The 112,953-nt window shown below is 40.5% G+C and overlaps 1 protein-coding gene across 3 annotated transcripts; it reads right to left on the bottom strand.

Annotated features, from left to right (window-relative positions):
• Positions 1 to 1,356: 1,356 nt before the first annotated feature.
• On the bottom strand, positions 1,357 to 109,966 carry TMEM245 (transmembrane protein 245). Of its 3 annotated transcripts, XM_035016120.1 has the most exons (18): positions 109,021 to 109,966; positions 99,783 to 99,900; positions 98,037 to 98,138; positions 84,169 to 84,285; positions 81,442 to 81,660; positions 78,744 to 78,913; positions 75,632 to 75,655; positions 69,616 to 69,720; positions 62,661 to 62,743; positions 56,524 to 56,614; positions 49,434 to 49,532; positions 47,306 to 47,437; positions 43,102 to 43,224; positions 42,827 to 42,972; positions 21,733 to 21,833; positions 20,175 to 20,349; positions 17,535 to 17,729; positions 1,357 to 6,282 (listed from the first exon to the last, which is right to left on the bottom strand). In XM_035016120.1, the coding sequence occupies exons 1-18, from the start codon at positions 109,693 to 109,695 to the stop codon at positions 6,237 to 6,239; spliced, it is 2,721 nt and encodes a 906-aa protein (XP_034872011.1). In that variant the 5' UTR covers positions 109,696 to 109,966; the 3' UTR covers positions 1,357 to 6,236. The 3 variants fall into 3 exon arrangements, with proteins under 3 accessions (XP_034872011.1, XP_034872012.1, XP_034872013.1); XM_035016121.1 differs by lacking the exon at positions 75,632 to 75,655 and having other exon boundaries at positions 109,021 to 109,965; XM_035016122.1 differs by lacking the exons at positions 1,357 to 6,282; positions 17,535 to 17,729; positions 20,175 to 20,349; positions 21,733 to 21,833 and adding an exon at positions 32,596 to 32,725.
• Positions 109,967 to 112,953: the final 2,987 nt, after the last annotated feature.

The raw sequence follows: 112,953 nt of genomic DNA, 5'->3' as shown, positions 1-112,953 counted from the left end.
CGAGGATTTCTAGAAGCTGAGCTAACTGGTGGAGCAGAGAATCACAGTCAAGTCTGTAGGAAGGGTCTTTTACCCTGAGACAGGAATTTTGCCGGTAAAGCGTCTTTCTGGAGCTTTCCTGAAGGTCCCACTTCCCCTTGGCTCCTCTTCTGACCCTCTCATTCTCACAATTTGGGCTGGATTAAGAGTGAAACATTTGATAATGCAGCCTTAAGGAGTACCTGAGCACTTGGCAAGGAGGCAATGATTTGGGTATCTTTCAGGCTACTGTTCAAAATTACTCTTCAAAAGGAAATTAGAGCATATGGAAAAGCTTCACCTACTGTTCAACACTATTACATTTTAAAACTATTTTCTTAAGTAGGCTCCACACCCAGCGTGGAGCCCAAGGGGGGCATGAACTCATGACCCTAAGATCAAGACCCGAGTTGAAATCAGGAGTCAGCTTCCTAACCCACTGAGTCACCCAGGTGTGCCTAAAACTACTTTTGAGAATTACTTTTCCCCTAGGGCCTAGCACAGAGCAGTTTCCTAAAGGCTGTTTATTGACTGGAAAGATCATTAGTGTAGATTTCTGACTAAACTCACTAAAAGGAATCAGGGAGCCCAAAACTGATCAGATGGGAGGGAGAGCTGAACACCTCTTTCCCCAGGAGTTCAGAAGCAAAGCCAAAAGGAGGTTGTCAGAAACCCCTGTGAGGGGGTCCTCAGCTTAAGCAATAGACTGAGAAGCATGGAGAAATATTTGTGAACATATCTGCCAGTAAGCAACCAGCAGAGTAGAGAAGAATCTGAAGCTGGCGGGTCCACCCTTTCACTTTTGCCAGGATTATTTCTCCCTCCATGTCAGATTGATGAGCTGAACACCACCAACTCCAGGTGTCAGAGGCTCTTTCCCAAGCACTGTTGAAATGTGCTTCACAGCACTCCCACTTAGGGGTTCAGCTCCGTCTGCCAGGGCTGCACAGATATCTTTGCTGTTGAAGATAGCCATAAGGTAGGCTTGTTTTCTTCGTTCAAAACGTGCAGTTCCTTTAACCAACTTTCTCTGCCCCAGATTCTTACTCCCCAGCCACCCACCTTACCAATTCCTTGTCTACCACAAGGCCACCTTTCCCTGTGCACTGAGGGCTCTAGCCTCAGCCTTGGACCCTTTCACCTCTTTCAGGTGCCCACATTCCCTCTCCAGACTATCTTCTTCTCTTATGTAAGCTGCCCATATTACATAAAAATTCAGTGTAGGCATTGATGCCAAAGGAAAATACATAAGGCCTAGGAGACGGATGTATTCGTGAAAGTTTCACCCCACTGAAGATCAAATTTCTCCACAGAAATGAGACTAAGTTTACCATCTGATTCATTCAACACTAGTAATTTTATTTCAAAATATAAATATTTCACATTTACAAAGAGGTTACATTAGAAGTTTGTCAAAGCAAGTTAAAGCTAAGAAGTAGCATCTGTGTGAGAATAAAGAATATGTACTGTTATATTTGAATAAACTTTTTTGCTTTCAAACCATCTCTACTTTGCCTGAGAATGCAGAGGATATCTTTTCCAAAAGTTACATAAGCAGTTACAACTATATATCCAAGCTTGGTTTCCGAATCAAATGGTATTTGAAATATACTCTAGTCACCCAAACAAGTGGCACTGCAAAAGACAGAAGAAGGGTTTTCTTGGGGACAGCTATAATGAGAGTTACACCTTCTGGGTCACTGCAATAAAAAAGAAATAGGATTTGGTAATAGCCAAAATGATGTTACTTTAAGATTCATTTCCACACCTTTCACTGTAAGCTATAAAGCCAGAAGAAAAATAAGAAACCAGGTATGGAGTAAAGAACTCTGGACTTGGAGTCAGAAGTTCTGCCACTGAATTCTGGCTCCATCATTTAAGGTATAAACTTAAGGGAAAATTCACAAAAAACCTTTCTGAGCCTCCAGTGCCTCATTCAATAATACTTAACGCCTGCCTATCTCACAGGGTTGTTAAGAAAGCAGTCTGAAAACTATAAAGTGACATACAAAAGCATTATAAAAATGTAATATCAATATATCATCACTGTATCTGCACATTACTAGATCCTTGAAAAACTTGCAAAACTAAACACAAATACTGATTTTACACACCATAGGTGGAAAAGAATCTCTATACTTGACGTATAGCTCTGAATGGCAAATAGGTTCTCTTTCTGGTATCTCACTAAACTTTGAGATTTATTATAGTTTATGTGGTACTATGGTAACAGATATACCATTCAGAATTTCCATTAAGGATGTCTCCTAAAAGAGCTGTAAACTTACTCGAGAGCCATGTTTCCCAAAGGACTAGTAGTCCTTGGAGAAGCTCTGCTAAAAGGATGGGAGGGCGGGGGAGGGGAGTGCAGTTTAAGGTCAAATAAGTGTAGTAAACACAATCTGTCCCCTCATAAGTTCACAATATATAACAGCACGCTAAAAACTCTTAGAAGTCCTACAGAAAGGAAACAACTCAGCATTCCTCAATTTTAACTGACCATGGAGTCCCCTCCCCCCATGCCCACTTTTGTCTCTTATTACATCTAATAACATCTCTTGAAACTACTGCTATAAGGAACACATTTTTTCAAAAGCTGCTCAGCTATAAGGGAAAGGGAAGAGACACAGAACAGTGGGCTAAGGAAAAAAAAAACAACTGTATTCTACTCAGAATTCTGTTACTAACTGACTCTCTGTGTGGTAGAAAAGCCACTTTAATCTATGGATTTATTTTCTCCCCTAGAAAATGACAGGATCGCCTAATTATGTAAGGCCCATTCTAGCACAGAATTTCTATGACTAGTAGACAGATCATCTTGATTTACAATTCTCTTATTTTTAAACTATCAAAAAAAAATAACTGCTCAGTGGTTTCAGGTAGCACATTTTTTGCAGGTCCTTAATAAATTAATGAAATGAATATATTTTGATGGCAAATGTGTAAGGACAAAAACTAATTAAAAAAAAAAGTTGCTCTCAGCTGGAACTAACACTTGGAAGTATATTGCCAGAGACTATCTCCAATATGAAATGCCTAGTGTAATACTCTTGTAAGGGTCTTAGAAGACCCCTACAGGAAACTGCCAGTCAGGACTAGAGTATGGGAAGTTCTGAAGGGGTTTTTCCTACAAACCCTGACGCTGAGAGCCCTGGATAGCTCACCTAAAATTCTTTTGCTCTAATCTAACCCTTCATGGCCTGAATTTCTGAGTATTTCTTGCCCAGTAGGGACACATTCTAAAGCACTAGATACAACCAGTGTGGGAACTAGGGGTATGAGTAAGGTCACAATGGGTATTTAAGACCAAGGTTAGCCAGAGAACCTCATCTGCAAGCCTTTTAGCAGCCCTTTAACTGGAATAAACAGCTGCTGTTTCCAAAGGCTCTGAGTTTGTTTAAATACAGCAGGCCTTCAGAACACTTCCTGGGTAATCCTCTTTGTCAAGAGTCAATCTACACCAGTCTCACAAGTCACAGGAAAATTCTACCAGCTAACTACCTCTAATGGAAGAGAGTGGTAGGAATCCTCACAAGTTTAAACATAAATAAGAGTTGTATCTCAGGCAGTGTGACAGATCACTTCCAGAAACACAGAATGTGACAGGAATTTTGGAACTGCAGAAGGATTTATAGGACATGGTGTTTATGCTAAAAATGCTATACCTTATTCTCGGAAGAGAGAGGAGCACATCTGTGTGGAGACTTTTATCTTTTCTCATTCCCCCATTCGGTTTACAACTGAAATAGTGAATGTGAACTTAAAACTAATCTTTAATAAAGCTATAAAATTGTAAGACTTGTGATAGGCTTTCTGCATCTGTGTTTACTGAAGCTACTTCATCCATGCACTGTCTGTTCCTAGGAAATGTACTCTTTCTGGGACAAATCCTGGGAATCTGGGGGCAAGCCATTTTGAGACCTGAGCTTGAGACTCCTTGCTTTTCATGCCACGTGAGCTCTGTGCCCTGTGAAAATCTTGTAAAGCCTCTTCACTGTCTGAGGGGATAGGTTTCTCTGGCCGAGGGCTCCTCCCCCAGCTGGTTGGCCTTCGGAGTCCTTCTGCGCTTGCGGAAGCACCAGCGCAGTTCCGGTCTCCTCATGAGGACCGTGTGTAGGACTGATTTTTTAGGTGATATTACATCACTGCCCATTTTGGGAGCTCTAAACTATTCTCTTAGGGCTCCAAGTTCTTTTCTAAAGAACCTGGTATTTATACTAATAATTATGACCGGCAACAGCCATACATTAGCTGGAGTTTAGTCTTTTGCAGTATCACTTTATTCAGCTAAAAACACTTTGGAGGAACATAATTTGTTTATGCACACTAAACTGTGTCTAACACTTGCCGCTTATGAATATGTGCCAATTATAGCTATAAACTTATCAGTATACAATTAACAAAAACAAACCTGATTTCTTTTTTAACCCTTTTACTGCAAAAATCATAATTTTAGCAAGCACATGATCTGGCTAAGATTTACGGTGGGAGAAGGCCTTCCCAGGAGCTATCCCCTATAGCACCCTGTACAGCGGTTGGCATGGAAACCAGAGAGGGCCAACTCTCAATGAATGTGTTGCTGAACGAATGACTGAACAACTGGCTAAAGAAAAAAAGGAGTCGGTTAGCGGCCAAATGGAACAGTTGGTGTAATATCAGATTATAATTGTAGAAGAACAGTAAAAACAAGAGATCTGCATGCAGTCTACTGTATAAACAGTCAAAACCTTCACAGTAGCCTCTTTCCTAAAGGGAGTTAATTTCTTAAGTAATATCAGAATGAATTTAAGCTAATTATCACTGACTATGCTTCTCAGTGAGACAATGGTTTAGAAAAAGAAGGATTTCTACTTTTAAATGTTTTCCAAAGGGAAGTCTTTGATATTCAGGAACGCTTTCTCCTCCATATTCCCCTGGGGATGGAGAAAGAGCCTGATGATTGTTTTCTACCGTGGGAAGGACACCAAGCTAAGAGCTGGGTTCTAGTCCCAGCCTGTCATTAACTGCAGGACAAGTGCTGGGAAAACTGCAAAAGGAATTAGAAGAAAGGCTACAGCAGAGCAGAGTTGGCAGACAGTGAATTCAGAAAAATTTGAGGTAAAAATCTTACTAAACTTTTCTGAACCTTAGTTTTCCCATCTGTATGAAAGTGTTATAAAATACCATAAAGCTGTATGAAAGCTGCCGGGAAGTGATAGTGAAAGAATACGCGCAAAATGACTTTGTAAAATGCAAAGCACTATGCTGGTTATTGCGATGTCTGGGAGACTTAAAAAGTCATAATTCGACACGCCTTCATCTAGAGTCTTATGTGCAACGCACTCTGCTAAGTGATGGAAAAATACTACCTAACTGTAACATTCTACTGCTAATAAGTAACTAATTGGCAGAATTCCAAGTAAGTAAACAGGGATCCATTTAACAACTCCGAGAACTGTTACTCCTGAGATTTTTCACTTAAAGCATTTGGAAAGAAAAACTGAACCACAACATGAATTCTGTCATACTGGTACCATTAACAGCAGCTTAGTAAGTATGTTGCTTCAAAGTAGTCAACCAAGTTTTAAGAATTTGGCAATAGTGTAATGGCAGATGGAGGGAGGAGAAAGGGCAGGAAGAGCTTGTTTTTCTGTGGCTCCTGTGGTTGCAACACACACCTAGGTGACCTTGAAATAAGCCACCCCACCTTACACTTCTAGAGGGGAGTAGGTACAAGGGTAGAAGGCTTCCTTTTCCCGCTCAAACAACTACATATTCAAAAGTGAAAAACCCTCTTCATTAAAACGTGACGGTCATAAAAAAGTTCAAGAACAGATTTCTTAAACCAGGAGAAAATTACATGGCAAATACTTTTAACAGCAGGTAGTTCAGGACTCTTAAAATAACTTTATAAATACATATAATAATAATATAGATAACCAAAAGTGGGAAATTTCGAGCCATGGTACCAGTGTATAAACTGAAACTTTTCAAGCCATCTTAGCAAGAAGTAAGTGAGCAAACCACAATTCTGAGCTCTAAAGCTGTGCTTTAAAAGGCAAAGCAACACACAGCAAGTTCTCTCTTGTCCAGGCATTCTGTTTGGAAGGCCAGGAGGGTTCTGCTTCTTTCCTGGGCTCTGTTTGCTAGGCACAGATGAAAGGACAGAAGGCCACAGCTGGGCTGAACTCACTATCAAGACTGAACCTCCTACAGAAATCACTCTGTTGCAAACCATGTCAGTTTACTGAAGATTTCAGATCGTCAGAAATATCATGGCAAGTCCTGTAAGGAGAAAAGAGAGAATGATTAGTTCTGCTTTTGGAAAGAGGGGAGGGGGTGTGGATGAAGCCAAAGAAATACTTTAAAAAAAGAAAAGCACAACAGTGTCCAACCAGTAAGTAATTACCATAGAACAACATTTTATTTTTATAACCTGAGAGGCTTGACAAGGTTATATGGTCACTATGTATCGCTAATACTTTCACCAAGTATTGTTTCAAAGTCAGCTAGTTGGCTCTCTGTCTTTGGTAACAAGAATTCTTTTTTTTTTTTTTTTTTGCTGGGTCCATTGTCTCCCATCCAAGACAATCTCCCCAGACTCCCTTGAAACCATGTATGACCGACCATGTGACTAAGTAGTATCTAGTCTGGATGGAGTTGTCTGCTGCACATCTGAGGTGCCTACCTTAGCACTGTAGGTGCTGCACATCCGAGGTGCCTACCTTAGCACTGTAATAGCTAGCTTGCCTTTGCTACATCATTTACATGCCTGAGCTAGGAGGATGTGACCCAGTCTGGTCTGTATCTGTGGTGGCCAGGTCAGAGTTTATTGATGATGAGCTCAAGATCTTACCCGAAAAGACCTCATACCAAGGTGGCAGAACAGGATGTAGGGAGACTGGGCATGAATGTTTGTGGAACAGCCATACGAGTCCTAGGCTGCCTACTTCTGGCTTCTTTTGCCCAAGAAATAAACCTCTAGCTTATTTAAGTCATTGTTATTTTGAGTTCTCCTGCTGGTGGAAACTCTTTAGTTTAGGGGGCTTTTTTTCTGTTTATATACAGTCAAATCTATCTTAAATGATAAAGAGACAGGGGCGCCTGAGTGGCTCAGTCAGTTGGGCATCTGCCTTCGGCTCGGGTCATGATCCCAGGGTCCTGGGATCGAGCCCCACATCGAGCCCCGCATCGGGCTCCCTGCTCTCCGGGAAGCCTGCTTCTCCCTCTCCCACTCCCCCTGCTTGTGTTCCCTCTCTCGCTGTGTCTCTCTCTGTCAAAAAAAATAAAATCTTAAAAAAAAAAAAAAAGATAAAGAGACAAAGCACACATATATTACCCTTTCAGACAGAAGTTACATTGCTCCTTTACAGCAATATCACCAACTAGGAACTCAGAAAAACAGTTGAGCTTAAAATGTTTGCATTTTTCAAAACAATTCTAAAATCTTCAAGTTATAACTTGTAGCCCTCTCACTATACTATGTGGTATCTTCTTAATTTTTTTTTATCAGTCAAATAAAGCCCATTTTATTTTCATACCTATAACCAAGTGTTGGTTACTGTACACAGATGACTCAACTTTTTTATTACAAACAGACCTAAAGTGGAATATAAGGAAAGTACTCCAAAAATTCAGAAAACTCAGCTGTAGATACAAAAGGTGACAAAAAGTTGTCATTAAGTACAAATCATCTAAAACATCATAAAGCAAATAATCTGTACATCAGGTGCAACTGTGCACTCACGCCACCCGTCTTACCCCTTTCTGCCTTCTTCCTTTGTCTTCTCAATTTTCGCGTCACACTACGAGGCGGGCCAGCTGGGTGGAGCAGAGGCAAATGAAAGACTAACCCTTTAGCATAATGTCAGAAGTACTTCAGAATCAAGAGGGCACAGGCAGCAAGTTACAGAAAAGAGATTACATTCAAGAACACTGCCCTATCTCAAGGCTGCCTCCCTGGCGGGGGGCCCTGGCCTCTGCACCTCTGACGCTTGCCTCCACCAGCAAGGCCCTACATCCAAAGGAACAGCTGGGAAGAATGGCTAAGCTTCCTGGCTATGGCTTTGAAAGGGCATGCGTGTGACATGGCCCAACCCACCACGCTGAATATATGCTGACAAGAGAAAGAATTGGAATGAACTTTGTTTCCTTAAGTAATTTTACATTCTGAAAGAAATCCCCCAAAACGAAGACTTCTATCCTCCCAGGTTTTATATGTGTTACTGTCCACCTGTATATCAAATCAGGGTTTCTCAACAGCAGCACCATCGACATTTTTGTGCATGGTAAGATATTTAGCAGTATCCCTGCCTCTAACTGCTGGAGTTGTGACAATCAGAATGTCTCTAGACATTGCCAAGTATCTCCTGAGGGGAGCAAAACTCACAACTCCCACCCAGAACCACTGCCCTAGGTGTCTATTTATGTATCTATTTTTCACACTCTCACCTAAATTTGTGTTCTTACATTTGTGTACAGGCAAAGTTGGCTACCAGCTGTGGGAAGCCGTGGAAAATCTTTAAAACCAATAACCAAAAATTTGCCAATATTAAAAAGCATTTCCCAATACACATTAGGTTTCTAAATTCACCCTTTGACATCTTTTCACATTTCTAAGATATCTGCAAGTTTGAATCTCTATTCAGTTCCTCTATATTATGAATGAAAATTTCTGCCTCAGGGCAAAGATGCATGAAATGAGATTAAGACTGTGGTTGGCCTGGTGACTGCTTTCTGTTGACAAGTAAGCTTAGCTGTCACCTTGAAATTCATACCTACTATTCAATTCTGCCCCCAGGCCAAGAAAGCCTAGAAAAGGACCCAGAAAAAAGGAAAACAAACTGAAGCAAGCTAAGAAAACAGTTACTAACAATTTTCCAACTCAACATTCTATCTTCTCTAGATGTTTAGAGTGGCAATGGCAGGGTGTACGTGTGAGTGCGTGTGTGTGCGCGCGCGTGCATGTGAAGCCTACAGAAGTAACACTTATCTTTTTTTTTTTTTTAAGATTTTCACTTATTTATTTTAGATAGAGTGACTGCGTGCACAGGGAGAGGGAGAGAATGCTGAAGCAGACTCTCCGCTGAGCTCAGAGCCCCACACGGGGCTCAATCCCAGGAACCCGAGATCATGACCCGAGCTGGGTTGAAATCAGGAGTCAGCTGCTCAACCAACTGAGCAGCCCTGGCGCCCCAGAAGTAACAATGATCTTAAATAAATGTCTATCTCCTGGAAAACAAACTCCCTAACCTAATGATACAGAAATAATTTATTTCTGTCCTCATGGAGAAGCACTGGGCTCACAAATCAGCAGGGTTCATAAATCCTGACCTCTCTAGAATAGGAAGAAACAAAGGGATAATACTGCATTGACAGTATGTCTAGAAATGGTAAATGTCCTACCTCAGTCATCTAAATACAGTATTCTTTAAAAATAAATAAATACAGTATTCTTTTCCAAACCATATGGATTATTATATGCTAAGAACTACAGTGGTAGAATTTCTCATTTAAGAGCAAGAAAAGCAGAACAGGACCACACGTGGTTGGAGGGACAGAGACTGCTATTAACATTTTACAGTTATGGCAATGGGGAATGTGTAGTGTGATTTCCCATTTACAATCCCAGCTCCTTGAATTCTGAATTTTCCTCCCCAAAAGATTTCGGTAAGATTTTTAAAAATTCGTTTATGTAAGTGTTTAAACTTTTTCTGATTTGACAGCTCAAGAGCTGTTGACTCCTTGCCTCCTAAAGATACAGAATAAACGTTGGACATTTAAAAATAAAAAGCTTTACCTGACTAAATTAACGTAGTTGGCTTGGCATAGCTGAGTGTGTATTTCCAAACCCTCACCTCGCACACTGGTGCACAATCTTGTGACAGAGCACATGGCATCGCTATTAGGCACATCCCTTACTTTCCGACAAATCCAGAATATAGCACTAAGGCTGGGGCTTACTATGTCCCATCCTCTTTTGTCAGCCTCAAGGTGATATTGCAAAAATCTTTTTATCTGAACTGTTCTTGGTTTCACTAATCTATTAATTCATCAAATGTTCACTGAGCATTTTTTATGTGCTGGACACCATGCTAGGAATGGTAAAAGAGTAGTAAACAGATGAGACCTAGCTCCTACTTTCAGAAAGCTTACCAACTACTGGGAAAGATGATTAATTAAAACGACACAGTTATAATGTGTATTAAGCTCCAACAGGTAAGTGGAAGATGCTGTGGTGCGGGGGACCACTAGTTGGGAGCCTTACGCTCTGGTGTGTCCACGACATTCACCCCCATCAAATACTGCAAACAGCATTATCAACAGTGATAATCAGAGCAGGGGGTCCTCCCTCCTTCGTTTTTCCTGTAGGTGGTAGTTCACAGAAACGGTCTTGCAAATGCGTACTTGTAGCTACCAGTGCCTGCGCCTGCAAAGAGAAGGTATGTCCGCCTAACAAAATACAACCATCCACCCTCTACTATCACACTGCAGCAAGCCTGGTGTGTCTGAGGCCCCGAGAAAAAGCCTGTGTGGCAGCAGCTCAGACCGCAAGAGGAAAGGGTTCAGGATCAGATCAGGTAGGGCCTTGCAACCATGTCAAGGATTTTGATCTCCCTCCTAAAACCAACGGGAGGCCATTTTTGGTCAGCCAGGGTCACGATCAGATATGCCTGCATTTTGAAGAGAACATGTCAGCTGCAGTGCAGAGAAGGGACGAGAGAACTGTACAAGCGGAGGGCGGGAGACGTTAGAAGACTAAGATGACCATAGCAGTCCAGGTGAGAAATGCAGCAGCTGGGCCCAGCTCAGACCAGGAGGCGTGGCACTGGAGATTCAGAGGAAGAAGATTCAGAGATGCTGAGACAAACGGACAGCACTTGGTGAGGGCAGTGAACAAGGAGGTGGGGAGTAGTAAGGATGACCACAAACTGGCCCACAGAAGTGGAGCATAACGTTCCCTGAGTGTAACAGGACGACGTTTGCTCTTGTGGAAGGGAAGAGGATGGCTCAAGAAGGAAAAGAAAGATCATTAGTTGAAACGCACCGGCTCTCCTGCTTTTTAGCTGGGTGGCTATGGGCAAGGGAACCTCTCTAAGCCTTGAGTCCCTCATCTATAAAACATGGAAGCCTCCAATTCCTAACCTATATGCAAACACTGGACAGATCAAATAAAATAACACACGTAAAGTTTTATCACAGAACTTCACCCCAATAAACGTCCCCAGAGGTTGTGTTTGTTCAGACTTCCCACTGAAGGGTGAGGTACTGAACACACACTTCCTTCAAGCCCTTTCAAAACCTCATTAAAATGCCAGTGAAAGGGCGCCTGGGTGGCTCAGTTGGTTAAGCAACTGCCTTCAGCTCAGGTCATGATCCTGAAGTCCCGGGATCGAGTCCCGCATCGGGCTCCCTGCTCGGGAGGGAGTCTGCTTCGTCCTCTGACCCTATCCCCTCTCATGTGTTCTCTCTCTCTCATTCTCTCTCTCTCAAATAAATAAAATCTTTAAAAAAAATAAAAATAAAAAATAAAATTAAAAAAATAAAATAAAATAAAATGCCAGTGAAAGTATTTTTTTGAAGGCATACACTTACTTGAAAAGGAAGGCAGGGAGAGAGAATGTAAGAGGTAAGAGCCATAAACTTCTAGAAGGTGGAAGGCAGATGGGACAACTGCTCTGACCCAGCATACCCTAAAAAGCTGATCCTAGGCCGGTAGTGGAAAACGCCAGCAAACAATTTGATTTCTTCAGTAAAATCCCCATGAGGGCTCAGGAACTGGTGACAGCAAGTAAACTCTGGAATTGGGGTGAAGGTGGTGCTAAATGCCGAAGGACTGCTTTAAAATCTACTTAAAAAGCAGTACGACTCCACTGCTCAATAACCCCGCCCACCTCCACCTGGCCAAGGAATTGCCCCTGTCATTGGCAGAAAATTAAAGAGTTTTTTTCCCCAGGAGAGAAGGTAAAACAAAAAATCTCTGGAGTAGGGGACAAGAGGCAGAGATGAGGGTGGGGGTACACACTGACACCGGGAGATTGCATGAATACTCACATCTTGAACACCATCTGTCCCTTTCCCTCTCTTGGCTCCCAGAATGCCGGCCCCTGGGCCACCAACCTCTAGGCAGGAGATTATTAAGATCTTTCTCAGAGGGGTTTACTAGTCCAAATGGGGAACCAAAAAATGTTGACACCAAGGATTGCACAAGACAATGGCTCTGCCAGATTCTATCATGGTAACACATACAATAACCCACCCACAGCTCCTGAGTGAATGTCTCACTCTTAATAGGAACCAACAGCCAAATATATATGATAAATGATACTGTGATTATGTTGTGTTAATATGGCAAAGGTGAAGGGATTCTGCAGATGTAATTAAGGCCCCTACTCAGTTGACTTTAAATTAATCAAAAGGAGAGCATACTGGGTAGACTGAGCCTAGTCAGGCAAGCCCTTTAAAAAGGGGTCTGAGTGGTCAGAAACCAAAGTCAGAAAACTGCTCTTCTGCTGGCCTTGAAGAAGCCAACAGCCATGATACGAAACTGCCTACGGAGAGGGGCCACCACCAGCTGTCAGCCTCAGTTCCACAACTGCAGGAAAATGAATCCTGCCAACACACGGCAAGCTTAGAACCCAAGCCGCAGAGGAAACCCCAGCTCCAGCTGACACCTTGACTGCAGCCTTGTCAGAACCAAAGCCAGAAGATCCAGCTACATGGTGCCTGGACTCCCGGCCCACGGAAACTTGGACAGAATAAATGCATGTTGTTTGAAAGCCATTAAGCCAGGGCTAATTTGTTATGCATCACAGAAAACTAATAACTTCCTGAATGCTAAAAAGGTAGATTTTATTTTTTTTTAAAGGTAGATTTTAGGGCGCCTGGGTGGCTCAGTTGGTTAAGCAACTGCCTTCGGCTCCGGTCATGATCCTGGAGTCCCGGGATCAAGTCCCGCATCGGGCTCCCTGCTTGGCAGGGAGTCTGCTTCTCCCTCGACCCTCCCCCCTCTCATGCTCTACCTCATTCTCTCTCTCAAATAAATAAATAAAATCTTTAAAAAAAAAAAAAGTATAGATTTTATTTATGTAAATAACACCTTGATAAACAGGACTGAAAAAAAATGTGGTAAAAATGAAAATCTCTGTGGAAGGTTTGGAAAATAAAACTGAAAAATTCACCCAGAAAACGGAGGCAAAAAATCAGAAATGGAAAAACAGCAGAGATAAGAAAATAAGATGACCAGGGTATGAGACTCAACATTAAACTAAGTTTCTGAAAGGATGAGAAGGAAATCATAAAAATGAAATAATTCAAGAAAAATTTTAGAACTGCAGAACATAAGTTTCCAGTTTTAAAGGTCTTATCAAGTATCAGGAACGTTTTTAAGGAAACGTTCAGGAATCAGAACGACTTCAGACTTTTAACAAGCATGGAAACAAGAAGAGAATGAGGAAATAAAGAAAGTCTAAAGGTAAAAATTTTCACACATAAAATTCTCTACCCAGGGGCGCCTGGGTGGCTCAGTCAGTAAGCATCTGCCTTTGGCTCAGGTCTTGATCCCGGTCCTAGGATCAAGCTCCTTGTCAGGCTCCTTGCTCAGTGGGGAGTCGGCTTCTCCCTCTCTCTCTGCCCCTTCTCCTGCTCATGCGCACGCTCTCTCTCTCTCTCAAATAAATAAAATCTTAGAAAAAAAATTCTCTACCCAGGCAAGCTATTGATTAAGTATGACTTTAGGAAAAACCTCTTCAGACATGCATCATCCTCCCAAAATTCACTCCCCATGCATTCTTTCCCAAAAATCTATAGGAGATTGTGCTCCAACAAAAAGGGAATAAATCAAGAAAGAAAATGATATGGGGAGTGAGAATTCCAACACAGGGAAGAGCTGAAGGAATGACAGCTGAATAGTGGGGGAAAGGGCAGCCAGCATCCACTGGAGCAGATCAGAAGACTCTAGCAGAGACTTCATCAGGAAGATATGCTCAGTTGATACAACTGAGCATACTGAGCAAGAGGAGATGTGAACACCTGGTGCATAGCTTGAGGCTAATTGTAAGTACTCACATACAACAAAACACAGTATCTTTATAACTCAAAGGAAAGCAAAAAGCTGTATAAAGTAAGGAAATACAGACACAATATACAAGAAGGCTCAAATAGGAATATAATTTACAGAGTCATAATAATGTAAGTGCCAAATACTGATCTAACCGATATCACAGTTCAATAATGGGAGGTGGGTAGGAAAGAGCTAATTTCTCACCTTCCAACTGGGAAGGAAACAGATAATGCCTATTCATGAAAAAAAAAAAATCAAGGAATAAACATGCTATTTCAAGAAATGGAGGTAAAAGTCAAATTAGAGTCAAAAAGTGGTTCCTCTCAGGGGCACCTGGGTGGCTCAGTTGGTTAAGCAGCTGCCTTTGGCTCAGGTCATGATCCCAGGGTCCTGGGATCAAGCCCCCCGTCAGGCTCCACGCTTAGCAGGGAGTCTGCTTCTCCCTCTGCTCCTCATCCCCCACCCCATGCTCTTTCTCTCTCTCAAAAAAAAAAAAAAAGTGGCTCCTCTCAGAGCAGAAAAGGAGAGACAAGGGGAAAGCAAAGGATAGTTTTCACAATAAGCTTTGTAGAAATTTTTGACCCTTTCAAATACATGCATACACAACTTCTAAAGAAAAAAAAAGATGAAGACTATAAAAGCCCTCACATTAAATTTTCTAGCTCCCCTGCCACCTAATTAATAATATTCTACCTTCAGAGAAGTTAGTTCCCCCTTCAGAGAAGGGGGAAAGGGTCATTTGCCTCTGGAAGAATTCATATTAGTTAAAAACCAATTCCTGCTTTACTAACTTGGAATCATTAAAAGTTTTTTTCTAAAGTTAACAGCAAAATATTGATCAACCAATTTTCTTTTGGTTTCTTGTATGGATCCCCAAGGAGTAGGGTATCCAGTTATCAAGTGCTCTTTATTGCTTTCAAGTAACTGTTCATTGGTTTCTCAGGTACCCACATATCTGCCTTTAAGAGGTAAAGGCAGAAATCATAGGGTCACCACCTTCAAAATGGTGAAGCTTTTGTTAAAGCTACATAAGTGCCTCTCCTTTTATTCTTTTTAAGGAAACGCATTTTTCCCTGCCATCAAGTTAAGTGCCTTGCATTAGCTAAAATGGCCCTCTAACCAAGTGGGTCTAACTCAGAAACTGTATTCGACTTGTTCTGAGTTAAAAGACCATGTCTTTCTTCACAAAGTACATTTACACAAAATAAGCAGAAACATGTTTCTAAAGAATTTTATTTTTTTTAGATTTTATTTATTTGACAGAGAGAGACACAGCGAGAGAGGGAACACAGGCAGGGGCAGAGGGAGAGAGAAGCAGGCTTCCCGCGGAGCAGGGAGCCCGATGCGGGGCTTGATCCCAGGACCCTAGGATCATGACCTGAACCGAAGGCAGACGCCTAACGACTGAGCCACCCAGGCGCCCCTCTAAAGAATTTTAAAGAAAAACATAAAATAGTTTCAGTAAATACATTTTCAGAATCAACTCGTTAATGACTCCTTGATTACACTAGAAGACCCAATGGCAGGAAAAATTATTTTCCAGTGGAGAATAATAAGGACAATGTAGTATAGTCTCTGAAAAGTTAAAATTCTTCATTCTGAGACTTCTTACTTTTTCATTCTTAACAGTCCATCTTACTTTTCTGTTGTTAACATGTGATTTCTGGTACAATCATGAAGAAAAACTGTTTAACAAGTAGTATCCTCTGAAGTTAAACCTGATGTATACCCAGCCATTCCACTTCTTGGTATATACTCAAACTAAGTACTCCCGTCCGCCAGAAGACATGTAGTACAAGAAACTGGCCAGTAGGGGGCGCCTGGGTGGCTCAGGCGGTTAAGCGTCTGCCTCTGGCTTAGGTCATGATCCCAGGGGTGGGAATGGAGTACCGCACTGGCTCCCTGCTCAACGAGGAGCCTGCTTCTCCCTCTCCCTCTGCCCTGCCCCCTGCTTGTGCTCTCTCTCTCTTAGATAAATAAAATCTTAAAAAAAAAAAAAAAAAACTGGCAAGTACACAAATGTCCATCAACACTGCAATGAATAAACTGTGGTATCCTCATGCACTGGAATACTAGGCAGCATGAGAAAAGGATGACTGGTCCATGCAACAATGTGGCTGAGGTCACAGACAATGCTGAGCAGAAGAGCCTGACTCAGGAGTACTTACTATATAGGATTCCTGTTAAGTGAAGTTCAAAAAGAGGCAAAGCCAATCTAAGGTGACAGTGGTCAGATTACTAGCAGAGAAGGGGTCTGACTGAGAAGGTGTATGGGGAAGGTTTCTAGAGTAATGGAAATACTCTATACCTTAATACAGGGGATGCTTACATAGGTATATGTATTGAAAAAATCCATCTGTTGTATATTTAAGATGTGCATCTCAGCCCATGGAAGATAAACCTCAATAAAAAGCTTTGTAAAATTTTGACACAATCAGGGAAAACTTTTTAATTATAATTCATATTACATTATAATTTAATTTATGAACTGTTGGTGACAGCAGATGACAGCAATTATGAATTGTCTGTCTGTACTTGCAAAATAAGTTATAACTCCATACTAGCATACTCAGAATTTTTTCCCAACTTTTTACAGCTTTATAAAGCTACAGAAAAATTGAAAGACTGGTGCAATTAACCATATGTCATTCATCTAGACTCAACAATTGTTAGTATGTTGCTATTGTCACTTCCCCCTCTATTAGTTTTGGCTAAACTATTTAAAAATAAGTTGCAGGGGCACCTGGGTGGCTCAGTTGGTTAAGCGATTGCCTTCGGCTCAGGTCATGATCCTGGAGTCCCGGGATAGAGTCCCGCATCGGGCTCCCTGCTCAGCAGCGAGTCTGCTTCTCCCTCTGACCCTCCTCCCTCTCATGCTCTCTGTCTCTCATTCTCTCTTTCTCAAATAAATAAATAAAATCTTTAAAAAAAAAGAAAAAGAAAAAGAAAATAAGTTGCAGACATCTTGACATCTTACCCCTAAAGGATATTCTGCTATACAACCAAGGTATCATTATCATGCCTAGGAAATTTAACACTGATATAAAAATACTATTTAATACATAGCCCATATTCAGATTTCTCCAACTGTTCCATAAATGTTCTTTATCGATTCTCCCCACCCCTAATCCAGGACCGTCCACTGATGCCTGCACTGCATTTGATTGTCCTGTTCCCTGACCCCCGCCTTTAATCTGGTACACCATGTCCCCAAGTGTTTTTTAAATGTTTTTTTTTTTTATTTTGGTCTTTCATGACATGAACAATTCTGTCCCAATTTAGTTTTTAAAATTTCCTGGTATCTGAAACCCAAACGTCTACAAACAAATGTTTTCTACTTAGAGTCTTCTACAATCTTTAGCAGAGCGTGTGCACTGAAATACCTGTATCCTGACAGACCATTCATGTAAAAAAATAAATCATGGGATAGTTCAATTTCACACACAGAGTTCATGGTCATTCTACTTTAACTCACCGCTGAGTCTGAGCAGGCCACGGGGTCTGGTTTGGCGTGGGCACTGAATTCGTGGGACTCACTAGCATGGCACTATAGATATTAGAAGCGACCACGAGTATGCAGAGAAGTATGGGCCCAATGATTGCTCCTTCCAGGCCCAAGTAGTAAGCCCCGCCAGCCACTGCCAAGCCTGTCAAGTAAGGATGCCCACCTCTGGAAGAAAGAGCATACAGATTAGCTCATGGCTTTTAACAAACATAAACCTTGGAGTAAATCTGAAACACATCTCTAACACTATGTTCATTCCTAACACACCAGGCCTTTGATTGCATGACCAGCTTTCTTTAGATTACTTCAGTGCAGATAACAATGTTGGTTGTAATAATACTGAGATGCAAGCATTTTCTTACCTATGTAACACATACAACATCTGCCTTTTTATAAGGTCCATCGATGGAGGGAGTGAAGTCAGACTGTTAGCAGATATCCTACACCCATTACATGGATGCCTGACCTAGGTTAGTGTTGGCTGAAGAGTGGTTACAAAAGTCACATGTTGAGTTTACTTCCAACAAGAATAGTTAAATGGGCACAATTTACATATAATTCAAATAATTATGCTTTTTATAAAGCAATACAATAGCATCCACATTATTCATAGGTTAGACTTGTGGCAACATCGTAAAATAGTTTTTAAACATGGGTAATGATAAAGGGCCTCATGAAGAAACTATCCGTCACAAAGCCCAAGATTTCTATCTCACAAGAGTCATAATTGTCCTCCAGCTTATCACAGGATCACTTACATAACCCGAATACAGTAAGAGGTTACAGCAGCTCCGCACAGTGATAACAATAACAAATGACCACTAACATAAGAGGGACTGGGAAAGACGGTATGTTCTATTTCTAGTTTTCAAACACAGGTGACTGGAACAATTTACTGTGGGGCAAATAACTCTGGAATAATGTCCTGTACTATGTTACAGTTCAATAAGTAAGATTTAAGGTGAGGTAGTCTTTAGGAAACTAATACACTATATTCATAATCTATCTTCCTCACTCTAAAAAAAAAAAAAAATTTAGGGCAGTATTCCACATATGTATGCTATGTAAGTAAGCTTTTTCCCTAAAAATACACTTCTAAAAATTTCCTATCAAAAATGCTTAAAGCTGGGGAGCCTGGGTGGCTCAGTCATTAAGCGTCTGCCTTCAGCTCAGGTCATGATCTCAGGGTCCTGGGATCGAGCCCCGCATCGGGCCCCCTGCTCCGCAGGAAGCCTGCTTCTCCCTCTCCCACTCCCCCTGCTTGTGTTCCCTCCCTCACTGTCTCTGTCTCTCTGTCAAATAAATAAATAAAATCTTTAAAAAAAAAAAAAAATGCTTAAAGCTTAAAAAAAAGTGTGGAAGCTTTTAAATAAAGGCTTCATTTATTAAAAAATAAAACAATTTACACAAACTCTTTCATTTCCTAATGCTGGCTAAATAAGGTAGTATTTTATTATTAAGATAAAAATCACATAAAAATCTTAAATTCTAGCTAGAAACTTCAATAAAAAATTTAAAGTTTAGAGAAATGAAAACATTTAACGATAAGTCATATAACTACTCTATTTAAATTTCAACTGTTAAGCACTAGTTAACCACGTTCTGACGTTCTCCTTTTGTCTTTAATTTTCTCTCTCAAGTTTTAGACATAAAAGTTTCCCTAAGGCTTGTGTATGGAGTTGCTTGTTTCTTTCTGCTCTGGAACTTTGGGACGTCAGAGTAGTTATATATCATTTGTTTTCTACTTCAACTTACTAGAGAGAAAATAAGGTGGCATATAATTTGTCCCTGTATATTCTCAAATTAACTGAAGGGTACTCTTTCTATGAACTGAGCCCTTGTCTACACTTACTGTGATGGTGAATTTTACTATATTAACTATTATGACAGTTTCAGTAGGCATATTCTGAATTTCAGTAACTGATGAAAATTCAGCATTTGGTTACATCCTAGATTCTAATAAGCAATGTGAATCTGGATATGTGACTAAAAAAGAATTGGCTTGATTTACTTAATGCAATTTCTAAGAGATACCAAAATCAAAAAACAAGTATTTATTATATTACATAGCCAAAGCTTGGATTCTGTCTTCAATTTAACCTGTACTCATCCTAGACCCATACTATAATATCTTAAGTAAAGAGAGCTCTCTGCTTATCAGACATTAACTTGATGAGATTTGATTTCACATGGAAAACCTCAGACCTACAACTAAATGTTTTTCTCCAAAAGCAAAGAAGTTCTAAAAATAACCACTAACTCATTTCTGTACTTTAAATGTTTTATGTACATCTAATAATATTTCTTTCCTAGCTTAAATATCACTAAAACAGAAGATTATTCACAATTTTGTGTTAACACAGAGTCTCATATATTGTAAATACTTAGACAACAAAATAGCATACCTTGCAAACAGTATTAATTATATTACATTAAAATCTGATTGGATCAGTGGGACCACAAAAGACTACTTCACTGAAAAATCCTACCATCTGTCCCTTTTCCCATCCCCAAAAGGGAAAATAAAACAAAACAACCTTTCTTTAACAAGGCCACATAAATCCCTGGATATGATTCACCAGCAACTTGAGAAGTTCTGTGGATACTTACCCTGATATATCCGAATAGATGGCAGTATCTACAAAGTATGTTGGCAAGAGATGAAAAACCAACAGTAAGATGGCTTTGCACCCTAAGCCTTGTGTAAGCCACAGGTCTAGAACTGCAGGTACTGCTGCCCAGTATGTCCCCAGAAATGGTACCGCTCCCAGGATTGCTGCTAAAGCTAAGATTAAAAGAAAAGCAACTTAACATCACCACTAAAACAATAACAAAACAGCAGAACCTAAGCACTAGCTCCTCCTACTTAAACAATTACACCAAAACAAGTTAAACACAAACTCAGTGCATGATAACGCCCCGTTTAACTGAATTTGTTAGTGAAATGAAGGTTTGATATATAACTCAAAAGCTGATGCTGAAAATCTTTCTAAAGTATGTGTCTACTTCATGAATCTTTTTCTTTTCATGAATCTCTTCTTAAGTAACAAAATTCTAGTGTCCCGCAGTTGTTATTTTGAATCAATGGTTAGTTAATTAATATACAACCCTATAATGCAACAGTAAAGCATTGGTCAAATTTATACTGAGTCCAAAGCCAAATTAGAAGTTAGTTTCTAAACCTCAGAGATGAATGTATATCCTTCACCTTGTTTCTTTCTAATAAAAATGAAATGTAGTTTAAACAAAAACAAAACCAAAAGCCCTAATCGCCAAAGGACTCACTTCAAGCTCATCCCCTTCCACAGCAGCGTGTTTGCTCTCTCCTCTGGCTCCCCTCCAGACTAAGAGTCAAGCAGACGTGGATCTAGTTCTGGTCCTGCCAGGTATGTGACCTTCGAAAACGTGCGGTTTCTCATCTCTACGACAGGAACCCCACCGACCCTGCCTGCCTCACAAGGTCGTTATGAAACAACGACCGCCATGTGTTCTCAGGCTACTCGCACATCAGAGGGTGGCTTAGTGGACAGCGAAGTAGGAAAGAACATGAATGAACTTGGGAATGTAAGGAAGAAAGGGAGTGTGGACCAAAAGGGGAAAAAATGGTGGTAGAGGGTAAATGTGGAAGGCAGATATATCTGGGAAGTCAAGCAACCACAGAAATAAAGGAAGGAAAAGTGGAAGAGGAGCAGAAATAATGTAGAGGAAAAAGTAAAGGGTGGTTTTGAACCATTCTGGTGCTTATGGAATGAGCATATGGAATTGATCCTACGGGGTATGGAGGCAGCTCATTCATCTTGCCCCTAGGACAGTATCCTTCAGGGGACAAAGCTATTTGACCAACTCATTGCTCCCTGCCAATCAGTTCAACTCAAACATTTACTGAGTGTCAAGTACATACATACTAGGTGTTGTGCTAAGTGCTAGGACATTCACTCATTTAACAAATACTGATGCACTGCTTTCTATGTGCTGGGTTATCGTTCAAGCTACTGGAAATACAGCATAAAGACACATTATAAATCATACTTCTGCTCCTATTCTGGACTAGATTAGATCTCTAAAATTTAGTATTTTAAGCTTGAGGAAGATGACATTTCCCAAAGTACAGAAAATGGCTTAATTTTCCTTAAACAGAGGACAGTGGAAGTTATGATACTACTGTTACCTGATGGTATGAAGACAATATTGATGCCAAATATGGTATGAGTCAGCCATGTGTACAATCCGTAGAAGCCAGCCATTTTGAGGGAAGCATCAAACACTCCTCTAGAATGCCCAAAGATAAAAGGGAAAGTAAATAAACACAGCATCACATTGTGATTCAGAAAAATCAATATTTCCAGGCCTCTGGCTTCATGTTTAACTAAATTTCTCTGATGAAAAAAATAACTGAAATATAACACCTTAAAATAGCCTATTCACTGAAATAACTCATCAACTTTTCACTTCTGAAGCACATCTTTCACCGCCAAAATAAATGGAAAAAAAAATTAAGCATGACCATCTTATTTCTGAGGATGCAGTTAAATTTTAAGAAATACAGGCTGTGAGGGACGCCTGGGTGGCTCAGTCGGTTAAGCATCTGCCTTCGGCTCAGGTCATGATCCCAGGGTCCTGGGATCGAGTCCCACATCAGGCTCCCTGCTCGGCGGGGAGCCTGCTTCTCCCTCTCCCTCTGCCTGCTGCTCCCCCCTGCTAGTGTTCTCTATCTCTCTGTGTGTCAAATAAATAAATAAAATCTTTTAAAAAAAAGAAAAGAAATATAGGCTGTGGCCAGCTCTCCTCTTTGGGAAGAACAAGTGCAGGGTAATATAACTTGCACTTCATGGGTCTTATTTACAAAATTTTCCCGTGTTCCTTCAACTCTGCAACCAAGCCTACAAAGACACTTCTACAAATGCTGTCAAAAAATGCAAGTCATTTGGAGAGAATTTATGGAAAAAAAAAAATCTTATTACCTCCCAAGTAAAAGCAGAGAGGAAAATACAAAAGGGATAAAAACAGACCCACATAACTGGTGATTAATAGGAATGAAGTACATGAAAATCTGCAATGTCAGGTGCTTCAGCTTTGGTTTTCAGTTGGAAGATTAAGGCACTATTGTGTCAGGAGGAGAAATTAGTAACTGCTCAAAGAGAGCACAAAGGCAGCAAACCTTAAGTTATCCCAAAGCTTAAAAATTACAAAATTAAGTTATCCTCAAGCTTAAAAATTACAAAACCCAGGATTCTGCGGGGCACAGGGGAAGCATGGGCATATACTCATGAGGGAAGGAAAAGCTGTCATTAAAAAATCAGAGGCTGTGGCAGCAAAGGGGACACTGGACACACAAAAGGAAACACCGTACTTTTCCAAAGCATCCCAAGAGATAGACTGTAAGAGCAAAGTCAAGCTCCAGAACCTAGAGATTCGGTCATTTACTAGGGTTCTGACACATGGACTCGGTGACACAGGGCTCCCCAAATTGTCAAACCTTTGTCATGCTGACCAGCAGCTTTCACTCGAGAATGTGGAATTGCCATGTGACCTCTGACAATAAAGATACAGATTAAAGTGGTATCAAAAAGGCTGAAAGGAAGGGAGAGAGCCGGGAGGAAACAGAAAATATCCAAACAGTAAATAAATAGAGGAGATGGGGGAAAAAGGGAAAATAGCCGAGCTTCAGGTTTTCAACCTGAGGGGAAAAGAACAGCAGTGTCTCAAGGGCATGGAAAAGCCCCAAATGAGAGAGGACATGGAAGAAAGGGGAATATATTTAGTTTGGGCAATGGTAAGAAATAAGGATGGTTGGGGCGCCTGGGTGGCTCAGTTGGTTAAGCAACTGCCTTCGGCTCAGGTCATGATCCCGGAGTCCCGGGATCGAGTCCCACATCGGGCTCCCTGCTCAGCAGGGAGTCTGCTTCTCCCTCTGACCCTCCTCCCTCTCATGCTCTCTGTCTCTCATTCTCTCTCTCGCAAATAAATCTTAAAAAGAAAAAAAAGAAATAAGGATGGTGAACCCTGGAGGTAGCTGGAAGTAAAAGACAAAGTTGATGGAGAACTTGGGACAAGAGCTTTGAGATGTGCCAGAAGAGATTAATCACAGGAAAGGATAAGATACTCCAGGGACAAACCCAGAGAAAATGGGGCAACTGGCTGTGTTCCCACAGGGGACCTAAGGACAGAGATACACCAGCCAAACAGAGAATGAAATCACACCTGCAGTTGGGAGACAATCACTAGAGTGCAGTATTCCCAGAGACCAAAGGAGAGAGCAGCTTTTGAGAAAGAGGGGATGATATTAAGGTCAAATACCCCAGGGAGATTAATAAGAATAAGGTCTTAAAAAAAAAAAAAAAAGCACAGGGGCACCTGAGTGGCTCAGTCAGTTAAGCATCTGCCTTCGCCTCAGGTCATGATCCCAGAGTCCTGGGATCAAGCCCCGCATCGGGCTTCCTGCTCGCGGGGACCCTGCTTCTCCCTCTCTTCCCCGCTCGTGCTCTCTCTAGCTATATCTCCTCTCTCTCTCTCAAGTAAATAAATAAAATCTTTAAAAAAATAAAAAATAAAATAAAATTTTTTAAAAAGGTAAAGTATTTGACCAGAACTGGGAAGATCAATGAGAAAAGATATAGATATTTTCACCAACCTTATGTTATTCAAAATGTTATACCAACCTGTTATTCAAAAATTGCTACACCAAAATGAAGCTGATATCAAAGGTGCAATGAAATATCTCAACTGAATCACCCCTCTGGGTGGCAAGTAGGCAAAACTCAATCCAAAAAGGACCACTTGTAGGAAACAGCACACAGTCTTCCTTCTCTACCTCTGGGAATACTGATTGTTGATAACATTCTCATTAAACTTTCAAGTAACTTTGTGGACCCTAAACGTATCAGATACTGTTTACAGCTACTAAACGTGTTCACATAACCCAATGAGGGATGAAAAGGCAATGCATTCCGCTCGATCTTATTGTTTAGGATCCGGTACACAGGCTTTATAGAACAGAAAGACAAATCCCCTAACAATTTACTAGGAGACAGAATTTTTTTTTAACTCCATCAAATTCCTAGCCATTTTTTCCTTTTTATCGGCTTTACTGAACTAGAATTTATAAACAATAAAACTCATCTTTAAGTGTATTAATTCAGTAAGTTTTGGCAAATGTATACAGCTGCAGAACCACCACTGCAGCCAAGATGTAGAACATTTCTATCACCCTAAAATGTTATGCCCCGGGATAGTCTACCCCTCCCTGAACCCTGATCTCTGACAACAACTAGGTATGTTCTCTGTCACTACGGTCACTATGGTTTTGCCTTTTCTAGAATTTTGTATGAACAGAATCAATCATACATTATGTAGCTTTTTAAAAAAAATGTGGTAGAATATACATACCAAGAAATTTGCCATTTAACCATTTTTAATACAGTTCAGTAGTGTCAAAGACATTCACATTTTGATTATATAGCTTTTCTGTTTGGTTTCTTCAACCTACTACCGTATTTTCAGATTCACTCACATTGTCATCAGCAGTCTGTTTCTCTTTAATTGTGGAGTAGTATTCCATTATTTGGATATGCCACAATTTGTTTATCGAATCACCAGCTGATGGCCATTTGGGCTGTTTCTGGTTTGGGGCTACTGTGAATAATGTTGCTCTGAACATTCGAGCACTAGTCTTTGCATGGACATTTGCTTTCACTACTTCTCGTATGTACCTAGAAATGCAGATGCTGGGTCATGTGGTATGTTTTAATTCTATAAGAAACACCAGCAATTCCTTTGATTTCTCAATTCAAAGAAAACGTACAGTCCATGGAGGATCAGCCAGAAGTCACTGCCTGCTATATTACACCACATCTCTTCAAGGTGTGAGGCTAAATTTCATACTTATGGTATTATGAGGGTGAATACTGGCAGAAAGAGCAATTCAACCTCACGAAAAGCTAAATGGCAATGCATCCAAATCCCCTCTTAACTGACCCAGTGCATGCTGGGTGCCCAATAAAATGGAGCTATTACAGTTCTATTTTTTTTATTGTTATGTTAATCCCCATACATCATTAGTTTTAGATGTAGTGTTCCATGATTCATTGTTTGTGCATAACACCCAGTGCTCCATGCAGAACGTGCCCTCCTCAATACCCATCACCAGGCTAACCCATCCTCCCATCCCCTTCCCGTCTAGAACCATCAGTTTGTTTCTCAGAGTCCCTTGTCTCTCATGGTTCGTCTACCCCTCTGATTTCCCCCCCTTCATTCTTCCACTCCTGTTACCTTTTTTTTTTTTCTTAACATATATTGCATTATTTGTTTCAGAGGTACAGATCTGAGATTCAACAGTCAGGCACAATTCACAGCGCTCATCAGAGCACATACCCTCCCCAGTGTCCATCACCCAGTCACCCCATCCCTCCCACCCCACCCCCCACTCCAGCAACCCTCAGTTTGTTTCCTGAGATTAACAATTCCTCCTATCAGTGAGGTCATATGATACATGTCTTTCTCTGTTTGACTTATTTCGCTCAGCATAATACCCTCCAGTTCCATCCACGACGTTGCAAATGGCAAGATCTCATTCCTTTTGATGGCTGCATAATATTCCATTGTATATATATATACCACATCTGTCCAGTATCCACTCATCTGTCGATGGACATCTTGGCTCTTTCCACAGTTTGGCTATTGTGGACATTGCTGCTATAAACATCGGGGTGCACGTACCCTTTCGGATCCCTACTTTTGTATCTTTGGGGTAAATACCCAGTAGTGCAATTGCTGGATCGTATGGTAGCTCTATTTTCAACTTTTTGAGGAACCTCCACACTGTTTTCCAGAGTGGCTGCACCAGTTTGCATTCCCACCAACAGTGTAGGAGGGTTCCCCTTTCTCCGCAACCCCACCAACATCTCTCATTTCCTGCCTTGTTAATTTTAGCCATTCTGACTGGTGTGAGGTGGTATCTCATTGAGGTTTTGATTTGGATTTCCCTGATGCCGAGTGATATTGAGCACTTTTTCATGTGTCTGTTGGCCATTTGGATGTCTTCTTTGGAAAAATGTCTGTTCATGTCTTCTGCCCATTTCTTGATTGGATTCTTTGTTCTTTGGGTGTTGAGTTTGATGAGTTCTTTATAGATTTTGGATACTACCCCTTTATCTGATATGTCATTTGCAAATATCTTCTCCCATTCTGTCGGTTGTCTTTAGGTTTTGTTGACTGTTTCCTTTGCTTGGCAAAAACTTTTTATCTTGATGAAGTCCCAATAGTTCATTTTTGCCCTTGCTTCCCTTGTCTTTGGCGATATTTCTAGGAAGAAGTTGCTGCGGCTGAGGTTGAAGAGGTTGCTGCCTGTGTTCTCCTTTAGGATTCTGATGGACTCCTGTCTCACACTGAGGTCTTTCAACCATTTGGAGTCTATTTTTGTGTGTGGTGTAAGGAAATGGTCCAGTTTCATTCTTCTACATGTGGCTATCCAATTTTCCCAACACCATTTGTTGAAGAGACTGTCTTTTTTCCACTGGACATTCTTTCCTGCTTTGTCAAACATGAGTTGACCATAGAGTTGAGGGTCCATTTCTGGGCTCTCTATTCTGTTCCATTGATCTATGTCTCTGTTTTTGTGCCAGTACCATACTGTCTTGATGATGACAGCTTTGTAATAGAGCTGGAAGTCCGGAATTGTGATGCCGCCGGCTTTGCTTTTCTTTTTCAACATTCCTTTGGCTATTCGGGGTCTTTTCTGGTTCCATACAAATTTTAGGATTATTTGTTCCATTTCCTTGAAAACAGTGGATGGCATTTTGATGGGGATTGCATTGAATGTGTAGATTGCTCTAGGTAGCATTGACATCTTCACAATATTTGTTCTTCCAATCCATGAGCATGGAACATTTTTCCATTTCTTTGTGTCTTCCTCCATTTCTTTCATGAGTATTTTATAGTTTTCTGAGTACAGATCCTTTGCCTCTTTGGTTAGATTTATTCCTAGGTATCTTATGGTTTTGGGTGCAATTGTAAATGGGATCGACTCCTTAATTTCTCTTTCTTCTGTCTTGTTGTTGGTGTATAGGAATGCCACTGACTTCTGTGCGTTGATTTTATATCCTGCCACTTTACTGAATTCCTGTATGAGTTCTAGCAGTTTTGGGGTGGAGTCTTGGGGTTTTCCACATAAAGCATCATATCATCTGCAAAGAGTGAGAGTTTGACTTCTTCTTTGCCAATTTGGATGCCTTTGATTTCTTTTTGTTGTCTGATTGCTCTGGCTAGGACTTCTAATACTATGTTGAATAGCAGTGGTGATAGTGGACAACCCTGCCGCGTTCCTGACCTTAGGGGGAAAGCGCTCAGTTTTTCACCATTGAGAATGATATTCGCTGTAGGTTTTTCATAGATGGCTTTTATGATATTGAGGTATGTACCCTCTATCCCTATACTCTGAAGAGTTTTGATCAAGAAAGGATGCTGTACTTTGTCAAATGCTTTTTCTGCATCTATTGAGAGGATCATATGATTCTTGTTCTTTCTTTTGTTAATGTATTGTATCACGTTGATTGATTTGCGGATGTTGAACTAACCTTGCGGCCCAGGGATACATCCCACTTGGTCGTGGTCAATAATCCTTTTAATGTACTGTTGGATACTATTGGCTAGTATTTTGGTGAGAATTTTTGCATCCATGTTCATCAGGGATATTGGTCTGTAGTTCTCCTTTTTAATGGAGTCTTTGTCTGGTTTTGGGATCAAGGTAACGGTGGCCTCATAAAATGAGTTTGGAAGTTTTCCTTCCATTTCTATTTTTTGGAACAGTTTCAGAAGAATAGGTATTAATTCTTCTTTAAATGTTTGGCAGAATTCCCCTGGGAAGCCATCTGGCCCTGGGCTTTTTGTTTTTTGGGAGATTTTTGATGACTGCTTCAATTTCCTTAGTGGTTATAGGTCTGCTCAGGTTTTCTATTTCTTCCTGGTTCAGTTTTGGTAGTTGATACATCTCTAGGAATACATCCATTTCTTCCAGGTTATCTAATTTGCTGGCATAGAGTTGCTCATAATACGTTCTTTTAACTGTTTGTATTTCTTTGGTGTTGGTTGTGATCTCTCCTCTTTCATTCATGATTTTGTTGATTTGGGTCATTTCTCTTTTCTTTTTGATAAGTCTGGCCAGGGGTTTATCAATCTTGTTAATTCTTTCAAAGAACCAGCTCCTAGTTTCGTTGATCTGTTCTACTGTTCTTTTAGTTTCTATTTCATTGATTTCTGCTCTGATCTTTATTATTTCTCTTCTCCTGCTGGGTTTAGGCTTTATTTGCTGTTCTTTCTCCAGCTCCTTTAGGTGTAGGGTTAGGTTGTGTACTTGAGACCTTTCTTGTTTCTTGAGAAAGGCTTGTAATGCTATATACTTTCCTCTTAGGACTGCCTTTGCTGCATTCCAAAGATTTTGAATAGTTGTGTTTTCATTTTCATTGGTTTCCATGAATTTTTTTAATTCTTCTTTAATTTCCTGGTTGACCCATTCATTCTTTAGTAGGATGCTCTTTAGCCTCCACGTATTTGAGTTCTTTCCAACGTTCCTCTTGTGATTGAGTTCTAGTTTCAAAGCATTGTGGTCTGAAAATAGGCAGGGAATGATCCCAATCTTTTGGTACCGGTTGAGACCTGATTTATGACCTAGGATGTGATCGATTCTGGAAAATGTTCCATGGGCACTAGAGAAGAATGTGTATTCTGTTGCTTTGGGATGGAATGTTCTGAATATATCTGTGAAGTCCATTTGGTCCAGTGTGTCATTTAAAGTCTTTATTTCCTTGTTGATCTTTTGCTTAGACGATCTGTCCATTTCAGTGAGGGGGTTGTTAAAGTCCCCCAATATTATTGTATTGTTGTCGATGTGTTTCTTTGCTTTTGTTATCAATTGCCTTATATAATTGGCTGTTCCCATGTTAGGGGCATAGATATTTACAATTGTTAGATCTTCTTGTTGGATAGACCCTTTAAGTAGGATATAGTGTCCTTCCTCTTCTCTTATTACAGTCTTTGGTTTAAAATCTAATTTGTCTGATAGAAGGATTGCCACCCCAGCTTTCTTTTGGTGTCCATTAGCATGGTAAATGGTTTTCCACCCCCTCACTTTCAATCTGGGGGTGTCTTTGGGTCTAAAATGAGTCTCTTGCAGACAGCATATCGATGGGTCTTGTTTTTTAATCCAATCTGATAGCCTGTGTCTTTTGATTGGGGCATTTAGCCCATTTACATTCAGGGTAACTATTGAAAGATAGGAATTTAGTGCCATTGTATTGCCTGTAAGGTGACTGTTACTGTATATTGTCTGTGTTCCTTTCTGGTCTATGTTGCTTTTAGGCTCTCTCTTTGCTTTGAAGACCCCTTTCAAGATTTCTTGTAGGGCTGGTTTCGTGTTTGCAAATTCCTTTAGTTCTTGTTTGTCCTGGAAGCTTTTTATCTCTCCTTCTATTTTCAATGACAGCCTAGCTGGATAAAGTATTCTTGGCTGCATATTTTTCTCATTTAGTGCTCTGAATATATCCTGCCAGTCCTTTCTGGCCTGCCAGGTCTCTGTGGATAGGTCTCTTGCCAATCTAACGTTTCTACCCTTGTAGGTTACATATCTCTTCTCCCGAGCTGCTTTCAGGATTTTCTCTTTGCCTCTGAGATTCGTAGGTTTTACTATTAGATGTCGGGGTGTTGGCCTATTTTTATTGATTTTGAGAGGGGTTCTCTGTGCTTCCTGGATTTTGATGCCTGTTTCCTTCCCCAAATTAGAGAAGTTCTCTGCTATAATTTGCTCCATTATACCTTCTGCCCCTCTCTCTCTTTCTTCTTCTTCTGGGACCCCAATTATTCTAATGTTGTTTCATCTTATGGTATCGCTTCTCTCTCGAATTCCGCCCTCGTGATCCAGTAGTTGCTTATCTTTTTCTCAGCTTCTTTATTTTCCATCATTTGGTCTTCTATATCACTGATTCTCTCTTCTGCCTCATTTATCCTAGCAGTTAGCACCCCCATATTTGATTGCACCTCATTAATAGCCTTTTTGATTTCGACTTGGTTAGATTTTAGTTCCTTTATTTCTCCAGAAAGAGTTTCTCTAATAACTTCCATGCTTTTTTCAAGCCCAGCTAGTATCTTTAAAGTCATGATTCTGAACTCTAGATCTGACATCGTACTAATGTCCATATTGAGTAGGTCCCTGGCAGTCGGTACTACCTCTTGTTCTTTTTGTTAAGGTGATTTTTTCCGTTTTGTCATTTTGTCCAGAGGAGAATAGATTAATGAGAGAACAAAATGCTAGCAGAGTAACAATGTTCCCAGAAAATATATTCTAAACAAATCAGAAAAGACCTGAAGCAGTGGGAAAAGAAAGGGAAAGAGAGAAAAAAGAAAAAGAAAAAAAAAGAGAAAAAGATAAAAACAAACAAAAACAGAACGAAACAAAAAAAACCAGAATGTGATCAAATATGATCAGGCTGTATGTATATAGATCAGTGCCACACACTAGATTTTGGGTGTATTTTGGTCTGTTAGAAGAAAGTGCCTCCCAAAATTTTAAAGAAAGAAAAACTTATATATGTACAAAAATAAGGGTTGATATGATGAAGGGATGGAATATGACTGTAAAGATGGAAATTATCAAAAATTTTATAAAAGGAATTGATAAGAAGTTGTTTGAAAAAAGAAAGAAGAGGATTTAAAAAAAAAAAAAAAGGAAAAAGAAGGGAGAGAATGTGATCAGGCAGGGGAGTAGGAAAAAAACCATACACTAGAGATTTAGGGTATATTTTGATCTGTTAGAAGAAACTATCTCAAAATTTTAAAGAGAGAACAACTTATATATATATGCCAAAAATATGGGTAACTACTATGAAGGGATAGAATATGACTCTAAAATGAAAAATAAAAATGAAAAATTAAAAAAAATTTTTTAAAGGGATTGATAAGATGTTGGTTGAAAAAGGGAAAAAGAAAAATTCAAAAGAAAAAAAGTTAAAAAAAAACTTAACTTTGAAAGACTACAGAATCATGGTAAAAAAAAGCCATGAATTCTATGTTCATTATTCCCCTAGCGCTGGAGTTCTGCCGTTCTCATTGATCGGTAGACTTGGTCTTGGCTGGCTGTTCTCGCTGATCTTCTGGGGGTGGGGCCTGTTGCCGTGGTTTCCGAAAGTCTTTGCCAAGGCAGAATTGCCCCACCCTTGCCCGGTCCGGGCTAAGTAATCTGCTCGGGTTGCTCTCGGGAGCTTTTGTTCCCTGCAAGCTTTCCGTACGGCTTTGGAGGCTGAGAGTGAAAATGGCGGCCTCCCAATCTCCGCCTTGGAGGAGCCGAGAACTCGGGGCCCCGCTCCTCAGTGAGCCCCCAGAGAAAAGCCGTCAGTCACTCCCATCTCCCCAGTCTCCGGCCGCACTCGGTGCTCACCCGGCCTGTGACCGCGTGTTTCTATCTCCGGCACCCGACCCAGTTTGGAGTCTCCAAACCCCGCAGATCCCTGCGGTGTGCTCCCACGCCACTCCTCCCGGGGGAGGAAGGTGAGTCTCCCCGGATCTGCCGCTTGTGGGGTCCCTGCTGGAGGAGCAGTGGCCCGACTGTGCCGCGGATCACGGTTTATGGCAACCCCGAGCTGAAAGCCCGCGCCAGGGCTCCGTCTCTGCAGCCGGCTTCCCCACTCCGATCCCTGGGAGCTCTGCCACACTCAGGCACCCCTGGTCTTTCTGTGACCCCGAGGGTCCTGAGACCACACTGTCCTGTGAGGGTTCCACCCCGCCTTAGCCACCAGAGTGACATCCCTCAGCAGAGCAGACTTTTAAAAGTTCCGATTTTGTGCTCCGCAGTTCCATCACTTGCCAGAAGCGGCCGACGGAGGCCCCTCCCCCGCCGTCTATCCTCCCGAATATTGCCTCAGATTCACTTCTCTGCACATCCTACCTTCCAGAAAGTGGTCGCTTTTCTGTTCAGAGAGTTGTTGCTCTTCTTTTCTTCGATCTCCTGTTGAGTTTGTAGGTGTTCAGAATGGTTTGACCCCTATCCAGCTGAATTCCTGAGAGGAGACGAAATCCAGGTCTCCTACTCCTCCGCCATCTTGCTCCGCCCCCTACAGTTCTATTTCTTGAGAACAGTATACTTCATTAATGCTCAGAGGATTCTGATGATGAAAACTCTAGAAAGTTTTAGTACAACAGCTTAGTGTATCTGAATTGAGAAGGTAAGTTCAAGAGACACTAACGTTTGCTAAGTACCTGTGTGGTAGGCTGAATAACAGCCCCACAAAAATATCTACATCCTAATGCCCAGGCCCTGTGAATATGTTACCTTACATGGCAAATGGGACTTTGCAGATGGGATTAAGCTAAGCATTCTGAGATTAGGGAGATTATCCTGGATTACTGAGTAGGCCCAATGTAATCATAGAAGTCCTTATAAGAAGGAGGCTGTGACAGAAGACAGTGGTGATGGATGCACAAATTGTGAATATACTAAAACCACTGAACTGTATGCTTTAAAAATGGTTAAAATGGTGAATTTCATGTATATGAATTTTATCTCAATAAAACAATTTATAAAAAGAGGAAAGCAGGAGAGTCTTAGAGAAGACATGAGGACAAAAGCAGAGGTCAGAGAGAAAGAGACATTTGAAAATGCTACACTGCTGGCTTTGAACATGGAGAGAGGACCATGAGCCAAGGAATGCAGGCAGCCTCCAGAAGCTGGAAAGGGCAAGGAAACAGACTGTCCCCTAAACCTTCCAGAAAGAACACAGCCCTGCTGACACCCTAATTTTAGAGGACTTCTGACCTCCAGAAATGTCAGATAAAAAAAAAAAAAAAAATCTATGTGGTTTAAGCCAATAAGCTTATGGTCATGTTATAGCCACAATCAGAAACTAATACAACCCACTACGTGCCAAGGGCTGTTAACATGCTTTGCCTGTGTGGTTCCACTGACTCCTTGTTGGGTCCCCTCATTCCTCCAGAAAAGAGTCCCGGTCAAAAATCAGATAAATCTGTTAAACTGAAGGTGCATATGCACATCTCTTTAAAAAAAAAAAAAGAAGAAGAAGAAGAAGAAAGCTCAAACTGAGGGCGGAGGCCGGGGCTGGGGGGGGATGGTGCTGAGCTATTTACAGTTAAAAGGCAAGAAAACCCTTTCTGGACATTGTTGGATCTGGGTACTAGATTGATCTGGTATATTAACTCCCAGTCAAGGCACCCAACTCACTAAAGCTCAAAATGTTGGATAAGGATATATTTTTGGTATCCAGATTCCTATTAAATATTACTAAGATATTCACCTGCAGGCCAAACACGTACTTAATGGTTCTCAAAGCCCAGACACCACCAACAGAAGCCTGAGCAGCCGCGTGACACCCACATCTGGTTCTGGCCAGGGCCACTGTTCCATAGTGGCCATCCTAGCTGCCCACTTCCAAAGGGGGCTGGGGCTCAGTATACCCATCCTGAGACAAACTGGGGTCCTATTCAGCCTATTAGAGTGAAATGTTCTGGAAAGTAGAGGTAGAACACGAGGACGGGGAGAGGAGCAATGAGAGATGTGACCCGGCACACACAGTGCCCACAGTGTGTACATCCATGCCTTGCTGGCACAACTCTATGGAGAGCTCTATGAACCACTGCGGCACCAAACGTTGGGCTTCTAGTGAGTCGGGTGCCTGGACTGGGAGTTAGTGCACCAGACTGATCTAGTACAGATCCAACAATTTCGTTATTGCCTTTTTTCTTGGAAGAACTCAAGCCCTCATTTTGAGCCTTTTTTTTTTTGCCTTCATTTTTTAAAAAACTGAACTACACTCCCAGATTAAAAGATTCTCTTGATATCTGACCAGAGGTCTCTTTTCTGGATGAATGAGGGGACCCAAGAGGAAATCGATGAAATAATATATGCAAAGCGTGTAACTCAGTGCTTGGCGCACAGCGGGTACTCAGCAAATGTCAGGTAGAGGATGGATGAAAGAAGGGACAGAACTGGAGGTCATGAGCCCAGAAGTTACTAGACTCCGAGAGGTAAGGAATGAAACGAAAGGAGTGGCGGTGAGGAAGGCAACAGTCAAGAATGAGGTAATACATGAGAAATGTTCAAGGAAGGCGAACAGGATGTGGATTGGGCAGCAAGAATACAGAAATGGAAGTCACAAGACCTGAAAGAGCTCTGGTCTGTCACCAACTGCTCTGGAATCAGTTCTGTCACTGATTAGTGGCATGATCTTCAAAACTGTAAAACCTCTCTGAGCTTCGCTTTCCTTCATTGTAAAACAGAGACAAGCATTCACTTCCTGAGGTTATTATGAAGATTAATAATGCAACTAAAGTGATAAGCTTAGGGACTGGTGCACAGTAAGCACGCAATTAAGTTGGTGCTATTAGAGAATTGTGTCATTATTACCAATTAGCATTTTAGTAAGGCTAAAAATAATGCACATAGTAACTTTCTTTTTTCTCCTTGCAGTTTTTGGAAGTATACCAATTTTTGCTGTGTCCTAAAGAGATACGGGGTGTGGCAAAGCTGGGAGTAGAAGAAGCATACCACAAAGTCTTAGATTAATGATTTTAAATTGTAAGGTACTGATGAAGCTACATAAGCAAAAACCCAAAACACAGTGTATATAATCACTCATCTCTCAGGTTCTTTTGAACCTAAAATTCAGAGACTGCTAGGAATTGTTCATTCTCATAATCAAATCAAATACAACTTTATCTGGCACATAATTAATGGCATGCACAATACAGTTTGAATGGGTTACCAGAAATCACTAGTTTAATCAATGCAAAGAGTATTTATTCCTTATAATCATCATTCACTCATTTCATTCACTCATTGATATCAACCCATTAATCAACACTTTTGGATACTCAAATTCAGTGAGCATTTTCCTATCTTGTCATCAAAGAAAGACACTATGATATACTTCATCAAAATAAAATTAAAAAAAAAAATCTGCAAAAATCACAAAAGCTCTGACTTGCGGCATTTTCTAAGGGTGGTTACGTAGGACTTGTGCTGCACGAACGCATGGTGCCATTGGAAGTTACCCTTCCCTTTATAACTGTTCACAACCATATGATCAAGCATCTACTACAGAAATTCACGGAAAGCCTGCATCAAGTTCATCAGGTTAATATACATGTAACATTTAGTTTTCCTCTACTGTCTACTTCAGTCCTCTCTCTTGAATAGGGTGTTTGCCTGTGCCCAGTCTTCTGGGACCTCTTTTTTCAGTGATTCTTCAAAGATCATTGACATTGTTCTCCAACTACATCTCCAGGCTTTCCTAACACTCAGCAGTTTAAGAGAATCAAATTCAGAAGACCCTGGATGCCCTTTTCCTCCCCTCTTTTGGTAGCTCAGTCAAGCTGGTGCAACAAGTCTGATTTAGCTCAAGGGATGAGACTGATACCAGCCACAGAGCTGGAAGCTCCCCCTTTCTAACAAGGCCACAGCCTCATTCAGAAACCTTCCACTGTTAGATAGTCCTATAGACGTTCCCTTGCCCCATGCTACATGCAGACCCATAAAGGGCAGGGTTTCCCCTCAACTGGAAGGCAGGCTCCAGTGCATCCAATCCAGTCAGGCCCCACCTAAGCATACTTCTCTGTGAATAAAAATTCCAAGTTCATTCACAAGCAGTTATTGTCTAAGTTTTCCCCTAATAAACACTATTGTGGATTTATACTATATGGCACTAAAGGTGTGTGTCCATGCGTCGTTTACACAACTACATGGTTGATCCTTAAACAACATGGGTTTGAACTATGTGGATCCACTTATATGGGGTATTTTTCAATCTGGTATATATCTTCACTTCCTTATGATTTCCTTAATAACATTTTCTTTTCTCTGGGTTACTATACTGTAAGAATACAGTATAAAACAAGTATAACACACAAGATATGTGTTAATTGACTGTTTATGTTATCAGTAAGGCTTCTGGTCAACAGGAAGCTATAGTAGTTAAGTTTCTGGGGAGTCAAAAGTCATACACAAATTTTCGGCAGTGCAAGGAGTTGGTGTCCCTTAACCCCTACATTGTTCAGGGGTGAACTATATATCTAACTCCTCTGCACCAGGAACTTGAACTAGTTTCAGATGCCTGGTTAGGGGCACCTGGGTGGCTCAGTCAGTTGAGTGTCTGTCTCTTTAATTTTGGCTCAGGTCATGATCTTGGGGTCGTGGGCTTGAGCCCTGCATCGGGTTTCCCACTCAGCACGGAATCTGCTTGTCCCTCTCCCTCTGCTCCTCCCCTCGTTCACGTTTTCTCTTCTTTCAAATAAATAAATCTTAAAAAAAAAAAAAAAATGCCTGGGGGCACCTAGGTGGCTCAGTCAGTTAAGTGTCTGCCTTCGGCTCAGGTCACGATCCCTGGGTCCTGGGATCTAGCCCAACGTAGGGCTCTCTGCTCAGCGGGGAGTCTGCTTCTCCCTCTGCCCCTCCCCTTACTCATGCTCTCTCTAATAAATAAATATTTTCTAAAAATCTTTAAAAAAAAATGCCTGGTTAGATTAGGATTTAATTCTTAGCCAGCTCTCTCCTCACCCTTTACAAACTAAACTCTAAGATGACAACTCTTTTACAAGCTAGCTAATACTTTCCTTCAGCTCTCAGCCCTCTCTCATTTCTGACCAAAAGGGTGTTCTTGTGGGGAGAGATGGTGAGGAAGCTTAAAAAAAAGAAGAAGAAGAAGGGGTGTTGTTACTTTTCTAAACAAGTAAGAGAAAATTGGCCAGACAACCCAGGATTTGATCAGACGACCTGGATTAATGGAATGAGACTGAAGCAAGGAGGGGGCTGGAGAGAACGATAAGCCACAGTCAAGAAGCTCTATGCCCTCAGAGGACACCAGGCTCCATAGATAAGTAGAGTGCACAGGTCTAAGGAAGAAGAAAAGAGTCCAAAATCAAATTCTGCCTACTCCCAACACTTCCTTACACTGGTTCTGCCCTTTTTTCTTTCTAAAGGTCAAACAGGAAGACTTACCAGATTACTGTTCCCTCAGGAAACAGCCACGAGCATGACCTTACCAGTGTTCTACCCTCACTACAATATACTGCTCCTCCAGGTAAGGCTAGGGAGTAGACAGGGTAGGCCAGCTTCCAGAAACACAGCAGATAAAATTAGCAATCAGGGAAAAGTATCCCCCCAGCTCTCCTCATTACCACCTAACCTCTCTTGAAAAGTTACATCTCGGGGCGCCTGGGTGGCTCAGTTGGTTAAGCGACTGCCTTCGGCTCAGATCATGATCCCAGGGTCCTGGGATAGAGCCCCGCATCGGGCCCCCTGCTCCGTGGGAAGCCTGCTTCTCCCTCTCCCACTCCCCCTGCTTGCGTTCCCTCTCTCGCTGTCTCTCTCTCTGTCAATTAAACAAATAAATAAAATCTTTAAAAAATAAAAAAGAAAGAAAAGTTACATCTCCTTCCATTTCCTGGTTCATCTGCCCCAGAGACCCAGCTCCACGGTGAAGTGTACAGAAACCTGGTTGACACTGGATTTCCCCATCGCAGAGGGCAATGGTCAGGCTGCACGAGCAGACCTCGTGTGCTGCTGAGAAGCACAGGGAGAGGCCGCTTCTGTGGAAGCCTTCCATCCCCACTGGAAAAAACAGTGAGTCACTGTCACACACAGATGCATACAACAGTGACATCACATTCAATCAACTGGAATTCTTGGCAGTAGAAATATTAATTCAATATTTTTATACATTAATACACGGTTTTGGGTTTTTTTGTTTTTTTAAAGATTATTTACTTATTTGACAGAGAGAGAGAGACCACAAGCAGAGGGAACAGCAGAGGGAGAGGGAGAAGCAGGCTTCCCGCTGAGCAAGGAGCCCGATGCGGGGCTCAATCCCAGGACCCTGAGATCATGACCTGAGCTGAAGGCAGACGCTTAACCAACTGAGCCACCCAGGCACCCCAATACATGGTTTTGTGTCTTTGACAGTGCCCACTGATCACGGATGCTTACTCTAATGCTAACTAAAAAATTAACAAGGGGCTGTTTCAATCATATAGACAAATAGCAAACATTTGTATCTCAACACTAATTCAATTATAAGGCTATTAAAATTAATTTAACAATTTTTAAAGCATCACAATGGGAAACTAAATACAAGACAAAGTTTCTTAAGTCATTTCCTTGGAAACTTGACATAAAGGTTTAAGATTATTAGACCAATCTATAATCAAGTAGTTTAAAAAGGCATTATTTTTACTGAGTGGGTTATTACTTAAGAACTTCAGTTAATTTGATCTTCCCAAATATGCATAAGAGATTTTGTCTCTCTCTTCCAGTATTAGGAGAGCTACCTCTTCAAATAAATGAAAATACATTTTCTTACAGCTTTAAACTCTTCCTTATACATTTTAATTTAAACAAATGTTTATAACCTTAAATTCATGAGAATTTCTTTCCAACCAATATTTAATTTGTTCAAAGTCAAAAACAGAAATACTGATTTACTGAATGATTGACACAGGTTTTTTTTTTTTAACCCAAATACTTTTAATTTTCCAGAGTTGGGGGGTAGAGGTAAGAAGCACATTCACTTTCCAAAAAACAAAAAAAAAAAAGAAAAAATAAATCTCACAGTACATACATTCTCCCATCCAATTCGTAAGTAGGACTCCCACCCACCAGCACTGAAAAGTTGTAATCCCACAAGCAAGAGCCATACCCGTGTGCATGCACTCATGTGAAAATATCACACACACTAAATTGCACGGAGGCCGTGACAACATGCAACTTAGTAATGTGCAATATCTCCACCAGAGCAAGCAGAATGGGAGCATCGGGGGAGAAGGGTGTGATGCAAACATTCAGGACACAACATGCTCTACAGGGACGACAATGGTTTGGGGAAAAGAGAGGCATGCCACTAACTCAAAAATTCATGAAATGGAAATCCAAATGAATACACAAACATATTCAATTTAGAAAAAACACTTACTTATTCAGAACTGAGAATCATAACTGAGGTTCAAAAATTCAATGAGACAGTGAGCATAAAGTAGCCACATATTTCGGAAGGAAAAGCTTCGAGAGCCTAGACACTTTGGCTGCCTGGCCATGCAGTTAACTCTCAATTTCAATTCCACTTTCAACTTACTGATGGATCATATAAAACGAGTTGAATAATTTTCACTTGACCATAACAGTGATGACGACTAATGGTTGATGTTTATGAAGTCTGATTTCATTGATGATTTGCAGACCAAATTGCACTCTCAGGACTTTATAACATTTTCATATTCACTTGTATAATATTTTTCCTCTTAAAATCTTTGTCCATGAAGAAACATATTCCGTCTTGAACACAATCCTTCAGAATGAAAACTCTGACAAGAGCTCTGAGAACTAGAACTCATTGTTATCTTACACCTGTGAGAAGGTTCTTCAGAGGCATCTAGGTAAAACCTGTCCATTTTAGGTCTTGAATTTGACCCAGTAAAGAAAGAGACAAAAAGCACTTGGACCGCTAAAAACTGTCCTGAGTTATAATCTTTAATCTACATAACTTGATATAGTGTGGTTACACAAATGGTCCAGGGAGTAAGATATTACTCAAGTTATCTAGTAACTAGATTACGAGTTATCTAGTCCGTACTGTATTTTTCAGTTTTGACAACCATTAGGATTATAGTTCTGGTACTGAGGGTTTAAACTTTTTCCAAAATTAAAAATTTGTTAAAATGAATGGTTTTTATACCAGTATCCTTTGGAACCAAGACATGGGCTACTGCTACAGTGCATGGTGTGTACAATCCCAGGAAGATAAGGCAAATCTAATTTATGAAAAGGCACATCTATATTTCCTCTCCCTAGAGATGTGACCATACTCTTTGTAACCTCAAATTCCCTTGATGAGTCAAAGGCCTGAATTTTTAGCTGTCAACCTCATGTGTCCATTTGAACAGTCCTAACAGTGTCACAAATTAAACTCACAATCTTCTGCCCCAACCAGCAACTCCTGGAAGAAGGCACCATGGTACACCAGAAGGATATGTGCGTGCGTGCTTGCTTGCTTGCTCTTTTAAAGATTTTATTTTTAAGTAAACTATATACCCAACGTGGAGCTCGAACTCACAACCCTGAGATCAAGAGTCACCTGTTCCACCAACTGAGCCAGCAGGGGCTCCAGGATATGTGCTTTCAACCAGCCGGACCAACGTACAAATCACAGCTTGGCTTACCAATTCAAGCAACCGTGACATTAAAGAATTAAGTTTAAAACAAAGGAGGTGGCATATTTGGTATGAAAACAAAATTGACTGGAATGACAGAGGACAGTTGACCAGTGGTTCACTCTAAGAAAGCAGGACAAGAGAAAATTCAAGAACCGTGATTTGAAAACAGAAAAGCTTTTTTGAGAATAAGAGTCAGTGTTAATAAAGGTTATTTCAGGAAAAGGAAGTAACTCTCTGGAAGTTCTTAATGGGACAAGGCAGATAATTTTCTGTAAGGCTTGGCTTTAGTCACATTGACTAAAGGATTCTGCCAACCTTTGACATGGTTGATTTGATAGTTCCGGCCTATTAGGAAGGTAGAAGGTTATTTTTCTTTTTGGTTGAGTGATTTACATAAACTTCTTTGAGTCAGAGAGAGGTCACTTAGATAAACTGACGTGAATTTACTGCTAGAGTTTTCAACATTTTATTTACTCAATAAAGATGATACCCCATGATCATACAGACTTAGAAAGGATGCTAAAGCCAGCAAGTTTCTTCCCTGAAGAAGACAGCTTCACCTTGAAAACTGTTGTTACATTAGATAATACACTCTCAAACTTGGAATCTTTTTTTTTTTTTTAATTTTATTTATTTATTTGACAGAGAGAGACACAGCGAGAGAGAGAACACAAGCAGGGGGAGTGGGAGAGGGAGAAGCAGGCTTCCCGCTGAGCAGGGAGCCCGATGCGGGGCTCAATCCCAGGACCCTGGGATCACGACCTGAGGCGAGGTAGACGCTTAACGACTGAGCCACCCAGGAGCCCCCCAAACTTGGAATCTTTACATAGATGGTCCCACATGGGATACCCAAGAGCACCACAGAGGATAAGGACATTCTTTAAAATCCTACCTGATGGCCAATAAAGGAAGCAAGATACTGATGAAGACTTTACCCAGGCCTTGCTAATAGGAAAAAAGAAAGATAATCCAGCAACCTTTCTAGAGAGAATGTATTTTAGGAACATATATGCTATTTGAATGTAACTAAGGGTTTTCCAGAGACCAAAGTGGTATCCTCAACCAGTTGTTAAATGAACACAATGAAGAAATAAGCCAAGATCAGTCAGACAGCATTAGCAGGTCATATCAAGATTTCTACGAAAGACTAGTTCCAAGGAATGCTATTTCTTAAAAGTAAGTGGAAACATAAAGGCCAGCCAAAAATTCATTATTCAAGATAAGTTTAAGACCATTAGCGAACAACTTACTTGAAAAAGAAGCTCTGATGGATAACATGAGGATTTAATTTGGGCAACTATTCATAAGCAGTAAAAATACAGTAGAATCCTAATGAGCTAAAAGCAATGGGGGACAAGGGTGGGGAAGGAGCTGAGATAGGCCTGAGCTGCAAGAGGCCTTTCCCTATCCAAAATGACAAAGAGGAAGGCGTGGGGAACCAGGAGCCAAAGACTTGGAAAGCATATATGGAGAAAAAAAGTTGAAGAATCATCTAATTCAGAAGCCAAGCCTGCAATACATGGACGCCACAAGACATGATGGAAGTTTCTGGCCAGAACCTGTGATGCACATATAGCCTGGGACTTGAAAATAACCAGAAACTTCACATTTCCAGTATCCGATCTACCCTCATGCAAAGGGCACAGCCTGGCTACAGAGGAAGAGAGGAAGAAACAGAAAGACCATCTGCTGCCGTTCCCTGGGCACAGCTGCAGTTCCTGAGAATAGGAGGGCTCCCAGAGAAGAGGAGGTATGTGTGGTGCCAGAGGGGGTTCTCCCCAGCAAGTGACATGATGACAGGAGCTGCAGCTACAGCAAGAGCCTGCAGTGGGGGAAAGCTGTTAACTCCTAAGACTGACAGCAGGAAACTGAAACTGAATTTTTTTCTTATCAACACTTGCACTGCTCACATCATTCTCTCAAAAGGATATAAAAATTTTTGAAAATACCAGGGTATGTCACTAGTTTAGCACCGAATGTTATTAGAAAGGCTCAAGACAGAAAACAGGCTTCTCATAGAAAGCAGTTTCTAATGGAAAGAAGAACAGCATAAATCTTCTCCCTACCTGATAGCTTCTTCCACAGATTGGCCAATAATATTAGAAGAAGGACCTGGCTGAGATAGTGGTGTCAGGCTTATCACCCACTTCACTGGCTTGTAGTACTCATCGCTGGAACTTAATAGATAAAATAGGGTGGTCAGGAAAATTATCTGCAAAACAAAGGATAGTATCTCCTAAAAAATCACATTTGGAAACTACAGGAAGGAAACATAAATGGAACCAAGAAGGTGCTTTACTGTGGAAGGAGAGGCGCCATGCACTTATCTAACTGTACATACCAGAGACAGGACAAAATTGAGAAGGGCAGTCCCACTGTAGAAGAGGATGGTCAGGAGAGTTGTGACGGTGGTGAAAAGCAGGCTCACGTTCCGGCTCATGACAATCCACAGAGACTCCAAGATCTGATGATGAGGGAAAGCTGAACATCAGAACTAATCCTCCAGAAAGAAGTTTCTACAGCTCTCTGCTGTGCTTTTAGTACAAGTGTGAGTACCAGAAACTGAAAATAGAGTATTATTTTAAATGAAAAAAAAAAAAAAAACCAAAACCTGAAATCACGTGAACGTTGAACAGTAAGGAAAATGGTTAAGAAAACCATGGTGAACCTAACTCCAAATCATATTATAGCCATTAAAGATAGCTCTATTATAACACAGAAAAACATTTTCTGAAACATTGCAAAGCTGAAAAAGCAGGAAATAAAAACTTTATATACAGCATGATTATAACTATGTAAAAATGATATTTATAGAAAAAATACCTACAGGAGAATATGCCAGAAGGCAACCTGTATAGGATCACAAGTGTAGATCATGAAAATTCTAGTATTTGTCCTATTAGCCACCTCCCCCCTTGCCACCTCCAACTTAGATTCACTTACAAACACAAAAGCATTACTTGGATGATTTCACTAAAATCATAGTAAAAGAAATAGGTCAAGGGCAGAACTCCGCAGCTGATAATCTTTCTTCAGATAGACGATGACCCTTATATCGAGACTTAAAATGTTCATTTAGTCCATCACCTGCAAATTCACTAGAACCACTTATTAAAATAGTTATTAATACCTCTTAAAGAAGATGTACAATATCTATAGCACACCTACATGTGTTCATTTCCTATCTCCCCATGAACTTAAATTCCCTCATGATAACATCTGTTCCCTGTGACAGAAGCAATGCAGATGACATGATCTTTATTGTAAAGATAGACAAACTGAAGCTTAGAGATTTTTTAAAACTTGCCCAAGGGCCTTGGAGCTAAGAAGTGGAACTAGACTGGGACCAGAAGTCTAATGTCTGATTTTATTTTGGTGTGCCCTTTCCAAAACAGCAGTTCTGTTTTTTGTCATATGTGCAAGTTATACCATCTGTTCTATGAAAGGCCTATCCATTCCTTTCCTATCTCAAATGTACCATTTATAAAGGCGTATTTTGTTGTCCCTGGCGTTTCTTGCAAACCTCAGCTCAGTCTTCATGGGAGAGCTTTTGCAGGCTGGTTTCATTTACAATAACTCCTTACAGAAAATCTTGAAAATGCTTCGCAATGCCTACAAAAATATGCATGACTGACCATTTGACCTTGTGGGATAAAGAATGAATGAAAAACACCACTGATTCCAAGAAACAAATCAACAATGCCCTTACTTGTGATTTTTACATGCATTCTTTTGGGGGCTTCTGTCATTTTGGAATTTTTATCAAAAAAAAAATTTAAATAGTTTCTGGGTCACACTAACAGGAAATACTCTGTTGTAATTCTTAAGAAATTAACTGAATACGTTGTCGACTCTCAGTCTCCAACAACAATCAAGTAACCTTTCTGTGTAACCAAGGGGATTAGGAAGAAAGGTTTAGAACGTGAGAGCTTTTGGATATTCCAAGTATGAAGGCAGGAATAAAAAATCTGAGGGGCGCCTGGGTGGCTCAGTCGGTTAAGCGTCTGCCTTTGGCTCAGGTCATGATCCCAGAGTCCTGGGATCGAGCCCCACATCGGGCTCCCTGCTCTGTGGGAAGCCTGCTTCTCCTCTCCCACTCCCCCTGCTTGTGTTCCCTCTCTCGCTGTGTCTCTCTCTGTCAAATAAATAAATAAAATCTTAAAAAAAAAAATTTGATCAAGGGTTGACCTTCACACCTTAAGATTTTTTTCTGATGAGACAGGTAGTTATATTAAAGAATGTGATTGTTTTATACTCTGTAAGAATATATGTTGATATTTAGATGATGTACAAAAATCAGTGAACCAATATTCCAAATGACCAGTGCATATCACAAAAATATACAAGAGTAAAAGACCCATTTCTAGCCAAGATAGATAAATGGACTTTAATACAAGACAGTACAAAAAGTTTATTGATACGGTTTCAAATTCCACACTGCAACTAACCTGTAAGAAATACCGTTTGTTGAGTTTTGGTGTAGGATCAAAGAAGAGCCACAATTATCTGAAAAGGCTATTAAAAGACTCCCCTCTTTTCCATCTACATATCCGTATGAGGCTGGATTTTCTTCTTATATCAATCAAAACAACGTGTTCCAATTGACTGAATATAGAAGAATATATGAGAATCCAGACATTAAACAGATTTGCAAAAAATATAAAAGAAAGCCACTCTTCTCACTAAATAATTTTTTGTTTTGGGGATGCCTGGGTGGCTCAGTCAGTTAAGCGGCTGCTTTTGGCTCAGGTCATGATCTCGAGGTCCTGGAATTGAGTCCTGCATCAGGCTCCTTGCTCAGTGGGGAGCCTGCTTCTCCCTCTGCCTGCCACTCCCCTGCTTGTGCTCTCTCTCTCTTTCTCTCTGACAAATAAATAAAATCTTTTAAAAAAATTATATTTCGTTTTGGAAAAAGGTTACTTTGCAGATGCAAGAAATGTGTTATGTTAATACACAATGTTATTTTTAGTGAATTGATAAATATTTTTAAAGTTTTCAGTTTTAACTGCTGATACAATAATAATCAACAAAACCCACAAAAACAAACACTTTGGAATCTTTAGACCAAAAAGTTTCATAGCCACTGGACTAGAGGAAACAGAGGGAGGGGACTATCAAAACCATAAAGTCTTAGGACTGAAGGACATGAATTTCTAGATTTAACTCCAAACTCTGATCAGCTGTATTAGGTGCATGGGAGGAAGGGCAAGTGTGAGCGCAGGGACAGGGGAAGAACCAAGGGAGTTGTAAGAAAACCCCAAAGGTGGGGCGCCTGGGTGGCTCAGTTGGTTAAGCGACTGCCTTCGGCTCAGGTCATGATCCTGGAGTCCCGGGATCGAGTCCCGCATCGGGCTCCCTGCTCGGCAGGGAGTCTGCTTCTCCCTCTGACCCTCCTCCCTCTCATGCTCTCTGTCTCTCATTCTCTCTCTCTCAAATAAATAAATAAAATCTTAAAAAAAAAAAAAAAAAGAAAACCCCAAAGGTGGTGTAAAAGAGCACAGAGAGACTTCAAAAGCACATCTTTATCTTCATCTTCCATATCAGGGAGCCAAAATATAGTATCACAAATTGCAAAACCAAGACAGACCAACATAAATGTTATTTTGGAAATTTAGAGGTAAATACTCAGAGAAAGCTAAAAGAATTGACAACTGTTTCTAGAAAATGAGACTGAAGTGGGGAAGCACAAAGCAGGTCACTGTTATCTTTTACCAAAAAAATCTTAAAATATTCCTTACTCTCCACTATGGTCATCTATTAGTTTGATAAAAATTAAATTTAAAAAAATCTAGCATTGCAGGGCACCTGGCTGGCTCAGTTGGTAGCGTGTGCAACTCCTGATCTCAGGGTTGTGGGTCTGAGCCCTGCTTTGGTTGTAGAGATTACTTAAAAATAAAATCTTAAAAAAAAAACCAAAAACAAAAAAAACTACATTGCAAACTTCAACTTTCGTTAACTTGATGAAAGTCATGAGTCTATTTGCAAGAAAATTCCTCTCATCTCTGTGAAAAGCCACATGCCAAGACACTTTACAAAACACGATGTGGAACCAAGCATGGTTCCTTGCCGCCTTTGACCCTTTGGCAAACAAGGCAGAGGTGGGTGGTACACGGCCGAAGTGTGGACTAAAGAACATCCAGTCTCTCTAATGTAACTGCAACCGTATTTCCATCTGCCAAAGACCTTGCCCACCAGAAAGGCCATTCTCTCTCTAGGGGTCTGGCCTGGGGACATCCTAGTCAGCTTGAGGGGACATGAACACCTGTCTCTCAGAATGTGAGAGTCCGCAACACTGCACACTCACTTCCTGACTCAGCCTTGCTCAGTTACTCTTCAACCACAGAGACGGCACCCAGGGAACTATTTACCCCTGAGGGCTATGGCTTTTGGCCATCTTTCTAGTGCATTTAGAACTCTCAAAATTATAAATGTCATGGCATTAAAAACAGGGTAACTAAAGGCCTCTAACAGTGCAAGGAAAACTGGAAATTAGAATTTCTATTTTTATTTCTAAGTCCAGTTTCACTAAAAATACTACTTCTTACCGAAAGAAACGTCTCGATGTTCTCGTGAACAAAGGAGGCGATATCCTGCCAGTCCAGGATGTCTCCCAGCCAGCTATTCTGACGATTTATATGCATCTTGTGTCCCTTGTGCCTTCCAGAGTGCGTTACATTCTACGGAAGAAAATGGTTCACACATGAAATCTCCATTTAATCCAAAGCAGAAAAAGTATAAATACCCCATTTCAGTTTGGGTCCACTGGAGCACTTTAGCAGTTACTCAAAGGTGAAAATTTTTGCATTATTTAAGAGATCAGCCAAGAACTCCATCTAAAGACCTGAACTTTATTTTTCTGCTTATCTTCTCAATACCACGTGTCAGCCTAGCTCAAGTGCTCCCTTCCTAAATACAGTTGTGAACACACTTTGTTCCTCAAGATGTACAACTATACACCAACAAAGCATTTACCTTCTTTTTTCTTTTCAGCCCCTCTACCTTTTTTTGGGTCTCCCATTTTTGCTTTTTTCCTCCTTTTCTCATCCCCCTTATTAATCTTCCACACAAGATAAAGAGAGCAAAGGGGGAGAGAATATAAAGGACATCTAAAACTAATACAATGTTATATGTCAATTCTATCTTGACAAAATGGGGGAAAATGAAAAAGAAACAAGAATGGGGGGGGAATCTAACTCCATATGAAAGACAATTACACTGACAAGAATGCAGGAATAATTAAATTTGAAAGAGGTAAGAATAAACAAAGTGACTAGTGAGGTTAACAATCAGAAACAGAAGTTGTTTCTTAACATTTTGTTTGCATTCTGACACTTGCCAACGGCACGGTGAAATCACTCTTCATTACGCAATGAAGACATTAGGTACTAGTAGAAGATATAAAGAAAGGAATACACCTGCCTGCTTACAGACCTATGCTTTTAAAACACTGAGCTTCCTGGACCATAAAATGAAGCTTTTAAATGGGGGTGAGGGATAGAAAAAGCTGTTTGTAAGCAGAAGCCCCAGACCTGGCAGAGGAAAAAGACACCTTTCCAATTGACCAGTTCTTCAGCAGATAGCTACCTACAAATTCCTCAGTTAGTTCTAACCTCCCCTCTTTGAAACCCCCAAAAACCAACACTGTTCCCTCAATTCGTCCCAGGGGAAGAGTAAATAAAAACAGGTCACTGAGCAACAAATCATGAGCTTTCCTCCCTTCCACCCCAAGTGAAGAGGTTGATATATACATGCTCCTCTTCTCCTGTCAACCCTGTGAAAACTGATCACCAACTTGTCCCGTTCTCTACTCCTTCCCCACTGGACAGTCCTCTTCCACACTGCTGCTCCTGAAGGCCCACGGGCCCAGCCAACCCAGTGTACAGCATGACCCCACACAACCAGCTGCTGTCAACACCAGCATTTTTATATTTAGTGGAAAATGGTATTATTTTCCATCACAATTTCTGAAGTAATAATAGTATATCAGCACAAGAACAGGTAAAGGTGATTAAAAAATCAAGATCTCCAAACTTTTGGATCTATTTTACTTCCTCAAAGAAAAAGTTCTTAATGTCTAGAGCTGTACTATCTCAAACAGGAGCCACTAATCACATGTGGCTATTAGCACTTAAAATGGAGCTAGTCCAAAAACAGGAGAGTCCAAAAACGGCATTAGTATAAAATATACATCACCAGGTTTCCAAGGCTTATAAGAAAAAAAACAAAGGATATAAAATATCTCACTAAGATTTTTTCTACTTGTTTGCATATTGAAATGATGATATACTGGGGGTATGTTGGGGTAAGTGAAATATTAAAATTAATCTCAACTGTTTATTTTTTGCTTTTTCAGGTGGCCATTAGAAAAATTAACATTATACACATGGTTTACATTGCATTTCTACATAATGAGATAAGATGCTGTTGATGATGCTGTTTTCATCTTGTGTTCAGTCCCCATCACAGGGACTGGTGGGTTCTGCATGCAGATTAGCCATCAATTCAAGTGGACTTTTAGTAACCTGAAGTTTAAGACCTTGCAGCTTAAAAATTTCAATAAATGATATCCCAATGTTAATAATCTATCTAATTAACATCTATCTAGTCAATGAGTCTGTAAAATAAAAGGACTTTATTAGTTTACAACTGAAATCCTCTAATAAAATAACTTACCTTTACAAACCAAGAATGATACAATCTGTCCCAAAGTTCTAGTACTTGCTTTTCAATTACAGCAGTATTGTTCACCTTATCTCCCAGAATTTTATGAAGCTGGAAGAAATATAAATATGATCTGGTTTAATATTTCAGACAACAATCCAGTAAAATTAATTCATGCTTGGTCTTTACATCTGTTCCAAATCAAACTAAAATGTTCCAGACTATTTAATTGCCTCTAGCTACCTTATGATCTTTTCTTAAACTCTACTCTTCAATATTCCTAGCAAATTTCCTTGCCTTTCTTGGCTTTTTGCTTCCCTCTATTTTTGGGTCTTTAAGAGAGCTACTTCAGGTTGTAAGAGAATGGTCATATAAAACCATGATCAGACTCAGCAAATCTGCCCAGAGAAAAATCTGTTGCATGTGGCCCAAGTGCTCATCCATTACACAGAAATCCCATGCTACATTTATCACCGGTATAAGAATTACCACAGAACTTTAAGTAAAATTTTAGAACCTTAGCTATAAACACAAGTATTTCCCATAGTCTGCTGAGAGACGTCAGGTCTCAGAGTTACAACTAATGAGACTGGTGGGGTTTCTGGGAATCAAGTAGAGTGAGACAAGATAACTTTGAGGAAAATTATTCATTATAATACCACATGTTTGTTATTAAAACCACAGCCTAATAGTAGAAAATTTATTTGAGAGAGAGAGAGAGAGAGAGAGAGAGAGAATTTTAAGCAGGCTCCACGCCCAGTGCAGAGCCTGACATGGGGCTCGATCCCATGATCCTGAGATCATGACCTGAGCCAAAATCAGTAGTTGGATGCTTAACCGTCTGAGCCACCCAGGTGCCCCAAAGACATTTTTTAAAAGATAAATACGAATTTGTAGTCCCACTTTCTTACCATAACTTTCTATTTTTCCATATCCTCTGCAACTTTCTGCCTGTCCATAGAAATTTAGAATTCATCACTTCATCACTAACTTTCATCTTCATTTTTAATGGTTCCATATTAGTTCTAGTTTTTTTTTCTTTTAAGATTTAATTTTTGGGCGCCTGGGTGGCTCAGATGGTTAAGCGTCTGCCTTCGGCTCAGGTCATGATCCCAGGGTCCTGGGATCGAGTCCCGCATCGGGCTCCCTGCTCCTTGGGAGCCTGCTTCTCCCTCTGCCTCTCTCTCTCTCTGTCTCTCATGAATAAATAAATAAAATCTTAAAAAAAAAAAAAGATTTAATTTTTAAGTAATCTCTACACCCAATCTCTACTCCCAATCCCAAAATCAAGAGTCACACGTTCTACCAAATGAGCGAGCCAGCACCCCAGTTCATTAAGTTTTGGTATTATTTTAACATTACCTGATCAAGGAATATAGAGATGGTTCCCAATTTTTAATATCACAAGTAACACTGCAATGAATGTCCTTACACACAATTTTTTTCTTACTATTAATAGTAAGATAAATGTACAGGAATCAAAGGATAGAGGCACTTTACTAAAGGCTCTTGCTATGCATTGCTAAATTGTCTTCTATAGGCATTGTACCAATTAATATTTTCCAACATTGTATGAATAAACCAATTCTTCCAAAGCCTTATGGACTGATAAACTATTAGATAATTTAATAGGTGTGAAACTGTAACCAATTATTTATTATTTTCTTCTTCAGTTACAAGAGTGACCATTTTTCCATGTTGGTTTTCAATCTGTATTTTCTCGTGTGTGTCCTATCCACACCTTTTGCTCACTTGACACTGTCCTTATAGATATCTGAACCAGTTTTTAGACATATTGGATGCAAACATATCTGCCCAATGTTTTCCTCTATACTGATTCATAAACCAAATGCAAATGAGTGAATATAATAAAAACCATTTATCTTTGCACAGCATTTTACAATTTACAAATGGCTTTCCTCTACATTATGTGATCTTTACAACAACCCAAGAGTTCGGCAGAAAAAGGTTTTTATCACCTTTGTACTTTCAAGATGAGAAAGCAGATTTAGAAAGGACCCATGACAGGCCTGAGGTCAGGCAGCTAACTGGCAGAGGTAGGATTAAAAACTCTAATACTCTTTCAACTTAGCATCTATAACCTATGAACAAAGAACATCTAACACAGCAAACTGCCCAAAATAACTATAAGCCACAATTACCCCTAGTCTAATTTCCTTTAATTACTTTACATTTGTCTTTTAGGTATCACGACTGTTGGATACTCACAGACTTCCTACTACCAGCTCTTTCTGTCACTGTCCGCTCAGTTCCTGAGACCCTTCTTTACCCAGAAGAGCCCCTGGGCTGGCTGTCCACACAGCGGCCTCTGCCACAATCAAGCAGTCTCTCAAACCCACACCCCCTTTATCCCAGCACGACAGTGAGTAACTCTACAACACCACGACTTTGATGGCAGAATTCAGCGTCACTTCAAACCTGTGGTGTTGCCGGCCGCAGAACATCACAGCCCTGGAACACCAGCCTGTGACCTTACGGTACGTATCACAAATCACAAGGAAGACTGGGCCAGAGAGCAGGAGCCTGGCGGCCACATCACTGCTCTCAGAAAAATCACCAAAGCACAGGTACTGTTGGTGGTAGAGGAGATGCTCTTAGCATACGGAAGACAATGAAGCACTAAGAGTAGTCAGAATGCCTCTCGAGAGCTTTAACTTAAGACGAATAACCTCATCTATAAAATGGGGATGGGGAAATCAGTGGGCAGTTCTCTGCTCTCACTTTGCTTGGAACCTTGCCAGCATCTGCCACAGCTGACCAAGTCTTTCTTGCAAAATCTTCTCTCAGCCCCTAAGACACACACAGGTGGTTCCTCCCACCTCACAGGCTACTCCTCCTCCTCAGTCTTCTCTGCTGGCTCGCTTCCGTGACCTTCAAAAGCATAAGTGCTCCAGGAACCTATCTTTGGTCCTCTTCTGTTTGTGCTGTCTCCTTAGGCCATGTTATGGGATAAACTGTATCCCTCCTAAATTCATATGTTGAGATCCTAACCCCTCCTGTACCTCAGAATGCAACTGTACTTGGAGATAGGGTCTTTAAAGAAGTAACTAAGTTAAAATGAGTCCATCAGGGTGGGCCCTAATCCATTATGATTGGTGTCCTTATAAAAAGAGATTAAGAGACAGACACACGCAGACAGAAGACCATGTGAAAAAGACACAGGCATCTATAAGCTGAGGAGAGACGCCTCAAAAGAAACCAATCCCACCAACACCTTGCTTGATCTTGGACTTCCAGCCTGTAGAACCATGAGAAACTAAATTTCTGTTGTCTGAGCACCCAGCCTGTGGTACTTTGTTATGGCAACCCTACCAAACTAATACAGTTCATCTCTACTGATGGGTAGAGTGATAGGTACTGTCTGATGATATTCAAACTTCTACCTACAGCCCCGATCTCTCCTCTGAGCCCCAGCTATGTATGTCCAATTGCCTTTTCTGATGCCTTGACTTAGATATCTGCTAGGTATCTCTAACTTACCACGCCCCAAACAGAATTACAGCTCCATCTATCTGTAATTCCCCACCCTCCCCACCACCTCCAGGTCTTTTTATCTCAGGAAGGGGCACAGCTACCCTTCCAGGTGGGCTAACTAAAACTTCCTTCCCTTTCACTCCACATCTAATCCATGAGTAATTCTTGTCAGAACTACCTCAAAAATATATCCCAGATGTGACCATTTCTCTCAATTTCCACTTCTACCATCCTAGTCCAAGTCATCAACATCTCCCCTGGACTACTGGAATATTCTTTTAGCCAACCCCCTGCATTCTCCATTCCTGCCCATCTCTCCATAAAGCAGCCAAAATGAGCTTTCAATATCCTAAATCAGGTCATGTCCCTTTCTGCTTTAAATCCATGTTTATCTTTGTAACTAAAATAAAATCCCAACTTCTTATTATCACCTATGGCTCGTCCTGTCACCACATTCCCCATTCCAGCCACGTTGGCCTTCTTTCTTTCCTTCAACCAAGCTTGTTCCTATCTCAGAGCCTTTGAATTTTCTATGGCCTCAACTTGAACATTCTTTTCCCAGTGTTGGTGAAAGCATCACCTTCTGAAAGACATTCTCTGGCATTCTAGCTAAGGCATCACCCTAGGTTACTCTCTACATTACCTGGTCACAGCACTTCCAGAACTGGAATGGTTACTTCTTGACATGTTTCACGTCTGCCTCCTTTCATTAGAGTAAGCTCCAGGAGGGTGGTAACTCTTTCTGGTCTACTGCTTTTCCCCAGCACTTATAACAGTGCCTGGCACATTTGTGAACTGGCTGTCACTTCCCTCATTCTAGGCATGGGAGAAGGGACAGAGAAAACCCATTCACGACTATTAAGCAGAAAGGTTAGCTCAAGCAAGGATGTCGAATGAAGAAAGTAAATTAGATTTGAGCAAACAGCAAACTAGCAGGTCTGGGTAGAATAATGCATGGAGGATACAGGAGATAAGGCTGACAAGGTACACTGGGGCAGGCAGACAGGAACCTTCTCTGCTCATACCTAAACATACCCTAAAAAACTCTTCGTTTTCTGAGTATGACCTTTTCCCCTAGCTTTAGCCCTTCCTACACTTTAGCTCTCAGGACCCAGTTCTCACATGATTTTTAGCTAGATGAGATCTGAGCTTATTAGAAAAGCTAGCGCTACAGGGGCACCTGGGTGGCTCAGTAGGTTAAACATCCGATTCTTGATTTCAGCTCCAATCACAATCTCAGGATTGTGGGATCAAGCCCCACACTGGGCTCCCCACTCGGCAAGGAGTCTGCTTGGGATTCTCTCTCTCCCTCTCCTTTCCCCCTTATCTCCCCCAACTCCGAGCATGCTCTAAAGTTCTAAAATAAATAAATAAATCTTAAAAAAAAAAAAGCTACCCCTACAATTTCAATGGTTTTTTTATTTTTTTTTAAGATTTTATTTATTTATTTGACACAGAGAGAGGGAGGGAGGGAGGGAGAGGGAGTGAGCACAAGCAGGGGGAGCAGCAGGCTACCTGCTGAGCAAGAAGCCCAATGTGGGACTCAATCCCAGGACCCTGGGATTATGACCTGAGCTGAAGGCAAACACTTAACTTACTGAGTCATTGAGATAATTCACACACCTTATAATTCACTCACTTCTGTGTACAATTCAATAGTTTCTTTTAGTATATTCAGAGTTATGGGACCATCACCAAAATCAATTTTGGAACATTTTCATTACCCCCAAAAGAACCCCCATACTCCTTAGCAATCACTCCCTCATTTCGCTCAATCTCCCCATACCCCTGGAAACCACTACTCTACTCTCTGTCTCCGTAGATATACCTCTTCTGGACATTTCATAGAAATAGAATCATACATAAGTGGTCTGACTGCTTCTTTAACTCAGTGTAATGTTTTCAAGGTTCATCCATATGGTAGAATGTATCAGTGCTTCCTTCCTTTTTATGGCCAAATAATATTCCATTAGAGAGATATACCACATTTTGCTTATCCATTCATCAGTCAACGGACATTCAATGGTTGGTTTTAGATATTATCCCCGTGTCTTCCAAATCAGGACATGATTATGTTACAACCTTTGTTAGCAATGTCATCTCTCTTCAACTGTCTTCCCTTTTTGAGTCCTAAGCAAAAGGTTTCAAACTTATCTTCTATGTAATTTGAAATTTATTTCTATAAAATCTAAGGCATATTTCTCCAGCTCTTTCCAAATAGGTAAGAATTCCAGAACTCAAAGAGAAAAACCAAAAAAGTAAATGCTATGCTTTCAGCAGAGTAAATCAGCCAATATAGTTCTAGATGTCTAAAAGGCTCCTGCAATGACTGGATCTTCTTCTATGATAGTTAGGAGATCTATACCCATAAACTTTATCTTTCACTTACTCAGCAAATATTTTTTAAAGACTTTCATGTGGCATTTGATTAGGTCACCTGGTATGGACTCAAGAAAATCAGTTACACAGATCTTTCTTTTAACTTTTTACTCGACCACAATTTCATCCTTAGGTTAGATTACTATACACATGTGTACAGTATAATTTTTCAGATAACTTTTTTTTTTGAGATTTTGTTTTTTAATTTTGCCGAAGGCAGTCGTTTAACCAACTGAGCCACCCAGGCGCCCCTTGTTTTTTAATTTTGAACATGGAATCACATACCAGTACTTTTTTTCTGGGCATATATCTCACTGTAACAAATCTTGTCAATCCCTAGATGTTCCTAATTACTTTAATACATTAAAATTCCAAATTACCTTCTTTCTCATAGGCAATATGGGGGGGGGGGGGCAATGCCAAATCTGTATCATGGAGTCTGACCCTTACCTGCAGTAACTGTGCCTTATCCTCTATCCTTCATGTCCTTCCACAAAGCTTCAGACAAGCTAATCTCCTCAAGCACACTCCTGCCTCCACATCTTGACCCACATAAACACACCTTAAAATACACGATGCCTTCTCTTTATTCATCGAAAACCTATCATTCATTCCTTCAAGGTTTATCTCAAGTGCCACAGTAAAGCACCTAGCCCAGTTCTTGGCATGCACTTCTAGCGTGTAGAAAGAACGAGGGATTTAGAATTCGTCTTCAGTTTGAAACCAAGCTCCGCAATTTACTACATGACCACTGGGAATTTACTTAGCCTTGCTAAGCCTGTTTCTTCCTCTGTAAAGTGGGCCAAACAATTTAGACTACTATAGGTTTCTTGGAAAGATTAAATGAAACAAACTGGAAACTGCCAAGCACAGTCACTAGCAGATAATAATATTTAATATTTGCTAACAACCTTTTTTTTCCTCCACAAAGTCTTATTTGACCACCCAATTTTAATGATCATTCTGTCCTAATGCACAAATAATGAATACTTACCTTGAACAAGAAGCAAAAGACAAACCTCTCTGTTCAAGCTACTAGCACTATTAAATAAGTCCTCCGGAAAGTTTACTTTCAATGTATGTTTCTTGTTGACTCATATATTTAAGCCTATTTAAAAAATGGAAACTGTTCTAAATGGAATCTCTACTTACACTTCATCAAAGCAGGAAGCCCCTACCAATGAAGACCCTGCAGAGAGAAAGCCACAGAGAGAGGCTCTTCCCTTACCTTGTGTGTTATCCATTCTCTTCCATACTGGTACACGTTGTTAGCTGCAGAATTGAGGGCTCTTTGGACTACTTGAGCCTCAGGAAGCCAACTTATTTAAAATAAAAAGAAAAAATTACAAGCTAGTATATTTTTAGTGGACTGTGTCAGTAACTCTTGGAATTCCATGTATTTAAACAATCAGTAACTGACAAATTGTTGCTCAGTCATCACAAGCAGATACAAATGAATCTCATGCAGGAATCCTTGACTTCCAAGCCTAACACTTAATTCTACCATTGGCCCTTCAAGGGGCCCTGCAAGCTCTCCTTAGCTTTTAGACCCACTTTCCCCACAAACTCCCTTTCATTCTGCTCTGCCTGGTGTCTCTGCCCATACATGTCCCGGATCATCTGCCTTATTCAACACCAGCCTTATTCCGCATCAGAACTGCTCAGAAACCTGTTAGACATGCAAATTCTTGGGCCCAGGTCCAGACCTACTGAAAAAGAAATGGGGCTGAGGCCCTGCAACCAGTATCCTAATGAGCCGTGAAAGTGATTCTGATACATGCTGATCTAAGAACTGAGTGAAGAACTGAGAAAGAAAACAAGAGGGCAAATCATTGTTTTCAATGGAGATCTTTTTCGTTATGATGTGAGGAAGTCCTGAGCAGAGTTCTAGCTATACGAGGAGCTGCATCTACAAGCTTTACTCTTCATGCCATGAGAGATGGCCTCCCCACTATCCTGTTAACTAAGCAGACTGTATCATCTGCCTTAATCAATAACACATTACCTATGCCCAGTGTTTTCCGAAGGAGAAATACCTTCACGTATTCTTTATTTTTTTTAAGATTTTATTTATTTATCTGAGAGAAAGAGAGAGAGCAAGCGAGCGCACAAGCAGGGGGAAGGGAAGAGGGAGAAGGAGAAGCAGACTCCCCCCTGAGCAGGGAGCCCTGACACAGGCCTCAATCCCAGGATCCCAAGATCATGACCTGAGCAAAAGACAGACACTTAACTGACTGAGCCATCCAGGAGCCCCTCATATATTCTTTAAATTGTACCTCAAAGGGTTGTACACTACAGATGTTGGCATTCACAAATTTAATAGTCCTGATTTCAACTATCCATGACTGATGCCCAAAGGCCAAGGCAAACAGTAACTAAGAACTTTCCTGAGGCCTAAATATGACACAAAACACAAAGCTGGCTTATGGGAAAGAGTCAAGTCAAATGAGCAATGTTCTCAACCTACAGCAGTTTTACATACTTGTAGTACTTTATATAGTAAATTGGAAGTGATAACTTGCTTGTGTGTGTGTGTGAGAGAGAGAGAGAAAGATGGTCCTAAAGAGAAAGCCAACTGCCACTGACAGGGACAAATGTAATGATACAGAGAAAAAGACATTTTGGATACATTAGAAAGTGCAATGTCAAATTGGTAATGGTTTCAATCTTTAATCAGTTCTTCCTACATCCAAATAAAGTATTTCTGAAACTTTTGGCAAATTCTCAAATATTTCTCAGCAAGTTAAGACAAAACTTTAGAGATGATTACAAATCTAATAATCTAAGTATGAAGACATGAACAGGAAATTGAAATCTTTAAACAGAGATGGGATTTGGGAGAAATTTAGCAGATTTTAAATTATTCTAGTATTTAGAGGTTCACCAGTGCTTTGAAGGAACTGCTGAATATTTTCAATTACATAGTATGACATTTTATGGGGAAAATTATAACCTCTAGTGTTAAAGTATGAGGATTCACATTAGTATTTGAATAGATCTTTAATGACTAACAAGTATCTATTAGGCCTGATAAATTCTTGCTGGCTACTGTGAAAACACTTTGCCGAAATACTCACACAGGTATCCTAAGAGCCACAGATGAGAGGAGCTGTTGTGAGGCCAAGTCAAAGATCTTGGCTCTGTCCAGACCTCCTCACAAGGAGTGCCCTCGAGGAGACACAGGGCCAAAACCACCTGAGCAACCCTGGCTGGGACACGCTGGGATGCGCTTTGACCTTCTACCAACCAGAGCCAATCACTAACTCTCCTACGCTAAGTCAAGAGGGATCCCTTAGGAGAAACCAAGTTCCTACAAATTGGACTGATGTACCCTCATCTTCCTGGATAAAGGTTAATCTGTATCACAATATGACCTACCAAGAGAACAATTAAAAACAACTTAGCAATGAAGCAGGGGAAATCGGAGGGGTAGAGGAACCATGAGAGACGATGGACTCAAACTGAGGGTTCTAGAGGGGAGGGGGGTGGGAGGATGGGTTAGCCTGGTGGTGGGTATTGAGGAGGGCACATTCTGCATGGAGCACTGGGTGTTATGCACAAACAATGAATCATGGAACACTTCATCTAAAACTAATGATGTAATGTATGGGGATTAACATAAAAATAAAAAAACAAATAAACAAACAACTTAGCTTAGCCTGTTGGATTCCTTCCAACTAAGGGAAGTCACATTCATTACCATTTTAATGTCATCTCCTAATGAGGGCCATGAGAATCAACAGGCTTGAGACTAGTTAACAGAAAGCAGGAAACGGACTCCAAGTGAACAGAACCATCCAAGACAAGAATTAAGATGTGCTCCAACTTCAACTTCATTTTCTATGAAGCTCTGTAAAGATGACACTATCCTGTCTTCATATTATTCATCGGCTCACTGAATACACTCATGGGGAGTCAAGGTACCTACACAGGGTGTATAAAATGTGCACACTGGAAATATGTATGATCAATTCCTTCTTTATTTTTTAAGATTTATTTATTTATTTGAGAGAGAGAGAGAGAGCGTGCGCAAGTGGGGCGAGGGGCAGAGGGAGAGACGCAGACTCCCCAGTGAGCAGAGAGCCCGACACCAGGCTTGAGGTCAGGACCTAGAGATCATGACCTGAGCTGAAACCAAGAGTCGGCCACTTAACTAACTGAGCCACCCAGGGACCCCTGACCAATTCTTAACTGTATCTCCTCCACTAGGTATACCCACATGAATTTTCCACAAAGTCAACTGCCTTCTTCAGGACAGGAATCCACTTGGGTACTGAGACTATAAGAACCATTAGTATTCATGTCCACCCCCATTAATCTGCTGCAAAAGAATCAGACTTTCCACAAATCATCAAAGTCTAAACAGCTTTTAAAAACCTTCCTGCATGGGGTGCCTGGGTGACTCGGTTGGGTGCCCGACTCGTGATTTCGGCTCAGGTCATGATCTCAGGGTTGTGAGATCAAGCCACGTGTCCGGCTCCCTGCTCTGCACAGAGTCTACTTGGGTTTCTCTCTCTCTCTCCCTCTGCCCCTCCCCCCCCGCTTGTGTGTGCTCTCTTAAAGAAATAAATCTTAAAACAAAACAAAACACAAAACTGCCTGCATGGAATATTACACAGCAATAAAAGGGAACACACTTAATAATACATACAACACCTTCAATGAATTTCAACAGAATTATGCTGTAGGTGTGGCTATAAAGGGGTGGCATGAGGATTCCTGTGGTATGGAACAGCTCTGTATCTTGATGGTCTTGGTCTTGACAGCTTACAGGAAGCTACACATATGATAAAAACTGTGAGCACACACACACACATACATATGAGTGCATGTAAAACAAGTGAATTGTCCATTTCCTAGTTTTGTTATTGTATTATAGTTATGCAAAATGACAACATTAGAGGAGGTGGGGTGAAGAGTCCATGGGACCTCCCTGTGCCTTTCTTTGCCATGTCCTGTGAATCTAGAATTATTTCAAAATTTAAAAATAAAAACAAGCAACTTTCTAAACTACTCTGATCTAGGGCTCCCCAGACTGTGTGTGCCTTCAATACAGTAGTAGAGATAGTCAGTCCTATTGCAATTGAAAACCAGTACAGAGAGGCTCTGGACGTCTGGACTTATTTCCACTACAGAAGAATGACCATCAAAGAAGAGGAGCCGCTGAGATATTAAGGCTGCCAATTTTTTAACTTCACTCCAGATCTCTCTCCTGAACTACACACCAACAAAGGCAATGGCCTACCGGATGCTTCTGCTTATACTTACCATAGGCACCTCAAACTCAACAGGTAAAAAAGTAAGTGAATTCTTTTCCCCACCATATCTGCTCCTCTATTTCCCATCTTGGTGAATCTACCATCAACCGCCAACTTACAAAGCCAAAAACACAAGTAATGCTAGATTTCTTCCAACTATATCCAACTAATCACCAAATCTGTCCATCCTCTTCATTGCCACTATAACTATCCACAATTAAGGGCTTCATCATCTCTTACCTGGTTTACTCTGGCTTTTAACTGATCTAAAAGGCTCAAATCTTATACCCTGGTCCATCTTTTCTCCACAGTACAGAGGGAAAAACTGTTCTAGAATGAAATGTTTATGCCAGTTCTTTTCTTCCATCCTTAATCAAGATAATGAACATATCTATCACTCTCAAAAGTTTCCTTGTGCCCCTGTGTACTCCCTTCCCAGAGCCCACTATCCACAGACAACCACTGATCTTTCTGTCACTATAGATTAATTTGCATTTCCTAGAACTTTGCATAAATGGAATCATATTGTATGGACTGGTTTTTTTGTTTTTTTTTTTTGCCTGACTTCTTTCACTCAGCATAATTATTTTGAGATTCATCCATGCTGCTGCATATATAGTTAATTTTTATTTAATGCTAAGTATTATTCCTTTGTACGGATATACTACAATTTGTAACTAATCAGAAATATTAAGGACAAGCACTTGAGTATGCTCTGGGTAACAGGAGATAAGTGCAGAGAAATATATTCTGAAAGACATCCTTTTAAGGATATTCAAATATGATTCTAAACCAAGTTCAAGAAATGTCCAAGCAGGTTTTACATAAAGAAATAAAGTCAACTGAAAGTAGAAAACCAAGCTAAATGTCAATTTACAATCCTAAAACTGGCTGAGTATTTCCTACTTAAATTAGTGACTACCTTGGAGTTAAAAAAAAAAAAAAAAAGGCCATACAATTTGTCATCAAATTCAACAAGGTAACATAAAAACCTCTTTCACAGAAGCCAAATTAAACAAGTACAAAAAAAGATCCTCTAAGACAGGGGTTGGCAAATTTCTTCTGTAAAGTGAAAGAGAGTAAGTATTTCAGGCTTTTGCGACATAAAACCTGCGTCACAACTACTCAATTCTACCTGTTCTTGCAGCCCCAAGACAGCCATAGACAGTATGTAAATGAATGGGTGTGGTTTGTTCTAATAAAACTTTACAGAGATGCCTAGGTGGCTCAGTCGGTTAAGCATCTGCCTTCAGCTCAGGTCACGATCCCGGGGTCCTAGGATAGAGTCCCGCATCGGGCTCCTTGTTTAGCAGGGAGCCTGCTCTGCCCTCTGCCTGCCACTCCCCCTGCTTGTGCTCTCTCTCTTTGTCAAATAAATAAGTAAAATCTTTAAAAACAACAACAAAACTTTACAGAAAGAGGTGGTTGGAAGTCACCCTGAGCCACAGATTGCCAACCTTGCCTCCAAAATGATACAATGTGAGGGTGCTTGGGTGGCTCAGTTGGTTAAGCATCTTGACTTGGGTTTCGGCTCAGGTCATGATCTCAGGGTAGTGAGATCGAGCCCTGCACCAGGTTCCATGCTCAGCTGCAGGTCTGCTTGGGATTCTCTCCCTACCCTTCTCTCTCTACCCCTCCTCCCACTCTGCTCTATCTCTATAATAAATAACTCTTAAAAAAAAAAAAAAGATACAATGTGGAAACACTGCTGACTCTGCCACTGGGGGATTATCTCAATTTCTTAACCTTTGATCCTGATTCCTCATCTGTGAAATGGGGATTGTCTCTTCAATCTCCTCAGTCACTGTGAGGAACACAGGACACACTGTAGGTGAAAGTGCTTTGCAAATCATAAATATATTATAAACTGTAAATCTCATTTCAAATATAAAGACATTGACCATAAACTGTTACCAAAATCTTAAGTATTTCCCTCTCCCACCATCCCCCAAAACATGCAGTTCTTATGCAAAAATGACAACATTCATCAAAGCTTTTCTCTTCCGATCTTTTCTCTTCCAAGGTAGCTGCATCAATGAAGATCATTTCGTGAAATGATACTAAACCTAGGGCATCCATTTCTATTTTTGCAAAATAATATCCTTACTTTGCCCACTCAGGGTGATTTGCTAGAGTCTCATTAATCAAATTGCTTGTGACTTCAATCATGTGTACACTCTCTTGATGTACCTGTATTATGGATAGAAAAGAATCTCAATAAAAAATAAGCCCAATTTAACATTTATTTTTCTACACTATTATTGGAACTATGCTTTTGAGTCAAATAATTACGCATCTTAGTATCAATTAATTTAGAACCCTGTACTGAACAGCTGCTATACATAATGTCCTATGACCCTCACTATGGAATTTAAAAAGTACATAACAGCTCCCTGACTTCAAGCTCAACAACTTCAGGAAAAATTACATAAAAAGATACATTCAAATATTTATACATACACACAAGACAAATAAGTAAATATATTCAGTTCACACACGTGCCTATAGTATATGTAAGCAAAACCAACACTGCATGAGCTTACAAAATTATGATGCAGTGTGACACATACAAGCAAATAAGGAATTTAGTAAAGCTTTGGAGTAAAAAAAAAAAAAAAAACAAAGCCAGCTGAAACTGCACCTCAGAATTTACTTTGTTAAATAACCAACAAAACGAGGAGGACAGGGGTGCCTGGGTGGCTCAGTTGGCTAAGCGTCTGACTACTGATTTCGGCTCCAGTCATGATCTCAGGGTTGTGAGATCAAGCCCTGTGTCAGGATCCCCACTCAGCGTGGAGTCAGCTTGAGATTTTCTCTCTCCCTCTGCCCCTCCCCCACTCCCCCCACCCCCAAAATGAATTTTAAAAAAAAAAGAGGGATAAAAAGAAACAAGCCAGTGTCAGAGAACATGCTCTATATTTTACTATTTTTTTAAAAGATTTATTGGAGAGAGAGAGAAAAAAAGAGAGAGAACGAGCAGGGGGAGGGGCAGAGGGAGAAGCAGACTCCCCATTGAGCAGGGAGCCCAACATGGGGCTTACTTCCCGAGATCATGACCTGAGCGGAAGGCAGCCACTTAACGGACTGAGCCACCCAGGTTCCCCTATATTTTACTATTTTTATTTTTATTTTTATTTATTTATTTTTTTACCAAGTATTTTACTGTTTTTAAATTAGGCATATTGAGCATATGGTTTATCCTGGTATTCCATGTTTACCTGAAAGAACATGATTCTGGGGCGCCTGGGTGGCTCAGTTGGTTAAGCGACTGCCTTCGGCTCAGGTCATGATCCTGGAGTCCCGGGATCGAGTCCCACATCGGGCTCCCTGCTCGGCAGGGAGTCTGCTTCTCCCTCTGACCCTCCTCCCTCTCATGCTCTCTGTCTCTCATTCTCTCTCTCGCAAATAAATAAAATCTTAAAAAATAAAAAAGAAAAAAAGAAAAAGAAAAAGAACATGATTCTGTTGTGGTCACTTCACATTGACTGATAGTGTTTTTCAAGACTTTCATATTCTTACTAATTTGCTATCTACTTATTCTCTCAATTTCTGCAAGAGGAGTATTACTGAATCAATGGTTTTTCTATTTCTCCTTTTAATTCTGAGTATTTTGCTTCATGTATTTTAGAGCTCTATTGCTAGGAACATACACATTTAAAATTGGTATATCCTACTGCAGTATTACTTCACCATTATGAAAAGTCCTTATTTCTTTTTTGTCTTTAGTAATATTTAACTACATTGTCTGATATTAATATAATCATTCTACAACTCTTACGTTTACAGTTTGCATGGTATATCTTTTTTCATCCTTTTACTATCAATCTTTTCATGGCTTTGAATTTTTTTTTTTAAAGATTTTATTTATTTGACAGAGAGAGAGAGAGCACAAGTAGGCAGAGCGGCAGCCAGAGGGAGAGGGAGAAGCAGGCTTTTCGCTGAGCAGAGAGCCCAATGTGGAGCTCAATCCCAGGACCCCGGGATCATGACCTAAGCCGAAGGCAGCCACTTAACCAACTGAGCCACCCAGGCGCCCCTTCATGGCTTTGAATTTCAAGGGTAAAACACTTATAGATACCATTTAGCTAGAACTTGCTGTTTTATATCCAGTCTGAAAATCTCTGCCACTTGATTATTTAATTGCTTCACATTTAATACATCCATTGATATGACTGGATTTAGGTCTGCCATTTTGCTATTTGCTTTCTGTCTCATCCCTATTCTTATTCTTTTACTGCCTTCTGTGTTAAGCAACTATATTTTTAGTATACCATTTTAGTTCCTCTAAAATTTGTTAGTGGTTGCTATTTATCATAAGTTTACCACATCTTTATCACAGATCACCTCAAGTTAATATTGACTTACTTCCAATAAAATATAAGAACTTCATACCAGTATAATTCTGTTTCCCGGTCTTCTTTTTGTGCTGTGGTTATACATATATAGTTCATCTATGTGTATTATAAACTCCACAATACAGTGTTTTACTCTTTTACTTTCCTTTAAATAGTCCTGTTGTTTAAATAAACTGAGAAGGGGGGGGATATAATTTTTATATATACCCACATATTTACCAAGTGCTCTTCATTCTTCCCTTTGGATACAAGTTATTTCTAGAGTCATTGCTCTTCAATCAGAAGGAATTCCTTTAGCATTCCTTACAGTGCGGGTCTGCTATTAACAAATTCTCAGTTTTGGTTATCTAGAAATACTTTTATTTTGCCTTTGCTTTTAAAGAATAGTTTCAGAGGGGCCCCTGGGTGGCTCAGTCAGTTAGTGTCTGACTTCAGCTCAGGTCATGATCCCAGGGTCCTGGGTCATGTGCACGTTGCTCTAAGAAATAAATAAAATCTTTAAAAAAAAAAAAAAAAAAGAATAGTGTCTGTGAATATAAAATTCTTGGTTGACTAGTTGTTTTTTCCCAAGACTGAATATGTCATTCCAATCTCCTGAGGTACTCACTGTTTATTATGAGAAGTCAGTCATTATTTGTTTTGTTGTTTTCCTGTGTGTGATGTGTAATTTTTCTCTTGCTTCCTTCAAGATTTTTTTTCTCTCTTTGGCTTCCAGTAGTTGGACTACAATGTGTGTCTAGGTATGGTTTTGTTTTGTATGTATTTATTCCACTCAGCATTTGTTGAGCTTCTTGGCTATTTTAATGTTTTTCATCAAACTTGGGAAGTTTCTGACCATTATTTCTTCAAGTATTTTTTCCACTCTTCTCCTTCTCCTTTCACTTTCTGGGATGCCAATTACACGTCTGTTAGTCTTTGCTATTGTCCTAGAAATCTTTGAGTCTCTCCTCATCCACTATTTTAAAAATATTTTGTTCTTCAGATTGGATACCTTCTATTAATCTTTCTTCAAATTCATTCTTTTTTTTTTTTTTCTGGATCTCAAATCTGCTGTTGAGCCTATCCAGTAAATTTTTAATTTGTTATTGCTCTTTTCAACTCTAGGATTTCTACTTGGTTCTGTTTTATAATCTCCATTTCTCTGTTGAGCATCTGCATTTGTTTACACATTATTAGCATACTTCCCTTTAATTTTTGAACATATTTATAATAGCTGCTAAATCCAACATCTGCACTACTTAAGTATCCACTTTTTTGACTGTTTTTTTTTTCCCCCTCCAAGTCACACTTTTCTGTTTCTTTTATGTCTGGTAATTTCTGGTTAAAAAATTGTTTAAAAAATGTGTTGTAGCAACTCTGGATTTTGTTTTATTCTTCTGAGACCTGTTATTTGTTTCAGCAAGCAATTAACTTCTCTGTAGTTAAGCTGCAAAATCTGCCTTCCCTGTCACTGATGTTTCTGCTCGGTGTTTTTTATTATTATTTTTTAAAGCCTAAAGCCTTCCCCTGAGCCTGCATAGCTTAGCAGACAGCAAATGATTCTGGCAGAAATCATGCCCAGATACTTCACAATACAAATCTTCATTCTCTGCAGCCTGAGATGTGTGAGTTGAGAAATGCAATCAAAGGCACAACCAACTTGCAAATCTCCCCAGGCTTTCAAAGTGCACAGAGCTCCTTGAGGTCTCCCATATACCAGTTTAGGATGTATGGCTTATTAATCTTCTTATTATTAAGCCCTTCATGGTTCTCTTGCTTCCAGAACCTCCCCCTTTAATTTATAGCTGCTCTGTTACCAGCCCCAAGCCAAGTCTACCACCTCCAACAGGAAAAGCTGCAGGTTTCTGTTGCCCAAGCCAAGCAGGATGAGAAAAAGTCCAAGCAAGAAAGCCACAAACTACCTGTTTTACCAGCTGCAGTAACAGTTTTTCATGAGGAAATATTCCTCAAATTGTTGCCTAACTGATGGTTTTCCAATGCCCTGACATGGTGTTTTTAATAATTTTTTTTTTAAGATTTTATTTATTTGAGAGAGAGAGCACGAGCAGGGGGAAGGGCACAGGGAGAAGGAGAAGCAGACTCCCTGCTCAGCAGGGAGCCCGACACAGGGCTCGATCCCAGAACCCTGGGATCATGACCTGAGTTGTCAGACACTTAACCGACTGAGCCACCCAGGCGTCCCAGTGTTTTTAATAATTTTATACTGTTTTGCTCTTCCTTTCTGTGGGAAGGAATTATCTGACATCATTTCCCTGTTATTACCCAAAGATGAAGCCAAAAAGAATTCTGACAAACTGGATGTGGATACAAAAGGAAAAAATGTAGTCAAAGGATGACCCTAAGGTTTTTCACCTAAGCAAGTAGAACGGAGTGGTCATTTACACCAAAATAGACTATCAGGAGAACAGACAAGCAAGGAAAGAGCTGAAATTCAGTTTTTGACATGTTATATTTCAGAAGGCTATTAGACATTCAAGTGGATATTTTAGACAATCCCATTATTGAATAAACTAGATAACCAATAAGTTTCCTTCAAAAGCTCAGTTTGCATAAGTCCTAGACCACAAAAAAGTGGTTCAGTAATACATGTTATCAAAGTTCAGGAAAGCAAAAGCTTGCTGAAGCATGGGTTGAACAAAGAAAAAGGATGTGAAAAATGAATAGAATTGACATGAGCAGTCAAGAAGACCCTATGCAAAGAAACAAAGAAAGGAAAGTAGAATAGAAGAGCAGGAGAAAGGAAAAAGAAAAAAAAAAAAAGGAAGATCATACTGATATAAGGTTTCTCTAAGAACTAGAATAGAAGGTAAGAATGTATAATGGCAGGCTTAGGCAAAATATAACAAAAACAAAAAAAGGTCTCTGAACAAGTCTATACAGTTTATGTAAGTGACTATACATGATCAATATCCAAAGAACAGATAAGAACTACATAGAAACTGAAACAGAGATATGGAGAGAGCAAGTTGTTAGAAGCTGAGACTGAGGACATACTGAGGCTGAAAATAACTGAGAACAGGACTTCCAAGTGGAGATTCACATAGCAGGAAACAATGTAATCCTTTAGTAAATGCTGCATATTAGATTATCTATTGATAACATATCTCTACAGCACTATATGAAAATTTTTCATATCCATGATTTCACATAAACTTCACAATTCCTGGAAAGTAACATATCAAAATCTAGGATGAGAAGTTCAGTGGACTTCAGATAAAGATTAAGATACATAATAAAAATTTATTTTAAAAGTCAGTAAGATACATCACTATCGAGAAAATTTTAGCTGTACTTTAGAGAATTTTTTTTTTTTTTTTAATAATTAAGGGTGTTAGGGCGCCTGGGTGGCTCAGTTGGTTGGGCAACTGCCTTCGGCTCAGGTCATGATCCTGGAGTCCTGGGATAGAGTCCCGCATCGGGCTTCCTGCTCAGCAGGGAATCTGCTTCTCCCTCTGACCCTCCTCCCTCTCATGCTCTCTGTCTCTCATTCTCTCTGTCTCAAATAAATAAATAAAATCTTTAAAAAAAAAAAAATAATAATAATGAAGGGTGTTAAAACCTGATTGTTTGTATCCTCCCAAAATTCTTAGGTTCAAATTCTAACCTCCAATATGATGGTTAAGAGACAGGGCCTTTGGGAAGTAATTAGTTCACAAGGATGGAGCCCTCATTATGGGATTGGTGTCATTATAAGACACAAGAGAGGTGATCTTTCTCTCCACCATGTGAGGGTACAAGGAGAAAATGGTCATTTCTAAACCGGACAGAGTGCCTTTTACCAAGAACTTGACCATGGTGGCACCTTGATCTGAGACTCCCCAACTCCACAACTGTGACAAATAACTGTTTGTTGTTTAAGCCACCCAGTCTACGGTATTCTGTTACAGCAGTCCAAACTAAGAAGAGAAAGAATTGAAAGTGTAAGCTGGAAGGACCTAGACAGTAAGACATAAAGATTCTATGGTAAATTAGCAGAAAGACCAATGGGACAAGAAGGGAAGGAGCTAATCAAGAAATTCTGATCTAGTAAATAAAGAACTAACTAGATTAGGACTCATGAGACCAGATCACAGTTCTCCCATTAAAAAAAGAAGCCATTTATTCTTCACTATCTCAATCTTTTTTAATTTGTGCTCATTTCTGAGGATTTTGATAACAAAATTAAAATGCACATAAGAAAATTAAAAGTAGGCAAATTCATGGCAAAACTAATAATGCAGGGCGCCTGGGTGGCTCAGTTGGTTAAGCGACTGTCTTTGGCTCAGGTCATGATCCTGGAGTCCCGGGATTGAGTCCCACATCGGGCTCCTGGCTCAGCGGGGAGTCTGCTTCTCCCTCTGACCCTCCCCCTCTCATGTGCTCTCTCTCTCTCTCTCATTCTCTCTCCCTCAAATAAATAAAATCTTTTAAAAAAAATAAAAACAAATAATGCAAAAATCTAAATAATTTAATTGTTATATATTTATAAGCAAAGTAAGCTTTCGATGCCAGCTTCTGCCAGCTTCTTGTGCATACTACAATTCTTTTTTAAGTAGGCTCCACGCCCAGTACAGAGCCCAACTAGGGGTTTGAACTCACAACCCTGAGATCAAGACCTGAGCTTATACCAAGAGTCAGATTCTTAACCAACTGAGCCACCCAGGCGCCCCTGCATACTACAATTCCAACAAGAATTTATCAATGGCAACAGTAATTATCATACTCTACCTTTGCAGTCAGGAGTAGAGCTAAAAGAAGGGTTCCTATTACTAACAAAAATATGATGAAAATGCTTATTATTTTGTCTAACATCTTCTCCAACCAGATGATCATCTGCACAGAAACAAAAAAGAGAATTACTTATCTTTCAAGCACAACTTAATAAAAATTCATACATATTCAAATATTATTAAGACAAAATAGGATAGTCAGCATTGCAAATCAAACTGTGGCATAATGATTAAAGCTGTAAGCAACTTCAGAAAATTAACTAATAGCATTAATTACTGTTGTTATATAAAAAGAGTTTATTAACTAATGATGTAATGTATGGTGATTAACATAACATAATAATAAAAAAATAAATTAAAAGAGTTTATTATTGTCCTATCTAAGAAAAGGCAATTTGAACATAATCCATATTTATGTTTGAATTCTCATACAGTGGTATATTTATATTTCAAATTGTAATTTGTAATTGGCAAATATTCTAAACAACATAAAATATTTAAATGAAATAATGATAATACATCAGCTGACCTCAAATCTCATGAAATTTTACTGTCCAATTAGCAAATATAGATAGCTTTACAAAAAATATGCCTCTTGGGCGCCTGGGTGGCTCAGTTGGCTAAGCGACTGCCTTCGGCTCAGGTCATGATCCTGGAGTCCCGGGATCGAGTCCCGCATCGGACTCCCTCAGCGGGGAGTCTGCTTCTCCCTCTGACCCTCCCCCCTCTCATGCTCTCTCTCTCTGTCTCATTCTCTCTCTCAAATAAATAAATAAAATCTTTAAAAAAAAAATATGCCTCTTACAAAACAGGTATGCTCTAAATTATAGATAAATTAGGAGCAAATTAAAATAGGAATTACATTCAAAATATTTTTTCCCTTTGATGCCACTAGGGTTACAAAAACAGTAATAATAAAAATCTAATGTTAAGGTAATGATAAATATCAATTTCAGAATACTACCCGGAGGGGGGGGGCAGCAGGTAGATGCACAATTAGGAGGGGTACAAAATGGGCTTTAATTACATAGGTAATGTTTTATCAAGCTGGAGGATAGACTTACTGATGTTCTTTACATCTTTTTTATTTGAAATATTTCTTAACAAAATACTTTTTAAAATTTGATATTCCACTTGAAATTTCCATTCTTTTGAAAACATAAGCTTTAGGACAAATTGACTGTAAATAAAGAATAATCATTATTGTAATGGTTATTCCTTAATCAATAATTAAAATTATGCTCTTCCTAAATGCTACTTGACATTCCATTTTGAGTGTAACTTCTCTCATCTTTCACAATCACAAATAATCCTACATTTAAAAAAATGTTTGTTTGGGCGCCTGGGTGGCTCAGTTGGTTAAGCGACTGCCTTCGGCTCAGGTCATGATCCTGGAGTCCCAGGATCGAGTCCCGCATCAGGCTCCCTGCTCAGCAGGGAGTCTGCTTCTCTCTCTGACCCTCCTCCCTCTCATGCTCTCTGTCTCTCATTGTCTCTCTTGCAAATAAATTTAAAAATTCTTAAAAAAAAAAAATGTTTGTTTTCAGAATATATAATTCTGACAGATTTCTAGAATTTCTGCCATGCAAAGCTACATTTAACATTTCAAAAATAAAATCAATTAGATGACTGCTGAAATACCACATTGCACCCCTCAACCCCTACATAAGCTACAGCATTGCTGAATAAGTTAGCCTTAATTTAAATCTGAATTATGCTCTCCAGTGAGTTAAACAAACAAGAGCAAACGGTGGTTAAAAATAAAACATGACTTCTAAAACATTTTCCAATCCATGCTAAAAGCTTGCATCCCTTTATCTTTCATGAAAGATACTATCACTAAAAGATCAATGCAGTGAGCTCAAAGATAAAAAGTTCATCTTTTATCTTGACAATTACAGCTTCAAACAGAAGAGTTAATTTTCAGTGCATGCTACCAAAGCATCAAAGACAATGCAGAGATTAAAAAGAGTAGTATCAAGTTTTTAAGATATGGAAGGTCAGATGTCGTATTTTGAATGTACATTCTAAAATCAATGAAACTGAAAAGTTTCACAATTAGAAATCAGCTCTACACAGAGTTCTTGAGACAGTTTCCTGAGGAAAGAGCTAGGGTTGTATTATTCTTCTTTGTAGTTCCCAAGCCTGACAGTGCACGGCACATGGTGAAAGCTCAAATATATATCTGAACAGGCAAACATAAATAATTTCAGAATTAAGACCAGATCTGTATTGACAAATTACAATTTCTAAAAATAACTTGGGAGCCCCAATTTTTTGAAAAATGTGTATTCTGAAATATGTTTTTTAAATGTAAATGATGATTTAGAAAGTACAACTAAATTTAAGACCAGGTATTTCTAACATATAAAACATGGAATTCACAAACACATTATGAATATCAACATTACAAAATCAAGCTTTATGTTTTTAAACCACGGTAGAATTTTCCTACCAGAAGCCATATACCTAGGGATTGGAAAAAATCCACACTAAGAGTCACCTAAATAAAAATTTATATTCAGGGCTAACAGTGAGGGTTAGAGGTTTCATTCAAAATTTAAAATAAATAAAACCACTTAAGATGCTCAATATATAAACTAAAAAAGATGGGAGGGGAATCTATTCACATTATAGATGGCTAAGGTACAGTGAAAAAACAGGACAAAAAGGGAGACAGAGAGAGAAAGAGTGGGAAAGAGAGACCAGGAAAGACTTATTAAAGAATAAAGGGAGATTTTTTTTTTTTTAAAGGTCAAAACAGGAGAAAAAAATGTGTGGCTGGGGGCAACTGGTGCATAGAACCAAGGACCAATCAATAAAGAGGAAATAACGAAGTGGACAGAAAACTTAAATGGAGGATAAGAACCCCAAGAAAGAGTGAATGGAACAAGACTCTCAAGGAAGCAGAAACTCGGACATCGAAAGAGAAACACAGGGGTGCCTGGCTGGCTCAGTCAGTTAAGCATCTGCCTTCAGCTCAGGCCACAATCCCGGGGTGCTGGGATCAAGCTCTGCTTTGGGCTCTCTGCTCAGCAGGGGAGTGCGCTTCTTCCTCTGCCCCTGCTTGTGCTCTCTCTCTCTCTCACTCACGCTCTCTCTCAAATGCATGAAATCTTAAAAAAAAAAAAAAGAAAAGAAGAGAAACATGGACAAAAGAAGCAATGGAGAAGCAGAAGGGAATGGAGGACAGAATTCCTAAAGAAATGCCAGAGGCACTGTCCAAAGAGACAGACCCTGTGCTGTACTCAGCTTCGGGCAGCAGGATCCACACCACCTGTCATCACTGCCATCAGCTGTCATTAATGCCTGCCTGTAGAAATCACACTGTCCCTGGTGATCTCCCCAGCCTTCTACACTCTGAGAAATTATCTTAGTTATTAAACTTTATTTTCTTAAAGGGGAAGGGGAGTAATTTTAAAATGACATTCTGAAATGTTTCCAGTGTGAATGAAGGGCATGCATTTTTTAAAATTTAGAGAGGTCAGTAAATGTATGGTTATACTGCAAGACTTTGAAACTTCTAAACTGGCTGGAGGGTATTATGTTGAGCAAAATAAGTCAAACAGAGAAAGACATGTATCATATGACCTCACTGATATGAGGAATTCTTAATTGCAGGAAACAAACTGAGGGTTGCTGGAATGGGGGGTGGGGTGGGAGGGATGGGGTGACTGGGTGATAGACACTGGGGAGGGTATGTGCTCTGGTAAGCGCTGTGAATTGTGCAAGACTGTTGAATCTCAGATCTGTACCTCTGAAACAAATAATGCAATATATGTTAAGGAAAAAAAGAAGAAGATAGCAGGAGGGGAAGAATGAAGGGGGGGAAATCGGAGGGGTAGATGAACCATGAGAGACGATGGACTCTGAAAAACAAACGGAGGGTTCTAGAGGGGAAGGGGGTGGGAGGATGGGGTAGCCTGGTGATGGGTATTGAGGAGGGCACGTTCTGCATGGAGCACTGGGTGTTATGCACAAACAATGAATCATGGAACACTACATCTAAAACTAATGATGTAATGTACGGGGATTAACATAAGAATAAAAAAATTAAAAAAAAAAAAAAGTAAGTGATCGTTCCACTACTGAGTTTTCTATTTCATTATTCTGGGCCTTTCATTTTGCTTTGTTTTTTGAACCAAATTCTAGTTGAGTCTTAGTGCACATAACCAACACTAAAAAATAAAACAAGCCTTGAGAAATAGGTTATGTCTCAATTAACCACAGATATGTTCTCTCTCACCCTCCCTTCCCTTGAATTAGTTTCCTAGTTCACTCCACTTGAACCTGAAAAACCAAATACCCAATACTGTAAATTTTCTGACCTTGGATGTAATGTAATAAAACAGACCTCAACTTATTTATGTGCTTTCCTAGAACATACAGTCCCAGAACTTACAGCAGCACTCCTGCTCTCCACCAATGCTTTACCTGTGCTATACGGAATCATCAAAGAAAGGAAACCGTCACTTGATCTCTTAGGAATCTTTTAAAACTGAGTCACAACTGGTTAGCTATGAATTAGGCTCCTAAATTAGGTGATCTAACTCATGTAGTCACCTAAGGTTAAATCAAATTGCACCTAATGACTTTAGCTCTCCTTTCTCTCATCCCTTGAGGACAATTTCATTTCAATATACACAAGCTGGAGCAGTATATAAAACCACCTCTTCTGATCAAAATAAGAAAATGTGACTTTTGTTTGCAGCACTATCATTTGCCAAGGATTGAACTCATTTACTCATATTAGTTTTGCAGGGAATGGAGGTACAGACAACAGCATGTACGTTGGTGGGAGCGAGGGAGTGCCCGGTAAGTGTATGTGTGTATGTATGTATGTATGTATTTTACACACTGTTTATTTTCAATCCAAAGTTCAGAAGTTTAAGGCACTGTCAAGTCCCCTCTTTCTTCTTCTTCAAAAGAAAGAAGAAAACCCTAAACTCTAACCCAAATGTGTCACCTTGGTCTATTTCTAAGAAGTACCACATTCTTAAGGTCTGCTATAATATCTCCACTGACAATTTTAGAGTTTTGTTGTGCCTAAACACAATACACATAAATGTCATCTCCTGCTATCTGTCTCAGGGATTTGCTGAATTTAAGTCTAGAACTACTATATGTGGGCTACATGTCACAAGTACAGCACTCCTAATTTATCTGGATTATCCTTTATCGAAGTTATTAAAAATGTACCTATTTCATGCAAATCATGTGAAGCATTCACCATACATACAACCTCATACCTTGAGAAATACGAGGTCACAGGCCATGACCACCATCTTTTTTAAGTTAAAAATGAAATTCTAGAATAGTTGCTATTAAAAAAAAAAAAAAAAGATACTATATAAAATTACCAGCCAAGTAAATCGAGTATTTCACAAATTTATCTTTTTAAAAAACTCCTGTGTCATTTATAAAATAAGTAGCAATAAAAAGTTCTCTTTCTGGGGCGCCTGGGTGGCTCAGTCGGTTAAGCATCTGCCTTTGGCTCAGGTCTTGATCCCGGGGTCCTGGGATCCAGCCCGGCATCTGGTTTCCTGCTCAAAAGGGAGCCTGCTTCTCCCTCTCTCTCTGCCTCTCCCCACCGCTCGTGCTCTCTTTCTCTCAAATAAATAAATAAAATCTTAAAAAAAAAAAAAGTTCTCTTTCCTTTTCGGTAACTATTGCCTAATGTGCTCTCACACATCAAAGAAGACTAAAGTAGGGCTACATTAGAGCTGAAAAGGAACGTCACTCACTCACTGTGGACAGAAGGACTCCAAGAAAGAACTTCTTACACACACCTGGGCAAGGAGATAGTAACCATATATCCTAAATATATAGCTTTGGGTGTTTAGCAAATTGTACTGTGATAGTACCAACATTTCACGACCTTCCATAGCTTATTAATTTGAACTTTAAAAGCAAAAACTAATTTTGACATATGGACAGAAACAGAATGAGAATGGAGATACAGGGGGAAGTTACAGAATTCAATAGTAAAAACCAACATCCATGTGTTCATTTACCTTCTTATTTAGCCAGTGCCAGAGCTTGAGGATAGGGGGTAAGGTAAGAAAGAGAAGATAAGAACAGTGGAATATCATTAGAGAATGCAATAATAGTATGAAAAGAAAAGAAAGTCACTGAGAGTGTGAGGAGGAAATAATCCCAGACCAAAAAAACAAAACAAAAACTAGAAAAATAATTGTAATGCATTAACAAAGTTTTAAAATCAAGTGAATATAGTATTCGTTTAAGATATACAATGACTGAAATAACCACAAGCTTTGTGGGCAATTCAACAATTAAAAATACAAAAAATAGCCTGAATACTTATCAGCTTAAACAGTCACACCAAATTCCAAAGATCAGAATAATAACTAAGATTCTTTCACATATCATGTACCAAAAGGATTTTTAATTAATGTTCATATACTATGTGTTCACTGAACTTTGTGGTTGTAGCTTTATAGTATTGGTTATTTCACATTTTTTTAAACAGTAAAACACATCAGAGCTCATTTGGAACAATGAACACCTGGCCAAAGAGCAGACACATCCAAGATTGTTAATATTTGGTGTATTTCCTTCCATCTCAATTTTTCTGGCACACATCCTTCTACTTTATGTAACATCCTTTCTTTCACACTAAGATTACCTCATCTAAACACCTCACAATATTTAGCACTATAATAACTAATGCTAGTTAGTGGACACATGATGTAAAACTTGTTAAACATAGGACTTAAGGCATTATTAGTGATATAAAAAGTATAAAAGCTAAAAAGCAGAATTTTATCAGAGTAACTGTTAAATGCTCTTTGCAGAGTTTTTTACTAAAAGTACACTCAATGCACGTTTAAAACTATACTTCAAACAATCTCCTGTAGGGAATATTTTCAAAAACAGTAGTCTAATCAATCGAAATTTAACAGAAACATGAAAAACAGATTTATTCCCCAAAGCAGCAGCCCATATATATATTAGATAAAATATAATTATGGCATCAATTATCACTAGACACTCAGTTTGCAATAGACATTTATTCTGATATGTTTTATTATTATAGCCCAAAATGCTAGTTTTATTCATTTTACTATCTCCCTTAAGAAGAACAAATTGGCATACAAATTTGAATAAAAAAATGACAAATTTTGACAAGGCTACTCCATCACAAATACTTTTGATACCCCCGGAACTTCAACTGACACATCTATAGAGTTGTCCTAAGTGAAGGGTTCCAAATACAAGTCCGTGGGATTCTGAAAACAAGATTTAGTGTCCATCCCTTCTGATAGTGGTAAGGCTGTCAGAAATTAACTGAAATAAGACTCGCCCCCTTTAAACAGTCTGAAGGACTAAATCTGCTCTAATAAGACAAAGCTGCACCCTATACCAGGAAGGTGTGATAAATATGTTAAAATTTGTGGGAAGTCTTAGACTTCTTATTTAAAAAGTTGAAAAAAGTAAGAATACAAATAGGCAAATCACAAAATAAAAATATAAATAGCCAATAAGCAAACTCCATTTTTTAAAATTTCAAATTAAAACCACACTGAGTTACTTCTTTTTATTAAACTGAAAAGGACATTTTGTTACACTATAACATCTAGTATTAGCAAGAGCTCAGGAAATGGGCACTGCCTTATGTTACATTGATGGTAATTAAAACTGGCAAGCTTTCTGGAAGACAGAAAGACTGACTCCTGGTTTCGGCTCAGATCATGATCTCACGGTTGCAGGATCGAAACCCACGTTGGGCTCTGTGCTCAGTGCGGAGTCTGCTTCAAATTCTCTCTACCTCTCCCTCTCACTCACTCTCTCTCAAATAAATAAATTAAAATCTTAAAAAAAACAAAAACAAAAACAGAAAAACATATCCCCCTGCACCTCTGTTGCCCAGGAGATGTTACCATGGCTTTAGAAGATTTCTTTCCTTCCACCTCACGTGAACTCCAGTTATTCTTCTCATCTCTATCTATGCTGGTTTCATCTAACAGTATTAGTGACTTCACCTAACCTGAAGTCATGGACAGACCTGCTCAGGGAAACAGTTACTAGGCTCTGTGAGGAGGCCCGGCTCACACAGCACAGCACCGACAAAGACCCCGACTGGGTCTCGCCGGACTCTCCAGCCTCGCTTCTGCATATATCCCACCATGCCTGTTTCCTTGGTGCTCCCTAAGAAGTCAGGCTGCGGCGGTCTCTATCTACCTCTGCCCTGCTCCGTCCACCTGTTCCTCCTGCCCTGTCACCTAAGAAACTCCTTCTTGCGCTTCAAAATTTGCTGTGGCACCACCTCTTCTGCAAAACCTCCCCTCTCCCACTGCCTCGCCAATAGTGAGTCCTTTCTTGCTCAGTACTAACACTGTACCCACTGCCTCGCCAACAGTGAGCCCTTTCTTGCTCAGTACTAACACTGTACTCTGTACATACTTTCCTCCACAAATTAAAACCACAGCTAACACACAGAGCTTATTATGAATCAGGCTCCGATCTAGGAACTGTACGTCTATTAACTCATTTAACCCCCACAGCCGTTCTCCAAGACGCATGCTATTATATTTATTGTATTGGTAAGGAAAACAAGGCATAGAAAGGTTAAGAAATTCATCCAAGTTCACATAGCTAGTAAACAGCAGAACTGGGATCAGGGTTCATGCTCCTAACCACTGCATCTAAATTTTAATGGACTGCTGTCTCTCCACTGAACAGAGCTTCTGCATCTAGTTTTCTGTGAGTCAGTGGATTTTCCTGAGGACTTAGCCCATTATCTGACATGTGGGAATTACTCCAGAAATACTGCACTGAGGCAGCATTACCTGGCAATATAATTTTATGCAAGTCACATAGCCCCTCTAGACTTCAATTTGGTCCTTATAAAATGAGGGAGTTGAACAGGTGCTCCATAACATCCTTTTCTCCCATTTTTAAGAGGGGAAACTACTTACACAATACTGACTCAAACTAAATCTATCCTACCCTTACAGAAGCCATAATTCTAAACTTTAAATTTCATCACAGATGTAGACATGAAACGTGTTATTGACAATCATAGTATGAATACCAAATACCATGACATGGAATATATGCATACATAAACTCCATTAAAACAGCCCAAGTCTTAAAATACAATACCTTGCTATCAACTTTTAACAAGAATTTTCCAAGCCCAACAACTGGCCATGGGGCGAGAGCCTCCTGCCGCTCCCTGAGGAAGTGCTCCACGGCCTGCCACCACACGAGGCAGCGTTTCTCCAGGAAGTCCACCACTCCAAAGTGAATAACAAGCTTTTTGAGGATCCAAACTAGAAGGAACGAATGCATATAAAACCAAAACATAGATTACAAAGTCAGAACGTGAAAAGGTCCTTTAATTTCATGTGACCTTTCTAAAACAGTGAAGCTAATATTAAATAAAAATCAATTAAGAAAAAAAAGGCAAGGGGAGAAATGAAAAGTTCATGGTATTCCAAACTGACAGAATTAGGACAAATAACTTTTTACACAATCCCCACCTGCCCATATACTACCTTCGCTGTGAAGTCCGAATCCCTGAAGGAGCCAGGGATTATTTCATAGACCGTATAAACATAAGATAATCTGATCATGAAGATTTCAGTGACTACAATCCTGGCCCCTCACACCTTAACCCTTCCGGGATGAAGAATTCTAACCCCTGACATGGCCCAATTTCCTTGGCTATTACAGATGCTCTTGCCAAATGCTATTCTTCTCCTTGTATGTTTAACGTCAGTGGCCAGAAAAGTATCAGGTATTCCATCTGCATCATGATTTTGTACCCTTGGTCTTCCTATTTCTCCACTTGATGCTGCTCTGTACATCCGAATCTCTGAGCAGGCTTCAGTAGAGAAGTAGAGCAGGGACAAGCAGGGTTGTTACAAATGGTCCCTGAGGCCACACAGGGCACAGCTTCTGCAGAGACCACTCACAGAGCACAATATGTATGTACCCTCTGCACTGGGCAGCGAGGTCACCCTGCAAGCAGGGGGTGAGCTTCTTATTAAAGGCCACCTAAGAAGGTGGTGGGGCCAGAAGGAAGTGCTATTTATCTGTGGGGGTGCCTTGAAGTCTGGACCCTGGATAACTGATCCCAACTACTATAATTTCCCTAATTCCAAGGATTTCTGTGTCCTTACCCCTGGCCATACAATCTAATGGTTCACAGTTTACTCTTTTGAACCATGAGCTCAGTGTTACATATCAGCTCAACAATTCCATCATTAACATTTTTAAATCTCTAGAGAGGTCCTAGGAAAGCGCCTATGGTCTCTAGAATAAGCCCAGAGTAATTACAGGCTGTAGAAAATGTTCTGGGGGCCACCTGCTCAAAGCCTGCTCTCCCAAGCCATGTCAAATTGTTATGATGGCCTGAAGGTCAAGAAATGACTAGGATAAATGTTAACTCCTGCTAACAAATTTTAAACAGAAGGGGGTTCCAACAGCACCTGACACAATTTGGCAGTATAAAATAAATCATTTGACAAAACCAAAAATGTATGGAACAATCCAGAAAGAGCAATTTAAACTATTTCACTAAGCATTTCTATAAATTCCTTAACAGAAAGCATGGCTATGGTATGTACTTTGTGACTAGCTCCAACTGCCAAACAGAAGTTCTGTTTGAGGATGCAAGAAGCACATACAAACTTCGACCTCATATTCTATGTTCCCTAAGGACAGGCACTATACAGTGTTCTGGTCCTAACAAATCTTTTATTTTTTTTAAACAAGGTAACTATTTCATTAACTGTCCAAGTTAATGAGAATCACAAGTTTTAAAACTAAGGATCTAGAAGGTAAATGGTCCAATGAGTTTAGATTTTTAAACCATGGTGGAAAACAGGCTTCCAAAAAGGAAATCATGTTTAAATCAATAATGAAAAGCTTTGATAAAGAAAAGACTAATCAAATTTAGGCGGTATCTGGATGGCAGGACCCTGAGCATCAACTGAGGACTTAATAAATTTGGCAAAGGGGAGCACCTGTGTGGCTCAGGTCCTGATCTCAGGGTCCTGGGATCAAGCCCCGCACAAGGCTCCCTGCTCAGCGGGGAGTCTGCTTCTCCCTATGCCCCTCCCCCCTTGTTTGTGCTCTCATGCACGCGTTCTCTCGCTCAAATAAATAAAATCTTTTAAAAAGTAAATAAATAGGGGCGCCTGGGTGGCTCAGTCATTAAGCGTCTGCCTTTGGCTCAGGTCATGATCTCAGGGTCCTGGGATCGAGCCCCGCATCGGGCTCCCTGCTCGGCGGGAAGCCTGCTTCTCCCTCTCCCTCTCCCACTCCCCCTGCTTGTGATCCCTCTCTCATTGTGTCTCTCTGTCAAATAAATAAATAAAATCTTTAAAAAAAAAAAAAAGTAAATAAATAAATAAATTTAACAAAGGTTCTGATTGCAGTAAGAGGTTAAGCCTAAACAATCAGGAAAGCATGAAATAAAAGACTCTTCTAAAATTCACCTGAACTACTTACTTTTCCATTCTCAGAAGAAGCTTTAAATATACAACTGTTTTATCTTAAAAGAGAGTAATATTACCTCAAATATTAAAATCCAAAATTTATGGGCGCCTGGGTGGCTCAGTTGGTTGAGCAACTGCCTTCGGCTCAGGTCATGATCCTGGAGTCCCGGGATCGAATCCCACATCGGGCTCCCTGCTCGGCAGGGAGTCTGCTTCTCCCTCTGACCCTCCCCCCTCTTATGTGCTCTCTCTCATTCTCTCTCTCTCAAATAAATAAATAAATCTTAAAAAAAAAAAAAAATCCAAAATTTAAAGAAAAAGAAGGCTTCCAAGACCAGATCATAGGGACCGATTACCTGCAATAGGCACTGGAAGCAACTGTATAATCCACAGATTCAACCAGAGCTGGACTCCAATAATGGCCCACACGAGGGACACGAAGTAGATGTCGCTGGTCTTCTTCTTCCTGACAAACGTTCCCATTTCAGGCCTTTGTCTGCCCAGAGTGGGTGAAGGGGAGGAAGGTGAAGGAGAGGAGGACAGCGCTGCAGGGGGCTCTCCTCTGTCCATGGTTTCTGAAAAGGGGGGTAAAATCACCACCATATTAGTCCACATTAGTTAGCAGTCCTACGGCGCAATTCACTAAGCTACTCTACTGTAAGCCTTCAAAATGGACTCTGGCAGAACGATTACACTGGGTTAAAAAAGAAACAAGGATCTGGATGTGTGTTTGCATATGCACTGAAAAACGTGTAGAGAATTACACTACTGACCGTATTTAAATCAAGGGAAATTGAGGGGCGCCTGGGTGGCTCAGTCGTTAAGCGTCTGCCTTCGGCTCAGGTCATGATCCCAGGGTCCTGGGATCAAGCCCTGCATCGGGCTCCCTGCTCGCCGGGAAGCCTGCTTCTCCCTCTCCCTCTCCCACTCCCCCTGCTTGTGTTCCTGCTCTCACTCTCGCTCTGTCAAATAAATAAATAAAATCTTTAAAAAAAAAAAAAAATCTAGAGAAATTGAGTTCGTTGGGGGGTAGAGCTGGGTATGGTGAGTTTTTCACATTTTACTGTATACATTTCATACTGTTCCAAGTTTTATATATATGTAATTTAAACAAAAATTATGACAAAATAGCTGAGAATTATAATTACCCCATGAAAACTCCTCAAACTGTATAAAGCAACAAATATTAAGATACAGAATTCCTAGATCTAAAAATGTCACCTCTTTTAATATAATTTTATTAGATATATATGTATTTCTGATACAACACGGCTTTTCAGTGTCATTTCACCTAAAATGGAGCCAACTGCTCTTATAAAAACAAACTCAGGGCTTTGAAACAGGTCGTTCCCTTAGAATGAGAAATAAAACAACGACAGATTGCTGGGGGTGAGGAATTTTCAAATAAAGGAGACCATACCGAATGAGTTCACATAAAGTACTGTTTTCTAACAATGCAACTACCAAGTTTTACTATAGGGTTATATTATTTCTATTTCCTGGTTTTACCAAAACATACCATATACCTCAGCAATCATATAAGTCTTAAAGCAATATTATTCAGTATATGCCATGATGATGAAAATGAGTAACACCCTACAACTTGCATTTTGCCTTCCATTAAAAAAGCTAATGACAAAAGGATATTATATTTCATAGTCTCAAAAATAAAGGAAAGAAACAAGAACCCCTATACTGTCCCATAGTTTTTACATAGTTTTATGTAGTTATATCGTGTTCCACTTACCCTGTCGCACTTTCTTCCTTCAGTTGAATGTCACCTCCAGGAGAGCTAAGACCTTGTCTGTCTTGTTCTCCCTCCGCTGAACAGCACACAGAATAGTACCTGACATACAGTGGGTGCTCCCTAAATACTGTTGAAAGACAACCTTCCCTCCCATTTCATAATGTTCATAAGGAACTACACAGTAGCCCTCTGAGTGCTGAATTATAATGTCCTTAGTGCCTCTCCTAATGTTAAATGTTTATCTGTGAGTAAACTGTTACTACTGACACACTAGAACACTGTAAGTCGGCCCATCTCACCAGAACTAACATTCCACCCTGAGGTCTGGGGCTAAAGCCCAAACTAGTTATAATACGCTTCTGTTTGACTCTGCTCTTTAAGAATCTTTCTAATTTGGAAACTGCATGTTGGTGGGTGTGGTAGATAACTTAGAAGAAGAGTAAGTTCATCACCAAAACATCATCCCCTCCTTCATTCTGAAAACATGATTCAATGTGAAATAAAAATGTGTTTTCCTACCACTCCAAATGACTTTTCTTAGCTGATCCCTCCTTTCAAGAGTTTTCTAAAGTCAGTGGTTCAGGAAGAGCTCACCAAAAATATTCTGTAACTGCAAATCCCCTGGCTCTAGTAGACCGCTTGGCACAGAGATGGCCCTTTCCATTCCTAAACCCTGTGTGAGGACAGTGTGACTTTAAAGCTGATGTAAATCTACCAGGTGGATCTCTTAGGAGCATGGTATCCAGAACAACCAAACAGCCCACTTTAGGGGAAACAGTTAATATAGTAACAGCATGAGGCATGCAAAGCAAACTTTGAGAAGTAAAGCAAGAAATGCCAGAGAAATGGATGACTGTAAGAGAGAGAAAAAAAAAAAAAGTTGGGTCAACAACAAAAGCAAAATGTAAAGAGAACAAATGTAAAGACAGCAAAATAGATCAATGGAGAAGAACTGACAGCTATAGAAGTGGAAAATAAGGAAAGGACTGAGTGGGAAAAAATATGGAAAAGGTACACAGGGCACTAAGAAAAAAAAATAAAATGAAAGGAAAGTGAGAAGGAATAACAAAAGAAAGATAAGCTTTTTTTAAAAAAAAAGGGAAAAGATAAAGATTCAAGATAAGAAACATAAAAAGGTAAATAATTAAAAGCATGAAAAAAGTGATTATGTGAGAACAAAGATGAGAGGAGGAAAAAGTATAAAAAGAGAAATCAGAGGAAAAGGAAGGACCAGTAAATTACATTCTGTGATGCTCATGTCCTTAAGTTTATCCTTTATAAAGCGTCTTTCATTTTCAGAATGATTTTGAAAACATTCCTTTGTAAGGTCAGTTACCTGCAGGGTGGGCGGAGGGCGGGTCCTCAGGGTTTGATTCGTACCCTGTGATGGAGATGGCCAAGGTTGCCAGAGTAGAAGCTGCCATGGAAATAACCTGCCCTGGTAACTCTGCTCCTGTAAAACAAGTATGTGTTTTTACAACTTTTTAAAGCAAAGTGGGAAACAACTGTTACAAGCGGAAATATAGTCCTAAGATTTCAAAAGCAATAAAACAAAATGGTTATTAACTGATCCACTGGACCAAGGGTTCTTTACCAAGGGAGAATGCTTAAGAATCAATAGGAAAGTCTGCTAAAAATCTGGCTCCTGGACTCTGCATATCAGTCTCCCTTAGGAACTTCACACTGGTGCATGCAGCTCAGAGTGGAGATCTAAATGTGGAGTCCTGCTTTTTTACTTTTTAACTTCACAACTTAATGTAAATGCACATCTCTGCTGAAAAACACTGCCACACCAAGTCTGTGAGTTTCCTGAATGCAGACTGTCTTACTCTCCTTTGCATTACTAGCTCCCAGTACCGTACGGAACAGCCAACACTCAGTGCCCTCGATAAGAACATTCCATGAATGAATAGGCAAACATATGGGTACAATGCAAAACCATATAGCTCCATAAGGTGCATAACTCAGCACAGGCAAAATCCACCACTGAGAGTCTAAAATACATTACTCTGTTTCATGTTATATGTTCCCATGTTAAGTTCCTAAAAGGTAGTACACCAAGCTTAATCATTTGCACTAAACTCAAATAAAACACTTACCAATGAGGTCTGTCTGTAATGGTCAGCCCTTAATCTGCTATGGCAGACAACACAGACTAGCTCACCCAGTGCCAGGTTCTAGCATGCTTTCCTCCTCCAAGGGACTGGAAAGCTACAGACTATACTCCTTAGATTCCCTTGCAGCTAAGGTCCCATGTATAAGGCAGTTTCTACCAAGCAGGCACACCTGTACAAGACCCAGAAGACCAAAGTGGGACTGACTGTTATTTGGGCACTCGAGTGTCAAACAGTCATGGTTTTTCTGCAGGAACTTACTTAGCAGAAGTTCTAAAAGTTCTGCTATCTGATCTCTAACTTTGTGGCATTTTGCTCAAATAGTCCTTTGGTGTCACTGAGCACTTTTTCTGGTTATACTGCTTCTGCCTCTGTCAGATCCAAGCTTAATTGTCTGGTCTTCCCCAAAATTCTATATGCTAACCAATATCTCTTTCTATTCTAGCTAGTGTGGATTCTACTGTCCACAACTAAGAACATTAACACTCACCAAATCATACACCCATACTCATAGAGATGGGACCTCACTTTTGGTAGGCCAATATACAATGTAACAACAGAGAATTCTGCCAAACCAATGAAAATAGCTTTGACCATTCAGAAAGCCAATGAATTTCAGCTCCAAATGAATTCCACCTACTCAACAAATCCAAGGCTGGCCATGTCCCAGAGACAAGTAGTCCAGGCCCTGAAATGGCTCACCGGTAGACCGAACCATCAGGATCAAGAGCATTCATCTTACTCAACCATATCCTATTCTTCCTCTAATAAATGCCTAACAGAGGTATGTTTTTAGACAATCCAAGAGAAATTCAAACTCATGATCTGGGAAGAGAACAACTGGGACCTATTCTTCTGGCCTAAGTATGTAAGGTGTTTCCTACACGCCAATAAGGGAACAGGTTGAGAGGGAAAGACGCTGTCGGGGCGCCTGGGTGGCTCAGGCATTAAGCGCCTGCCTTCAGCTAAGGTCATGATCTCAGGGTCCTGGGATCGAGCCCCACATCGGGCTCCCTGCTCGGCGGAAAGCCTGCTTCTCCCTCTCCCACTCCCCCTGCTTATGTTCCCTCCCTCGCTGTCTCTCTCTCTGTCAAATAAATAAATAAAATCTTAAAAAAAAAAAAGAAAGAAAGAAAGACACTGTCTTTCATGTCTCACATGTTCTCATCACTCACTGTATTGAACGCTAGGGATAAAGACACAGACTCTACCCCCATGGAGTTTAGTGGAAGAGACAGATACGAATTAAAGAACCACATGGAAAAAAAAAATTCTTATCATACTTAGGGAATAATTTGTTAATTCACCTTAAAGAAAAAAAAAAAAAGAGGGGCACCTGGCTGGCTCACTTGATAGAGCATGTGTGCTACTCTTAATCTTGGGGTTGTGAGTTTGAGCCCCATACTGGGTGTACACATTACTTAAAAATAAAAAATTAAAAAAAAAAAACCACACAAATGTGAATGCATACAAACTATAGTGACTGCTATAAGGGAAACATACTATTTTATGAACTCCTAACAGAAAAAATCTGACTTAGTCTGGAGAATCAGGAATAGCTTCTCTTTAAGAAATGAAAATGAAGCTGAGAATCAGACAACAAAAAGAAATAAAAGGCATACAAATTGGCAAAGAAGAAGTCAAACTCTCACTCCACAGATGACATGATTCTCTATGTAGAAAACCCAAAGGACTCCACCAAAAAATTGCCAGAACTGATACAGGAAATCAGCAAAGTCACAGGATATAAAATCAATGCACAGAAGTTAGTCGCATTTCTATACACTAACAATGAGGCAGAAGAAAGAGAATTCAAGGAATTGACCCCATTTACAATTGCACCAAAAACCGTAAGATACCTAGGAATACACCTAACCAACGAGGTAAAGGATCTGTACTCTGTATAGAACACTCATGAAAGAAATTGAGGAATACAAAAAGAAATGGAAAAACATTCCATGCCCATGGATTGGAAGAACAAATATTGTTAAAATGTCTATGCTACCCAGAGCAATCTACACATTCAATGCAATCTCTATCAAAATACCATCAACTCTTTTCACAGAGCTGGAACGAAGAACCCTAAAATCTGTATGAAACCAAAAAAGACCCCAAATAGCCAAAGGAATGTTGAAAAAGAAAATCAAAACTGGAGGCATCACAATTCCAGATTTCAAGCTCTATTACAAAGCTATAATCATTAAGACAGTATGGTACTGGCACAAAAACAGACACAGAGATCAATGGAACAGAATAGAGAACCCAGAAATGGACCCTCAACTCTATGGTCAACTAATCTTCAACAGAGCAGAAAGGATATTCAATGGAAAAAAGACAGTCTCTTCAACAAATGGTGTTGGGAAAATTGGGACAGCCACATGGAGAAGAATGAAACTGGACCATTTCCTTACACCATACACAAAAATATACTCAAAATGGATGAAAGACCTAAATGTGAGACAAGAATCCATCAAAATCCCAGAGGAGAACATGGGCAGCAACCTTTTTGACCTCGGCTGCAGCAATTTCTTGCTAGACACATCACCAAAGGCAAGGGAAACAAAAGCAAAAATGAACTACTAGGACTTCATCAAGATAAAAAGCTTTTGCACAGCAAAGGAAATAGTTGACAAAACTAAAAGGCAAAAAAAAAAAAAAAAAAAAAAAGCCTAAAAGGCAATCTGTGGAATGGGAGAAGATATTTGCAAATGTCTTATCAGATAAAGGGCTAGTATCCAAAATCTATAAAGAACTTACACCCAGAAAACAAATAATCCAGTCAAGAAATGGGCAGAAGACATGGACATTTCTCCAAAGACAACATACAAATGGCCAATAGACACATGAAAAAATGCTCCACATCACTCAGCATCAGGGAAATGCAAATCAAAACCACAATGAGATACCACCTCACACCAGTCAGAATGGCTCAAATTAACAAGTCAGGAAACGACAGATGTTGGTGAGGATGCGGAGAAAGAAGAACCATCTTACACTGCTGGTGGCAATGCAGACTGGTGCAGCCACTCTGGAAAAGTTAAAAATAGAGCTACTGGGGCGCCTGGGTGGCTCAGTTGGTTAAGCCACTGCCTTCGGCTCAGGTCATGATCCTGGAGTCCCCGGATCGAGTCCTGCATCGGGCTCCCTGCTCAGCAAGGAGCCTGCTTCTCCCTCTAACCCTTCCCCCTCTAATGTTCTCTCTCGCTCTCATTCTCGCTCTCTCAAATAAATAAATAAATCTTAAAAAAAAAAAAAATAGAGCTACTGTAGGACCCAGCTATTGCATTATTAGGTAGTTATCCAAAGGATACAAACACAGTGATTTGAAGGGGCACATGCACCCCAATGTTTATAGCAGCAATGTCCACAACAGCCAAAATATGGAAAGAGCCCAAATGTCCATCAACAGATGAATGGATAAAGAAGAGGTGGGATATATATATATAGTGTGTGTATACATACACACGCACACACAGAAGAAGATTACTCAGCCATCAAAAAGAATGAAATCTTGCCATTTGCAATGATGTAGACAGAACTAGAGGGTATTATGCTAAGCAAAATAAGTCAGAGAAAGACAAATACATGATTTCACTCATATGTGGAATTTAAGAAACAAAAGAGATGAACACAGGGGAAGGGAAGGAAAAATAAGACAAAAACAGAGAGGGAGACAAACCATAAGAAACTCTTAACCACAGGAAACACGCTGACGGTTGCTAGAGGGGAGATGGGGGAGGGTATCTGGGTGATGGGCATTAAGGAGAGCACTTGATGGAATGAGCATTGGGTGTTATATGCAACTGATGAATCACTAAATTCTACCACTGAAACTAATAATACACTAAGTTAATTAAATTGAATTTAAATTAAAATAAAATAAAATGCCAAAAAAAGAAAAGAAAATGAAGCTGATATACAAAGGATGAGAAGGAATTCATCAAGAGAATGTAAAGAACAGTATTTTGGGCAGAAGGAAGTGAGTAGGAAGGCTGTAAGCGAAGACACTAGCATGTTAAAGATAGTGTAAGAAGGTCAGTGTGTCCGGATCACAGCTAGCAGGAAACCGGTATCTAATAAACCAGGCTGGACATGGTGAGTCAGATGATGCACATCACAGAAGATCAAAGTAAGTACTTTAGGCTTTATTCTGAAAGGAGTAGGAAAGTAGTGAAGAATTTTAAACAGGGTAATAATATTTCTACTGAAATGTTGAGATAATTGTAGCTTTACATGCAATTTTAAGAAATGAGGACAGAGAGATCTTGTCTACCCTTTACGCAGTTTCCCCTAGTGGTAACATCTTGCAACATTGAGGCACAATACTGTGATCAGGATTATCATCATGGACACAAGATACAGGGCAGGTTCATCACTGCAAGGATCTCTCATGTTGCCCCTTCAGGAGCACACCCAGCCGCCTGGTTTATAAATAAATGAACAGTTTTGAGATATAAAAAGATGACTCTTGCTGTCTGGTCAAGAGCAGATTGGAGGGGACCAAGAATGGGTACAGGGACAGAAGTTAACGGCAATACTACAGGCAAGACATGATGACAGCGTGGTCTGCAGCAGCTAGCAGGGGAGATGTCGGAAAAGTGGCCGCACTGAAGAGGCAGGGAGTAGTCAAAGTGGACCAGACGTGATGATGAACCCATGAAGGAAATGAAAGAGATTAAGGGTCAAAGGTAAGCCCCAAGTTTCCAGATTATGGTTATACAGATAACCACAAGGGAATACCATATTGACAACCATGGAGGGAAACGGAGGAAGATCTGAACATATTAACATGCTTTTTTAGACTTCCAGACAGAATTTTCAAAAACTGATTACACCGGAGACAAGACAGGACTTAGCTTTCTGTGCACCCAAGAGAGGTTTCTTAGGCTCCACTCGAGAAAGAGGATGGGAATGCCTGATGACTAATGGCCTGGGACAGCACAGCAGAGACAGAAAAAGACCCCCAGTCAGAATGCAAACAAAGTATTCTCCCTTATGTAAGATTAAAGACTAGTCAAGGGTCCTAAATTACTAAACCCGCCTCTTCACAAGTAATTTAATCAAATAGTGACTCATCTTTGAGAGATTCTGAAAAATAAGTCCCTTGTATTAAGTCGCTCCACAGTAATGATGTTACAGCTCCTTAATTATGGATTTTCAGGGTGCCTGGGTGGCTCAGTTGGTTGGGCGACTGCCTTCGGCTCGGGTCGTGGTCCTGGAGTACCGGGATCGAGTCCCATATCGGGCTCCTTGCTCGGCGGGGGGTCTGCTTCTCCCTCTGACCCTCCCCCCTCTCATGTGCTCTCTCTTTCTCATTCTCTCTCTCTCAAATAAATAAATAAAATCTTTAAAAAAAAAAAAATTATGGATTTTCAGTTCGGCTGCAGTTTGACTTATATTTCTCAACTCCCATTAAATCCTCATTCACCAAACAGGTGATAAGAGGCTGAGAGCCAAGTCCCAAGCTCAGTCTGATATTTAGATGATCAGTTATGATTCAGTACATTAGGAGCTAATGTAAACACAAGTGTAGCATATTTGAGGAGCACAGAAAATGGAAACCTAATCCATGCTTGGGAGGTCAGGGAAGGACTTCCAAAGGTGCTACCTGACAAGAATGGTAAAAGATGCCACTCTTTAAATCGATTTAAATATGTTATCCAGATTAAAAAAAAAAAAAAAAGACACAGCAAGTCTGTCTTGGAGAGGAAGAGGCTGGTATCTCAGAAGGCAGAGGGAGAAAAGGTTTCCCAAAAGACAAAAAAAGCAGGTGTAAAGACACAAAGGCAAGGAAAAGCAGAGTGTCCTGTTCAAAGAACTCTAAGAAGTCCAATAAGGCCAGGACGTATGGTACAATGAGAAGAGCGAAAAGACGCAAGGATGCAGAGGGAGAACGGAGCATCTCATACTTACTAGGCACCCAGGCAGTACAATCCATGCAACCCAGTGGCTGGGAGCACAGGGGCGGAAACAAGACCGTCCAGGTTCAAATCCCAGGTCTATTCCTTACTAGCTAGACGGCCATGGGCAAGTTACTTAAAATCCTCATGTATGGGACTTATATAAAATCCTATTTCATGTGACATTTAAGTGAAACAATACATATGAAATAATCAGAACAATGCCTGGTATGAAGGGCTTGCCCAATAAATGTTAGCTATTTCAAAACCATTGGCTTTGATAGTATAAACTACGAGCATAAGCCACTAGCACTCCTATAGTATTTGTCTGTGCTTCTCATCCCCTTTCTACTTCATTGTATAGCCATTTTCCTAGATCTTATGCCCTTAGCCACATTTTTAGATCTCCCCAGAGTTATGCGAAATATCTTGCATCCAATAGGCACTGACAGACTCAAGGAAAAGACTAGTAAATTAAACCTTCACAATTATCGCTTAAAGACTCTCCAACTTGCTGATGTCACTAAAATAATGCAGTAAATATTCAGTGAATCATAGTTAAATCAATGAAAACTATGCAATATCATCCTCGTTGATACACAAACAATTCGACAAATTTTTAGAGTGCCTGAAACGTTGCAAAGGAATGAAAAGAGTAGCACACAGGGAAAATCCAGAGTACCTGAAAATTATGGATGTAAGATCTGATGACTGCTCTTATTCATCAAACAGGCACTTTAATGATTTCCGCTTTAGTGAAATCATCACTTGAAAAACCCCAAGGGTTCTGGCAGAAATGATGAACTAAAAACACAAGAACGCCAGGACAGAGAATCTAGGCAAAGTCACAGTACTCGAAAAGAAACCCCAGCTAAAAATAGGCACACAGACAAGGGCACATAATCTTGGGACCTCAGAACTATAAACCAAACAAGGAAAGAACATCCAAGGTTTCAAGTATCAATCTACCCAGGGACAGGGCCAGCGTCAAGTGGAGGCCCAAATAACAGGGACCTAACACAAGGCCAAACAAGCAGGACACTAACATTAGCAGCCTAGCACCAGGGGATGGAAACTCATGGTCTGGCACGTAAGACACCAATCACATGTTTGGACAGTATCTGTTAACACGGCTAGCGCAACAACGGGCAGAACAGTGTTTCTAATACTCAGAGGATGATACATTTCGAGAACAGTCTAAATAAGGAGATACTCCATCTACTTAGTGCTCATTGACAGCGATAGTGGCAGATGCCAGAAATACATCCAAGGATGCTTACTGGAAGGGGGCTCTACCACAGGCCAAGTAAAATCTCCCAGCATGCAAAGTTCCCTTTGAAGAAGGCTTCTGTTTCCATCAATAATGTGGAAAATATGCCTCCCTCTCAGTGGCTTCTAGTATCACTTCATTATACTACTGGTCAATAGCAAGGGCTTGGATATGGACCAGTAGGAGCTTCTCTAGGCCTCTTTAAATGACTGTGTCAGACCGGGCAGTGACAGATGAGCAGTAAGAAATTTAGTTTATTCCTTTTCTTTTCCCAGTTTGGGCTCAACTGGACCAAACTTGTTCACTCATATTACATGTTACCCCAAAATGATTAAGGCAACTACTAAGCCTTCCCTGCTTAGGTATTTCTGATACCTTCCTAACACCTTCCTAAGGTATTCCCAATACCTTCCCTGCAAGGTATTTCTTTCTTTTTTTTTTTTTTATTCTTATGTTAATCCCCATACATTACATCATTAGTTCTAGATGAAGTGTTCCATGATTCATTGTTTGTGCACAACACCCAGTGCTCCATGCAGAATGTGCCCTCCTCAATACCCACCACCAGGCTAACCCATCCTCCCACCCCCCTCCCCTCTAGAACCTGTTTGTTTTTCAGAGTCCATCGTCTCTCATGGTTCGTCTACCCCTCCGATTTCCCCCGCTTCATTCTTCCCCTCCCGCTACCTTCTTCTTCTTCTTTTTTTTTTTCCTTAACATATATCCTGCAAGGTATTTCTGATCATTTATAAACAATCACCAATATTTGGAGGAACAGACCCAACTGTACTTGCCCTTACTTGTCAGACTGGGTGTCCAGGTTATCAAAGGTACATCTGGTGCTTGTTTGCCTAGCTTTTGAAAAAGCACTTCCAAGTGTAAATTTACTCAGAGTAAATGACTTTCTGAGTCTACGTTTCTTCACCTGTAAAATAAGTACCAACAAGGGCACCCAAGTGGCTCAGTCATTAGGCGTCTGCCTTCAGCTCAAGTCATGGTCCCAGGGTCCTGGACCGAGCCCTACATTGGGCTCCCTGCCCAGCGGGAAACCTGCTTCTCCCTCTCCCACTCCCCCTGCTTATGTTCCCTCTCTCACTGTGTCTCTCTCTGTCAAATTAATAAATCAAATAAATAAATAAATAAATAAAATAAAATAAGTACCAACCCCAATGGATTATTAAGAAAATTAAATAATATAGCATGTTTAAAGAGCCCAGCAGGGCCTCACTCATGTTGCTATTATTAACAATGTGAGTGTTCTTTCCTCACAAGCCAAGGGCACACCCTGAAGCTGGATTCCAGGTTTCTACCAAATGAGACATGATCCAGGAGGCAGAGAAGCTAGTTCCTGAACTTGTGGTAGGCCAATGGGGCCCACAGGTAAGACTGAGGAGCTCACAACTACAACTGAGTACAAGAGAGATCAGCAGTCACTCCCTTTTCAGGATGACTGATGCTTGTTCAAAGAGCCTGGTAAAGGGGAAGAACACCAGGCTCAGGGTCAAGGACCCTAAGTTTTAAATCTTAGCTCTACCAGTCGCCTGTGGGGGCAAGTTACTTAAACTCTGAAATTAAATGCCTTCATCAGCAAAATGGACATATCTACTTTACAAGGGTTTTTTGGGGGGGGGAGGGGTTGGGGATTATTTATGGATTTAAAAAGTACATTTTAAAACACAGTACACACTTAACATTTTTTCCCTCCATTATCTTGGAGTTCCAGAAAATGCCAAGTAAGAATTCCCAAGGTCTAAGAGAAAACCATTGAGTAAGGCCCCTGGGTTCAGAAGGAACCACTGAAACTAACTCCACGATGATCCACAAGAAGAGTTTTCCAGATCTAGGAACTAAACAGCCTTCATGCTTTGATCCAAAGGATTTATCCTGTGAATCCAGTGAACCATACGCCCTAAAAACTCCTACAACAGCAAGAGTCAAAGCTCAGAAGACACAGAGAAAGATGCCTACCTACACAGTTGACTATCAGACACATCCTCCAGTGGGATAGTGGAAATGATAAGGAATAAATGCACACATTGCTACAGCAGTGCATTTAAGCCTTCCTGGGCCTAAGTATATTAGAGTGACATCTCAGGACAGAACTGACTATAATAAAAGAGAAAGGCTGTCCTGATATGGACTAGATGGGTTGAGTTCTGATGCCTAAAAAACAAGGTTCTAGGGGCAAGAAGACTCAGAAATTTAGGGGAAAAAAATGTTTAAAAGGCTTATTTTATGATGAATATTATCTAGACTAGAAATTTGTAAAAGGACTCTAGATCAAGAATAATCTATTCTGGGGGAGCCCGGGTGGCTCAGTCGGTCGAGTGTCTGACTCTTGGTTTTGGCTCAGGTGATGATCTCATGGTTTTGGGATCTAGCCCCAGGTAGAACTCCGAGCTCAGTGGGGAGTCTGCTTGAGATTCTCTCTCCCTCTCCCTCTGCCCCTCCCTGCACTCTCTCTCTCTCTCTACAAAATAAATAAATCTTTAAAAAAAAAAAAAAAATTCTGAAATAGACTGGAATGAGAGTAAACAAAACAAAACAAAAAACAACATTTCCAAATCTGTTCTCAACATGTATTCTGTGTCCCTGTGATTTCCTTCCTTGTAATAGTCTAGAATACAAATACCAGAAATCTGGCTGGCATGCCAACACATCACTATGCTGGGTTTATCGCTGATAATAATAATCAAACATGAAAAATAATAATGATAATAATCAAATATGGCCTTCTTTCTCCCACAGCTCAAAACTTGGTCTTAGAATCCCAACTGCACAGCTCCCTCAGCTGCCATCACCAGCTGACTAAATTTTTTTTTAAGACTTACTTGAGAGAGAGAGAACAAGCAAGGCGGGGAGGGGCAAAGGGAGAGGGTGAGAGAAACTTTATCAGACTCTGCGCTCAGCACAGAGCCACCACAAGACTCAATCTCACAACCCTGAGATCATGACCTGAGCCAAAACCAAGAGTCGGAGGCTTAACCGACTGTGTTGTCCAGGCGCCCCATAGCTGACTAGAATTTACACCCAAGAGAAAACCCATCTGAAATCCGTTTTAACCTACATCATTCATATACTTGCAGCAACATATTTACGTAGCCCTGGACAAAAGCAGTCAAGAAAAGAACACTGTCCTTAAGAAATTAAAAATAGAACTACCATAGGATCCAGCAATTCCACTTCAGTGTATTTATCCAAAGAAAACAAAAACACTAACTGGAAAAGATTTATATGCCCCCATGTACATTACAGCATTACTTACAATCGCCAAGATATGGAAAAAACCTGTGTCCATCAATGGATGAATGGATAAAGAAAATGTGGTATGTGTACACAAGAGGAGGAAGGGGAAGGGAAGGGAGAGGGGAGGGAGGAGGGGAAGAAGAAATCTTGACATTTGCAACAGTATGGATGGATCTTCAGGGCATTATGCTAAGTGAAATAACTCAGAAAAAGACAAATACCATATGATCTCACTTATATGTGGAAACTTACACACACACACACACAAACGCACACCAAGCTCACAGATACAGAGAATAGATTGGTGGTTGCCAGAGCTGGGGGTAGGAGATAGAAAAAATGGGTGCAGGGGATCAAAAGGTACAAACTTCATTACAAAATAAATCATAGAGATGTCACGTACAGCATGGTGTCTAAAGCTAATAAGACTGTACTGTGTATTTGAGAGTTGCCAAAAGAGGAAGTTCTCATCACAAGAAAAAAAAAAACTTGTTTGTACATACATAAGGTGACAGATGTTAACTAGACTTCTTATAATCACTTTGCAAGGTACTGATCAAACATCAAATCATTGTTGTATACCTGAAACTGATACAATGCTGTATGTCAAATATATCTTGAAAAAAAATTAAAGAAAAGAAAGAGAGGACTTTCCAGATGAACAAGAAAAAGAAAACCGTCCTGGGGTGAAGGGTGAGGGATAAGCTGAGTTATCTGAATCGTCACTATGAGCAGAAAAGGGGTGGGAGGGTGGGGGAGAGGAGATAAAGCTACCAAGAGGAACAAGACAGCTATTGTGGAAAGCTTAGTGGTCTAAGCTTTCCACAATAGCTGTCGAAACAGGAAGTTCACGTCTACTGGGCTGATAGAGAACCACAGAGTCTAACAGATTGTGACCAGGAAGACAGGTTGAGCAAAGAAAACCCAGAAAGAGAGCAAAATAAAATCTTTCCTATTTTCCACTATCAGAGAGAGAAGGTTTCCAAGCAAAATAATAACCAAAGAGCAATTTAATTAAAAAACAAAGACAAAAACTATGAGATAGCATTACAAAACACCACAAATAGCCTTGCGATTAGCATAAAATGAAGAGGCTGAGGATAATGTAGAAGTATACCGGACACAGAAAGGTGCTCATGACATAAAGTTTAAAATGTCGATTACAAAAGAGAACATTCACTATGAGCCAATTTTCTTGTGTTTTAAAGCCTGAAGGCACACAAGTCTTAAGGCACTAGTTAATGTTTAGGTGGACAGTGGGGTTTTGAATGATTTTTATTTTCTTTTTGTTCATTTCTCCAACTTAACAACAAAATATTGGAGAAATTAATTCTTTTTGGAAAATCTGCTGCGATTAGTAATTTGCTTTTACTGCATGTATAGCCCTCAGAAAGAAGGAATGAATGTCAGGTGCAGTAAAGTTGTGTGTGCTCAGACCCACCTTTCCAGTCACAGCGGTCTCCACAGGGACGGATGAGGAGACGTCCACTCTGATGATCCGTTAGTATCTGGCCACCCCACACCTCACCTTACAACTCATTAGAGACCGGTGTCTTTAACAAACTGTTTCTGGATATAAATCACTTGCAACCAGGGCATTTCAAAAATACTCTTTAGGAGAAAATGATATATTCAGCTTGGTACTGGAAGTTCCAGCCAGAGCAGCCAGGCAAAAAAAAAAAAGGGGGGGGCATCCAAATTAGAAAGAAGTAAAACTATCTCTTTTCACAGATGACATGATCTTATATATGCATGATCCTACAGAAGCCACAAAAAACTAATAAAGCTTATGAATAAATTCAGCAAAGTTGCAGGACCCAAGATCAACCTTGAATTTGGCAATGGTATTTTTACATCAAAAGACACCAAAAGAACAAGCAACAAAAAAATTAGAAAACTCATAAAGATGTGGAAATTAAACAATACAATTCTGATTAACCAATGTGTCAAAGAAGAAATCAAAGAGTATCTCGACCCAAAGAAAATGAAAACACAACAAATGAAATTTATGGGATGGAAAAGCAGTTCTAAGAGGACAGTTTAGAGTGATAAATGCCTACATTAAGAAAAAACATATTGGGGCACCTGGGTGGCTCAGTAGGTTAAGCGTCTGCCTTCGGCTCAGGTCATGATCCCAGGACCGCACATTGGGCTCCCCGGTCAGCAGGGAGTCTGCTTCTCCCTCTGCCCTTCCCCTGCTCAGGCTCTCTCTCTCTCTCAAATAAATAAATAAATAAAAGAAGGAAGGGAGGGAGGGAGGGAGGGAGGGAGAGAGGGAGGGAGGGAGGGAGGGAGGAAGGAAGAAAGGAAGGAAAAACACAAATAAATAACCTAACTTTATGGCTAGCTGCTTAACGGGTACAGCCTTTCCTTTTAAAATGCCCTAAAACTAGATGGAAGTAGTGGTTGCACAACAATGCAAATGTACTAAATCCACCTTTAAAAAGTTAATGGTTAATTTTATATGAATTATACCCTTAAAAAATGAAAAAAGGAGGGAGAGTGGGGCACAGTCTTAAAACCTAAAATATTTTAAACATGTTTATCTTCTGTTCAGAAAATACCAGATTTTAAAACAGATTTAAAGCACTTTCATCATTGCATGTTTTTTAAATAAAGCTACTTTCTCAAATACTTCTTTAAAGTAACATTAATAGAATGCCCTATTTCTTACCAGAAGACTCTTTCCCATTCTGTTTCTCATACAGCGTGCCCACAGACATCAGGAAAACAATAACCAGGAACACTGGAATTCTCCATGAGCCAGCCAGGGATGCTGAAAATTATTAACAGTTAACATTTTTAGTTAAATAAAAATCTAGCACTTGTCTTTAAAAGATTCAGTTTATTCTTAGCAACAGTATCTGAAGGTAAAGGTTAGATTTAAAAAAAAAAGACTCAGTAGACTGACAGAACAATTTGGCATAGATGTCATTAACAAAATTATTTCACAGGGAAAAAAAATTCTTTTAAAGGCCATAAGACAGATGAAATCTCAGTTCAGGACTCCTCTCAGTTAAATCCAGCCCTGCTCTGAGGCCCCTGTTCTAAAGGACTGGGTATGTGCCAGCCTACCCTGAATGGGCTTCTATCACCTGAGGAATCAAGTCTGTTCTCAGGCACACCAGCATTTAAGACAATCCTGAATTCAAGCCTTTCGCTTAACCCCAAAGTGACCTGCATCAGGCACAGAACCTAAAGTCACGACTTCATTTCCTGAAAATACCACTGGGTGTGAACTCCCATCTCTCAAGAAAGGGTGAAATGGCCCAAAGGGGCACTGCAAAAAGCTTCAGTGTATCCTCAGTGTATAGGGCAAAAATGCTAACATTTTTCGTCCCTACCTGTAGCCATTTGCGTTTCCCTGAGTTGATCTAGAGCCCCCTGGACTGCCTATTTCCCTCTGCTGTTTTCCCCAAATTCAAAATGAGTCACATCAGACATCAGGGGATCTTGCTAAAATATAACATACTCCTTAGGATTCCAAATCAGCAAAGCTAGAAAGTAATGTTTTGTTAATGTTTTGTTCCACATCAGACTCTAAGCAAAGACCTTTAGAGTGGTAAGTGCCTACATTAAGAGAAAAAGATATTGGGGCGCCTGGGTGGCTCAGTAGGTTAAGCATCTGCCTTCAGCTCAGGTCATGGTGGCTCAGTAGGTTAAGCATGGAAAACTCTGGTTTTTAACAATAAGCAGCTCTAAAGACTACTTTAAATAGGCTAACTACTGCTCTAGATTACTGAATTTTGTATTTATTAGATGTTTCCATAAGCTTAAGACTTGGAGATAAAAGAGTCCCTGAAAAAAAAAAAAATCACTCTGCAATCTCCTAGCAGCCACCCAGCTAACAGTAAAGAGAACTCATTACTTGAAGCTGCTGACAAAGATCGTCCTGACATTGAACAGATTTGTCTCCCTGAAGCTACTCGTTGCTCTGAATCTCTCCCTCATGGTTACAGAGATCTGTTTAAACCACTCTTTCACATCATAGTCCTTCAAATATTTGCAACATATATTTTATCTCCTCCTTCCCTCCACCCATGGAGCCCAGTCCCCTTCTCTCATCCTGAGTAAACACCTCTGGTTCCGTAACTATTGCTCACACAGTTGACTGCTTATCTATATCCTCCTTAAGTTTGACACTCAGAAGTGGCCATGACAGTCCAAGGGTGCTCTACTTTTTAAGATATATTTATTTTTAAAGGACCTTTTGAAAATGAACATTCAATATCATTAAAAGACATGTTAAAGCATAACATTTGTATTAAAGATTAAAGAAGGATTAAAGCACAACAATTTCTAAAGATTACTTTAAAGAATGTTAAATGCAACATACAACACTACAAAAAAAATTCACTTGAATTCACGTGATCAGCCTCTGCTGATCTTAATCTAGACTTTCTTAGAAAAAGGGACCCACCTAAATGAAAAAGCAATATAATCCAGACAGGAATTGAAACTGCTCGCAAGTAGCGTTCAGTGCTTGCATTCCACTTGAATGAAACAGTCAACACATAGCCAACTACCAACGTCCAGATCTTAAATGAAATATAGACACAGTTGTAAATATATACACATGAAAATAAACATATAATTATACAAAATCTGCACACATCTATATAGCATGAGAGCTGTGGATACAACACAGCTAAGATGAAGGTGGTGGTGCTAAATGGCATGGGTATAGGTTTTCCTCTTCTCTCCCACTCCCCCTACCGTGTTCCCTCGCTGTCTCTCTCTCTGTCAAGTAAATAAATAAAATCTTTAAAACAAACAAACAAACAAACAAAAAAAAACAGTTCAAGCCTGCAGAACCATACAAATTTAACCTGGGAATTCAGAGACTCTGAGGTAGGGCTGGAGAGCTCAAAACAAAACCTTGAGTATAATAATGGTACCCTTACATAACACTTACTACGGACCAGACTCTGTTCTAATGCCTTATATATATGAACTCATTAAATCCTCATCACTCCAGGACATAAATATTATTGCCATCCCCATTTTACAGATGAAAGAAACTGGGACTTCAGGGGAGTGACCTGCTCAAGGTCACATAGCTAAAAAGTGACACAGCCAGGATTAGAACCCAGGAATCTGGATCCACAGTCTGCTTTCTTAACTGTGAGAGGAAAGAAGGGTGGTGCTAAAAAAATAAAGATGAAAAGCTGCTCCGGTATTCACAAGCAAAAATAAAAACAGTCTGTTTTGGCAACTACAAATTGTTGAAATAGAAAATGATCCTCAGCAAATGGTGGCCTTCAGTGGGTATGCCATACAGGGGTGATCAGCCCCACCCCATGAAACATTTAGTCAGTAATTCAGGTAAGAGACTAGAAGGCTTATTACTTGAACTCCCAGATTACACAAAACTGGGAATAGTCAATGAAAACTGAGATGACTATAATGATTCAAAATAATACGCTGAAGCTAGAAAATGGCTAACTAAAATAAGACTAAATTTAATAGAAAGATACAAAAATCTGCTCTTAGATTCAAAACTCAACTGCACAAGTACTGAATGGGAAGAGGACAGCTAAGCTGATCTCCAGCTCAGTGTGAGTCAGGAGTGTAAGTGGTGTGAGTGCCTATTAATAATGCTCATATCAGGGGAAATGATTGTTTCAGTGATGTTTGCACTATCGAACCACAGCAATAAAATTCAGACTGGGAAAGGAAATAGAAATCACAACATAGGAGATACAAATATAGATGGGGGAGAAAAAACTGCTTAGCTTAGAAAAAAGGAGGAAATATCAAGATTTGATAACTATCTTCAAATAGCTGGGAAAATGTCTGCTGGGAGAGGCATTCGCCTTAATTGCCTGTGGTCCTGAGAGCAGGAAAAATACGTGGGAATTAGGAAGCCGCACATTTCAGCTCAATATGAAAATAAATTTTTCTAACACTACAGCTGTCTAAAAATGGAATGTTTTATTTGAGCAAAAGCTGTCAGGGATGACAAAGCAGGAGTCTGCTCTCAGTGAGAAGCTGGCCTAGAGGATCACAAAAGACATATCCTTTCAGACTGTGAGCCTATGTTTTTAAACTGATCTCCAGTAAGTTTCTCGTCCTTACCTGGACTCATAAGGAATCAGTATCACCTACAGGGAGAGAAAAGACTTCATATTTCAGATTTTTTAAGGGAAAAGCATGGTCTAAAGAGAAGCACGTATTTCCACCTAGTAAACCTAAAACTCATGGATAACCTCATTTCACTTTAAAATAACCACTTATTAAGGGCGCCTGGGTGGCTCAGTCGGTTATGCGTCTGAGTCTTGATTTCCGCTCAGGTCGTGATCTCAGGATCTCAGGGTCATCAGGCTGGGCACTGGGCGCATGGAGCCTGCTTAAGATTCTCTCCCTCTGGGCGCCTGGGTGGCTCAGTCATTACGCGTTTGCCTTCGGATCAGGTCGTGATCCCAAGGTCCTGGGATCGAGCCCCGCATTGGGCTCCCCGCTCCGTGGGAACCCTGCTTCTCCCTCTTCCACTCCCCCTGCTTGTGTTCCCTCTCTCGCTGTGTCTCTCTCTGTCAAATAAATAAATAAAATCTTTAAAAAAAAAAAAAAAGATTCTCTCCCTCTGCCCCTCCCCCACTGCCGCTCACAATCTTTCAAAAACATAAATAAAAATAAAAAATAAAATAACCACTTATTAAATACACTCCCCAATTCCACTTCTAAACTTCGTTTACAGAAGCACTACAGGTTGTGCAGAGAGATATGAAAATGTTCACCATGGCACCATAAAATATTAAAAAATTAATAACCTATGTGTCATTTTATAAGGGACTCTTTAAATAATGGTACCTCGAAAAACTGGAATAATTATTCAGGCTTTCAGAGACGTGATGAATATCCACATTCAATGACAATATAAATGCAAACACGTATAAATTTATAATGGTGAAAATACACTTGCCAAAATATTAAAAAATATTATCTCTGGATGGTTAGATTTCAGGGGGTAATTTGCTTCTTTCTGTTTTCCTTCAAGTGCTGAATTTTCAAAGATTATTATATTTATAAATAGCAAATGTTTTTTAACTTAAAAAAAACTCTTTTGGCTATGGATTTTTTTTCCAATATTCTCAAGTGTCTCCTCAGAAAAGAGTCACAGAATATTATTAGCTCAAAAAGTATGACCATTTGTAAGCACTTGAGATTTTTTTTATTAAGCCATATTATACAAATTACCAATGTTTAAAAAAATATTTATCAGATTATCCTAATACAAATTGTGAGCTACAACAATCTGATAGGAACACTTATTCTAAAACATCTGGAAAAAAGTTTTTTATACTACAGTACTAAAAAGAAAGAATTTTATCTATAAGTGCTAACAAGGAAAGATGTCTGCAATACAATGGTAAAGAGCAAGGTGCAAAATTTTATATTTATGTTACCAATTTTTATTTTGTAAAACAAAAACCCTATATTTTATATGTTCACATAAGCATACAAATAAATTTAAAAGGCTATTCATCAGGGGCGCCTGGGTGGCTCAGTTGGTTAAGCGACTGCCTTCAGCTCAGGTCATGATCCTGGAGTCCCGGGATCGAGTCCCGCATCGGGCTCCCTGCTCGGCGGGGAGCCTGCTTCTGCCTCTGACCCTCCCCCCTCTCATGTGCTTTCTCTCTCTCATTCTCTCTTTCTCAAATAAATAAATAAAATCTTAAAAAAATAAAAAAAATAAAAATAAAAAAAATAAAAGGCTATTCATCAGTTAACAATAGTAACATCTACACAGTGGGAATGGTGGCAGAAAAAAGAAATTATTCACTTTACCATATAGACTTCTATGATGCTTAAACTGATTCTTACATAACAAACATGTTTTACTTGAATCAGTTTTTGAAATTGCTAAATATTCTTTAAAATAACTTGACCAAAAGTAAAGCTTTGTACTTTCAGATTTCATACATAATTTCTAGGATGGATTCCTACTAGTGTGTCCTTAAAAGTTTTTTTATTTGTCTCTATGTTTAGCCTCTGAGCAAACCTGTTCAAGTATGAATTTTCTTCCAGCCATAAATCAACGAACCACAGTTTATATATGAGGTCATACTTTCTCAAATTTATGTTCTTTAAAACAATGTATCCTTCTCAAAATACACATTCAATACTCACTTTAAAGCACCATTGTGTGCCAGATACCATATAAGACGCCCCATAAAAACTGGCAACATTTATTTAGCACTACACGCAAACTAATAATCCAATTTCCTTTCATCTGGCTAATTAACCACATATGCTTTTCTGATTAAATAAAATATTAAATGCATTAGTAGACTTTGCTTTTTAGACTGTTGTATTTATCATCATGTGGCCATTAGCCAGAAAAATAACTTGGCTTGCTTCTGTTGCAGGTTTTTGCAAAACAGCTTCCTAAGTCTTACAGAGAGAATAAAACCACAGAAAAAGTACAATCCCAATTGCACAAATGTACAATGTTCGCTTCAGGTACTTCATCCTCCTTTAAAACAGCTTTATTCTAATTTGAAAACTATTCTCTTTTGCTGTGTGGCAACTTAGAGTCAAGAATCTTTTATGATCAGTCTTTGAGAAAGAACCTAAGCACTGGAAACGTTTCTCCTTACTGATGCCAGGCGAGCAGAAACACACCTAGAGAAGGGTTCAGAAGTGGGATGGGGTGGGCCTGGCTGGCTGACTAATGTGCACTTCCTAAGAGCCTCTAGAGCGCACTGACAAATACTTTGGAACTGTGCGAGGAACCTTAGAAATCATCCAAGCCAACCCCGCACTTCACATAACTGGAGTTGAGTAGCTCAGAGAAGAGCCCTGGTCAATCCAAGGTCACAAAACAAGTTATTGACAGAGCTCAGTTTAGAATTTACAGTCTCGGGGCGCCTGGCCGGCTTAGTCAGAAGAGCAAGTGACTTTTTTTTTTTTTTTTTAAGATTTTATTTATTTATTTGAGAGCGAGAATGAGAGAGCGAGAGAGCATGAGAGCGGGGAGGGTCAGAGGGAGAAGCAGACTCCCTGTCGAGCAGGGAGCCTGATGCGGGACTCGATCCAGGGACTCCAGGATCATGACCTGAGCCGAAGGCAGTCGCTTAACCAACTGAGCCACCCAGGCGCCCCGAGCAAGCGACTCTTGATCTCAGTTCAAGCCCATGTTGGGGGTAGAGATTACTTACAAAAAAATAATAAATAAATAAATAGAATTTACAGTCTTCTCAGCTTTCAACCACTATTCTTCCTACTTCATACTTCTTTTTAAAGTAAAATGGAAACAGTGGGGTCAGGGGCCATGGAGAAGTCAAATCTATCACTACTGCAAAAACTGTAAATGGTCTCCAAATTTTCTAACATGTCTGAACTAAGAGGGAGAGGAAGATCAAAACACTCCCAGCAAAGAAAAGGGGTGGGGGAGGGGTGGGTATTAGTTTTTCAGTTTTATCTTGACAACTCCACATCATGGAAGACGCCAAGGGCCCCAAGGACTGTGTCACATGTGAGCATGGTGCAACAGGTGATTTTTTTTTTTTAAGTGTTTAGAACTAAGTCCATACAAAATTCTAATATATTTGTAACTGTTTAAAAGAATTACTCATACCACAAATTACTGGTCTTTACTTGTAAGCAGGACAGAGTGTTAGGAGACTGAAGAAACACAAAAGTGAGGTGAAGAGGAACTGAACTAGAAGGATAAATGAGCAAAAAAGGAAAATACAGGTACTGAAGCCACTACAAAGGAAAACTATTACCAAGCCACTTGGAAATAGCTGAACAGATACAAAGATAAAAGAAGAAAAGAGATGGGGTGCCTGGGTGGCTAAGTTGTTAAGCATCTGCGTTCGGCTCAGGTCATGGTCCCAGGGTCCTGGAGCTGAGCCCCACATCGGGCTCCCTGCTCAGTGGGAAGCCTGCTTCTCCCTCTCCCACTCCCCCTGCTTGTGTTCCCTCTCTCGCTGTGTCTCTGTCAAATAAATAAAATCTTAAAAAAAAAAAAAAGAAGAAAAAGAAAAGAGATGACCAAGGTTTCTAGATGACTAGAATCCAAGGGTCTTTGGGGAAACATGTATGGTTAGCCCAGTCCTGATACTCTTTCATGTTTTTTCCCAAATAATTAAAATCAATTTTTATTTTAAAAAGTTAAATTAAAACATTTAAACACAATATAGTGGGGGGAAAACTTTTATAAATCCTTATCAAAGGTTACTCAGAATTTTGACAAAAGGACTTCAACTGCTGATAGGTCTGCTGAATACCTTTTACTGACAGAATAAACAGATCAATCTCTAAATCAATCTTTGCACCAACAAAACTCCTCCCTCCTTCACAGGATAATCGTGAGAATAAGACAACACCCATGAAAGCACCTAATCCAGCACCTGGCACGTGATAGATGCTTAAAAGTTGGATCTTAAACATATGAATTGTCAGCTATGTGACTTTTCTCCCTGCCTTTCCCATGTACATCCCTCTTCAGCAGCAAGCTCAAATTTACAAGTTGTCTAGAAAACATGGACTCTTTTTCAATACCTGGCAGCTCTGCTTGGGCTCACAGAACCACAGAGACAGTGAACTATGAGACAGGAAAGTTACAGAGTGGGCCCCTTGCCCAGTCACCCGACATTCCTTCACTTCATGTCAAGCCTTTATCAGCCCTTTTGGCTGAGAGCTGAGGACTCCCTGTCTGTTTCCCAAGTACACCTCTGCCCGCGTCCAAACACCCACCCCTAAGCGCTGCTTCAGGAAACCACAACTGCAAGCCTCATTTCTCTCAAACTCAGATCAACCTAGGGGACCTACGCGTTCAATTTAACCCCCTCTACCACTCCTACTCACTCCTAATTAACTCATACGGTTTCTGTTATAATGGCTTTGTTTCCCCCCCACCCCCCGGACTCCTCTTCTCCCAAGCCCTTCACTATAGCCAAACAGCTGTTTTAAGCCTTTTAAAGATCATTAATTAACTTGACCACCCTAACCCCCCTCCCCGCTGCAAAAGCAATACTGGCCCTTACTTCTCTTGCACTCATCCACAACTCAGATTAGGGTATTTAAGTAAAATACAAAAATGAGGGTTTCTCCTCTGTAAAAACACATACAAAACTACATACATTCAGCTCCAGGCACTTCTTCACTGGTACGCAAATTCCTCATCTCTTTTCACTGAGGGTAACTAGCAGAAATTCCCCACTTTCCACTAACCCTGCCAATTTACCCATGTATTCAACTTCTCACTACAGTATGAAATTACACTATTCACATGTTCGATCTTTTATTTCCCAATTTCCTAGTTTGGTGGATTCCCTATTTGGCCTTGCCTACAATAATTTATACTAAATTGCAGTATCAACAGTCAAAATGTGTCTGCCTCTGACAAGACTGAATTTCTCAGAATCAAGTCATAGTATTTATATTTCTTAACAACATACAGTAACCGGCCTTATATGAGCCATTCAATCAAGTGAACTGTGCAACAAGATAAAGGAGAAATAGCACTGAAGGTATAAATAACAGGGTTTTAAAGGAGCCGTGGCATACTCCATAAAAGCGAAGCGTGGCTCTCTTCACATTGTTTGACTTTGGAACAATCACATTCTCTGTGCCTAAGAAGCCTCTCGTGAAAAGTGGCAGGCATCTGGCAGTAAAAAGTACATTAACTCCAGGATCTCTCCCACCTGAAAAGCCAGCAGGCCCTCGGAGTTCAAAGGTCATTCCACATCCCTCGTTCCTACCACAACTGAAATAGCTCAGGCCACTTGGAGGCCAAAGCTGTCTGTCTGATCACACAGGCAGCATCCCAAAATTATGGATGAGGCACTCCTCAATACCTTGCTGGCCCATGACGCATGTTGTGTGTCTTCTCCATGAGAATATGTTTACATACAATTATATGCACCTTGAAGACAAAGCCTGCATCTTATTCCTTTTAAACCCCTACACAAAGCCTAGTATCCATCAACATGTTCAATCACCTTTCAATGGAAACTGAGAGGTAGCAGTGATAGAGCAAGAGAATACAGGAGTTCTGGGATCGATCATCACTTTTTTTTTTCTTTTTTAAGATTTTATTTATTTGGGCGCCTGGGTGGCTCAGTTGGTTAAGCGACTGCCTTCGGCTCAGGTCATGATCCTGGAGTCCCGGGATCGAGTCCCGCATCGGGCTCTCTGCTTGGCGGGGAGTCTGCTTCTCCCTCTGGCCCTCCCCCCTCTCATGCTCTCTCTATCTCATTCTCTCTCTCAAATAAATAAATAAATAAAATCTTTAAAAAAAAAAAGATTTTATTTATTTGACAGAGCACAAGCAGAGGGAGAGAAAAGGAGAAGCAGGCTCCCAGCTGAGCAAGAAGCCCGATGTGGGGGGCGCCTGGGTGGCTCAGTCGGTTAAGCGACTGCCTTTGGCTCAGGTCATGATCCTGGAGTCCCGGGATCGAGTCCCACATCGGGCTCCCTGCTCGGCGGGGAGTCTGCTTCTCCCTCTGACCCTCCTCCCTCTCATGCTCTCTGTCTCTCATTCTCTCTCTCTCAAATAAATAAATAAAATCTTTAAAAAAAAAAAAAGAAGCCCGATGTGGGACTCGATCCCAGGACCCTGGGATCATGACCCAGGCTGAAGGCAGCCGCTCAACCGACTGAGCCACCCAGGCGTCCCCGATCATCACTTCTACAAATACCCTTGGCAAGTCAAAGGCCTGTTTGACACATAAGGGGAATTATTTTGCAACTTGACGTCAAGGTGCACTGAACACTGACAAAAATGAGTAAAATTTTAAATGGTACTGTTTATTGACAAATTAGTCTTCTTATGCATTAAACATCCACCTGTTTTTAATAGTCCTCACTCAAATAGTCGGGTATTAATTGGTCTGCAATCTAGTCTGAGTTAGGAAATGTGCCACTAGATTATCTTTGAAATCCCTTCCAATTCGAAAGCTCCCTAATTTTCTAAGAATAAACTCAGGTGATCCAAGAATCACAAATCTACCTCTCCTTCACTCAGTCTGCTTAAGTAATCCAGGCGGGAGGCGGGGTACCTCCACAGGTGGTTCCCAAGAAGTAGACTGTGTGGTGGAGCAGGCCCAGGTCCCTCTCACTAAGTGTACCGAAATCATCTGAACTCAGAAGCGGCCCCGGCCTTTGAAGAACGCTTTGATTAGAACTTGAGAAACTTGAGTCAACCAGTCCCTTCTTCATCCCTAACTGGCCGTGGCCTGGTTTAAAAAAAAAAAAAAAAAAAAGTCACCTCTCCCATCTGCAGAATGACAAGCTGGACTAGGATCTGTAAGGTCCCCTCCTGCGGCCCTCCAGATGGCCGGAGCCCCCACCACCCTCCCCCTCCTCTGACCAAGGGTAAATTCAAGGCCACCTGCCGATGCTGAACTCAACCTGCAGAGCGGACCTGCGATTCCCAACCTGGGGACACGTCCCCCAAAGAGGATCTATTCAGATGGGGCCGGGGGACCAGGAGGCTGTTTTCGAGCCACACCCGCTCTCTCTTTGGAAGGAAGTGGGCCAAGTTCCTTAGCTGCCCGGGAAGGAGGGCGGAGGCTTTTGATGGTCCCCGCACTGCTGAGGGGGAGCTGCGCGAGGGCACCCCCCGGAACCAGGGGTGTGCGGTGAGGGGTGCGGCGCGCGCGTGCCCGCGGGGCCCGCGGGCGGAGGCCGGGCCGCCGCTCACTCACCCACAGGCTGCTGAAGTAGTCCAGCCCGCGGCAGATGAGCGCGCCGGCGTGTGCCAGCAGCACCTGCACGCCCAGGTAGCTGCCGAGGCTGTAGAGGCCGTAAAGGAGCGGGCCGCCGGCGCCGAGCAGCAGCAGCAGGCGGCGGCGGCGCAGCGCCTGCTCGCCCAGGGCCTCCACGCCGTAGTCGGCGAAGCAGAGCGGCAGCAGCAGCGCGGCCAGCACGATGGGCGTGTGCGCGCGGTGCAGGCGCTGCAGCCAGTGGCGGCCCAGGCGCGTCAGCGAGCTCTTGAAGGGGTGCAAGAAGGTGCCGCACAGCACGGCCCACAGCAGCGGCCGCAGGAAGGCCTCCAGGATGAAGTAGACGAGCACGGCAGCGCCGCAACACAGGCACACGAACAGCACGGCTCCCGTGTTGTAAAAGGCCTGCTTGATGGGCTTGTCGAAGCGCAGCGCCAGCGCCGGCGTCCTCGACGTCTCCCCGCAGCAGCCGCCGCCGCTTCCCGGGCCGACCGGGCGCGGGACCCGCGGCACCCGGCCCGGGGAGCCCCGGGGACTGGGCGCCTCGGGAGGGCCGCCGCCGTCGGCCATGGTGCCTCTGCTGCCGCCGCCAAGAGGCGGTACTGGGAAGCCGAGCGGGGGACACCGGAGAGAGGCAAGGCGCGCGGCGCGCAGCATTGTGGACGTTGTAGTTTCTAGCTGGGCACCGGGCGCCTACGAGACCCTTGGGGAACTACAACTCCCAGAAAGTATGGAAAGAGTTCCTTCGCCCCCGGGTTCCTTCGCCCATTGGTCCCTGCAGATCCAGGTAACAGGTTTCTGGGCTCAACATCTTCCGGGGGGGTCGGTGTGGAGGGGGGGAAGGTCCCTTCACCCATTGGTTAAAGTCAACTTTTCAGGAGGCGGAATTCCAAAAGAGGCACTACAGTCGCAGATTGAAATTCTAGGCGGTACATTAGAATCCCGGGGGTGGGGGGGTAGTACTTACGAAAGACGGACCCCCTACATTCAATTCTCTTCATTTATTTAATAAGCAAAGTATTTGCTCTGGTGCAGGACTTTAAATAGCGATTACCATACCGCAGACCCTGTTCCAAGTGCCTCATTCATTTAATCCTTAGAATAACCCTACAGAGAACATGGTGTTATTATCCCCACTTTACAAAAAAGAAAACTAAGGCACAGAGAAGTTAAGTACCTTGCCAAGGTCACACAGCTACTGAGTGGCAAAGGCATAATTCAAGCTCGGAATCTGGCTCCTAAGTCTGTTGTCTTACTTGTTAATACTAATTGGTCTGACTAGTGATCTTTGGCATATTTTTTAAAGCTCCTCGGTGGACTGTAAAGTACAGCTACTGTTGAAATTGGGGTTGATGTCATGTGAGAGCTATCTAAACTCCTAAAAGAGCTCTAGATCAGAGTCTCAAACTGCTACTGTTTCTTTTTGAGACCTGGGGTCAGGTTATTTAAGCCCCCAACCCTGATTTCCCCTCTGTCACATGGAAATGATAATAATAGAAGCTCTTGTCTCAGGAGAGAAAAAGACAAATGGCTAGAGCAGTGCAAGTTGCTTCTGTTATGTTGGAAAGGTCCTGGGATCCAACCCTACTACTCATATCTTAACCAACATTTTTATTAAAAGAAGATGAAAGAGGGGCGCCTGGGTGGCTCAGTCATTAAGCGTCTGCCTTCAGCTCAGGTCATAATCCCAGGATCCTGGGATCAAGCTCGCATCGGGCTCCCTGCTCAGTGGGAAGCCTGCTTCTCCCTCTCCCGCTCCCCCTGCTTGTGTTTCCTCTCTCGCTATGTCTCTCTCTGTCAAATAAATAAATAAAATCTTTTAAAAAAGAAAAAAAAAGATGAAAGAAAGAAGAGAAAGGAAAGAGCCCAATATGAAGTCCACCTGAGATTCTCTCCCTCTCCATCTGCCCCTCCCTCTGCTCAAGCAGTGCTCGCTCTCTCTCAAACAAATAAATATTTAAAAAGAAAGAGAGAAAAGCAAGCAGGCAGGCTTTACTGAGTACTCAATATGTGATTGCTTTTAAACCCTACAGGTCATACCTTTTCTGTTTTCATATTAATTTAAACACAATTTTTGTTTCTCTATTTAAATTAGACAGGACAAGTATCATTATCCACAGTTTTCAGATGAAGAAACTGTTGCTTACTAAGACTTGGAGACAAGGTGAGTCAGGAAATAAAGTAAAATAAAAAATAATTCTTTTCCATCTCATTTTTTTAGGTTTCAGGTCACAGCTCTTGTTTCTCAAGTGGTCTTTGGACTTTGACTCTGTAAATATATTGCTTCACTTGTCTTACATTTTGCTTTGCTTCTTTACTTTGTCTGGGGCTGCTGAGATTATATTACAATCATGGTCACATTTGTTTTCAGTTCCCATTTTACACTGGCCCCAAGCTCCTATTTATATCACAAGGCCTCAGCCTCCCTTCCAAAAAGTCCTCAGTAATGAGTAGGGAATCCCAAAGAGGGTGCCGCATATATATCCAGAGACATGAGTCAACCACCAAACACCCTATGTCCACCCTGCTGCCCACACAGCTTACCTGTACCTGTCATATGATTGGCAGTGCCTGTCACTATTCCCAGATCCTGGATACTCCCAAACTTCTAATCCTCAGAGTGCCAAAGAGCTGGGTTCCACTCAGAGAAGGGGAAGAAGTCCTCCTCCCTGACTTGCCTACCCTGTGCCCCTTTGTGACCCAAGTGCTACACCAAGCCACTTGTGCTCAATGTATTGTGACTCTTCTCATGAGAGTTCCTTCCATGTCTGGCCTTCTGTCCTCTAGCACAGGGGCTCAAAAGCTATCAAGACCAAGTATCCCAGGTCTTCCTCCAACCAAAGACAGCTCTCTTCCTGTGGTACCAAAAAAAAGAAAAACAAAAGAAAAAAACAAAAACCCCCAACAGCTCCATTTTATGTAACAAAAGGCTTTACAAACAGAAAGTGACTTAGGTATGCATTGGACATTGGGGTGGGGGGGAAGTTTGGGGGGGGTGCCACAGCAGTAAGGTTGCCTAAACTGTGTTAGGGCCCCAGCTCGGCAAACCCAAAATTCCCTGTCATGGTGTTCTGGTTCCAGGCCTCAGCAGAAGGCAAAATTGCTGAACGTTTCAAAACTGTTCTAATGGCCAAAGCAATCGAACTGACAAGTCTCCGATAGAACTTCCAGTCAAGAATGGAATTCTAACAGAAATGATGGCGGATGCACTAGAAACGAACTAGACTAACATTTATATGGCCTAATTTAAGATTGGGTTTCTACAGAATTTTGCTCACCATGCTATGATTGTACTTACCACACTGTGGTCAAGGTCGGTGGTTTACATGGGTTTGCTTCAGGTCTGTTTCCCCAGCACCAGACACAGTATATGACATTCATAGTACAGAGTAGAAGCTCAGTAAGTGTTTGCTAAGCAAGTGAATGAATGAGTGGTAGCCTTTCAAAAAGCCTGTTTGTGCTTCCTGCTCGAAATGTTACTGAAACACTGAGAATGCTTCTGCCAGGCATTCTTGAGATTGAGAGTAGAGACAAATTAAAATACTGATATGTAGAACCCACAGACTACATCTGAGAAGAGTACACACAGTCCATTCAATCCTCTAGTTCACAGGACATGTGCCTTTAGGCTTCTCCTCCAAAATGCAAGGTTACTTGAGCTTTCTTTGCTCACCTCACATAACAACTCACTCCAACCACCTCGGGCAAGAATGGCCTCCATGGACAGCCAGGATACAGTGGAGGTAAAATGGACTCAGGAGTGGATCAAACCGACCCTGGCACCACACTGCCTTTGGCCTTCCTGTTGCCCGAACCCATGAATTCCCTAATCATTTAAGCCAGTTTTAGTTGGGTTTTACATTTCTTGCAACAGAAAGCTTTCTGGCAGATAAAATGATAATACCTACATCATTG

The sequence above is a fragment of the Mirounga leonina genome, unplaced genomic scaffold, assembly GCF_011800145.1.
Source record: "Mirounga leonina isolate KUSES-001 unplaced genomic scaffold, KU_Mleo_1.0 Mir_170, whole genome shotgun sequence".
Taxonomy (NCBI): domain Eukaryota; kingdom Metazoa; phylum Chordata; class Mammalia; order Carnivora; family Phocidae; genus Mirounga; species Mirounga leonina.
The sequence above is the reverse complement of the archived record's forward strand: the minus strand, read 5'-3'. Positions and strand labels throughout refer to the sequence as shown.

Bases quoted from the DNA above. Each gene is read 5' to 3' on its own strand.
- TMEM245 (XM_035016120.1), bottom strand. From the start codon at position 109,695: ATGCTGCGCGCCGCGCGCCTTGCCTCTCTCCGGTGTCCCCCGCTCGGC. The intron at 42,973-43,101 runs GTATGTACAGTT...TTTGTTTTGCAG, and splicing joins TCAATTTTGTCCTGTCTCTG to ATAATTTTCCTGACCACCCT. The intron at 21,834-42,826 runs GTAGGGAGAAGA...TGGGCATTCTAG, and splicing joins TCTGTGGAAGAAGCTATCAG to AGGAGTGTTTGATGCTTCCC.